Source organism: Populus nigra, chromosome 17, assembly GCF_951802175.1.
Source record: "Populus nigra chromosome 17, ddPopNigr1.1, whole genome shotgun sequence".
NCBI lineage: Eukaryota > Viridiplantae > Streptophyta > Magnoliopsida > Malpighiales > Salicaceae > Populus > Populus nigra.
In genome coordinates this window covers 6815559-6959737 of record NC_084868.1, presented here as the reverse complement: position 1 = coordinate 6959737, position 144179 = coordinate 6815559, and the positions used below count along the sequence as shown (strand labels likewise).

Sequence of the window (144179 nt, the reverse complement as noted above, 5' to 3'; positions counted from 1 at the left end):
TATCTTTATACATTAATTAATTACATCCAGAAGAAAAGGTTATAAATTATTTTTTCATGTTTATATAGGATTGTGTGAGAGCAATTGATGGTACCCATGTTCCTGCAAATGTTCCTGTTGAGATTCAAGGAAAGTTTCGAGGTCGAAAAAAATGAACAACACAAAATGTTTTAGCAGCTATAACTTTTGATTTGAAGTTTATATATGTTTTAGCTGGCTGGGAAGGAAGTGTCCATGATTCACGGGTATTAGGTGATGCATTATCAAGACCAAATGGTCTAAAAATTCCAAAAGGTATATAATAAAGTATGTATTATATGCAATAAACATATAAAATATCTTATTACATAAAGATAGTAATAGGGTTTTTTTTTAATTTGTAGGGAAATATTATCTCGGTGATGTTGGTTACGGTATTCAAAAAGGAATCATTTCTCCTTTTCGTGGAGTTCGATATCACTTGAATGAGTTTACAGAATGTTCACCAGAAAATAAAAAGGAGCTATTTAATCTTCGACACTCTTCATTGAAAACTGCTATTGAGCGAGGGTTTGGTATTTTGAAGAGTCGTTTTAGATCAATTGATGGAAAATCTTTTTGGTCTTATGAAACACAAGTAGATGTTGTGCTTGCATGTTGTATTATTCATAATCACATAATGGGAGTTGATCCTTATGACTTTCTTATGGAAGAAATATGTTCGGAAAGTGAACCAATTAGATGAACAATCAACTTAAGTCAACGGGAGGAAAGGGAAGAGAATAAGGATTGGATAACAAAAAGAGAAATGATTGCATCAACCATGTGGAATGATTATAACACTCAAAGAAACTAGTAATTGAGTGTTAATTATATATTTTTGTTTTTATTATGTCTTGCTTGAGTTTGTATTATCTTTGTTATGTATTTGGAGTAGATGTTGATTTTATTATAAGTTCTTATGTATTTTATGTATTCTCTTTTAAATATTAATTGTAGTTTTTATATAAAATTTATTAAATCTAAATATTATATGATTTTATTTTGTATAAATTTGTAATTTCTTTTTTGTAGAAATGAGTTCCACACAGAATGAAAAATGCAAGGGCAAGCACTTCACATGGTCTAAGCCTATGTCTCACATGTTACTTGAGATATTAGCTGATGAGGCACTTAAAGGAAGCAAACCTTCTTCCACCTTTAAAGGAGAATCTTTTGTTAAGGTGGCAACAGAAATTAGTCAAAAGTTCAATGTTTAATGCGAGCCTAAGCATGTGGACAATCATCTCAAGATTGTGAAAAAAGAATGGGGAATAATAACCAAAATTTAAAATAAAAGTGGCTGTGGCTGGGATGATTGTTTGAAGATGATTACAGTTTCAAAAGATGTATATGATGAAGAAGTAAAGGTATGATAAATATTATACTCTTTGTAATTTTTATATTTACTTTTGTTTCTAAAATGTTATACAATGAACTAAAAAATTGCATATTCTAAACTTTATGAACAGGCACATCTCAATCATGACAAGTTTCTCAATAAAAAACTTGATATGTACGAGGCAATGACAATTGTTGTTGGAAAAGACATGGCAACCAGAAATTATATCAAATCATATGCTAATGTCAACATGGAAAAGAACACTGAAAAATATTTATTTTAAGCTTTTAAAATTGAAAACAATATAGTAATATTACTTAAAAAATATTTCACAAGCTTATTTCTATATAATATGATATGACATTTATAGTTATATTTTATAAAATAAGCTATGTATCAATATATATTATAAAAAAAAATTCATCATTATACTTTTTAGATTTCATTCTTTTATTGTAAGTGATTAAATATCTATATTAAATATTTTTTATATATTAGATAAACTTGAAAAAAAAATTAATTCATTAATAAATTATTTTTGAGTTCATTTTCCATAACATAACCAAACACTAGAAAGTGTTTTCCAGTTCATTTTCCATAACACTACCAAACATTGGAAAATATTTTCCCAGAATTCACTTTTTAGGAATTCACTTTCCCCAGAATTCACTTTCCAAAAGGAAACAACTTTCCTGCAAACAAACAGAGCCTAAAATAAACTATAGAAAAATCATATTTCCCTGTTATTTTATTATAGCGCTAGTTTCAATGCCACCATGGATGTAAATACTGCTTTTGTTTTTCTCCCTAAAAAAAATCATTCCAGTCCCTATAGTTTTAAGTGTTTCCTTTTTAGTCCCTCTTTTTTGTTGGTTTCACATTTCAATACTAAACTTCATTTTTTTTATGTTTCAATCCCTAAACTTTGAGAGGAGAAAGAGAGTTGCCTGAAAATGAAAGAGAGAAAGTGGTTAGTCTATCACATTTTGACCATAAAAAAGATTGGTATTGGTGTCACCAGATTCCTCTTGATAAGAGAAATGCCAATGATGTGTTTTTGAGCTCCCATGTTACTATAAAAAAAATATATGAGGGTTAGGAAAGAATTTAAATTTTTGGTATGATTTTATGCTTTCTGATCGATTTAGTATTTTTTGAAGTTACGAATTCAACCCAAAAACACCCCTACCTAGCTTTCCATCCACATCTTCGGTCGTCAAAAATTGGACCAACAGATGAGACATCATGTGCGATAGTAGATGGTGTGTGGTCTACGTTTATATTTTCTTAAAAAAATAAAAGAACCAACGAAGTGTCATCCACTCTTAAATATAAAAAATATTAAGGTCAGGCAAGCAGGCCCAACAGGTTCATGCACATTAAGCCTTCTTTTATTAGCCTAATCTCTTTCTTCTAAGCACTTGAGCTCTTTCTATGGTTTTGTTTTTTAATTTTTTAAAACTTTCTGGTTGAATTGCACTAAAAAAACTTTAATGTAATATTTAAATTATCATTTAATTTTTCCATATCTCTTAAATAATATTATAGATTTTTTATGGGAATGTTATACACTTGATATTCAAAAACAAATACAGGATTCTCATGAATAAATCTTCAGGTTTTTTTATTTTTTTAATAATTATTTAACATGATTTTATAACTTTAATTTATTTTTTCATGCAATCACATACAAGAATATTGACACATTATTTTAATATTTTAATATTAAAACTTTCTTTTAAGATGATGATGGGTTAAAATATTTTTTTATAATTAAAAAAATGGTGTCATTAAAGAGTGTATTAATAAGGAAATGGGGTTTAAATTAGAGAGATATATTTATTTCTATTTATTTTAAATTATTAAAAAAAAACTTTTATTTTAATTGTCACTTCCTTGTATTCAAAAAATTGTTATTAAAAAATTATTCCATTATTTTAATAAGATTTGGGCTTTTTTTTATAATGATATTATTGATTACTTTATGAATAATTATGGATTATACTTATATAAAGAATTTTTAAAATAATGTGCTCATTAATATAAAATAAGAATAAAATATTTATTTCTTAATTGTTTTCATATAAATTTTAAAATCTATTATTCTTATAAATTTGTCATATAGTTGTGGAGAGATGATTGATTTATATTTTTTTTAATTGAAACTTGCTTCTATGATCATAATAAGTTTTTTTCTAAAAAAAACAATGCTTCTCATAAAAAAAATATTTTCATTATAAAAAAGGAATGTGTTATTAGGATAGTTAGGTTTTTCTTTTTTAAAATATACTTTTCTTTTTCTATTTAGATCAATTTGTTATAATTTTTCCAAATTTACTCTTTGATAGTTATTACTTTTTATTTATTGAATTATGCTACTATAAAAACAAAATCGTTTTGCTGTAAAAAAAAACATTTTATGGTATAAATACATTTATCCTCTATAATTTTATCTATTGTCTTTCTTGTGAATGTATATTTTTATTATCGTATGATTAAATAACAAATATATATTTAAAAAACAACGTTATTAAACTTGGTCAAACCCATGACCTAGGTCACAAGTTGGGCAGGTTAAATCGATTTTACTTGAGTCAATCCAAAAAATTATCACTTTAGTATTTTTATATATAAAAAAAATGTTAAATCAACATCATTCTTTGAATTTCTTTTAAAAAAGTCCAATCGTACTTTGATAAGGTTGATCGAGTTATAAGATCACTATTTAAGTCGACTTGCTCACACTGGGTCGAATCCGACATTATTTATTTTGAAACCCAGTTTGGTCTAAAGGTCAGGCTAGGAGATTGTTGACCCGAGTAACTAGACCAGGTTTAATAAAATTGTTGAATAAGTAGTATGGTGTGGGCAACTGACTAGTTTAAACTAAATAGCAGAATTGTTTTTGTAGGTTAGATTATAGCTCTTTTTTTATGTTTAATATACATATATTATTAGTTTATATATTAAAAGTAATTTATTTTGGATTGAGGGTTCGTTTATTTCTTGTAAAATATGTTACAAATAAAAAGTATTTTACATGTAAAATATTTTTAATGGTGGTGATGATGGTTGTGAGGTAGTAATGATGGTGATGTGGTCATGGTGATAATGAAAGAGGAGATGGTGTTGGTGGTAAGATGGTATTGGTTGTGGGAGATATGGTGGTGAGGTGGTTATTGTAAGGTGATTGAAATGATGGTGAAAAAAGAGGTGGTGGTGGAGAAAGAAATGGTGGAGGTGGTGAGATATAAGTAGGGGTTGAAATAATTGGTGCAACAGGGAAAAAACCAAGACATCAAACCCATTTTACATTACATTTGACAAGGGTTTTTTGTTTCTAGTTATTACATTAAGATAAATTTTTTATTGTGCAAAAAATACAATTTGTTTTATTATAATGTCTCTCATAAAACATTGTGAGTTACTATAGGGCTTTACTTTAAAAAATCAATTTAATCTATGAAGTTTTCATTTTTTTTTTCAATTTGATGCTAAACTTTATTGTCCTCATATTTTGATCCCTAGAAACTAAAGGAGAAGAGATGAAGTCAATGATGTTATGTCGTACACAACGTCAAAAGGCAAGTTTTCCTCCTAGATCGAGGAGGGTTTTGGAAGTGTTAGAGAACAATCATAAAAATATGATTAATAAGGTTCAGGAGTCACCATCTAGTATTATAATCACTAGAAAACCCAATGGTCTGCGAGATTCTGAATAAGGGGACTAGTTGTGCATGGAAAATTTACATTACCCCTAGTGCACCTTACCTATGGTAAACTGCATTGTTGGTTGATTGTTTTTTCTTATTTCTAAGGTTGTGTTTCTATTTATTGGTTTATCTAAAATTCAAAAAAAATCCTTATTAGTAAGGAGAACCTTATTTTATTGGGTTAAAACCTAATCGTTTAAAGCCCAAAACAATTATGTAAAATACATATCATAAAAATTAAATAAACAGATTGATTTTTGTGCTATTTTTAACATTTTACCAAATCCTAATTAATAATCACAAATTAATGTTGATACTCATTAAGATTTTTCTTGAATTTTTCAAAGTATGATAAAAATACAATCTTTTTTGTATAAATTATGCATGAAAATTTTTAGAACTTGGATGTATGCACACTAACAAAAACACTTTTTTGTATTTTTAAAATAAATAATTTTTTATTTTTTGGATTTTTCTGAAATTTTGAAAAGAAGCAAGTATATTTAATACCAATATCTTACAGTGTAAGTTTACTGTCCAAATATTAAATAAAATGGTTACAAAAAAATGTGAGGGATACATAAATAAATTTAAAATAGTCCCTAAATTGTTTCAAAAATTTTAGAGATTATTTAAGGTCTGTTTGGCAAAAGCACAAAAAAAAAAACAAACATTGCTGAAAAACTAGTTTTTAAACCATTAGGATTCTAGATTCAAGTAAGATTTTGAGGCTAGATTAGGACAACAATCCAACAATCGTCATGATTATTCAATTTTTGTGAAGAACACAGATGAAGAATCGAAAATTAAGTGATAAGATTTAAGAGTTTTTAAACCATTAGGATCCTAGATTAGTGATCAAAACTCTTGTGCATATGTGTAACCGATCAAAAAGACACAAAAATAAAAAAACCTAAGGCAAAGTTCATTAGAATAATATCAATCTAGAAATGTTAGAATACCCATCAACCTAACATCAAGGCCTAAACCTAGAAAAATGCAATAAAACCTAGAAAAACAAACTAAACCTAGTAAACATAGCTTAAGCATGCTTAAAACAATCTGTTTGAATTATCAAAACAACAAGAAACAAAAATCAATAGCAAAAATAGCAAGCAAAGTCCATGATGATAATAAGTAAAAATAGCATTCTTTATGCATAAACATTATTCTATTGATTAAACTTATTGTCCTTGAGTTCAGATATTATGCTTATAAATTTAATAAACCCAGAAATTTATCCTAAAACAACCTAATCCACAATAATAAAAAATTAACATAACTTGTCATGGCTTCATAAATGATTAATCAAACATTTAAGCATGCAAAACAACATAAGGCATTATCATATACCATACCTTTATCACATTCTAACACAATAAACAAGGCAATCCAACAAAATTCAATGGATTTTAAACTAGCTGATGACTTCAAGGGATGCTTAACTATTATTTTGAGCAGCAATTTAAAAGAAAAAATAGAAAAGGAGGGGTTGTGCTCATTGAGCTCCATCCCCCTTCAAAATTTTGAGGTTTACGTTGTAAATGAAATATTGATTCCTTTTCTAGATTTTTACTTTTTTCCATTTAATTTTTAGCTTTTTTTTTAATCTCATATTGATCCGGATTCCTCTCCTTCCTTCTTAACATAATCTTTATAACCTTTCCTTCAATTCTATTCTAGGTATTCTATTGATTTCTTGATTTCTATGTATTTCCTTTCTCTCTCTTTTTTCTGTGATTTTCTCTCTAGGATTCCCCCTTTCCTTTTCTCTATGATTTCTTCAACTTTTATATCCCCAAAATAGGAGGTGGTTGTGAAACCATTTATGGATTTGAAGTTAATTTTTTCAAAACTAGGTCATAAGGAATTATTTCTTATGATTTATTAGAAAACCATTCTTCTCTCTTCTTCTTCTGTTTTTCCTCTCCCTGAATGTCTAGCAAACTCTTTAGAGCTTTTAGAAAAGGTTGGGAACTTTATAGCTGAAACATGGCTATAAATGGCTAATTAAATATGCATCTTCCATGAATTAATCATGGAAAATAGGGGTCATTGAAGCTAACCAAGATATAGATCTTGTAGAGGGGTGTTATTCTTGAACTAAGATCAAACCATGCTCGATTTGGTGGGCAAGTAGCTTATCCACTATCAATCTAAAGTTTGGTGCAACACTGCCAAATTTACTGAATCAGACAAGGTTGCCTTGGGATAAGAAGTTGAAGGCTTCCACGTGGTAGATGGGGGCACAAACATCAAATAAGTGTGACATAACCTTATAGAGGGGAGTCTCTTTTGTTAAATGGTGGTGGTTGGAGACTTTAAAGTGGTCGGAGACGCAACGTTCATTCGCTTAAAGATGACAACTCAATGAACATTCTCGGTTGAAGAAGACAATAAAATAGAAACAAACAACATGTCACTCAATTTCTTCATTAAAATAAATGACATGTTGTCTACTTAAACCCTAAAACTTAGGGTTTAAGAATTAGGATTTTGTAAATTTTATTTTTTTTCCTTGTTGTTTTAATTATAGCATATACACCCTCAATTGACCCTCAAACTTCTTAATTTTTGTAATTGCACCCCTGAAAATTTTGATTTAACTCATCTAATTTGAGAGCCTTTTTGAAATTGATCATTGATTTTTAATTTGTTCAATTTGAATCCTATCAACCATCAAACTTTTAATTTGTTTTAAATTAACCCTTGATTTTGATTGATTTCAATCCCTAAATTTGAGTGCATGTTGCACTTTGTTTCTTTATTCTGAATTTCTTCAATTTAGCCCTTAATTTATCTCTAAACTTTGATATTCTTGTAATTTCACCCAATTAAGTTTGTAAAAATAAAATATGTTCCTCTATAATTTCAATCTTCTCAATTAAGTTCAAATTAAGCTTCCAAACTTAATTTTTTACCAATTAAGTCCTTAATAAAATTAATATGATCCATTAAAAGTCTAATTAAGTTTTTGCACTTGATTAAAATTTTTTAATTTTGACCTAAATTAATTTATAAACCTAATTAAACCTTTAATTAAACCCATGATTAAATCAAATCAACTTATTAAAACTCTAATTAAGTTCTTAAACTTAATTTTTATACAAATTCATCCAATATTTATTTAAGTTAATCTTGAATTTGCATTACCTTTCACATTTTAGATCTTTTAAAGGTGCCATTGAGTTGTTAAAAATGTCAAGATCCAGTTTGATCCCTCCATCTTTTATTTATGCACGTAGATCCCTATTCACCCTATTCTTGCCAATCAAGTCTTTTGTCTTTCTACATTTTATTTTTATTTTTCAACCTTTTTTTTGGATAAAAAAGATAATTTTAGGGAACCTAAAATTGGATTGTGACAATTGTAAAAGACAGAGGAGAGAGAAATGTTTTGGCCAGCCTTATTACAATCATAATAAAGGTCAATCTTGTTACCAATTAGTTTCTTTTCAAGAGAGGAGTTTGATAAGGGTGGTTGGACTCTTTAGGCATGCTAGGAAAAGTAGATGAAAAAAAACAAAATTTGTTTAGATTTGGTGTGGTTTTGATTTTTTTTTCTTCTTTTTATTATTTGATTTGATTTTTCAATTTAATTCTTCAATATTGGATTGATTGGAAATTAGACTTCATATTTCTTTTATATTTACTTTCTATGAAGTTGTTATAGTTTTATAACCTGGGTTGTGATTTGGACCGGTTGAATCGGGTTATTTTTTCTAGTTGATTTTTTTTTAATTTTATCCTTCAATATTAAATTAATTGGAAGTTAGATTTCATAATTTATTTTGGCTTGTGTTCTATGATGTTATCACGATCCTATTACTCAAGTCACAAGTTTGGTCGGTTGACTTGGGTTGCCTCAGATTGTCTTTTATGTCTTTTTTTCATTTGTTTTTAATTTCATCTATCAACATTAGGTTGATTAGGAATTGAGATTCATAATTTATTTTGATATTATTTGGATGATATTATTCATGTCTCATGATTCAGGTTTGATAGGTTAACCCGAGTTGATTTTGATTTTTTTATTTGAATTTTGTTTTTAATTTTATCATTCAACATTTTATTGATTCAAAGTTGGGTTTAATATATATATTTTTATCTTCTTTCAATATAATTGTCAGGGTCTCATGACTTTGGTAGTGAAATTAATAGGTTAACCTGAGTTAATCATTGACAATTTAATACGTTCTCGTTTCAATATTTTAAAAAAGATATTGTCTTAATTTTTTTATTCAAATTATATTTTTATCGATTATTCGGGTTATCTTTGAATATATCAAGCCAACAAGTTCATATCATATCAATCTCAAAAAAAGAATTATGCTAAAAAACATATTAAGAACACTTGATCTGACTTGTAACATAGTACGAGCAATAATCTAATGATCTTGAATATGTAATCTCCAAATATTAACAAATTCATCTAACCACATAAGACTTGATTGAAACCAATTTCTTTCTTTTGTGGAATGGATTACTAAATTAATCTACGTCAATTAATTTATATAAAATAATATCATTTCAGTTTATTTAAAAATAATTTTTTGAAGTTAATCTAATTAAATCTCATTCGGATTTAATTAGTTCAGCTTGTTGAGTCATCCAATTCTGTAACAGGTGAATTTTCAAAATAATTTAAAGTGAAACATGACTCGTATTAGAAACTGGATTGTCGAGTTACTAGATAGACCTGTTCAGGTATGCTGGGATTAATAACTACGATAAAAATTGAAGTTGATCAATGCAGCAAGTAGAAGAAATTCTCGTCGCCGAGGGTTTTTTATAACAGTGTGCTCGGTATTCCTGGCTAAAACCGAATGACACTGCAAATTAACAATGCCCCAGATGGCTTCAGCATCCCAGTTACAAACTATTTGTAAAAGGAAAAATCGGAGGATATACTACTTGTTGCGCTGAACAAATTTGAGAAAAAGAATGTTAGAAGTACCAAATAATCGGAATTTCAGGCACCTAAACTACTATAAAAATATTTTAGCTATATGAAAACACAAGTACAATAGCTTGGAACCTTCCACGTGGCATTAAAAATTAAAAAAAAATAAAAAGAAAAGGCAAATTAATTGTGCATATAAACACATTTTACCATTCATTATGATAATATAACCATGTTTTTTCCCTTCCTTAAAAAACCAATAGCATTTGTACTAGCGGTGTTTTGGACATTAAAGAATTAATTAAAGGTATAAGTGTTATTTTATTTTCTTTCATGGTAAAATGACTGAATTAGCTAAAAAGAGATATTTTTGTCTTTTCTATTATTTTAAATACAGTAAAATAAAAGGTTTATCATTGGATTAAAAAAATGTATATAGGTCTTTTAGTCTTTTCACTTCAAGTTTTTTTTTTTTGGTGATTACTAGGTTAACTAAAGGTTTTTTTGGTCTTTTAACAAGGATAAAATATTAATTAAACTGAAAAAGTTGTTGGCATGTGTTGCACATTCTCAGCTTTTAGGAGATGCCCACAAATTTTAAACAGTTGGCTTTTTTTCTCTCTTTTTCCTTGAAATTACTTGTTGATTTTATTTGTTGTTGATATTTTAGCCTAGGTCTTCATTTTTCTGATTTTTAATTTATTCTTTTGGCTCTTTTGTAAAAGTTTTCTTTTTCAATTTAAACCTAAAATTTCAATTTGTTTTTTATTATTTTTTCAATTTGGTTCTTATTCTTTTGATTTCTAATTTCTTCCTTATTTTTTTTGTTAAAATTTTATTGGTTTTTAACTTCATCCTTCTATCCAAGTTTATGGTGTATTATATTTTTCAATTTGGTCCTCATTCTTTTGATATTTTTTTATCATTTTATTAAAGTTATTTTTTTTTAGTTTAACCCTTCAATAAAAAATTTGTATCTAGCAACTAATTTATTTTTTATTTTGATTTTCATCCTAATTCTTTTAATAGCTATATTTTTTTTTATTTTAGATCCTTTTTGTGTAATTGATTTCTTTTCCCGATTTGTCCCTCAACATTTGATTTGCTCTAGATTAGGCTTTGTAGTTTTTCCATATATGTTGTTTTTAGTCTAATGACTTGAGTAACGAGTTTGAAAAGTTAACGTAGGTCAACATCCTTTTTTGACTTATTTTCTTTTTCAATTTCATTGTTTGACTTTAGTTTTTTTTAAAAAAATTGGCTTTGTGATTTTCTTCATTTTCTTTTTTATTGGATTATTCTGATCTCATGATATGAGCCACAAGTTTTGTGGGTTAACACAGGTTGACTTGTCCTTTATTACCCAGGTTATATGTCTATTACACTCTCTCGGGTTGACTTGGACTGATTTTTTTTCCTTTTTATTCAATTTCTTACTTCCAAAGGTTCTTTTTTCAAATTATTATGATCGCTTAAAAAATAAATTTTGTTTGGTTATTAACTTTGTCTATTTTTTTATCCTCTAATTAAATTAGAATCAATTTATTATACCTAGTCAGGTTTATAACCTGAATTATTATTATTATTTTTTGAAACGTGCTTGCAATGCTTGGACATTGTTTTTTACAAGAAAAAAACTCAAACTTATGGAGTACCACGAGCCCACATCTAGTTGCAACAAATTGATTTATGACAATAAATCTTGTAATTGTCTAGGAAAAAACTTTAGAAAAATATATGTTACTTTTTAGAATTGCATGATAGCTATGGATATAAATACTATCGATATAGATTAGTTGTGAATCTGTGCTACGCTGTAAGTCTAATTGTTTTAATAAAAAAAAAGATGCTTAGGTGCTAGAAATGCATTTCAGATAACGAAGAAAAATTCACAACTCAGGTCATAGATCCAATTTGGTCAAATAAGTTGTTTTGATTTTAATCGACAATAAAAAAAACAACAATAACAAATAAACCAAAGTAAAAAAAATGATCATGATAACTTAAAAAAAAAACAATTTCCAAAAGGGATAATGATGCAACTCAATTCTCAACTCATTAAATACGGAAGGATCAAATTGGGTAGAAAAAAATTCCTAAATAAATTAAAAGAATAAAAAAAGAAGTTGAAATACCAATAACACAATTTGTAATTCTATGGGGACAAAAGAGAAAAGAAAAAACAAGCCTCACCAATGACAAACCACCCTACTATCACCTAGATGCTTCGCACCAACATGAAAAGAATACAACGATGCTTCTAATGACATGCGAAAGGGGAGTTTTGGCAGTTATTAGACACCACATACACCACCCAAAAGGTGCAGGCACCTCTCACATGCTGGCGCATACATAGCACACATAAATAAGTTTATATATATATATATATATATATATATATATATATATATATATATATATATATATATAGTCAAATACAAAATTAACCCTTAGTTAATATGATAATAACAAAAAATCCATTATAAAAAGATGAAAATGCCACTTGAGGCCAATTTTATTTTTTTTAAGCTCCAATGACAATTTGGTTGGTTGACTATGTGTTTTATTTTTTTTCATTTTTTATGTTTATTCAAATACCAAATTACCCCTCGGATGACATGATAATAACAAAAAATACCATAGTGAAAATACCAAAAAGCCTTTTGACACTAGTTTTAATATTGTTGCTTTTAAAGGCATTTTGGTCATTTCACTATATTTTTTAAATGTAAAAAAACTTATTTGCCTCTAATTAATTTGTTAATGACTAATCCATCTTGTGAAAATACCTTAATGCCCCCAATAGCCAGTGTTAAGATTTTTTATGTGAAAGGCAAAACCGTCATTATACTATTCTAATGAACAATTTTTTCACTCCATATGAATAGTGTTTTTCAAAGCAAACTAAGTTCATGTTATACTATACATTTATATTTAGTTAGATTTTTTATGCCCATATAATACCATATTTTGAACTCCAAAAACACTTTTTGTCTAAAAAAAAGACCTCAAATTAATCTTTAATTTTATATTGTTAATCAATTAAATATTTGAAGATAATTATGCTATCTATTATTCATTTCTTTTAAAAATAGAAATGAAATTTGAGAAATTAATCACGAGTGAAAACAGATAGGAAGAAAGGGGTTACCCAAACCAAACTAAATAGGGAGACAAGGCCAAACCATCTAAAACTAAAAAAAAGTCTTTAATGAAAATAAATGTAAATTTGATATTCAAACAACTCATAACCATGATATTAAGTATTTTTAATATTCGAGAAAATATCACATAACTTTTCAATGTCTAAATAAGAGAGCTATGATTTTACGAGATCACGAGGAGGTTTAAACTGAAAGTGACAACATTAATGATGACATGCTTCTACTTAAAATGCTAGCGATGAAGATATTTAGTATCTGATTAAGGAAGAATCGCTTGTTATTCAGCATAGATTGAATGTTCAGATTAAAAAGAATGATTTAGAATAACAAAGGGAAAATATCTTCCATACAAGATGTCATATTAGTAATAAGGTATGTAGTATGATTATAGATGATAGAAGTTGTGCTAATTTTGCTAGTACTACACTTGTTAGGAAGTTGAGTCTGACCACTAAAAAGTTTCATAAACCTTACAAACTCCAATAATTGAATGAATATGGTGAAATAAAGATTAATAAACATGTCTTGATTTTGTTTTTGATTGGGAGATATAATGATGAGATTTTGTGTAATGTAGTTCCTTTGCATGAAGTTCTCTTGTTATTGGGGAGGCTAAGGAAGTTTGATAGGAAAGTAGTATATGATGGGTTTAGAAATAGGTATTTTTTTGTAAAAGATGAAAAATCCATCACTTTTGTACCACTTTCACCATAATAAGGCTACAAAGACCAATTGAAATTGAAAAGAGAAAGTGAGGCTAAGAGGAGTAAAAATTCAGATCAAGCCATGAGTTGTGAGAAGGAAAAAAAATTAGATTCAGTCAAGAGAGAAAAAAAGAGAGATTTGACCAATAGTGGAGAGAAAGTTAGAGAATAGAAGAAAGGAAGGAAGAAAAAAGAAAATAACAAGGGAAAAAAGACACAATTGAGTTTTTATACAAAAGAGTGAGATCAAAAGTGATTTTTATACTAACCAGTCTATGTTTGTACTTTTATACAAAGAGGTCTAGTTTAGTACTAGTAAGCTTGATTCTTCTTCTAGTGTTGTTGTTTCTTTGTTATAAGAATTAAAAAATGTGTTTCCCAAAGAGATTCCAATATGTTTACCCTTGATGAGGGAAATCAAACATCAAATCAATCTCATACCAAGGGCTATAATTCCTAACTAACTAGCCTACTGAAGTAATCCTGAGAAGATAAAGGAACTTCAAAGAAAATTTGATGAGTTAATGTCTAAAAGATAGATAAAAGAAAGCATGATACCACGTGTTGTTCCAATGTTACTTATGCCTAAAAAGGATGAAACTTGGATGATATGTATTGATTGTCATGCTATCAACAACATTACAATAAAGTATAGACATCTCGTTTCTAGGCTAGATGATATGTTAGATGAATTGCATGTTTCTTGTATTTTTACTAAGATTAATTAGAAAAGTGGATATCATTATATTAGAATGAAAGAAAAAGATGAATGAAAAAAATGCTTTTAAAACTAAATATGGATTTTATGAATGGTTATTCATGCCACTGGATCTTATTAATGCATTTAGTATTTTTATGATATTGATGAATCATATGTTCCTTGCATTTATTAGCAAATTCATTGTTTATTTTGATGATATTTTAGTTTATAGCATAAGTTTGGATGAACATGTTAAGTATTTGTGTTTTGAACTTAATATTTTAAGAAAAGAAACGGTATATGCTAATATAAAAAAATGTACTTCTGCATGGAAAAAGTTGTGTTTCTTGGTTATGTTGTTAGTGCAAAAGGAAAAAAGATGGTTGCGAAAAATGTGAATGCTATCTAAGAATGGTCTACACTGAAGTCAATAACTAAGGTAAGAAACTTTCATGGTTTAGTTAGTTTTTATAGAAGATTTGTTAAGGATTTTATCACATTAGCCACACTACTCACTAAATTGTTAAAAAGTTAATTAGTTGGGTTTAAATAAGGTATTGAACAAGAGAATGTATTTAATCTTTTAAAGAAAGACTAAGTTAAACACTTTTATTAGCATTTCTTGACTTTACTAAAACTTTTAAAATTGAGTGTGATGCCTCAGGAATAAGTATTAAAGTTTTTTTTTTAATGCAAAAGAAATGGTAGATTACCTATTTAGCGAAAAGCTTAATGGAGCAACATTGAATTACCAAACTTACAACAAAGAGCTTTATACATTGGTGAGAGCTTTGGAGACTTGACAACATTATTTGTGGATGAAAGATTTTGTCATACATTCGAATCACAAGTCTTTAAAGCATCTGAACGGACAAGGTAAGATGAATAAGAGGTATAATATATGGGTTGAATTTATTGAAACCTTTTTATATGTGATTAAATATTAGCATGGTAAGGATAACATATTTGTTGATGCATTATATGAGACATATTTTCTTCTTTCTATTTTGAATACAAATTATTAAGATTTAAGTATGTGAAAGATTTGTATGCCAATTATAATGATTTTGCTAATGTGTATGATGCTTATGAAAAGTATGAAAAAATTTATTAACTTGATAGTTATTTATTTAAAAAGAATAAATTATTTGAATATTTGTGAAGAATAAATTATGTGTATGATGCGTGATATTTTTATACGAGAATTGAATGTTTGTGAAGCTCGTGAAGGTGGTTTAATGAGATATTTTGGTGTTAAAAAGACTTTAGATGTTTTGCATGACACTTTTATTAGTCTATAATGTGATATGCAAATAATGTCTGATAGATGCATTACATATAGATAAGCTAAGTCTAAGGTCTTGCTGCATTATTTTTTATACTCCTTTGCCTGTACCTAAAGAACCCTGGGTAGATAATTTCATGGGTTTTATTTTAGGTTTACCTATGTTAGAAAAGGGAAAGGATTAAATACCTTTTTTAGGGTTAGACAAGGGAGACTTTTGATTTTCTAGCATATTGAGTGTTTGAGTGATGTTTTCTTATATTTTTTGTTCTTCATTGAACTTTTCTTGGATTTATCAAAAATTAAATATCTATGTGGTATTCTTCCTTTATATATTCAGTTTGTGATTCATTATAATTATAGAGTTGAGCTTCTTTCATCTAATAACTTCGGTGCCATTGTTCAAGTTATCATTGTGTAAGGTTTTATTTTTAATATGATTTTAGCTTTCTTGGGTTATTTCTTTATTGTGTGTGGGTTCAAGGGTTCTTACCCTCCAGGTTCACATCATTTATACAATGAAGTCTCTACTTAATTTTTCTAGAATTAGAATTATAATCTCATGTATTAATTACACCATAGTATTCAATTTCTAAACTTATTTATAATTAATTCATATTTAATTAATCATTTCAATTTAATTTCTTATTAATGATTCTTAATATGTATGACCCATTATGTTCTTAATAAATTGATCTAAATATAAATCATAATCTTAATTAAAACATAATTAAATAAATTAAATAATTTAACTTATTATCAATTCAATAAATTGATTGATTTATCTTTGAAGATTAAGTGCAACATTTAGAAACATGTTGTGATTTTTCAAATATTTAAAAAGTCATATATGATTTGACTTAGTCTTTTAGTGATTAGTTTCTTAATATAACTATTATCCCTAATTTGAGATGTTTAAATTTAGATATTTAAGCATAAAGTGCGAATTTTATGTTAAATCATATTTATTCTCAATATTGAATAAGATTTAAAACCCTTTTCAAAACTCATTTCACTTTGCCTAAAAATTATATAATCAATATTATTTAAGAACATATGAAACATTTTCTTTAAATTACCTAGGATGATTAATCCTATATTGATAAGTGAAATACTTTCATATAGTTTATGTTTTACTCAATTCTGCTCATTTGTCACCTTCAATGAACGTCATGTGTAGTCAGGATCAAAACATAATATTTTCTATAATTTGATGATATCAAATCTAAGGATTACTTTACAAATGCTATATGAGTCTTTCCATATATGTAAGAATATTTCTATATAAAATCCTTATATAGGTCAATATTGTATTTATCATTTAACAAACGCCTATATATTAATTTCAGGTGTCCCTTATTCGTTAACTTATAAGAACAATTGCTTTATTTCATATATATATATATATAAAAGAACATCATATGTATTGGTTTTAACAACTATGATTAATATACAATCTTAATAGAGAATTGACGAAGAATATTTAGAAGCAAAGTTTTGATGCTATAGGATTCTTTATAATTATAAACACTTTATAATTTTCTTTGCAAAGTATTTTTATCTCATGGATTCTAACTTTACTCTAGACTTATTAATTAAGCTTGAATGAATATTAAAGATAAATAATACCTTTATAAAATTATTAATAAAATATATCTATTATATGAATAAAGTCATTGTCATATATAACCACTTAATTGGCTACAGAACATATACACTAACAATCTCTCACTTTCATATTTAATACCATATTATTTTATATGAAAGTCATGCTTGTACTAGGATAATGCTTTATTAAAAGAACCTGTAAGATTTTTTTAGTGAGTACTTACTTACATCTTTTCTTTAATAAAATGAAATCACCTAAGTACATATTTTAATCGTTGATAAGACCTGAGTTTATTTGTTTGTGTAATGGATCTATTGTTATCACAATATAGAATTACTAAATCAATAGTATTATAAACCACATTTAGTTCAATGATGAGCTTCTTGATTCAAACAGTCTCTTTTACCCCCTTAGACATAGAGATATATTCAAATTTAGTTGTGGAATCTACTTGGAACTCTTCCAACTCACTACAACACCATTTCAAGTAAAAATATATTCATGTTGAGATTTTCTATCATTAATAATTAATTAAAAATTAGCATCTGAATAACTAGAAACTATCAGTTCATCTCCTTCGTAAACCATAAAAACATTTTTAATTATTCTTAAGTATTTAAGATTGCTTTTAGCTATTTTTGAGTGATCCTTACCTGGACTAGGTTAGTATCTACTTATTATACTCAAAGCATAATATACATATGATTTTATACATAACATTGCATATATGATGGATCTTATAGCTGAAGTTTGTGAAATCTCTCAAATTGTAGAATGTCCTTCGATAAATGAATTTCATGTGAAATACGCAAGTATAATCTCTTGAATTCTTCTATAATAAACCATTTTATCATTTTGTCCATATAAATGGATTGTGACAATTCAAACAACTTTTTATATTTATCTTTATATATTTTTATTTTTAGTATATAGGATGCTCCCCTTTTATCTTTTACGAGGAAAAAATTCTTGAACAACCAAATATTTACTTACTAGAGTAAATAAATGACATTTCCTATTAATAATGTCATATATACAACACAAAAAAGAATTCAATTTCCACTAACCTTATTATAAGTACAAAGTTCATCTGTATATTTATTTTTATAAAATCAAATTATTTAATTATTTCATCGAAACATATATCCCAACTCGAAGAAAAATGACAAAAACCTATAGCAAAATGGATAAATCCATTAAAAAAAAGGGTTTGTACGAGGATAAACCGATAAAAAATTAGGAGTAAAGGGACAAAATTTGACATTAACCCGATTGGAAAATGCGAAGACCGCAAGTAGACGCAACGTGAGAGAATCCCAACCCGCCTAGCTTATGTAAAGTAAGGCCACATTGGCAAGGGAAGGAGGTGAGGTTCTTTTTGTTCTTCGTTCGGTTTTGCTGTTGGACAGAGACAGAGGGAGGGCAAGCAAAGCAATTTAGAGAGAAGAACAAATACAAACCCCGGTCCTTTTGCAAACTTTGTACTGAGTAGTGACAAAGAATGGGAGGTGAAAGGAAGAGGATATTGGTGGGTCTTATGGTGGCAATGATTTTGGGAATTGCAGTATACTTCAGGCTTTGGACAATTGACTATGCTATCTCCTCTGATGACACTGAGTTGATAAGGTTTCTTTCTTTTGTTTTAATAACCAAAATGCATGCTTTTGTTGTCGGTAGGTATGGTTTTTGAAAGAAAATTAGAGGGTCTTCTTCCATTTCGTAATGTATACAGTGTTTTTGAGAATCCAATGATGTTACCTTACACAAATTGTTTTTCATTCGCAAATAGCTTTCCGTTGGGTTTACAAATTTCAATCCCATTAACGTGATTATGCTATAATTAGTGATTCAGTGAAGTAGATCCATTGTATGATGATGTTATGTTGAGATAAATAATCCTGTTACTAATTATGCTTGTGATTCCACATTGCATTGCATACCCTATTTTATATACAACCTGAGTTAAATAATGACGCAATTGAGATTCGATCTGAACTCAGTCCATATAATGAAAGAGCATCAGGTTCACCAGCCTATAAGCTATATATTACAATGTTTGCTTCTTTTCTAGTGCAGGTTAAACCTAATTTTGTTCAAATCAAAGTCGACATTGATTCTGAAAGCAAGCTGAATAAATTTCTGTATTTGTTTCCCCAGTGGAACAATCAAATGTCTTCGATATTACATCCGTTATATAATGTTGATTGGAGTAATTCTTATGCTTGGCACTTTCCATTTAGCGAAAGCACTTGTTTTACTATCATCCAACTTTTTAACCCCATGGTGTTTCTACACATTGGAAATTTGTAGAAGACAGTTTGATCTTGCCAATAGGGAAGCATTGGATGAATCTGCAGAGTGGAGGATGAAATATGATGAAGAGGTAGAGAGATCTGCCAAGTGTGATAAGCAATTGATAGAGGTGTGCATACATCTCTTTTTCTTAATCTGTTTGTTATTCTTGGTGGTATTGCACACTTCAAGTCTTCAACTCTACTTTGTTGGGAATGCCAGTTTTGCTGCTACAAGGGATATGTATTTTTATATTCTGCCCTCTGCCCTACTCAAATAATCCAAGTCTTTCAGTCCTTTTGCACTGATGCTTACCATTTTGCTGCCTTTAACCATGGGAAGGGGAAAAAAACTTCCAATTTTAATAACTCTTGTAAATGCATTTTGGCGCTGCTAAAATGTTAACGATGTTTTCTGATTCTTGAATCTGCTTTCTGCTTGATAGTTGGACTCCTTTTGGTTCAACAACTTTAACTAGACTCATCTTAATCATTCTCACCTTGAATTTAGTCAATTCTGAAGTTTTGAACTGTACCTTCCATTAGATTTTCTGATGTTAAAAGGTCTTATGTTTTGAGTTGGCAAGAACATGTATGTCTTTTAATGGCTAATTTTGCAATGCCATGATTTTTCAATTGGAAATCAAGTTGATAAGATTATATATGAAGACTGAGGAGGCCAGTTGATTTGAACAGAAGTGATATATGGAAGATCTAATATACACACAGCACATTTTTTTTTTATATAATATGAGCTAATATACAAACAGCATTTAAAAATTTGTGCTCTTGGATGAGCTTTTGTGTAACAGCTGTACATCTGGGTTTGAATGCTATCTTTGAACATTTCTGCACATGAAATGGACATCGCATTTTTCTAACTAGATGATTTAGCCAATCTAATTATGTAATTACTCCTGTACTTTCTACAAATTTTGGAGTATATCTTAAGAATAACTCTGAGGAAAATATCCTCATTAGAATTTGATTATCTTTGAATGTTATCTATATTTCTGCTGGCAAATACCTGGTTTCAACATTGCTATGTATGTGGTGTGCATGTCATTAAGAGGAAATGTCCTTTCTAAACCATTGTGTGGATAGGCACCCCAATTGTCAGCTCATAGAATTGTCAATACTAAGGAATTGACTTGCTCAATGACTAATTATTTACTTTTACTTAATGGCTAAGTAGTGACAGAATCTCCCTAGTATCACTAGTCTTTGAACATTTGTCATTTCTACTTTATGTATCAAAACTCGAGGATCTTATAAATCTTCAGTTTAAACTATCCTTGTTCGAACTTCCAACTTCATTCTTTCTTTCTTCTAGCCTTTGTCTGCAAGTATATTGCTGTTTTCTCTCCATACCATGCCAAAGTTGTTTTCAAATATTTTCACAATAAGATCCCCCCCCCCCTCTGATTTCCCATATTAGTGGAATAAATTCATATCCATTACCCTATATTATCATTATCGACGGTGAGTGTCAGTGGTGATCTGCAACCACCAACTGTTGGTTTCATGACCACTGCCAGTCACTGTCAACAACCATTAATTAGTTGGCAAGGAGCTCTACTGGTCATAATTGACTACCACTAGTTGGGGGATACCTATTGGTACTGCTGATTGCTTTTTTAGAAATAAATGTGGAAAGCGTGTTAACAGACATGTTGCCATTTCTTGAAAAATGGAAAAAATAATGGAGTTTAAACAGTAACAGAACAAACTGGAAGTGATAATTCAAACGGGATCATGATTATTTTGTCAATTTTTCTCTTGAAGTATATAAGATCTAAAATCTCGGCCTGTTGCATCTTAAATGTTTCTTGCATCTTGTGGCACAGATAAAGCAGAAAGTGGAGGATGCTGCAAGTATTAACCAACAATTGGTAATGCTACAGAAGGTGACTCTCAAACATCAAACATCTTGCTGCTTAGTGTCTTATATTTTCAATTGTTTCTTCTGATATTCATATTTTTCTGGTTGAAATATTATTTTATACGTTTTCTGGAATTTCTCTTTCAATAATAAAGGAACTCCAGAAGTAAAAGTAGCTTGGTCGTGGTTTTTGCCTGACATAGTTTTGCTTGAATATAAAATGTAATGTAACTAAAAAGCCACCATGTTCATATTTTTATTCTGTTTCTGGATTATTGACCCTAATGATTAAGGAAGACCTTGAAATTCTATTGTTTTTTTGCTATCAGTTGGAGTTCATTTGGAGTTTGTATTTGTATTTTTTCTGACACTTTCTCACATTACCAGGAAAACATGGCCCTGGTTGGAAGGATGGAAGTCTTAAAAAGAGAGCTGGAGGCTACAAAGTTAAAGTGTCGCTCAAAAATAGACAGGTGACTTGACCTGAATCCCGACTTGCCATCATATGTAAAGTTAGTGCCTCTAGTTTGTTTAAAGAACTCAAATCCTGTGAGATTGCAGTTTCTGACGAGTCCAACAAAGGGAAAAGGATATTTTGAATGTGTTTCAGTGTTTCTACCCATAACCATGTACATTGCATACAAGATATTCGCTTTGTAGTTGAGAGAATGTTGGAGGAATTGTGCTAGTCAGAATATATATTTCATGTTTTTCTCCTCGCCCATTTTATAGACTTCACGAAGGGAAACAGGGATTTATTACCTTTTGCTGCTCCATTCTCAATAATGTAAATTTACTCGTGGAAGAAATCCACCTCTGTAGATTTCTTGAGTCCAGAGGGAGCTTTTTTTTCCTAGGAAGAATTGGTCTTGCATGTTACAAGTGCTTCATATTGGAATATTCTTGTTCTCCTTGTGTTCAACCCTCCTTGTGTTCAACCATTGGCAATTTGGCTTGTTAGAAGTCATGAAGGCATAAGATGAATTTCTTGATGGACTGACCTGGCCATAGAGTGATGAGAGAGACTGAGACACTGGCTGCTTTGTGTTGGGTTGTAATAAGGTCGAGTTGATAGCATCATGGCTAACAAAACATGGTCTGTTTACATCTGATCGACTTCAAGCTGAACTTGATGTTAATGCTGAGCTGGGAAACGAAAAGAAAAGAAAAGAAAAATTTAAAGGGTAGAAATTTTAGCATGGTCAGCTATTTTTCTGGAAAATGCTCAAACTTCGCTAAATATTATTTTAACAATAACTTAAGTTTTCAACATAATTTTCAATTAAATACATTACATCTTAACACTCTCTAATCTCTAAAAAAAAATTAAATTGAATCCGAAAGCCTTCCCAAGGCCTTTACTTTTTTTTTTTATTGAGATTGATTTTTTTATGGTCACAATATTGTCTTTCAACTTTTTTTATCTCTTCTCGCCCTTTTCTGGCAACATTTTGCCACCCTCACAACGTCAACAGATTGAATTGTGAATAAAAAGTTAAAGTTTAGGATCAAAAAGTAAAATCTCTAAAGCAATGGGGAACAATTATGCTAAAATTTAAATTTTAGGGACCAAATTAAAGTTTTATGTGCTTTTTTCAACAATGAAAATCAAAATCAAAATGCTTTATTTTTTGTTTGAAAAAAAAAAACCATCCAGTTTTTAAGTACTAAAAACTAAAATCAAAAGTCAATTGCAATTTCTAGCCTCTTTAATACCATGTGGAGGTTTTTTTTTAATCTATAATAAAGACAAAAACATGTATGTCTAGGAGATCAAATTTACTAGTGGGGTTGTGTTTAAAATTTTTCTTAGATATGTTGGGGGAGATAAAAGCATCTTTCAACACTACACCGAATTATCTGTGAGAGATTAGAGTTACCATTGAGGTTGCTAAGTCAGGGTGGTTAAGATTGTTAAAAATATTTTTTTGATGTGATATAAAAAATACAATGTAAACTTAGATAATAAAATCGCAAGTAATTTTTTTCAACTAATTATATATTAATAATTTCAGCCAAAAAATTACAGTAAAATCTAATAAAGAGAGTCAAAACCATTATAATCAATTAGTGATCTAAATAAAATAAAAATGATAAATAGTATGAATAAAGAAATTAATGACAAAAAAAAATAAAATCTCTCATAACAAAACTTTCTAATAAAGAAAAAATTACATAATGGTAGGAAGTACACAAAAACATGGTGACAATTTGGTTGTTTACAATGAACCACTTTTGGGTTGCCAGTTAATTAGCATAAACTAGTAATTAACTAACATAAATCCAATAATAAAATAAACCTTTAAAAAATATCTAATGTGCTAGAAAAAAAACCAAATTAAAAATAATTATTCAATATTAAATAAATAAAATAGGATAATAAAACAAAATCTTAATGTTAAAATTCTTTCATATAGTCTGAATCTCTAATTTTCACATATTTTTGACATATTTTAGTCTTGATTTTAAATATATCGTTTTCTCTTGTCTGGATGAATTATTAGGTCTACCACCATATATGGTTGGAAATCTTGAGATGTTTTGTTTCCAGCCCAAGTTGAATTGTAGCAAAATTCCACTTGCAGCTCCAAATATATGTCAAAACAGTACACGAAGATCTAGTTTGTCAGATTTGACAAGATTTATCTAGTAACTTTAATCCTATAAAATAATATGTATTCAAATTCCATTTGACCTGAAAATTTACCACAATATAGTTTCATGTGTTTAGTATTTCCCAGAAAAATTGATCCGATGTACAGTTTGAGAGATATATTTTAAGGCCAAATTTATCTCTTGACTTGGTTGATATCATAAATATAATAAACTTATAAAATCAGACGAAGTTTATCTATTCAAGACTAATTTTGCACTAGTCAAGTCTGATTTTTACTGGTTTTTTAGTTTTTAGTTTAATTTTACATATTAGATACATGTTGATATGATTTTACAAGTCAATTTATAATTTTAACAACAATGATTTGGGTGTTTCAAGTTTTACCAATGAAGCTCTGTATATCAAATATCGTTTGCCTTGACCTGTAATATGCTATACAAAAGATGTGTTGCATTCAACCAAACAAGACTTCACGGCCTTGTTTGGCTACAGCTCCGGCATGATGCATGGATCAACAAAGTAGTTATACTCCTCTTTGGAAAATTTTAATAACTTCGAAATTATGAAAATCCCAATAACGGATATGTTGGAAAATTATGAAATTATAAACAAAGTACTTTGAAAGACGCTGCAAATGTCAGTAAATACGTACGCTGGAATTTGAAAAGGACGTCTAAGCTGGGAAATGAAATCTCTCTCATGGGAGCAAGGGGAGGAGAGTCTTTTTTGTTTATATTGTTCATTACAGAACTCTACAGCAATACAGGTAATGTACACAGTGATAGATTTTGAGTCATTGACTAAATACAGAGGCACCAAACTCAATCTATAGTATACAGTTATGAAGGTGAAGGACTTCTATCTTTAGCTCATTGCTTCCTACCCTTTCCCCTTGGCTAAGCTTGCCTCTGACAGGGAACCTCTGCTGTCTGTATCGGGCATTCCAAGAATAAAAATCCCTTGACTTTGTATGTACTCGTCTCTTTCTTTAGCATTCTCATACAAAAGGAGGAATTATGAGCCCAAATCAAAGATATTGTTTTTAAACTAGAATATATTATTATATGTTTCTAAGAACGGAACTAGCCCAAGAATTATCAGGTTCAAGGAAAAAACTTCGATGTTTGGAGGCTGCCCGAGCCAGAAGCCAAGGGTGAAGCACGATTAATTGTTAGGAGAAACAAACTTTGCTGCTTAGAATTTGTCTGTTCCTAGTTTCATCATGTTTCCTCAAAATCACATTTAAGATTCACATGAAATTGTAACTGATGATTGAATAGATTAGCAACTTTAACATGGAACCCACATTAAATTAACGACAAATCTACCTTACCAGGAGAATTCTTGTTTGTTTCTTAAATATCATACATATAGCATAAATTATATATAAAAAAATTACTTGAAAGTTTCTATAATCATGTTGGATAGATCTAGTGTTGTTTTGAGATTTATTACTTGAAAATTTAATCTTTTTCAGCTTTGAATAATTATTTAAAAGCTCTTATTACAAACCACAAGTCGTCTAATTATCTAGTCCCCAACGATAACCCACACAAACCCTATAAATCCCTATTTAGAATAGAGAGATTGCTATATTTAGAGTACTAGCTCTAATTCTGTGTTTTTGTAGTTTTTTTGTTGACAACAACTATAAAAAATAAGAGGCATAACTTACTATTTATAGGAAAATCTGAAAACCCCTATAAATTGGTAAAATATCAATTTACTCCCTGAATAATATTCATATATTAATTAAGAATAATTTTTGAAATTAATTCAATCAAGTCCTTACTTGATTTTTCTAAGTCTGAAAATATAATCATTGTATTAATTATATTATAGTCATTAATTTTTAAAATATATTTTAATCAAGTCATACTTAATTAAATCATCTCAATTTAATTTTTGACTAATAATTTTTAATGTATGTGACCCATTAGGTTCCTAATATGTTGGCCCAAATATAAATTATAATTATAATTAAATAGAATTAAATAAATTACACAAATTAATTTATTATCAATTAAATAATTAATTAATTTATATTTGAAGATCATGTACATCATCTAGTAACATGTCATGATCCCCCAAATATTAGAAAAATTATTAGTAGTTTGACTTAACATTTCAGTGACTAAATTCTCAGTATTATTAATATCCTTTCATTAATAATATTCTGATTTTACATTAAAGCATGTAGTATGTGTCATTTTAAATCATGTTTATTCTCTACATAATAGTCATTTGATCGTTTGAATAAGATTTGAGACTATTTTCATATCTCATTCCACCTTGGCCGATGATTTCTCAATCAATACTATTTAAAAACAGATAAAACATTTTTCTTAATTCACCTAGGGTGATGAATCATCTCCTAGTCACTCAAATACCTTTAAATAATTCATGTTATATCCAATGTCTGCCATTTCGTTACCTCGATTAAAATAACATGTAACTGGATCAAAGCATAACATTCTATATATAAGATGACTTAATTATCTCAAGTCTAAGGATCACTTACATAACCATCATATTAGGCTTTCCATAGATATAGATGATCTCTCCATATAAAATTCTCCTGCGAGTCAGTTTAGTATACATGTCTTATAACAAACACCTAGATATTAATTCTATATATCCCTTATATCTCAGTTTATGAGAACAACTGCTTCGTTTCATAAAAAAAAATAACATAATATGTATTGGTCTTTACGACTCTAATAAATGTTCAACATTTAAGAGAGCATCGACTAAAAACATTTTATGAACAATACTTTGATACAATGAAAATCTCATAATTATAACAACTTTATAATTTTCTTTGCAAAACATTTTTATCCTATGAACTTTATCTTTACTCTAAATTCATTAATCTAATATTATATCAATATTAAAGATAAATTATACCTTTATTAATAATAAATATATATTTACATGAATATAATAATATCAAGTATAACCAACAGATTAACTATAAATTTTATTAAACTAACAATTCTAACATAGCATCAAATGCCATCAACCTCTCTTTGACATACTGATTGATCACACAAAAACATTCAGGTTTTGTCTAACTAAATGACCTGAACTTCTGGTTTCATCATCCGAGAAACTAAAACAAGCATTTCTGTTGTTTAAAGAACTATTCAGATGAGTGAGGATTATGTAAGTTATTTCTGAATTTCTGAGAGACAGTACAACGGTAATCACGTACTCAAGCTGTGTTGTAAAATTTGCAAGATAGAATTCATGAATATTGTCAGAAATTTCCAGCTAATATATTTCCACAATATAAGAATTATGTTGTAATGTTTGAAAAATTGAAACCATCTCGAGCAGCTATAGGAAAATTTATCCATGTACAAGTTGGAATCGAAATCTCTGGAGCATCATACAAGAAAAAGAGTGCAACAGAAGAACTCTGTTACTCTAGACTCTACTTACAAATTTCTTATTGGGAAGCCAGGGACCAGAAGTTCAAGAGAAAGGACGGCATCATGGCAAAACAGCTGATATAAGCCATAGCAGTAGCAGTTTGAAATCTAGCACAGTGGTTCACAGAACATTTATCAAGATCATTGTCAATGAGAACTGTGATGCCAGCAGATGCACATGCAGCAGCAAACGTAAGGGTGGATATGATCTGCACTCGAAGGAAACCCATTTTCAAGAAGTGAGTGGCAGATGGATGTGAAGCAAGCACTTGTAAGCAAACTAGATGCAAGTAACTAAATTTTCAATCCTGAGAAGAGATGATGCATTGATGATCCGGAAAGCAAAATCAATATTGATTAAATCATCTCAGTTCATAATCAAACAAGGTACACAATTTACAAAAGTTTAGAGTAGAAACAATTAGGAAAATAACTTTACCATTCCTTATATTTTGATCTGATTCTTAAATAAGTGACTGAACTTCCCATTTCAGTTTTAATTCCTCCAATTGTACCCTTCTCTTCTACAGACCCTGTCACATCTTTTAGACAAAAATTCTTCTTTGGCCTTGCCCCTTATTTCTCTTCAATATCATAATTTATATTTTTATTATTCCATCATCAACATATTGATCATCAATGACACTATTGATTCACACAAACACATGTGAATATTATCAAGACATGCATCGAAAGACTTGTTTGAATTAGAGATTACCACTGATACTGTTTAGCCAAAACAAAACAGATGACTGAAGCGCTCAGGGAGAAATTTAAAAAGAGGAGTCAGAGGTGATACCAGATCACCACCTCTAATACAATGATTGTAGGAATCATAAGGGCTTGCGTTTCTTAATATAAATAAAATATAGAACACTTTGAGGAGTATTCAAACCATTGTTGTTACAAAAAGCACTGTCTAGACACTCCCCATCCCAAAGACTACTACACTAAATGAATTAAATCTCAAAACTCAAGCAATCCGCAGGCATCTTTGAGTGTTTCTTGTGAAGAGAAAATCCAAATATATATCAAGAAAACACTTGGATCTCAGATGCTAGAATTTTGTGTGGTGGAGAGTGATTATGGTATTTGGTAGACTCATATGTTGGTTGCTTGGAAAGATGTGTTCTGTGAACCAAGATTGTTGGCTGTGTATATTAAGGAGGATGGGAGAGGCATTTTCATCAACAAAATGAACAGTTTCATTAAGCTTAACAGAACACAAACATAAACAGCCCTTTGTAGATATATATGTGAGAACTCCACAAGTAAAATCCAAAGTTCAGATGATAACAGTATGCACCTCAAACATCTTTCCCCAAAATGATCTAGCTAGGGGGTCCTTTCCTTAAAATAGAAAAAACAAGACTGTATTATCTCTCTCAAGTCTCAAGAAATCATGAACAGTCAAAAGGTCACACAAGATTGACTATGAACTGCAGATAAGTCTCGTAGAATGAGCCTGCTAATTTATGCTCAGAGTTTCAAGAGTAAGTGTGACTGATGAGAACAATTAAGCAATAATTATAGTCGAGAATCACACAAGATTGACTATGACTAACTACTCCTTTTCTTCCCTTTGCTTGAAATACAACTCGACTTCGATAAATCAATTAAGCAATAATTATAGTCGAAGGAATTTCATCCCTTGGTAATCATAAGATATGATCAAAACATACATAATTTGGATTGTATGATATCACTGTGCCAAGGTTAAGCCATCATTCAGCCGGAGGAAATTATACACATGGCTTAACTAAGAACCGATAGATATACAGAGGCTTGAGATTAGTATTATATCCGGTTAAACAAAATAACTGTTGGAAACCAAACCAACATTAAACTGGTTTGTCCTAGAAATGTCACCATATCAAGACACAACCCCAGATGCTCATTTAAAATGTGGTCATCTCATCATCAACTTCAGAGTAATCCCACAATGATCATCCATTAGCATCAATCACAAGAAGTAATTTATTAGTTTATTCACATAACATACATAAAGAGGTAATGCAAACTCATATTGTGCTGTTTAATTCATAAGGAAAAATCTTATCTTACCCCATCTCCAATGGTAAACAGACGAAAAATGATTTGTTTTCGCAAGCTCCGTCTCACCAAAAGGGCATAAATATCAACAACAGCCATGGACAGACTCCATAGGATTTGCACACTGACAGCACTAACAAGGTAACTGATGCAGCAAAATATTCATGTCAAATTAACTCTACATTTCGCTTATTTCAAGCAATTTAACTCAATTTTAGATGTAGGAAATCAATTCTGCCCGTTATTCTATAAAAACTGAAGAAAAGGATAAAAGGGTACTTTTCAAAAAAGATTACCGAAAGGCAGTGACAGAACGGAAATCAGAGGTGGTGGCCATGACACAGATAGAAACAAGACCAAACACGAACTGGGTTAGTCTCAGAGAGAGGCTACCACGGGTTCCAGGCATCCCTTGAACGTCCTTCATTCTCACTCTGATCAACGCATTCTGTGGGCCATCGGTCAATGGTGGGGCCTCCACTGGATGCACCGTTGGCCTGCTCACACTACTCATCTTATTTTTTTTACAAATAATTACTCGATCATTTCTTTATATACACCATAACTTTTTTTTGAAAAAAAAAAAAAACGAAATTGGGTTCAATTGTTAGTTGAAAGAAGATTTTAATCTCTTGTGTTTTCGAAAAAACAAAGAAGATATTATGATTGAGAAGGGAAAGAGAGTGGGAGTGATGAGTTTTTGGGAGTTTTCTTTTCTTTTGATGGGGAGGAGACTGGAAAGAGTTGATTTGTCTGTCGATTGCCCGTTCTCAAGCCAATGTCCAGCTGCTGTTTTGAGGTTACCTTTGCATCTGGACCGTTAATGATAATGATAATAAGATTACGTGGACTGACTTTGACGGTGAATCGTCGAGGCGAGCCTAGTGCTGGAAGGGAGACGACAGGATGACCTTTTCTGTTACATTAAGAAAAACAACAAGAACTTGCACTCACCGTTATTACTCATTAGTCATTACTTGTCGAATAGTTCATGCCTTCACATGGGTTGGGTTGGGTTGGGTTTGCTAAAAACTTTTTTTTTTTTCTTTTTTCTTTTTTCTTTTCTTTTTTCTTTTGGCAAAAATGACCTTCTTAAGGTTATTTTGAATCAAAGTATGAATAATTCGCTGCCAAAACAACTAAAATACCTACAAAATAATGTTGTTATGGAATCTTGGGACTATATGAAGTCTCAGCTATTTTAGATTAGAGATTGAAGCCTTATTAAATTGTTTTTTAATTGTCTCACATGTGTTGCGTTGAATTCGTGGCATGTTAGGGAAAATAAATAGGATAAGAAATTTTTTTCATTTATCAGTGGAAAGAGAGAATAGAAGTCATCACCTAGTATTTTGGTCACTACAAACTCTAACTGATCTCAGAGATCGGGCACGACTATTGGTTGCGTAAAGAAGATGTATTAACACCTATAATACACTTTATTTAAGGTAAGCTGCATTGTTTAATTATTTGATATAAACGAATGTATTGTCGTGTTTTCTAATTGTTAGTATGTCTAAAGTTTAAAAAATATTTTTCTCAGTAAGAAGACCCTTATCTTATTTGATAAAAACCTAATCATTCTAATGTCAAATAAAAAAGAACTACCTTTTATTTAATATCGAGAATACGTCTTACATATAAGTTCGTAATCTCATAAAGTAAAAGAAAACAATTTTTTTTTGTATTTTTAAAATATGGACCTGGTTCTCATGACTTTAATAAACTGGTTATTAAAGCTCAAAATGCATGCTAATACATATGCTTTTTTTAATTTTTTTATGAAAATACAATATGAATTTTTTATATTTTTGAGAGACTTCACTGAATGCATGAAAACAAGACATTTGTTTTGTTGTTTTTCTATATTTTTTTGCAACATTTTAGAGAAAACTGAGTATTTTAATATCATATTTGTATCTTTACAGTGTAAAAATACAAACCAATATTAAGCAAAATTGATAGAAAAATACGCGAGAAAAATCACAATTTTTTAACAAGGATTTTTTGGATTTTTTATTTAATATATAATATAATATTATATATTATTATAATTATATAATAAAATATATTAGGATGGGCCCGATCCAATTACATGGGCTGAGACCACCTTGGTTGGGTCGAGGTCAACCCAACAGATCCTCTTTTTTCAAGGGGACTAGGCTAGACCAGGCCCAACCATTTTGGTTTGGGTTGGCATTGGTCCAACCTGGGAACAATAAAGAAGAAAGACGAAGAAGAGGAAGGAGAAGGGAGGCTAATTTGTTGGTGGCTCACGGTGGTGCTGGTGAGGCGGCGACTACGAAGAACGGTATTGGTTCACGATGGTACTGTTACTAATGGCGGGAGAGAGAGAGAGAGAGAGGTTGTTTTTCTTCTCTTCTTCTCTGTTTTTTTTTCTTATATTGTGTTTCCTTTTCTTTTCTTTCTTGTTCCTCTCTGTTTTTTTTTCTATTTTTCTCATCTGTTTTCCCTTGTTTTTCCTTTCTTTTTCTTTCTCTGTTTTCCCCTGTTTTTTTTTCTTTCTTTCTTTTTTCTCTTCTGTTTCATTTTTTTTTCCTTTGCTCTCTGTTTTTTCTCCTTTTTTTTCCTTTCTTTTTGTTTCTCTATTTTCCCTTGTTTCTTTCTTTCTTTTTTCTCTTCTGTTTCGTTCTTTTTTTCCTTTGCTCTCTGTTTTTTTCCTTTCTTTTTTCATCTTTTTGTTCGTATTCTCATCCCTCCTCACCTCTAGGTGAGGGGTATTTATAAGGGGCAGGGGGGAGAGAGTTATCCTACCCCTATCCAATCGTACCGAAAGGGTAAGGTGGCTGGGCGGCCACTAAGCAGCTGCCTCATGGCTGCCCATAGGGTTTGTCCCCTCTATTTTTCATCATGGTGGTAGGCCATGAGAGGGGTGTGGGTTGTGTTAGGTTTTTGGGTTTTTTTTTTTTTTTAGGGGGGGGGGCCATTGTAAAGGAGGGGAAGAAAACCTTCTTCCCTAATTCCCAATCAAACTTTAATATTTATGCAATTAAACCCCTGATTTGACCAAATTAACTCTTAAAAATTATAATTCGACCCTTAACCTTTAATTTCTTCCAATTAAAGCCCGAATTGACTTAAAAAATAAATTTTTATTGCAATTAAACCCTCCATAAATTCAATTAGACCTTCAACAAAATCTAATTGGGTCCTTAAACATCCAATTTTGAATTTCTCTTTCTTAAATTTAATTTTTTTTTTGGCAACATAGCCTTTATCAGTCAAAAATATATTATCAAATTTCAAATTTTATATTTTTTAATCTCTTTAACCAATATTTGACCATTTTATGGGTGCTCTAGTGTCATTGTCTCACTGATATTTTTTTTTTCTTTCGATAATTTTTTGTATTTTCTTTTTTTCTCTCTTTTATGTGGAGGAGTGGGGACCCCCAAAAATGATTAACAACATTTATTACAAAGAAATTTGTAGATTTAAAGAGGAAGAAAATGATCTCTTGTATTGGGGTTTTATAGAGCTATATAGGCATATTCCAAGCAGGGGCAAAATGATCCATACGCTTTCCATTTACAGTTTTGAAATACTTGGATACAATAAACCATTGCAAAGCTACCACCATCTTGATTACGTGGGCTTTGCATAATTGAAAACAATAATTAACCTAATTTTTAGGGTGACATGTGTTTAAAGAGCATGACTACATGTGTTAAGCCAAAATAAACAAATTGAGGGGAGTATTGGTCCATTAAAGCACCACTAAACCCAAGTTGAGAGTTGTTTAAGTCTAGTTTGGCCCATTTTAGCAAAAAACAAAATCTCCACCATAAACCACTCATTAAAACATGTGATAAACCGTTCTAAACTCATGAAATCACTACCATTTTAGCTTTTATTCATTCCAATTTCCTTTGTGACATTATATACCACTGTTTTTGGGAGGGGGGTTCAAAGACTTTTTTGGGAGTTTTCTACTATTAATACTTTATTTTTTCATTCATCAAAATCACAATCTTGTGAGGTTAAATAACCTTTTTCATTTTATTTTTAAGTATGATGAACTTGGCTAGGATTACAACAAGATTCATGGTTACCTTGAGTAGAGAAACTTGAAATTTATTGATGAACTTGACTAGGATTACAACGGGATTCATTTTAATTTTTTCATTCACCAACTCATCTCTCCCTAACAATAACCCACCAAGTCTAAGCTTTATCTGATAGTAACTAGGTAGCACAACATACACATAATCCTGTTGGTATAGTTATAAAATCAATAGATCATTCCACTCTCCACAACTAACACCTGACTATCTCAACATCCTCCTCTCCTAAAAAAGGTTCATAACCCAACTCTCTCAAACTCTTCACCTAGCATACCAATACAACCACACTATCTCTAAGAACTGTGTCAGATGATTCTAGCATCCCCGTCATTAGTGCTTTAAAAATTTGAGTCCAATACGTAGGGTTAGGATACAGTCGGGGTGCTTTTGTAGGCACCTCCAGTGATGGTCTTCCCAACTGCTCCTCTCTAACTAGAACCTCAAGATGCGGTATCTTGGTCTATACTGATGTTGCACCGTCTCAGAGTCCTATTGACTCCCTCTACTCAACTTGTATTAGTATGGCAGGTGCATGAGAAGTGGTGTTTGCTAAGGGGTCTTCCTTTTAATTTCTTAATGTAACAATATCTTAATCTCTCTGCCTTGTTAAAGATGGATCAGTCCTAGTTCCCTGCCTAGTATGCACCATCCTGCATACGTTCAACATTAAACATTCAACAATATATGTGTAAGTCTACTGAACAAAGCTAGTACTCTGATACCAACTGTAACATTCTCATATAATTTTATCATTTAATATTTAAATATAAAACCTGCATATATGTCAAGGAATATTTTTTTTACAATATAAATGTCAATTTTGATTCAATAAAAATTTTGGCAAAGTTTTCCTTATAAATTGATACCAAGATATCTACCTTTTCAATTCTCATTCTCCATGTCAAATTATTCATTCTCAATTCTGATCCAACCATCCTAGTTCATGTCCCATATGACTTCATCCATAATTGTCCATTATCTTAACAATTCAATGACACATTTCAAACATAATTTGAAATATAACTAAATATTTGAATCTAATATTATTACACATTATAACATTACATGCCTTAAACTACTATACTACTAGTTCTAATTATATAACCAAAAGATTAGGACATGTCTTTTACAATTTCTAATCGCTACTACTTCGGTCGGGAATGTGATGAACCTGTAATTAAATATTTAATTCTTTAAATTAAATTACAATATTCAATGCGTACCTGTGTTATTAATTTCTACAATTTCCAATAATATATTTGGCGATCCAATTAATTTCATTACTTCGATAATCCCTCTCGGTTGCCTATCAAACTGGCAATTCATCTGATTGTCATTCATTCGGTAACCCCTCAGGGTTACCAATAATTCTGATAATCCATCTCAATTATCATTAATCTAGTAACCCCTTATGGTTACCAATAATTTCAGCAATCCATCCGATTGTTATTAATCCAATAACCTCTCACAATTCCCAATAATTCCTATCCTTTTGACTTCATATATATATATATATATATATATATGAAATACACATCCAACAATAACATACTCTAAAGCTACAATTATAAACATAACTTTTAAAATTTAAAAAAGGTGAAAGACACCTACCTCCTGCTCGTGATGATACGACTTTTCTTGATTGAGCTCCTATCCTAGCAACCTCCCCTGTAACAATAGAATTTCCCACTCATTATACCTTATTTATAAGCCCAATATGCCTAATTTCAAGGCACAATAAATTTTGTTTTCATATAATCATCTCATCAAATAATCTGAATACTTACTAGCTGTATTTTTCAAAATACCAAATATTCCATTTCATTATCAATCCATATACACTATTTCTCTCACAATTCTAGTAAATTTCAAAACATCATCAACATGTTTACGTTAACAAAATCAACATGATTTCACTAGATATTCATGTAAATTTTCTATAGTTAGTGCATCATTCATCTTATACTAATTCACTCACAATGTCTTTATATACCATTTATATAAAATGTTTTTCTATTTTTTCCCTACCATGATTGACCCCTTTTCCTTTAAAAACCATAATTTCTACTTCAATTTTTGTTTCTTGATTTACACATGTACACATTAAAAAACACACTATATCATTTAACCCCTAATTTCTTCTTTCATGGTCGGCCATGCCTAATCAAACACAAGCATGAATTTTTGTCAAATTTTGTTATAATTTTATTAGTGTCAACTATATACAAACCAATAACCTAATTCAAACTAATTTTTCAAAAACCTCAATTCATTCTTACCAAGCCCTAAGGACAACTTAAAAATTTCAACTGAATTTATCTACTTCTCATGTAATCTTGTTAAAATTAGTAGAGAATGTCTTACCATGTACTTGTACAAGCTTCAAATGTGTTCTAAAAGGATTCCTAGAATTCCCTTCCTTTCCCTCTTGTTTGCTCGGCCCTCCCTCCTCCTTTCTTTACCTCCTCTTACTTGATTTCTTCTTAATTTAGTGTTTAGCACACTTAATTTCTACTAATCTTCAAGCTTTTCTCTTAAATTTTCACTTTTTCCCAAAGTTTTCCTTTGTATTTTCTAGAGTTCTCTCTTCCTCTTTATTTCTATGGTGGTCGGCCAAGCATCTACACACACATCACAATTTGTTAAATTCCCTTTATGTCCACTCTTGAATCTTTAATTTTTCCAGGTAAATTGTTTTTTGTTCAGAAAGTTTGTTTTCACCAAATTTTGACCAGGTGAATTCGAAATTCATTCAACTCTATTTCCATGTTTTTCTTTCCTATTAATTTATTTTTATTTGGATCTTATTTGCTATCTGGACTTTTTTATTATTATTTTTAGGTATTTTTTTTTACATTCATTTTTTAAAAAAAATCCTTTCACAATAATTTTATTTAATTTTTTTTATCAATATTCATTCCCACGAGGTAAATATTCATTCTCAACATTTAACTTATTATTTATTTTCTTAATTTTATAAGTTTCTTCATGGGGGTTTACACACATTATAGACTTTATTCTTCTTAATAAGACATGCATAAATCAAATGAACTATAGCTCTATAATAATTGCATTTATTTTTAGAGTCATATGATTGTTTAGTTTTAATAAAATAACTATTTAAATACTTTTGGTTCTTTTTTGGTTGGTAACCTAAACCTCTTTTGTTAAACACACATCTTTGGCTTAAAAACATAGTTTCTAGAATTTTGAAGCCTTATGTAAATTTAGCTAAGGTTGTGTTTAACTTGTTTACCTTTTTTTTTAAGGATTTGGTGTATTTATTTCTATTTTATACCTTTAATACTCGGGGATATACTTTACAATTTATTTTTATATCCCAAATATTAAAGTCTAATAATTTCTAACATTTTATTTTTTTCAATTTATTTAATTTAATATTGGAAATATGTATTACATTGTAAAATTCCTGCCCAAATATTAATTAAATAAATTGATGTGTATATTGAAATTTTAGTCAAATCTTAATGGATAATCACAAACTTGTAATGATACCAATTAATTGATTTTTGTATTTTTTAAAATATGATAAAAATATAATTTTTATTTATTGTTTTTTTTATATAAAATATGCATGAAAAGTTTTAGAATTTGACCATATGCATGCAAATAAAAACATATTTTGTGTATTTCTTAAATAAGGATTTTTATTTTTATTTTTCTTAAATCTTGAAGAAAAGTAAATATTTTTAGTACTAATTTAGTATCTTATATTATAGTGTAGGTTTACTTCAAATATTAAATGAAATGAATAAAAAAAATATAAGGGATCCACATAAAAAATATTTTTTTTCTTTGATAAATTCTAGTCTTGCCAAACATAGCCTTAAGCTCCTAAAGGTTCAACCTAGTAACGTGAACTGGGCTACCAAAACCGGTGTAGGCCTTGTCACAAGAGAAAAAACATTGGGCGACTCTGAAGAAAGTCGTGGCGTTGGTGGAAAAACAACGGGTTATGGGAACATTCAGCCCACTCATCTTGAGAAAAAGCTTTGGGGAGCCTAAACCATAAACAGAAGGCCTAGGCAGGATCTATTTCTAGGAGATCAAACTAAAATGTTAAAAAAAAACAAAAAAAAAACCCAGCATCCTTCATATTCTCCAGTAACAAAGGCATTTTTCCCTCCAACAAAAATTAATCTCAGGCATCACTCTTAACAAAATCTTTGCGTAAAAAAAGAACACTAACGTTAAACAACAAGACTGGAGAAAAGGATGCAACCTTGGTCTTCATGGACCAACAGAATAGATATTAGAGAATAATATAAATCATATCCTAAGACCTCACCTAACAGTTTAAACTATTAGGTTGAGATGGTTCTTTGATATGGTATTATTCGAATCTCACCATCCTTATATATTTGATAAAAATTAAGCACAAGGTAATGTGGGCATGTGTAAGTTTCAAGCCCAAAGAGCTTTCATTTGAGGGGGTGTATTAGAGAATAATATAAATCATATCATAAGACCTGACCTAACAATAGGCATGTATATTCATTATTCCACTCTTTCAAAGATCATTAAATGCTAACGTGAGAATGGAAGAAAAGCATTAACAGAGGAAGGAACTACACTCCTTGATGTTTTTTAGAAAACAGTTCTGTTTTAGTCTTCTGTCTCCACACATGCCATTGTATCAACACAGTATATGACTCATTAGAACCTTCAACGTTATCATGTGAATGCAGTGACCAATATACCAACGAATTTTCCTCCCATAGCTCGCATCTTTACTTATAACAAAACAGAGAAAAACATATAAAGATATGTATAAGATTTGGAATGCAAAGAAAGGAGGAAACTTTTATACCTATCATGACCTGTTGCCTCGACAGAAATCAAATGCTGGTGGAAAGAAAATAAGATTCGCAAACGTCTCAGGATCTCTCATCTTCGATGGCTTAATGATTTTTGATAACTTTTCACCTTCAGAGTATATGAAAATGAAATACCCCTCTGCTCTAGACCTTTTACTGCCAACGTCATATCAATTCCTTTTCTTTTTAAATCTGACAAGAGCAAGCACTGGGTTTATAGAGTTCTTAGAAGATTTTCTAGCCGTCGACCTATCACCATTTCATCTCCTCCCTTCATGCAATCATAGTACAAGGGCAACTGTCAATGATGGTCGATCGGTCGGGGTGTGATTTTAGCTCCTTGTAGTAGCACGTTCGATGCTGTAAAAGGGTTGTTATTTGCCTGGGTACGGATGCAGAGGACAGAGTGTGAGGGTTACGTTTTTGTCTTGTGTAGGGGAGGGATGAGGGAGGTTTAAATGAATAAAAAGGGCTGCCATTTTTGTTGTTTCCGGGGGAAAGGTTGACGACACTGCATTTGAAAACGGCGCCATTCCTCTTCGTTCTTTTTTTTAAAAAACAAAACGACATTGTATTAGAAAAAACGTGGTGATTTATTTAAATCAAAACTACATCGTTTTGCTGCTCCCAAATCGATTTAAACACCTTACTTCAGCTTTAGTTCCTACCCATTTGAAATTCTTTAATTAGGCTTATGATTATATCAAATTAATTTATCAAAATCTAATTAAGTTTTCAATCTTAATTTTTATACAAATTCATCTAAGATTTACTTAAGTTAACCTTGAATTTACATTGTCTTTTATATTTAGATCCTTCAAAGGTGAAATTAAGTTTCCAATATTGTCAGAGATCTAGTTTGGTTCCATCTCTAATTTATTCTTATAAATCCCACTTCAAATTGTTCTTGCCAACCAAGTTACTTTTCCTCCTATATTTGTTTTTCAACTTTCTTTTATATATATATATATATATATATATTTGTATATTTGTATTATTATTATTATTTAAAAAAAAATTATAATTTTGGGAACCTAAAATTAGGTTATAACATTTATCCTCTTTTTACAATATTTACGACAAAATGTCTCATAAAAAACTTTAGATAATAAGTTTGTAAAGGAAAAAAAGATGTGAAAAATTTTAAAAGTTAGGAGAAAAAAACTTCAAAGGGAATTTGTGGATTTACCAAATCAAAAAGTGGTTAATCCTTCTTAAAGTGATGAGATATCCAAATAATTTTTTAAACTATAAAAATACATTGAAAAAACCTGCGTAAACAATTCTTTTATAGAAAATAAAAATATTTAACTCATGGTGGAGCGCGAGTAACATAATTAATAACAACCATTCAAATTATTTTCAGATAATATTTTTAATATGTCTAGCTTTGCATGATGTCTTTTCTCCTTTTATTTTATTTGATCAATTTAATTTATATCTCATCTTTCAAGATTAAATATCTTGATCTACATCTGTCTCTTGATTTTTAAAGTTTTATTTTTAGATACCGTTAATAACTTTTTATATATTTATTCACACACATAGTTATTAATTTATTTGATCACATGTATATATAAAAATTTTCATTTAAATTTAATTTTTTAAAACTAAAAAAATACATAAAAAAACCTATATATATATATATTATAAAAAAATAAAAATATTTAACTCACAGTGTATTGGAGTCACGTAACCTGCTGTTACAGCCCTTCAATGTGGAAGGTAGTTGCCCCAAGCCCATGCACCCCATGCCCTTTTGCCGTGACTTGGATCCTTCAAGCCTGCCTTTTATGTTTATTAATTCATGTTTCATAACCGACAGTTTGTTGACTCTCAGTTCTTAAGCCGAGTAAAGCTTCGGGGGAAATACCGCTACTGCCCCCCACGCTTTTTGAATATCTTCTAGGTAGAAACCATGCCACATATGGTGGAAAATGGGTGCAGAAAACAAAGGTGATTAAGCTCAATATATAAAACAATGCTTTCGGTTTGGTTCCCTTTCCTCTTCCTTTGTGCTTTGACCAATTGTGCATGCTTTGACTAAACTAAGGGTAATACTAGACATCCACCCACTTATTAAATTGTGAAGATATATAAAACCAAAAACAAAAAATTAAATACCAAATATATAATATATAATTTTGCTACCAAAATGAGCCAGCAGCTGGCGTAATATACCTTGTCAACATGCTGAAAACTTCATCCTAGATCAAGTTCTCACAGCAAAATCTCACAATTTTCTTCATTTTGAGTCAACAAATTAACCTTATTATACTCGTCAAATTATGAGATTTGGATAGGGTTTAAGTGGCATGTCGTCATTATTGTTTTCTAATTACAAGATTCAGATTTTAGTTCTCTTAGTTAGTTCTTAAATACAAAGGAAGAGAGAAAAAAAAATACAGGGAAAACATTATTTCACTTCCAAAACAAACACGAGGCTGATAAAAAAGACTGATGCTGGTAGAAACAAACACCTCAATTAATAAAAATAATAAAAAAAAAAGAAAAACAGAGAAAGAAACAAAAGAGAAACGTTCATGAGACGGTATCGAAAATTCACACGATCCATCCAAGGATGATGTCACCGAGAGTGGCTTGTGTTCCGGATTTTGTTCTTTGTCGTTGACGATAGATTCAAATTATGGTCCTTGCTTTTCACCACCTTAATTAACCACCCCAGCTATAATTACGTGCGGCTATTAAATTATGCATTCAGGACTTTCAGGCTCTTGAATATTGCAGTGCAGCGACGTTGATGGCTTGTTGCCTCCTTCCACGGAAATGTTTTTGACATGACTCCTGAGCATATCGGAGGAAGGACGTCTTGGAAGTGTTTAATATTATTGTAATTAATAAGGATATTTACAGCTAATTGAAATGAAATATATATGAAGAATTTCCCATCTATTAATAAAAAATAAAAGATTTTTTCAGCTCCGTTTGATTGAAATTTCAGATTTTAACTGATCAGAAGATTTTGGATTTTTAATTCATGGAAGAGCTGAGGAGGAATTTTAGGAACGTAGAAAAAGAATCCATTTTGTATCTCGAGAACTTCTCTTGAAAAAGAAAAGATTGTTGTTTTTTTAGAATTAGAATTAGAATTTATTATCAAAGTCTCTTCTCTCAAGAGTTAAGACTCAACATTCAATGGCTCAAATTCTAGAAAAATAGACCTTAAGCTGTGGTGGAATGGTACTTGATGAAGCTAGAAAAACTTCTTTTCTACCTGGGTTTTTTTTTTTTTTCCATATAATACCAAGGGCAGATGAAGATGTAGTCTAAACAGTGTAAAATCCTCATCGATTGTGAAATAAATAATAATAATAAACTCTAAGGTTGAGTTTGGTTTGATCAAGGTTAAATCAAACCCGAGTGTGTTAATAGAATTTAGTTTAATCCTAATCAAATAAAGTCTATGTGGGTTAAACTAAGTATAAAATGGATCTGGTTGGGTTTAGTTTGATCAGGTCAAATCATGTTTCATATTTAATGCCAGTTAATCCAAACTTAAGAAAATCAATTCAAGTCTACAAATGAACTCGTTAAGTTTAGTTTAACTAGAATCAAAACAATCCTGATAAGATTAAACCTAATTTACAAGCATACTCGAAGTTGTATTATACTTTTTTTTCTTTGAAACTTGTGTTATTAGTACTATAATAGAGTAAAATGGAACTAATAAATTTTCTTATAGAACAAAAAGGGCGAAATTTCTAAAGATTTTCATCTTCTAATTTGTTATCAGCTCTATCTGAGTGTGGTAATCCAAGAATTAGAGAGAAAACAGATGAAGATTATATATAAGAATTCCACAAAAATGAGAAAAAAAAAAAAAACATATGGATACATAGATGCGGGGCTTGGAATCCTCGGCAGAACAGTCTTCTCATTGAAACGCGGCAACACACGCGATGCTCTTGCTTGCTGACGTTGCCCACACGTGAGTCTATGGAGTATTAATTGACCTTTTGAAAATAGTAATAATAGTAGGGGCCCACTGGCGTGGTCCCTTTCACTCCCACGTGTGGTGGATTAGGTTATAGACTTTGAAGGGAATGAAGTAAATGTATATTATTATTATTGTTGTTTTTTTTCCAGCTACTTGTTTTGTGTTCTGTTGCCCTCAGAAGGACAACAATTTGACTTCCTTTGGTGACATTAATTTATGTATGTTCTACAATCCCAATCCCAATGCTAATGCTAATTATATATATATTTATTAATTTCTAACAGCATCACCTAATATTTAGAGCTAATTCAATGTTCCCAAACCCCCCTGCCCTGCGCTTATGCAATATTAATATTATTTTTCCAAGACAAGAGATACTGCTAGGAATCAAGCATGCCTTCCCTTCTTGCAGCTTACCTTGCTGTTTCCATGTCCAGTTGCCACATAGCGGTTAGAAATTGTTTTTTGAAATATTTTGAATTTTTTTTATTTTTTTACTTTAAATTAATATGTTTTTTATGTTATCAGATCATTTTGATGTGCTAATATTAAAAATAATTTTTTAAAAATAAAAAATATTATTTTAATATATTTTGGAATGAAAAACACTTTAAAAAACAATCGCTACCACACTCTTTTGCTGTTGTTTTTCAAAATGATTTTCATTCAGAAATGTATTAAAATAATATTTTTTTTTTATTTTTTAAAAAATTATTTTTAAAAACAGACGGTGGTGCTTGACAGCGAATGTATGGGCATCATGAAACTGTGGAACATATCTCTGAAACATTAACCCGTGTTTGTTATTAAGCTGTGATTAGACACTTAACAACCTGCTTTTGTTTCGAGTCATCCACGCAACGAGGTGATTTTCTAAGATGGCTTTTGTTCTATCCATCCCCTTCCGGAGCTGAATCATAATTTGCTTCAAGGAAGAACCTTTTGCTTCTTTTTCTCAATTTCTTGCTGGCATGAAATCCCCATCCAAAATATGCTTCCTGGTCAAAGAGAGAACAGTCAGAGTACTTGATGCATGTTCTTCTTCCTGCTTAGCAGGATACTTCAATTTGTTTTTTGAGTGATTATTATATTTACTTTATAGCCATTGCTCAACTGTCAAAAACTCTGTACAAGGGCAGTAGCTCCAAGTTTGATGTCAAGAGATTGATTTGGTATTTCTTCCTTCCTTTTTTCTTAATCCAGTAACAGGGTCGCTTTCTTCAAGTCATGCAATATACAGAAAACAACATTGAAGCCCAAAAGAGAACGCTGGCAGTGCCTAATATTGGGCAACGTTTTCAGAAGGCATGATTCATTCCACCCAAAAACACCTTTGTTACAAGGACCATGTCCTTTTAAAGACTTGGATTCATAGCACTAGCAGGCCAAGAAAAAAAGAAAAAGGAAAACTGGTAAAGAAACCGTGCACAAAAAATACTGAATTCGACCATGACAAATTGGGAATGAAAGCCAGTTTTGAGATCTACATTTTCCTTCAGAAGAAGGAAGAGAAACAAGAATCTAGGAAACTTCAACTGAGAAATCCAAAAATTAGATCACAACACCTCCTCCCAGACTTCTTGAAGGGCACAAGGTCAGCACAGGAACCAAGGAGTACAATCAGCCAGCTGTACAATTTGAAACCAAAAGGTTTATTCCTTCCTCTACATTCCTCCTACATTATCACTGCCTGAATCTGTCACAATTGTCAGCCTCCTTGCTGTTTTTGAGAAGTTGCTGCAAGAAATGAACCAGCAACAATCATTCTTATGGGAATGTGCACGATTGCACTCACTAAGTGAAAAGGCCTCAGAACAAAATAACCAATAGAAGCTAAAAAGAAAACGAGTCACACCTGAATGGTTCCACGCCAATGTGTTTGGTAATACCATTATCATCACGGTAGAGCAGATTGCTAAATTTCTCAGAATTCCGTAGGCCAAACATGTCAGCCAGCTTTCTATACAATTCTTCATAAGACTCAAGCAATTGAAGGTCAAGGGTGCGACCTAAATCTTCTGATTCGAGGAAAACTTTGCAGTGACCAATCTCTAAGGACTGCTCACTCTTTCGGTGGTTGTTCTTATTCCATTGCAATCCTTCACGTGAGGAATGCTTTGATAGGCCTCGATGAGGAAGAGTGGACACAGATCCCTCAGAAAATTTTTCCATCTTATCTAATTTTCCTTCAAAACAACTATTTCTAGCAAGAACTGGCGAGCCAGTGTTATCAGAGCAGCTACGAGAGATATACTGCTCAGCAACTATTCGTTGACCAAAAAGTACAAGCTGAGGTATCTTCTTCACATCATGAGCTCTCTTTGAAGTCTGGGTAGAATGTGACATGGTCAGCTCACAAGAAACGCCTTCGCTCAAGATAGGCTTTTGAATGGATTGGATATTGGAGGCTTTTGTGAGTGAAGCAGTATGATCAAGCAATGGCGGGAAACCAGCCCGAAGTAGACCTGTATGCAGTTTATTGAGGTTGAGATCTGATAGTGGTAGACCATAGTGAGCATGCCTGGCTCCCTGCATGCCAGCAGGAATGTTGTTGGGTAGAAAACCAAAGGGATTGCTGGGCTGGAGGAGGTTGCCGGAAAATATCGGCATTGGAAATTGACCGTCGATGGGAAAATCCGGGTGCTGTGGAAGTCTCAACTTCTTCCTTGGTGATGAGAAGGGGGACAAATGGATGGCAGACATATGTGATGCCAATTCCACTAGCCACGGGCTAACACGTTTCACATTTTGAAGCAAATCAGGCTCATCCCATGTAACCTACAGCATACAAATAAAAAGTTCCTATTGATTAGTATCTGCAAAATGGAAATTCAGATATGGAAGTATCATGTGCATGATAACATAAAAATCATCCGTCCATTGATGTTAATTTAAAATACCAAGTGAAATATTCTTGAAAGTGTTCATACAACTCAAATCGAAAGACAGCAGTCTAGATAACTATCAACTTCAATAACATTACTTACACAAACCACAACGCAAACAAGTCTAGCACCAACATCTGGATGCATAAAACTGGTAGCCTTTTAAATTAATGCTCCTAAAACAGCCAAATCTTGCAGAGTACTCGAGCATGATGACATACTACCCATTAGTCCTTTCATTTGAGGTTTATCACAATATCAGTATGCTACCCAATTAGTCCTTTTGTTTTGTAAACTTGATATTTGTCTTAATGGCATAAGAATAAACATATGGAACTAGAGAAAACCCACATAGAAAAAGATATCAACTACAGAGGTCATGACAAGACTAGTTTTCTTAAAACTAGGATAAACTACTCTTTTTCAGTCGTCAAAATTACGTAGAGATGACAATACCTGGAGAAGTCTCCACGGTGAACCTGGCCAGCAAAGAGGATCAGCATCCTGAACAGAACAAACAGTTCCCATGAACCAACTAATCCGAGAAGAGTCCTCAGTTTCAAAGGCCATCTTGAACCGCATCCCTGAACACCACCGGATCTGCATTACTGTTTTTACCAAAGAGGCTTTCACAAAGAACTCGGGAGTGTTGGCTCGAGGATAGTAAACAGTCTCAAAAGGCAGTCCATTTGCAGCAAGAACAGCAGCTTGAATAACCGATTCAGCCCTCACTTTCCCTCGCCCCATCAAACTTTCATTTGACTTCGAACCATTGCCATTCCCCCTTCCATTCTTCATCATCTTATGTTCATCCTCCCTCGAGAACGCACCAAATCCCCCATAAGGCACTACAGGATTCCCAAGAGCCGGATTCCACAAGGACTCAGGTCCGCCACTGCTCGCCCTCTTAGCTCTTCGAACACCAACGCAAAGATCTCCATTCTCCGCCCTCAAAAACACAACAGAATCACCAGCAACAAGCTTCTTATGATTCACAAATGGGCTCCATCCAGTTGTCAAAAGATGCCTTCTCGGTGTCCCTCTATAGATATGCCTAAACTTCCATGTCTCACCGTGAACATCCTTAGCAAGAAGGGTCTGCACAGGCGGATCTGCTGTGTAATCCAATCGTGGAAAAATCATCTCAGCACAGTACCTTGGCACGGAGAAACCTCCACCATTGTTTGCATCAGATTGAGTCAATGTCTTGGCAAAAGAAACCGGCTTCTTATTGTCATGTGCGGTTTCCTTTTCACCATTAACTGCAACTTCTTGGTCATCCAAATCGATTTCATTAGAGTTAATTGGAATCAACCTAATTTTAGCAAAGACCTCGTCAGTTTCCGGGTCAGCCATGAATTTGATAGCTGAGACTCTGCATAGAGTATGAGAAGCACCTGGCAAGTTCCTGAAATCAACAGGCTCACACGCATGCTCGGCATGGCCTTGAGGGAAGTAGAAGACCTTAGAATTCACTGCCGGCATTTGGACCATGCCACCGGCACAGGCATGCCATAACTGAGAATCTAAGCACTTGTCAGCCTCCTCTTTCAAAATCTCTTTCGCTTCCATAAATGTTATCATCTCTTTAGTAGAAGCCACAAAAGTACAAAAGATCAAACAATCAGGGATTTCTGGATAAAATAAAAGAAAGTATAGTCCAATCAAGAGAACTAAAAAGTATAGTCCGACAAAGTTATTACCTCAAAAGGCATACACTATGATCAAAAAGCAGGAGAGTCAAAATTGGAAGAATCTTTATTTCTGCTACATAGAGAACAAGGAGTTTTTTCCTTGCTCACTGAGATACACGCTAAATTCTGATTCTCACAAGCAGCAGCTGTATCCAAAACTGCGATTTCAATTCCAAGAAAATCTCAATATCGTTGAAGAAACGAAGCTGCTCTACAGGTAAGGCTCCCTCATCTCTAAACCCCTTTTCTTTGCAACTCTTTCTGCTGTTGTTGAAACTAAGAAATCAAGCTCTTGTACAGCTTGTCCAAAACGATTGGATTGGCATAAAAACCACGGAAGTTTAGACTAAAAGTTGAGTTTCCAGACTTCAAAAAAAAAAAAAAAACTGTACCCCAACCCTGTTCTCTCCCCCACGGATTTTAGAAGCCGAAAGGAGAAGATATCAGTAACTAACGAAACACTCTCAGCGTATCCTCACAAGTCTTCTGCTAAATTTAGCAGAGAAAAAAAAAAGTCTTGAAGCAATCCCCCAACAAGAGTCAGTCGTCACAGATTCAACCAAGAAATCATGGCAGTAAAAGAAGCAGATAAAAAGGGTATCATCGAATAAGCAGAAAAGATTTTTTGAATCATGCAAGAGTCCAAAAAAAGACACAGACACTTGCTTTGAAAGAACAGGAAAAGGGCAAGTTTAACACGCACCCAATAAAGAAAAAAAGGCCGAAAGGAGTGGTAGCAGTAAAGTAATTGTAGTGGATATAGAAGTCCTTCATGTGTTTCTTTTTCCTATTCCATTGACCTTTTTCTTCGGATCTGAAGAGAACTCTGTGTATCCTCGGAAGGCAGGAAAACAACAGGGATCTTTAAGGAGCCTGTCCAATTTCCCTTTATTTTTTTAGTTTTGATCATTACATTAAAACATTTCTCCTTAAATCCCTTTCCATTATTCAATCCCAATATTGTTTTTGCTTTTAATTTTTTTTAAAATCAATATTTTCATATCCAACTATATTTATAAACAACCAGCAACTATGTTTATAAACATCCTAAATTAAAGTGATGATTTGTTGGTGGTTCCGTGATGCTTCCGCGAGTTTTAGGAGAGGAAGCCAAGACAGCGCTCAACTGGACACTGCAGACACTTAATTTAGTCCTTAACTTATAATTAAGTCCCAAATCTAAAATGAAGAGTAATTAACAATTTAATTAAATATACAGACATAAATACATCTGTTTTTTTTCCTACTGAAATAGATTTTTTTTTTCAATAAATGATTTAAAAATATTAAATTTAATTGGATGAATGGATTAGGATTGGATAAGAGAGTAATATAAAATAATCTTGGGATAATAAGAAAATAATTTAAATGCGGAATAGTTTTATTGATAAAATTTCAAATATGTGTCTTATATAAATTAATATTTTAGATAAATATTTTTAAAGATACTAGTTTTGATACTATCATTTTAAAATAAAAACACTAACATTACAAATAAATTTAATTATAGATGAACACTATACGCGGGCTAGATCATAGTCTAAAGTATCCATACTCAAATTACTAGAAATTTCATTGTTTATATAAAATAAAATTCGATCAAATTTGGACCGCTCTACACATTCCAGGGGCATGCAAGCAGTTAATATAGATATAAATTCAAAAGAAAACTAAGAAATACACAATTCCGATCTAAGTGGATCATTTGAGATGCCATAAAGGAAAAGTTAATATTAAAAAGAAAAAAGAAAAAGAAAAGAAAATACGAGAATACGGGCAATATGGAAAAAGAAAGTGGCCGCACACAGTTTCAGGCCAACTAGGGTTAAATGCTCTAACCGCTAGCTCCGGCTGGAGTTAGCTACAAAATACAAGCTTTTACCCTATGCTACTGTTCTGAGAGAGACGCCGCTATTTTGAATATTGGGGCCAGTGGATCGTTGTAACAAGAGACAAACCACATTTATTTATTTATTTATTTATTTATTTTCTTTTTGGCAGACTTTAATAAATCCTCTTGCATCACGGGTGGACATATTATTTGTTTAAAAAAGTTATAATTTTTAAAAACTATTATTTTTCTATGATTATTTCATTTAACCTTTTTTTTTTTTTTGCAAGTGTTGACTCTTTTGCTAAGCTGGAGCTTTTTTGTCATAAATAAACAGAGGATTCTTCTGGATTTTGTCACCGTAATGACGTTTTTTTTTCGTTTTTCCCTCCTGTTATCATCAGCCAATTAATGGGTCAGTCAGTAAGTCATCTTTACCGCAAAAAAGTAAAACCAAAATGTTTGGTTGTTTGCCAGTTTTTACCAAGAGCCTTCTCAACCGGTTCAGGCAACCTTCACACGTCCACTACGATGGGGACCGGTGAGCCGGGAGTTAAGCGGTTTCCGTCCTTGCTAACTTCTTCTTTATTTCCCTAGAATATCACTTTCAGTAGAATACCGATTAGGGATTGAAAAGGGTGGGATCCATTGTTTTTTTTTTGGTGTACCAGCCTCTCTTTTTTGGTATACTCGCACTAATCGTCTTGGTAAATTGTCACCTACTGCAACCTCGTTCCCTTTTCTCTTTTCTTTTTTTCTTTTGAATCATGACTAATATCCACGTAAATCACATATTAAAAAAAAATAAAGTCCAAAAAATAATAAAACTCTCTCACTCCATCATTATCTATAAAATAAAATCTCTACATAAAACCATTATTAAATTTTAAAATTCATATACATCGCGCGAGTACGCGAGATGTTGGGCTCAAAAAATCATTACTTAATTATCTGATTCAAGGTTATTAAGAGACTCGGATAAACTAGTCTTATATAAAATTCTAAGATATGGAACTGATTGTGATTAGAGAAGATATTAGCATCCCTAATGTACCTTACCTAAGATAAACTGCATTGCGTGGTCTAGATATAGCTTAAATTCTTTTCAAAAATTTTGGAGATTTCGACAAAAAATAAATATTTTAATATCTAGCCAATATCTTATGGTGTAAGTGTACAACCCTGATATTAAATATAATTGTTGGAAAAATATGCGAAGGACCCACAAAATAAGTTTAAATTTATTTGGCAAAAAAACCATTTTCATTCAAAACAAAACTATCAAAATAAGCTTAAGGGTGTATTAACCAAACAACCCTTTAGACCAAAAACTTCTCAACAAAAAAGTAACCAACCAAACAAATGCTGGTACCTGATCCAAAAAAAAAAAAACCAATCATGTTGACTTGAAAACGCTAGTTCAACCTTGAACAGAACCAAAAACTATGGTTTGACTTCAAACTCATAGTTCGACCATAAACTGAACCAAAGACCACTGATTTGACCTGAAAAGACTTAAATCAGAAACAAAAATGAATTAGACTTAAAAATTTCTCAACAAAAAAGTAACCAACCAAACAAAGGCTAGGTACCTGACCAAAAAAAAAAAACCAATCATGTTGACTTGAAAATACTAGTTTAACCTTGAATCGAACCAAAAACCATGGTTTGACCTCAAACCCTTAGTTCGACCATAAACTGAACCAAAGACCACTGGTTTGACCTGAAAAGACTTAAACCAGAAACAAAAAACACACAAACCAAAAAATTATTTGTCAAAACAAATCAAAACCCATAAAAAATAAAGAATACCAATGAACATTCAAACCAAACCTATCAACACAAATCTCAAGTCAGACAAGTTTTCAAGCAATCAAATGCAAAATTTTGTTAACAATCATGCACGGACAAAGAATCAAGCATTCATTCAGTTCGATTATCAAAGAATCAACATAATTTTTTCAAAATGGGTTTCGGTTCAAAACTAAAATTTTAGGATTAAAAACCTACATAAAACTTGTTATTGATGCATGAAGACCCTAGATTATCAATTAAACAAGTCATACAAACATGCAAAAACCAAAATTGAATCAAAACAAAACCTAAAACTAGTACCCAAGGCAATGTTTTTCGAATGAACATGAAGAACATTCAGCAACAAAAACCCAGAAATGCTTAAGTTGTTTCCATACCTATAAATGCCCATTTGAAGCTTTAAACTTTCAGGTTTTTACCTTAACAAACCACATTACCATATTCATATACATTTTTATTTAAAACAAACAATAAAAAACCACAAATAATGGAAAACATGCTTGAAATTCCTAAAACCAAAATGGCAACAGCTAACCAATGCATTAAATTTACATCCAAAACTAACTCTTTGACACAAAAACCAAGCTCAGGAACTAAAGATATGAACTAGCAACACAGAAATAGACATCAAACAACCATTGCCACTTTTGGAATATTAAAAACAACATCTAAATGTTTCATAAACATCTAGAAAATATTATGAACTAACTCAAAGCAACATCAAGAAGAAAAACTATATTTTCATGCATTAAACAACATCCAAGCTTAACACCATGTGATACCAAAACAAGCCTAAATTGTCATTAAACATTAAGAAACCATGAATGGGCAGGCCACATGGACTCCACCCTTGAGTTTTTACGTGGTTATTCCTTCTCCAAGCTTGCTAACTATAGGTTATTGTTTTTCCTTCTCTTTTACTTCCCTTTTTACCTTTCACTCTCTTTCTTTCCCAAGCTTGTTAAACCTTTTATGTTAGGCTATAAAACCTTCACAATAGGGTCTATTAATAAAGTATTTCCCCACATTTTTCTTTTCTTTTTTCTACCCCTTTTCCTTGTCTATTTTTCTGATTTTTCAAGGGGGTATTCATAGGGTTTTTCTATGTTTTTTGGTGGATTCAATCAAAAATTAATCAAAGCTCAACTCCTTAATTAAAATGAGAGGGTTCTAGACAAAAGTTAACAGCTAAAAGCTCTTGTACTAGGCTAATTTTACAATTGTGGTTTTGTTTTTTTATGGTTTTGCTAGACTTTGAGGGAAATGAGCCATTTTTTACCTTTTGATATTGAGAGGGAGGTTTTAAGGCCCTTAATACGAACCCTCTAAGAGACTTTCAAGTGTGAACACAATGAAAAACATTGGGTGGTTTTTGAAAAATAGGTGTCATAGTCAAGGCTGATTGGATTGACTACTTTCGAGGTTTCACTGGAGCAACACTGATGTAAACGTCATCAAAAACCACCTGAAGTTGGTAAAGGAGGTGCATACCTTTCGTTTGGATCCAACTTTTACAATTTAAAGGTTTATAACTTCACAATTATTTGTTCAAAGGTGTTAACTTAATCAGCCCAAAATTTAAAAATGCATGAAAAACTGATTAGGAACAAGATGTTGGATACGTCTTTTAGAAATTTTTGAATTTTTTGAGATTTTGATGAAAAACAGTTATTTTAATACAAGATCAACATCTTACAGTGTAAGTGTTCAACCCTGATATTAAATATAATTGTTGGAAAAATATGCAAGGGACCCACAAAGAATTTAAAATTAGTCTTTGAATTTTTTTAGAATTTTTAGGAATTATTTGGGATATGTTCGACAAAAAACCATTTTTATTCAAAGCAAAACTATCAAAATAGGCTTAAGGGTGTGTTTGCTAAATAACCCTTTAGCCCAAAAATTCCGCAACAAAAAAGTAACCAACCAAACAAACCCTAGGTACGTGAACAAAAAGAAAATCAATCGAGTTGACTTGAAAATACTGGTTCAACCCTGAATCGAACTAAAAACCATGATTTGACCTGAAACATTTGGTTCGACCATAAAACAAATCAAAGATATCTATGCATAAATATATACATAAAAGCAGCAGCAGCAACAACAACAACAACAACAAAAACTTTTGATTGAGCAATGAGATAATTCAACTTAAATCAGGTTGAATTTTTTATCTAATACAATGTAATCCTCATCAAAAGAGATAAAAACACAATCTAATCAAATTAAGTCATGTCAATTACTTGATAAATCCAATAAAATTATTATTTTTAATATTGTGTTTATGAAAAGGTTGATTTCTATTGCCAATAACTATGTTGTAGCTACCTAGAACGAAGTATGATTTAATGGAATATGAAAATGCATCATAAAAAAGAATTGCTTTATCGATGAGGTCATGATTAACCAAAATTGAAACATATAGTGGAAATTAAGCTTTTGGCATAAAAATTAACAAAAGAAAACTAAAAGAAGAGGTGAAATTACATTTGAATCATTGTGTACATAGATTGTCATCATTGTGGATTAGAATAGTCTTTCTTTGATTTTTTTTCTTGTGTCTTGGTTGGACTAGTTTTAGTTTGTTTGGTTATAGCTTAGATTCTGTCGTTGTTGCCTATGGAGATGGCTTTATGACTTGCCATTCTTTGTTCTTTTCTGCATATGGCAAGTCTAGCATATGGCTTTTCTTGGTTCTGTATTTTGGGTGGTTATTCAAGGTAGCTTAGTGGATGCTTTTTCGTTTCATTAGGTTAGGTTATGTGTTTCTCAACTTTTTGCTTTTTTTTTTTCACATTTGGTTTTTGTTCTTTGTTATTTCTATTGTCTTCATTACTAATTTAGAGTGGGATCCTGTCATTTGCGTTTTTGACTAATTTTTTTAGCTTTGTTTCATGTCTTTATTCTTATTTTTTCATGTGTTTTTTAATTGTACAATCGCTACTTCAATTCTTTGTTTGCTTCTATAAAGGTTGTGGGAGGCTTTTTCAAACATGTTTCACTCCATTCTCACTTGGTTCGTTTTCTTCCTTTCCATGATTGACTTGTTAGTGTTTGATTTTTTACCTCTTAGGATAACCTATTTTCGTGGTAGTTTTCCCTCCTATTTGCATGTTTGGTTTGCTTCGATTACGAGTCTTTATAGGTGTTTTTTATCTTCAAGTCATTTGTTGTGAGTAACTGCTTCTAGGACATTTTGTTAGTTTGACTAGTTTTTGTAAAAATTCGTTGTTTTTTTTATTCTATGTTTTGGGTGGTAATCAAAGTTTTTAGGATATATGGACTACGGTGATGGGTGCATTAAAAGAAAAAAGTTTATTATTTGGCTCAATTATAAAATTGATTTTTTTACTCAATCGGACCATCAGAGATTGAACGACCTATCTTTTTATGTTTAACATTTTCATTAACCTTGCAGAGTTTGAATTTGTGATTTAGATGAGGGTGCTTATTTTGTCTAAATGCTTTAATGGATCAAGAGAGTCATTTTATGATTGTTCTTTTCATTTTACTTGAGTTTGCATGGATTGATTAACGATTTATATGCATCTCTCCATTGCCAAAGCCATGCTGAATGCTTTAAACATAAAAATTCTATTTAAATAAAAAGGTGTATGTTTAGAAGACAATGTCATTTTGGTACATGGCTAAAATAGTATCCTTTTTTCATAAGCTTTGCAATTGTATCTTGTTTTTTTTTTCTTGGCTTTAGCCCAACTTTGGCCACTTTTTTCTCTCTCCCTCGCCGTCTAAAAATATCAAACAACACATCAAACCCCTCACTCGTCTTATCTATATGTGTACTACATTCTCAGCTAAAAAATATGTATTTTGACCATTTGAAATCACCACAAAACTGATGCAAAAAGGCAACACAAGAATGTTTGGTCAAAAGGGAAAAATCATGGTGAATGGTCAAGATTAACATAGAGGAACCAATGATCATGATTATTCCACTAAGAAAGGTTATCGAAGCTTCATCCTTGCCTATAAATAGAAAGGCAAAGCAAGAAATATAGGGAGCCAAACTAGAGAGAGAAAATGATAAGAGAGAGAAGACAAAGAGAATTTGAGCTAAGAGAAGTGAGGGTAGGTTGAGCTAAAAGGTAAGAGAGGTGAAAGAAGAAGAAGAAGATGATGAGAATAAAGAAAATGAGGAAAAAACCTGAAAAAGAGAAAAAGTAAAAAGTAAAAAGAGGGTTTTGTGTTGAAAGTAGAAGTGTTATGAGTAAGTGAGGGTAGGTTGAGTCAAAAGGTAAGAGAGGTGAAAGAAGAAGAAGAAGAGGAGAATGAAGAAAATGAGGAAAAAACTTGGAAAGGAGAAAAAGAAAAAAAAATGAGGATTTTTGGTTGAAAATAGAAGTAGCAGAGGGGGAAAAGAAGGAAAAGAGGGAAAAAACCGAAAAGAGAGAAAAATAAAATAGAGAGAGAAAATCACCCAAAAAAATATCATCATTGACACCACCATCTTTTCCACCATAAAAACTTCTCCCTTGTCTTGATTCAGCCCTAAGGTAAGTAAAATCCTTATTTTCTAGTAGGGTTTTTGCATTGTTTTTACTATTCACATATGAAAATGATGCACATTACATTATCCATGCATGATTACTATTCATCCATGCATTTTTATTTTATTTTATTTTATTTTTGTTCATTTTGCAATCATATTAGCTTCATTTTGTAAAACTTTGTTCTTGTCTTTTTACATATGCATATTTATGTAAAAATTCATCTTCAGAAATAGGTTACTATTCAACAATGCATTTTTATTTTATTTTATTTGCTTCGTGTTAATCTTATTTGCATTTTGTAAAACTATATTTTTGCCTTTTTATATATGTATATATGTGTAAATATTTATTTTTGAAAAAAAAACAAAAATAATATTGACTAGTTTTTTTCAAGTTAGTGTTATGTTTTTATTAAGTTTGAGTTTTAACAACTTTTCAAGTTAGTGTTATGTTTTTATTAAGTTTGAGTTTTAACAACTAGGTCGATGTGTCTTTTATTTTTTAGAAATCGACGTAGGCCTAATATAACATTTATAATCTCAAAACGAGTTTAATAATGAGTCAACACGTTTTTATCAAATTAACATCATATTTTGAAAACTTGAAGCCTAAAGTGATATTTTCAAACAAAAAACAAGGTGAATAATAACTTTGCAGTCTCCTCTCCTCAGAATAGCAATATGCATTGGACGAGTATAGTATTTTGTTCAATTTTTGTTAAAAATAATATTAAAGAATTTTGGACGAACATTCATCAATAGTAAATGTTTTGTGAATAAGCTCATAAAATAATTTAGAAAGTTGATGAAATGTATAAAATAAATTTTAGAAAAACATAAAACTAAGGTATTTTTTTCTCAAAAAAGGATGCAGTTAAAGTAATTTTTATCTTTTTTAAGTACAATAACTAACTACTTATCTAGATCTTTGAAATAAATGTATATTTTAGGATTTTTAGTTTTATTAAAAAAATAGATAATAATCTCATGCTTTATATTTTCTTTTAATATCTGGATTTTTTATTTTCATATTGAATGCGACAACTAATATAAAAAAAATTTAGAGCATCAATAATTTAAATTAAAATGTCATCTTTTATACGTTATTCTTCAGTACGCAACATCTACCTAAGTGAAAAGAGAGAAGAATATACCCTCTCTTTTTTTCTTTTTTCTTTTTTTAATTTTCGAAGTAGTTTAAGCTCATTCATGGAGTAGATTTTACAAGAGAAATGATTTGCATTAGTTTTCAAATTCAATGAGGACCGTGAAGAGCATTTCCCATGTTCAGAGTTCAGACAAGATTTTTCTATGTTTATTTTTCATTAATTTAATGCTATATATAAAGTAGGGTCAAGCTGAAAATAGTTTCCGATGACATAGGCCCCAGCCCTTTATTAGAGAAATAGGATGGAAGTAAAGAGTGGTTGAAGGACAAAGAACACAACCAAACGTGACACTGAACCCCCACCGGAAAACCGTAGCATCATCAATTATATCCAAAGCGGCCCTCGTCTAATGGAGGCGCCCGTCATAATTTTCTTATGAGGTATAACTATAAAATAGTACAAAAAAAATAATTTTTATCTTATTTAAGAATGTTCTAGTAAAAAAATATTTTTTCACTTAAAACAATAAGATAAGTTTGTCAAATTCTTTATACAATAGTTAACTTAGATTCATCCGGGTTAATATATATATAAAAATTATTATTATAGTTTTAAAACATGACTACGACGTCGATCCAGGAAAGGACCTAGGTCACGGATCAGGTTGAACATTGACCCAGGTCAACGTGATAATAAAAATAATTATCATCATAATTTTAAAATCTGACTCGAAAGTCGACCTGGAGCTAGTCATAGGTCGGGTTAACCATTGACCTGGTTCAATGTAAGGATAAAAATGAGTATTATCATAGTTTTAAAACTCAACTAGGATGTCGACTCTAAGCAAGACCTTGGTTACGGGTCGGGTTAACCATTGACTCATCTCAACGTAAGAATAAAAATGATTATTATCATAGTTTTAAAATCCAACTAGAGAGCTAACTTGAGGCAAGACCCGGGTCACAAGTCTGGTTGTTCATTAAAAAAAAAATTATTATCATAGTTTTAAAACTCTATTTAGGGGTTGACTCGGAGCAAAACTCGAGTCATGAGTTATGGATGTCAACTCGGGTTTAACAAAATAATAATAAAAAAATAGTCAATGAATTTTTTACTTGTATTTCATATCGAATTGATCCAAGTTTTTGACCAGGTCACATTGGATAAATCATTGATCTATTTTTTTTAAACCCGAATCAATTTAAATCCCGAATCAATTTAAATCCGAAATCAATTGAGTCAAAATAAAATAAATGATCGTACCCACCACCATCAACATGGAGAGTTACAAAATAACGATCAGCCACTTGTTTATTCTAAGCTTTTTAATAATATCCAATTTTGTTCTATCCCTTTCAGGTGTAGTACTATCCATATTAATATAGTTTTAAGATATACTTAACATCAATTCCCACCCTACTTTACTTGACCATGTTCACCTGCGAATGTGACGATAGCTGGTAATTGGTTGAGAACGTATTTTATGTTTTTCTTACCAATATGAAATTAATTTCTTTTTATTGATCTAGCAAGCAAGCAAGAACGTGACGCTCGAAGAAAATAAAACAGCATTCTCCATCTCGTAACCTAAGATATTTAACCATCATTTTTATTTTAACCAATGGTCTCTGTCGACGAGTATAGTTTAGCAGGTTTGATTTGATCTGGTTTGTTTTATATCCCTTTCATGTAGAATTTCAAACATTTATCCAATATGAGGTGATAATATAAAACAGTAACTCTACGGTAGCCACCTTAATCAATTCTTAGAAAAACATATCCAAGTACATATTTGATTTTATTAAAATACATGACTCCGTGCAATCTTACAAAAAAAATAAACAATCATATGATTTTTTCATTGAATTTTATAGATAGTAACTTGATTTATTTATGAAATCACGTAAAGATTCATACTTTACACGAACGTGAATTTGGACGTGTATTGCGGAGTGAAATTTAAAGAGTATTTTTGATTTTTTTAAAAATTATTATTAAAACCTCTTATGAAATATTTGAAAATATAGCAAGGATGATTATTTTTTTTTAACGGAAGAACTCACAACTCTTACTAAATTTATTGAGGATGGATCTATGGGGTACCAAAATTTATCCATGTTCTCAATTTTAAGTTTCAACAACAGTCCAGAGTGATGAACAATGTGGGCGGGCGTTCAAATCCAAATGGTCATATTATACCCACCAACGCAACCACTGTACAAGGGAGGAGCAAAAGTCTGCTTTAATGGCGCTGCAAAAGAGGCGATGAAAAAGAGACAGAAAATCCTTTTGATCAACTCTCACTCTCTCCCTGTCTTTATCGTCTCTCTTATATTTTGGATAAAGGACTCACTTCTGCGGCTGGCGGTGGCGGGCATACCTATCAGAGACCTTAAACAAAAGTTAGGCGAAGGATAGAAGCAACATTGCTTCCAGATTATTCATTGAGCGTCATAAAAAGAAAAAAAAAATCATGTCTTCCAGTAATTTGATCAGATCCACAAACAGAAACTCGGCAAGCACGAATGGGAAAGACTTTTGACTTGTACCAAGATGCTTTGCTGATCTGCCCAGGCACCTTGAACACTTTTTGGTGGTTTTTTGATGCCCAAAAATTTTATAATTTTTACAAAACTTGCCAGCAATGGTGGCAGCAATGACGGTAAAGAAGAAGATCAATTTTGAACCAAAAAAGCATTTAAAGATGTTTAAGAGCAAAATAAAAAGATTTAATGGACTTTTCAGAAAGATTGTGAGAGGCGACTGTCGTTTTTAAATTAAAAAAAAAATCATTTATTTTGTATGTTTTTTTATATAAATCGCGTTTAAATTTTAATTAATATTATATTTTGAAAACACAATATTATAAGTTGTCCTGCTTCAGCATGACATCTCACTTATTGTATTTTTTAATAATAATATTTACTAAATATCACATTTTTAAAATATAACTATATAAATTATGTTATTTTGTTAAATTTTTTTGAAATGAGACTACCCTGCTAAATTTTTATTTTTTCTGTGCTAATTTTTTTATATTAAAAAAACCCGGAATTAATCGGTGACAACATTAGAGTCCCCTTTTCTCAGACAGCTTCCGAATCTCTGTTTCTAAGTTTCTTCTCTCCTCTTTTTGTTTTTTTCCCAGCCAAAATGAGTCGCGTTGAAGAAAGATATTAAAATATTTAAAAAAATATTTAAAAAAATTGTATAGCATACAGGTTCATTTTTTTTTTAATTTGATTTTATAGTGATTAAATAAATATTCATAATTTTTTAATTTTTTAAATAAAAAATACTTTTTAAGCCAAACTTCCCTTTCTTGTTCATGTTTATTTTAACACTTTTTATTAGCAAGATATTTTTTAGTAAAAACTACAGGTAACGGAAAAAAATATTCATCAAAATTTCAAATAATTCTAATTAAAGATAAAAATATATCTCTTTAATAAAAAATCATTTTTCTTGTTCATGTTTTTCTTTTTTGTTTTGGTTAAAATATTTGTTTTTCAAAAACATTGTTTTTTTAAATAAAATTATATCATGATTTGAAAAGCATGTTTCAATTAAAAAAAATAAAGAACTCATGACACAACAATCTTTATGTGAAAGTATGAAAAAAAATAAAAGAATAATTAATTTGATAAAATTAATTAAGAACCAATGATTAAGAAATTAGAAAACAGATCTTTTATTATCATTATATATTCCTTAGCGAATGTTTTTTTTTAATTCTACATAACAAGAGTAGTTATTAATATTATAATTAAAAGCTCTAGTATTTGAAAACTACAACATAATGAGTTAAATATGAATTCTTTTAATGGTTTTACTGAAAAATATTCTTTAAAAACAAAGTTGAAGGAATATTTAAAAAATGTCAAGCATGTATAGCCCTTTAAGTACTAACCTGCATGCCTGAACTCAAATAAAAAATGTTTAAGTCACTGTTTGAAAATATAGTTGTATCTTATTTCTTTAAAAATTATTTTATTATATATTTTAGATTATTTTAATGTGCTGATTTAAAAAAAAATATTATTTTAATACATTTTAATACGAAAAACACTTTAAAAAGTAACTATAACCACATTTTCAAACAAACATTAAATATACATTATGTTTATTTTTAATGAATAAATAACATATTATTTATTTAATTTTGTTTTTTTAATTTAACAAATAACTTGTACGTCTAATGATAAAAAAAAATAGAATCTAAGTTTTGGTATCCAATTGTCAACATACTTTCACTTAAAAACATAGAACATAAAAAATCTTATTTTTAATCCTCAAAATACTTTTTAATTAGTTTAAAAGCTTAAAATTAAACTAAATAAAATAACTTTTTATATTACGATCAAATTTTTTAGCATAATTGAAGACCAAAATCATCTCAAACTCCCCTTCTTCAAGCAAAACACATTTTTTACATTTAAAATCGGCCTTTTTTGTGGCCGAATATAGTCAACCCTTAGCTTTCTCTCCCCTCCATTTTTTAAACACCTTCTTGGCTCCTTCATCATTTTACAAGTACTAACAAATAAGAAAAATCAAGTATATGAATAAAATTTAAACATCAAAAAGCTAAATAAAATATAAGTGTAGTTATTTTTTAAAGTAATTTTTACTTACAAAATATATTAAAAGAATATTTTTTTTATTTTTAAAAATTATTTTTAACATCAGCGTATCAAAATAATTTAAAAATATTAAAAAAAATATTAATTTAAAGCAAAGAAAAAAATAAAAAAAAATTAAAATTTTTTTAAAAAACACTTTTGAAACACATAAAGATCATAAATATGTTAAATCTAGGAATTAAAGTTTTTTTTTATATAGAAAAAAAACTCCATGGATTATTGTTTATTTTACTATTCAAATGAATAGTAAAATACTTGTGATATTTATTTTATATGATAATCTAATGATATGACTGCTTTAAATGTAATAGTTCGAAATGTGATATTTGTGTTAGTTTGAAAATGAAAATTTCTTATAATATATATTTTTTATGTTTAGTTTATGATTAAAAACTCAAGAGAAATTACATAAATTCACCATCTTAGTTTGAAAATTCACCATATTTAATTCTTAAAATATAAATATTGGACTTTTGTTTAAATATGATAAACCGAGCATCTATGTTAAAATAAATCTAGCTAAAAATTTAGATTTTTGGTAAAAGATAGCAATAGTTTTTTTATAAAAAAAAATAAGAATTTGACTTTATAAAATTATAATTATGAAGTAGATTAATATATTACTAAAGATGTTAGATATCATAGGGTCATTCTATCTAAAACAATTATGTTATTATTGGTGAGAATTAAATACACATCGATTTAATCAATATTAATGTAATGTAAGGATAATTAATTAAAAAATATATTTTTTATTTTAATACCAAAGAATTTTTATGAAAAGTTATTTTTTTCTTAGTTATTTTTATTTTTATTTAGTTTAGAAAAATATTTTTTTTTATAGAAATTATATTCTTCCTATTTAGGAATTGATTAAAAAAATGATTTTTCATTAATTTCATGTCTTTTCTTTCAAATTCATCTCCCTTTTATCTGTTTTTGATAAATAATAATATTACATTACTTGTAATAAAAATTACATCAATTACTGATGATACTGGAGTGTAACGGGGTTGAATCTAGGCTCCACCGTCAAACTTTTTTTTTCGCTAAGTTAGTTCAATCTGCACGAACAAGACCTAATCAAAGGTAAGAGTCCAATCTGCTCCTCCGGCAAGCTAGCCAGGAAGCAAAATAGAATAATAATATTTATTATTTGTGCATAAAAATCATTTTTTCTTCTTATATGTTTATGTTTTAGGGGTGTTTGATATCATAATAACGATTGTTGTTTAGAGTGTTTTTTTGCTAATAAATATATTAAAATAATATATATTTTTTAATTTTTAAAAATTATTTTTGACATTAACATATCAAAACAATTTTAAAACATAAAACTATAAATTTTAAATAAAAAAATAATTTTTTATAAAATATAGTTTTAACTAAATTTCTAAACACTATCTAATCTTGAGAACTTTTTATTCCTTACTTGCTCTACAAATATTATCTTAATGTCAAATCATTTACCATTATACTATTTCTGTATTTTATAATTAGCTGAAATCACTGGAAAAAAATTTTAATTAAATAGTATTGATATAAACTCCTATTTATTTGAATTATTAAGTATTTTAACTCATATAACTTCCACTTTTATTGAAGCAATTAAAAAAAAACAGTTAAAAAAATGCCCCAGATGTATTTTGACCGTATCCCTATCTGTATTCTCCAGTTATCCAAATTGAATTTTTTTTTGTCGCCACATCTCCTTATACGTACCCCATATAAATGTCGGATATATGGGAGGAAAATACTATTGAAAGAAAATATGACCTCTTTAATGGCACAACAAGAGTTCGCTGCAAAGGCCAAGTGGGAGATTAAAGAAATTATGTGATTGTTGGTAATTATTTAAAAATGAGGATAAATGAGCGGAAATTACTATTGAAAGAAAATATGACCGAATCCGTTCAAATATACAAATATTTTATTTATACATTTTAAAAAAATAATACAGAATCATTGTATCAATATACAAACATTTCATAATTCTTCAATATTTTTGATAAATGAATACAAATTCTCAACTTTTTATTGGAAAAAAAAACAAAAAAAGGAGAAGAAAACTTAAAAGAAGGTATATTTATTTAGAAGTTTACTGTTATTGTTTTTTTAAATTTTTTTTACTTTAAAATATATTAAAATAATATTTTTTTTAAAATTATTTTTTACATCAAGAAAATAATAAAAAATATAAATAAATAAATTAAAAAAAAAAAACAAAATTTTGAGTTTCAACCGCTTATCCCATACGTACACGCGGTCTACAGTAGCCGCGCGCTTTTGTCTCTCCTTTTCACTGTTTCTTGCTTTAGACTCGCTACTCCTCTCAAGAATGCCCAGTTGTTCCCTCAATATTCACTTCTTTCTACGTTGGTCTATCTCTTTTACCCTATCATCGTCTCTCCCTCTCTCATTCTTTTCAGTCCTGTAGTGAATATTGCTTTATATGTCTTTTCTCATACATGGTTTCAAGCCTGCCCACTGGTCTTGCTAGCTACTGCATTAATTGATACATGGCGTCCATGAAGTTGGGCTCAAAAACTGATGGCTTTCACCGTGATGGAAATACTTGGTAGGCATTTCTTTGTTCTTTCTTGGTTTGAGTTTTTAGCTGAAGAACGGAAAATATGATCAGATGGGATTTGATTCTACAGAAGTTGTGTTTATGTTGCTGTCGATAAAAAAAAAAACAAAAAATTTCTCTCTTATGATTTGAGTATAATTAAGATTGTGTTGCAGCTGGTTCTGCAATGATTTTAAAATTGTGTTTTTATCATTGGCATGCTTTGTGTTTGTACCTCCTTTTTCTCTGTTTTCCACAGCTTTAAGCACTTTAATTAGAAGTTAGAACTATGTACATAGCTTTTTAATTTAATTCAAGTGTGGAGGTTGTTCAAGATCTAGTGCCTCTCCTAAAAGAGAAAAATGTCGTTTGATGCCATGCACGGTGCACCGTGATAAAAGTTATTTGATGAACTGCTAGTGTAAAGATTTCAAACCGAAGGATCTAAATCTGTCCATAATCCGACCAGAAAAAAAGAGATTAGCTATTAGTTTCTTATTAGAATCACTCACTGTTCTATTACTAAAGAGCTCTGCTTTCGTACTCAAAACTTCTACTCTACTTTTATGGATTTTATATGTTGTTTTTATCTGCAGGTATTGCACAACTGGGCTTCCAAGTGATGTTACCATTGAGGTTGGGGAAATGACTTTCAATCTCCACAAGGTGCAGTAATTGTTTGTGTGTGCTTGACTGCATGCGGGCACACATTTTTGTTCATGTGCTCCACATATCATTTCTTGTTCTCTCTCCATTTAGCTTGAATTTTCTTCATTGATTCACACTTAATGTTCCTTTTCTTCTCTTCTGATTTCAAGACTAAATTGGAACTAAACTTCCCAATTTTCTACCTGCTACAGTTTCCATTGCTTTCAAGAAGTGGGCTTCTAGAGAAGCTTATTGAAGAGCTTTCTATTGAGGATGGATCTGTTTCTGTCTTGAAACTTAATGACATGCCTGCTGGTGCTAAAGCTTTTGAACTTATAGCCAGATTTTGCTATGGTATCAAAATAGAGATGACTTCTTTGAATGTGGTTAGCCTTAGATGTGCAGCAGAGTACCTTCGCATGACTGAAGATTATGGAGAAGGGAATCTCATTGTGCAAGCAGAGGCTTTCCTTGACGAAGTCTTTGGCAGTTGGACAGACTCCATAAAAGCTCTTGAAACTTGTGAAGAAATTCTGCCTTATGCAGAAGAAATTCACATTGTTCCAAGGTGCATCGATTCCTTAGCAATGAAAGCTTGTGCAGATCCAAACGTGTTTAATTTGCCTGTTGCGGGACAAACTGACGCCCAAAGCCAGAGAGACGTTATCTTATGGAATGGTATATCATCTTCTGCAAATAAACCACAACCCATCAGTGAAGACTGGTGGTTCCAAGATGTCTCATTCCTCAACTTACCTCTCTACAGAAGACTGATTTTAGCTGTTGAATCAAGAGGCATGAAACCCGAGACTATTTCTGCTTCCCTAATATATTATGCCAAGATATATCTCCCCTTGATGAGTAGACAATCAAGCTTTGACCATGCCAACAATGGCAATCCTTGGGCAACTGTTTCCATCCCTTCCGAGACAGATCAAAGGGTTCTCCTAGAAGAGATCGTGACATTATTACCTAAAAAAAAGGGAGTCACATCCCCCGAGTTTTTGATTATGCTGCTACGTACAGCTATGGTTTTGCATGCAAGTCCATCATGCAGAGAAAATTTGGAGAAAAAGGCGGGAGCCCAGTTAGACCAAGCAGTACTTGTAGATCTTCTCATTCCAAATATGGGTTATTCAGTGGAAACCCTTTATGATATAGATTGTGCTCAAAGAATGCTAGACCATTTTATGTCTCTAAACCAAGACGCAGCTTTATCAACCCCCCCCTGCATAGTTGAAGAAGGCCAGTTTCTGGGCGGGCCTGATACACTACAACCATTGACTATGGTTGCCAGTCTGGTGGATGGATTTCTTGCTGAGGTTGCGCCAGATGTAAATTTGAAGCCCTCAAAATTTGAGGCACTTGCAGCGACCATCCCAGATTATGCCAGGCCACTTGATGATGGAGTTTATCATGCTATTGATGTATACCTCAAGGTAATACAACTTTGAATGCGTGGCTTACCTCATATTTAAAGTCAACAGAAATCCTAAATGCCAATGCTGCACTTCTTATGTCTAGATTTCTTGTAAACACATTTTCAACACTTTACATCTTTTGATTTGAGATGGTTATGCTACCAGGGATCCTGCAACATGCTTGGGCTTTGAGTATGTTACTCATTTAACATGGAAAATGCCCCTTACAAGGGTCTGAAAGTGGAAGAGTTGCTTTTATGAGCATGTTTCCTACATGTTCCAGCACAGCGTACATGTTTTAGAAGTTTTAGTTTATTTGACTTGGAATGTTCAGTTTACCTGCTATGTCAAAGAAACTGGTTGCGTGATTATAGACAATCTGGAGTTTGATGAATTCAACTCTTATATTCATCTCTTGTAGACATGATTATTGGAGCCCTTCTAACATAAAATTTAGTTGTCATGGTTTTGGCTCGTAGTTTTACTTGCAAACCAAAGTTCTTTTTATGGGAATATAACCTGATATGTTATTGAGTTCTAAATATCCAAAACAGTTGACATAATTTGTTATTTCTCTTCTTCTTCTTTTTTCTTTTTTTTTTCTTTTTGTTTTTCAAAAGTGCAGGCTCATCCTTGGCTTACAGATACAGAGAAGGAGCAGCTTTGCAGACTTATGAACTGCCAGAAGCTCTCACTGGAAGCCTGCACTCATGCAGCTCAGAATGAGAGGCTACCTCTTCGGGTAATTGTCCAAGTTCTTTTCTTCGAACAACTTCGGCTCCGTACATCAATTTCTGGATGGTTCTATGTCTCTGAGAATCTTGACAACTCACAAAATCCTTGTGGAAGCCTTGAACTTCCCAAAAATGATGGTTCTCATCAAATATACTCAAAAGGCCGAACTGTGGGCGTTGATGACGTGAAGGAGCGTGTTTCTGAGCTTGAAAGGGAATGTTTGACAATGAAACAAAATCTTCAAAAGATCCTAAAGACAAAGAGAAGCTGGAAGATATTTTCCAAGACATTCGGGTTTAGACGCAAACTACAGCCCTGCAATTCAAAAGAATCATGTGAACTGAAAGAGCCGGAAGCATCTGCAAATGGACTCCAGAATCATGAGAATGGTGGCTTGCCTCAGTAGATCTGTAGAATGGCACGCATAGTTGCAGTTCTGTAATAGAACAATCAAGTTTCTGTTTGATGAAATAATTGAGAGTCTGGATCAGTTTCTCATTCCCAGCAACTTGGCTTTCTGGTCCCATTCTTGGCTTTTGAACCATCATTTTATTCTTTTCAGCTTTTGTTCAATGCGAAATCATACTTTTTTTCGCCAGCCTAAAAGATTATTGTTTAGATATCTGATCTTCCTCATCTATTGTAACTTTAGATTTGTCATTTAGAAACATTTTAGGATTGGGTATTACTTTGTAACCTGCAGCCTATAATTAAAACTCTTTCATTTGCTTCTAAAATGTAAGATGCCCAGAAATAGAGTTTTTTTGGTTGTTGAATTATGTGTTTAATCAAGTATTCTTCCTATTAAATCCGTTCTTCATACTAAAGGAAGATAATAGCTTATGTAAAAATTATAATACCCATAAAACAATCCTTTTTTAAGTACATGCCGGGTATTTTATATGCTATATCGAGAGATAGCGCAATAAAAATACAAAAACATATTAAATCTTAAGAATAAATAGATTCCGCATAAAAAAATAGTATTATGTATTTATGTTGAGAATGGAAGAATTATGAACTCTACATCTAGATGATTCAGGGATATTTATATTTTTAAATCTCGTCCTCTTGCTTGAATAAGAAAACAGGAGAGTCATGTAACTCTAATAATATTAATGATAAATAAATATCTTTTATACATGTATTAATGCGAGATAAATATTGATTACACAAATATTAATAAAAAACAAATATTTCTGATATATTTATTAATGAGGTAGAAATATAAAAGTTTATAGAAGATTTTTATACATTTAATAATATTGATGAAGTATAAACTTTCTAAGTAAGTCTCTTGTATTATATGTAATAAATCAATGAATAGCCAACTCCTAAATGGGATAATGCTTAGAGTTCTTTGACACTTAGAATCTAGGCTAAAAAACTTGGGTTCAATTTAAAATCTTGAGGGATAAGTGTTTGAGACTCGGCCTACGTTGCGATACCTAGGCCCAAGAGAAGCCTAGTCATGCACTTGATGTGGGAGGTAGGCAATGAGCAATGCACAAGGCTAGGCCCAGACCACGATGCCTAGGTTCAAAGGGTGCTAGACTGGTTGGCTTAGCTTTGAGCCTAAGTATGATGCCCGGGTAAAAAACATGGGACGCGAGAGGCAAATGTCGGCAATGCTTAAGACTAGACCCAAGTACCGATGTCTAGGTCCAAGGAGTGCTAGGCTAGTTGGCCTAGCACTAGGCTGAGGCAACACTCCTAAATCTAGGGGATTCTAAGCTGAGTGGCCTGGTTACGGACCTAGGCATGAGATCTAGGCCAAAAAACAACAGGTTTTGACATCTTTATAAATATACAATGTTAGGCTGGTGACCCGGTGTCATATACACTTATATAGAAGGCCTAGCAATTACACTAGGCTTGACTGTAAGCCTGGGTGCTATACCCGTTTCAATTGGTAAAAAAAAAGGTTTTGAGTTAATAAAGAAATATTTTAAAAAAATACTAGAAGAATGGGTTTTAGAATAGCATTTTGTTTTTTTTATCAGAACAAAAGCATAATAAAAGAATGAAGAAAAATACAACTTCAAATAACGTAGCTTCCTTGATATTAATTCTTTTATTTACATATTAAGTTCCCTTGTAGCACCCAAAACAATAATTAAAAATGAAGTACTAAAATAAAAGGAGGTTGAATCCTCAATGAACCTTTGTAACTCTAGAGAAGGAGCATATGTCGTGATATAAATAATGAATGGAAGTGCAGAAGAAAATCAATCTCTCCCAAGAAAATTAATCTTTGTTTTATAACATTTAGCACGGTGGTAGGATTTTTCAGTCGACTTTCCATTCTCAACGACGAAAGCCATCTTTAACCCCCACATGGTGTGGAGTTCATGGTTACACTTAAGAAGATTTTTATACACTTAAGAATATTGATGAAGTATAAACTTTCTGAGTAAGTATCTTGTATTACATGTAATAAACCAATGAATAGCCAACTCCTAAATGGTATGATGCTTAGAGTTCTTTGACACTTAGAATCTAAGCTAAAAAACTTGAGTTCAATTTAAAATCCTGAGGCATAAATGTTTGAGACTCGGCCTATATTGCAATGCCTAGGCCCAAGAGAAGCCTAGTCATGCACTTGATGTGGGAGGTAGGCAGTGAGCAATGCCCAAGGCTAGGCCCAGACCACGATGCCTAGGTTCAAAGGGTGCTGGGCTGGTTGGCTTAGCTTTGAGCCTAAGTATGACGCCCGGGTAAAAAACATGGGACGCGGGAGGCAAGTGTCGAGCAATGCTTAAGACTAGACCCAAGTACCGATGTCTAGGTCCAAGGAGTGCTAGGCTAGTTGGCCTAGCACTAGGCTGAGGCAACACTCCTAAGTCTAGGGGATTCTAAGTTGAGTGGCCTGGTTATGGATCTAGACATGAGATCTAGGCCCAAAAACAACAGGTTTTGGTATCTTTATAAATATACAATGTCAGGCCGGTGACCCGGTGTCATATACACTTATATAAAAGGCCTAACAATTACACTAGGCCTGACTGTAAGCCTGGGCGCTATACCCGTTTCAATTGGTAAAAAAAAAGGATTTTGAGTTAATAAAGAAATATTTTAAAAAAATACTAGAAGAATGGGTTTTAGAATAGCATTTTGTTTTTTTTTTGTCAGAACAAAAGCATAATAGAAGAATGAAGAAGAATACAACTTCAAATCGCAGCTTCCTTGATGTTAATTCTTTTATTTACATATTGAGTTCTTTTGTAGCACCCAAAACAATCATTAAAAATGAAGTACTAAAATAAAAGAAGGTTAAATCCTCAATGAACCTTTGTAACTCTAGAAAAGGAGCATATGTCGTGATATAAATAATGAATGAAAGCGTAGAAGAAAATCAATCTCTCTCAAGAAAATTAATCTTTGTTTTATAACATTTAGCACGGTGGTAGGATTCTTCAGTCGACTTTCCATTCTCAATGACGAAGGCCATCTTTAACCCCCACATGGTGTGGAGTTCATGGTTACAGTGCATGAACTAAACACCTTCATATAAGCATATGATCTCATGGTTAGTCTTAGGGACATGCATATTGTACAATTCAAGTAATTTTAGCTAAAAAGTTACCTGGGTTATCTGCTCTGAATCCATCCTCCTGTTGGAACTCCAACTGTGTTTCTCTCAGGAGGATCTATTAGAGTAAACTTTGCAGGGTCTTTTGCAGGGTCGAAGTTCCCAACCCCAGTTCCAACAACAAAGAAATTGAAACCATGGAGATGGAATGGTGGGATTCAACAGTTAGCAGATTGGTGTCCTGCAATACCAGTTCAATGGTGGAATTGAAAGCTACCTTACTGAGCCTTGTTCCTAATGAAGTGCCTAATAAGTTAGTTGTAAGGGGCACACCAGTATAGTTAAAAGGAACAGGAGGTCGATCAGGGAAGTTAGTTCTGAAAACTCCGGATATATTGAAGTAATGAGCCTGCAATAGTCCAATCTTGGGCATCACAAAGGTTATGTTGTCCAATGAGGCTGGAAGTTGTGTATCATTTTGGCAGGTAGGGCACGGGTTCTGTCCTAAACCAATTGTGTAGAAGAGATGGTGATCGATGTGAAGAGGGACTTTGGCAGGAAATTATGGAGTATTCAAGCTTCTAAGTTTACTGTTGTAATCTAATGCAAATGCGTTGTCATTAGGGGTAGGCAGTATTGGCAATTTGGCATACTTCGGAGATTGTGTTTGGAGTACCTTTGTATTGCAGAATGGCTGTAACCGTTTTGTTGTCTACAGGAATTGGTGCATCCATGAAAGGTCTAGCTGCCATGAAATACCTACTTGGAGTTTGATCAGCCTTGATCAGAACATTTGTGGCTTGCCCTGGTGCAAAGGGATAGCTTGGGTTGTGAAGGGCTTAGTGTAGACCGCATCAATCTCGAAAACGATCTAGTTATGAGTGAAGCATTGATGATCCTTAGTAGATATTACTGTAGTTGAGCTTGTGATAATAAGTCATTCTTGATAGTAAAGTATGAATCTACCATAATTAAATAAGGATCTACCCCAAACAGATTGTATGAATGGTCTATCAAATACATTTATGGACCAGTGAAACAAGTCTAAATTCAAGAAGAGATCTGGTTGCTCAAGACCAGAATAACAACTCAAAATGACCATAACTTTTGATTCAATCATTGGATCGTACTTAAATTTTTAAAGGAGTTTTTAGATACCGTTTTGTGATAGTCAAATCTTTAAATTTTGAAAATATTACCCCGGGCCCCCAATCTTGGTAGTTTTTTTGTATGATTTTTGGCAGTTTTTTTTATGATTATCCTTGTTAGTTTTACATTTTATGCCGTTTTAGTTGAGGTAGGGTTTTTAGTCTATTTAAGGTTTTGTAAACCTCCTAAAGAAAGGGACTTGAGGATTGTTATTCTAAAGAAAATAAAACCTGCAAGCTTAGGTTTTACATATGCAGTCCCTTTCGCTCATTAAAAATCTTGTGTTCTTTCTTTTGCTTTTGCAGGAGTTCACTTTTTTCATTGAAGCACTAATCAGACAATTTAAATAAGGTGGTTAATGCTCTTAGTCGATGTGTGACTTTACTTAGTGCCATACGTGCCCATATGCTAGGATTTGATACTTTCTATGAGTTGTATTCGGGTGATGCCTCGTTCGGTTAGATTTATGTTGAGTTAATTGAGGGAGCTAAAAGAGATAACTATGTGCTTTTATATAATTATCTTTTTCATGGTTTGTAGCTTTGTGTTCCAGATTGCTCTTTATTAGAGCATATCATTCGTGAATTGCATAGTGAATGGCATTTTGAATGGGATAGGATGTTGACTCTAGTATCCATAGATTATTACTAGCTTAAATTAGTAGGACAAGTTTCTAAATTTTTCAAGAGGTGTGCTGTTTGTTTGAGGTCCAAAAGGGCCTTATTGAATACTGGGTTGTACACCCTATTAACAGTTCCTGATGCTTTATGGCTAGATGTGAGCATGGATTTGTATTGGGCATACCTTGTACACAATGAGCTATGGATTCTATTTTTGTTGTTATTGATAAGTTTTTGAAGATGACCCATTTTATAGCCAGCTGAAAGATCATGAATGCATCTCAGGTAGCCCAACTTTACTTCAACGAGGTAGTTCGTTTGCATGACATTTCTAAGTCCATCATTTCAGATAGGGATGTTAAGTTCATGAGTGATTTCTAGAAGAGTTAGTGCGAAAAGATGGAAACTCAACTGAACTTTAGTAGTGCTTATCACCCTTAGACAAATGAGTAGACAGAGGTAGTTAATCGCAGTATTGACAACTTACTTCGAAGTCTAGTTGGAGATAAGCCGAAACAATGGGATATTGCATTTCCATAAGCGGAGTTTAGTTATAATAGGTCTCAGAATTGGATTACTCAACCAAGTCCCTTTGATATTGTCTATAGGCATAATCCTTTTAGAGTACGATGGCTAATTCTTGTACCTCGCATTGAACGTTTGAGCATTCAAGCAACTGACATGATAGATTACTTGCATGGAATTCATAAACAGGTCAAGTAGAAAATCAGTGATAACACCACCATATATAAGACCATTGTGAAAGGTTTCCAGTAGGTGATTATAACAAGTTGAAGAAAATGAAGATAGGTTCTTCTGAGGTGTTGTAGAAGATAAATGATAATGCCTACAGGGTTCATCTTCCTCATCATCTAAAGACTCCTGATGTCTTCAATGTCCAATACTTGACTTCTTATTTGGAGGAGGAACAGAACTTAAGGACAAGTTCTCTCCAACCCAGAAAGAATGATGTAGTTAAGCTTGTGATAACGGGTGATGTTGGGCAACCAGATGTGGGTCTGCCATGACTAAATAAGGATTTACTCTAGACAAATTATGTAAATGACCTAAAACATACATTTATGGACTAGTGTGACAGGTCTAGGCCCAAGAGGAGTCTGGTCAGGCCAGACCAGAATAACAACTTAAAAGAGCCATAACTTTTGATCTGACCTTTAGATCATGCTTAAATTTTTACAGGAGTTTTTGTCGGCCATTTTCCAACTGTCGGATCTTTATATTTTGAAAATGTTGCTATGGGGCCCTGATTTTGGCAGTTTTTATGATTCTTCTTGTTATTTTCAGATTTCATGCTTCTTTCCTTTGTAATTTCATATTTTTTATTTTTTTTCTAGGTGAAGTAGGGTTTCTAGTCTATTTAAAGATTTTTAAATCTCTTAAAGAGGAGGACTTGAGGATTGCCATTTTAGAGAAAATAAACCTGTGAACTTGAAGTTCACTTTTGCAGCCTCTTTCACTCATTAAAATTCTTTGTGTTCTTTCTTTGTTTGTTGCTGTCTTTAATTTCTGCCTGCATCAAATAGGTTTTACATGACTCCACCTCCATAACAAAGGTATCTATTATAGTAATAAGAAATATTTTTCAGAAATCTAAGTTGGAATGTGTTTTTCAAATACATGCTTGTATTTACTTTTGATGCGGATTTTTTTCAAAAATTGTTCGGGGTTTTTTTGTGAAATTTTAAAGAAGATCAATGGTTCAAACATTAGTCTTATGTTTCTCTGAAAAAGGGAAAAGTGGCCCGGGTTTTCCATTTATCATGTGAGCATCTGAATTTTGTAGTGGCAAACCCAACTTATTACTTTAGTTAACAATTGTTTTAACATCTGAGATCCACCATTCTCCTACATGAAAAATCTTACAATTTAGATACTCCATTTAAAAAATTTCAAATTTTCTATCTAGTTTCCTCTAGTATTATATATAACCGAACCTAAGATGATATTAGTTTCTTGGTATGGATGAGGAAATGGAAATGGAGTTCCTTCTTTAGGCATGATGACAACAACACCATAAACCGTGGCTCTTAGCCATAAAATATGAGCATGCCACCATAGTGTTCCTCTTTGGCTTGTAACATTAAAAGTATAAATGTAGCTTTTCTCATTCTTGAAGGGGCATTGTGTAATATATGAAGGTCAGTTAGCTCAACCATTGTGAAATTGTTTTAAGTCATGCCTATAAACAACAATACAAGAAAGTTAGTTTTACAAGTACAACCATCACATTCATGGTTACAACCATCTTTATGTGTATAATTGGTGACATTAACAAGAACTTGATATCTTTCTTGTACATAAATGGTAGGTCTAGGAAACATCCCATTTATAGTGAAAATTGGCTTGGCATTACACAACTTGCTAACACTCATGACTTGTATCTGCACTAAAGCAATAGTTAGTCACCAAATCAATAATTCTAAATTTTAGCCTATAAAAAGAAGCAGTTGCCATACATTTAGGCATCTTGGTTTTTAAATAAAGATCTTTCTCTTACTTTTTTTCTTTGTATTTTTGTAATGTTCAAGTTTTATTTCATGTTATATTTTCATTAATCTTCTGTTTATGCTTATCATTTCCTTTACTATACTTAGTTAATATATATCATAGTTATGTTTTTATCTTGTTTATTTATATTTTTCTTATTCATTATGTTTAGTCAAGTTTATTTTTGCTGAGATGAAAATGTTACACTAATAGTGTAAGAATAAGTATAATACAAACTTAACATGGACTTTAATGTTTATGTTCAAGAAAGTTGTTATTAACATGTTTTATAATTGTTATCTTACTCCTTCTTAATACTTTGTTTGTTAAGTGGTGAGTCTAGATTCGTGGTGTACAACCATTGGCACAACAAATACTTGATTTTTTCATAACCTATTTTGTATGGATAATCAACACTTGTTTTTTAAAAGGTACTCAATTTGTTGTTGACATAAGTTAGCACCATGAATACTTGATAACATTTACAAGTATTGACGTTACTCGAATAAGATAATTAATATGATCATGTCAATAGCTTCAAATGAGCCATCAATGATCAATCACCCGATTAGAACCTCCTTTGTGCATGGTTTTCTATTGAGTAATAAAAAGAGTTTGAACTATACTTATTTTAAATACCATTAGTGGATCCTATAACCTTGAAAATTATTTTATCTTTGTTTAATATTTACATTAATATCATATTTCAAAGTTTTTTTCAACTCTGTTTCTTTTATTATTTATGGTTTTATATAATTAACCTTCATGTGGATCAATCCCAGTCTTGTTGGGTTATTTATTACTTTGACACTCCCATACTTGGGAGAAGACATCAATCATTTGATTGTGTCACCCTATTTTCTATATGGTTAAAATTTTATAGCCATATAAGATTGTTAATGCCTTTAAATAAGGCCTAAGAATTTCTATTTGGAATGTGTAATATTTTTCTAGTTAATTTAGGATTTTGTTTTTTATTTTATTTAAAACTCTTTTATTATTTTTCAACTTTATTTAAGATATTTCTCCTGTTATATAACAAGTATAAATAAAAGAGCAATAAATACTAAGTTTTTTTTAGTGAGAATATTAAGTAATAAAATCTAGAATTAGGATTTTTATGTGGTGACCATTTTTAGCAAAATTCTATCTTTTTTTGTACTTATAATCTTTTTTATGTTGTTTTCATCCATGTTAGTTGGTATTAGAGCCCAAATGATTCCTAATGGTTAGTTTTTAAGAGCTATTGGATAATCATAACTAGTAGAAGTGGCAAAACATAACTTGCTTGTGTAAGAGCGGTTGAAGAGGTTTCTCCTTGAGATAGAGGCATTCAAGAATTAGTGATAGAAGATATGCATAGATTAATTCATTAGTTGGTGCTTATGAACGAGGAGAGTGATCATGGATCCATGACTACCTTTGAAAACTTATTAAGGAAACAATCTCTTGATTGAGATGAGTATCATAAATATTTATGGATTCAGATAAAATGCCTTGAGTTTAGGGGAACCTTATAGGTAGAGAAGCTTATTAATTGGTGGAATAAATTTGAGAGGTTTTTTAAATACAAGAAAGTCCTAGAGTAGATAAAAGTGAAGAGTGAAGCTAGCCATCATCATATTAAAAAGGAAAGCTTATGCTTGCTAGGAGCCATTGAAAATGTCAAGAGAAAGACGAGGTAAATAAAAGATTTGTGATTTGAAAAAGATGAAGAAGTATTTTTTTTCTTCATTTGATACATTTAAACTTTATACTAACTCCAAACATTGAAACAAAGTGGAGAACTATTGATGAATACATTGATAATTTCTACTAAATAGTGGCTATGAATGATATCTCAGAAGCGGAAAAACAGTTGGTTGTCAAGTACCTAAGTGCATTACAACAATGCATTTAGGACATATTGTATATGCAGTCTTTGTGAACAGTTTTAGAAGTCTATTAGAGGGTTTTGACTATAAAAAAACAATAAGTTATTAGGATAACTTGCAGATAAGACTTTCTATCTAAATAAAATAATAAAATGGGTATGCATCAATAAACAAAAATCTTTCTTTTAACTTGAATTAACAGCTAAACAAACCGTAGATGAATGTTATAGTTCTAAACCTGATCTATACTTTTGTGATTTAGATATGGGAAATAAGGGTATCATATGTTTTTAGTGCCATAAGCTAGAGAGTCATTTGAGTAAAAATCATTTAGTAGAAGAACTAGACGAGAAGGTGGGTGATTCTGTTTATATTGATTCAGATGGTAGTAAAGAGGTTTTGCAAGGTGACAATAATGTTACCTTATTTATTTAAAGGAGCTTACTTAGTCCAAAAGGTGATTTGAGTGGTGATTAACTAAGTACTATTCTTTTTTGTTCAACTTTTATGATCTAAAATAGGGTATGTATTTTGATCATCGATAATGGTAGTTATGAGAATGTATTGTTGGTTAAGAGAGTAGAGAAGTTATAGCTTAAGATAGACAAACATCTCAAGTCTTACAAACTAATCTAGATTGAGTAATCTTTGACAAATTATGTATTGTTTCATTTTTTTTTATAGGTAAGAGGTATTTTGATAATGTTGTGGGTGATATGGTTTCAATGGATACATTTCATTTACTATTAGGTAGGTCATGATCATATGATAAGAATATCATACATGACAATATGTATATCCTTATTATAAAAGAGAAGTGTATATCATTGGTTCACAAAAAAGAAAAGGTAGTTGTTAAGAGCAAAGGTAAAAAAATGTTTTTTATATCCCAGTTTCTGAAGAAGAAAGAGATTATGGAGAATTAAAATTAAATGAGACAAGGTAAAATGTAAAATAATTCAATGACAACTAGTAATGGTTCTATAAAAATTAAGAGTATTTTGAAAAATTATGCTTGACGTGCTTTATCCTAGTCGGTTAATTATACAATGCCAACACATCAGAGGACAATAAAGTGCAAGGACACTAACATCATTTTTTATCTAACTATTGGATCGGGCTAGAAATCTGGTAGGAGATTCTAAAGCTCATGTTTTCTTTAAAGTTAAAATTTCATATATATCCGAGATTGGACATGCTTTCAAATAAGTTCTAGATGTTACTATTTAGGATATGTAATATTTTCTGAATTGATTTAGGATTATTTTTTTATATAGTTTAAAACTCTTTTATTATTTTTATAACTTTATTTAGGATGTTTTTCCTAGTATATAAGAAGCCTAAAAGAGTGATAATATTAAGTTTTGATTATTGAAAATATTGAGTAATAAAATTTGGAATTAAGATTTATGTGTGGAGATTTTTTTTGACAAAATTTTGCATTTATTTATGCTTGCTACTTTTTCTTATGTTTTTTCTATCTATAACAAATGATAATCCTTTAGTCTATATCAAGTTTTCTCCTATTATTTATAAAAAAAAGGCAAGAATTCCTTCAAATCAATGAAGTTGACTTCTCTATCGTAGAAACCATAGAGATACAGGTGCATTGACTTTTTTGTTATTATTGGACATGAGATAATACCTATAAGATTGAAAAGCTTTTTTTTAAGATGTGGTGGAGATAGATATGTATACATATAATTTTGCTCATTGGAACAATTATTTGACATTCAAAATTTTTTTAGTTTCACATTTTACAAGTAGCAAAGTTTAAGAGACATGGGAATATGGTTAGAGTTGTTATATCCTTAAGAAATGTGCAACATATATTTTATTGGTTACATCAAAAGTCTCTACAAATTACATGTATCATCTAAAATTAGTTATGCCTCAAGATGATTGCATATAATTGTTTTTAAAGTAATTTTTAGTGTTTTCCATTTCTTTGTTTTAGGTACTATCATTTTATTTTTTCAACAATTTGAGGTGATAGGACAATAGAAAACACTAATAAAAATATTAATATTACCAATGGGCAAAGCTTTACTATAGTGGGTGACCTCAACAAGCATTCCATTTTTATAGTGTAAGTTTTAAAAGATGAAAGAAAAATACTTTTTTTTGTATCTTACTCTATTTAATTTTAAATATGTATAACTAAGGTAAATTCTAAGAAAAAGAAAAAGAAATATATTATAAAAAAAGAGATTGTTCAATATTATGGAGAACCCCTAACCAAATCCACTCATATTACAATTACTTATTAATGGTTAATTAGGCAAGTGGTGAAATATTATAAAGAAAAAAGGTTTCTAATAAAAAAAGTAACCCTTCAAATTTATATTTTTCTCTAATCTATGGCGCATGATTCTACAGTGACAAGGCTTGGGTCGGTAAATGATACATTGGTCATCCTTCCCTGAAGAAGAATTAAATAGCAAAAAATATTAATCATTTTCATAAATATTTACTTGTATATCTGACGAGCTTTGTGATCACTTTGACTAAGATATTCTTTCATAAAAAAGATTGGAAGGATTTATACCAAAGTATGACACTAAAGAAGATGAGTTTAAAAAATATTCATATAGTCATTTTTGGGTTCTAAGTGAATAAAAAGCTCATGGTGGATAAGCCTATGAACTTTAAATGACTACATGACATCCACTCCAAAGTCATTCTTGTGTTGAACAGATGTAAATTTCAACCATTATTCACTAGTTGCCAAGATCTTGGAAATATTTTGCTAAAGGTTTAAGGGAAAAAAACAACAAGATCTTTCCATCAAAGCTCTTATCATTCATTTAGTAGTTTAAGATGAAGATACAAAGACAAACAATATTGAATTCAATGATTTAAATGGTTTACAACACATAAAAAAAATGTTTAATGGTCATTTTACACCTAAGAAAAAAGAATTTTTTTATATATAAAATGCTTTTTAAAGACCAATTTCACTCTTACCAAGCAAGAAATAAAGGAAAACATCTTAAATCACCATAAAATAATAGTAACCACAATTATAATGATTATGTTTATTTCATTTGTTGTGAATTTATACATTGTTAGAACTTTCTATTTTCAAGAACGTGGGCCTGTTGCTTAAGCTAACATTATTAAAGAGCCACTTGTTATTATATGTTTACACTAAAAGTAAACATTTAAATGTTGACTACGTGGAAATAATAGCTATTCACTATGAAATACATTAAGGTATGCTAAAGTTAAACATTAGTAATGAAATCAATCACATCTAAAAAAATAATCCAAATAAACTAGGGAAATTAGAAAGTGATTGACTAAGAAAACTGTAAGTCATGATCATCCATGAGAGATAAAAGACGTGATCAACTAGGAAAGGCAATCAACCACTAAGATAAGAAGTTCACATGATTGATTAGAATACCAAGTTTTACTTTGAATAAGAGTATGTTGCATATAACATTAGTAGAAATTAAAAGTTAGTTAGTAAACATATGATTGCTAAGAAAGAGACGTACCAATAGGGATAAGAATTGTATTAGGATGCATGGCATGAGCTCCTGGTCTACTATGAATAGTTTGTATAGGATTATGAATTATAGTTCATGTAGGATTCAATCTTTGTAATAATATAAAAAGGTCATCCAGTTACTAGAAACAATGACTAACCCTATACACATAATTTTTTATGCAATTTACCTTTATTTTGCAATTTATATCTAGTAATTTATCATTTTCCTTGGTTTTCTTTATAAATGTATTGTTCTTTTATTGTTTTCTTATGTTATTCTAGTTTATTTTAGCCTTTTTTTTAATCTATTAAAATTAAGTAAGATTTCTTATATTTTATTTGATTTGTGAGAATATTATCTGCCAACACTTGGAACTCAGTTCTAAATTATAGTTTCTCTCCATTAGAAAAAAAAACGAAGAACATATAATATAATTGATCCAGAAACATCTGATATAAATGTTTATAAAAATAAAGGATGAAACCTTTTGATTGGGATATTTTGATGATCCTATCTATGATAAGATAGATATGAATTGGTACTCTTCACTAATTTATGATGTTTATTTTTATGATGGTTATGTTGATAATGAGAGCATAAACAATGATAACTATGAGAGTAATGATATCGATAATGTCCTTATTAATAAGTTAGAGGTTGAGTGCAAAGAGAACATGGAATGTACTAAATAAAAAAAATTGATATAAGATATTTTGATCCTTTTGATTATATATTTATTGTTATTATAAAGATAGATTTGTTCAAGAATTATATGGATGCAATACACATTGATGAAAGACTAAAGTTGATAACTTGAATTGTTATACCCTTTAAGTAAAGAAAGAAAAGGAGTTGGAGAGCCTTAATTGAACATCTATGAGATAAAGTTAAGAATAATTTGAACTAAAAAAAGAGTTCTTTGCTATATGGAGAGACTGATACACGAAATATCTTTCTTTATGATATTTTAATTTTTTTCTATTTAGTTTAGCAATGCCTATATAACTCTATAGTTGTTTATTAGGATTTGTTTCTATGTAGGGTAGATCTATAACAAGTATAAATGGGGATACTTAACTTGTATTCTATAGACTACTTTGAAAAAAAAATATACAATAATAAAATTTCAAATTAATGTTTTTGTGTGGAGGCTCTATTAGGTGAATTATGTATTCCTTACGTTTTTTATCTTTTTTGTATTGTTTCCATCTACATCACCTTCTTTAGGTCAATTAGATTGTTCAAGGTGAAATGTTCTTGAAAATAGTTTGTTAAAACACTACCAATGTCCTTTCCCTCCTCATAAATCCATTGTTTTGGATTTAGTTTCAACTTTTTTATATAATTACGCTTCACATGATGGTTATGTTTATATGAGAGAAAAAGATTTTATGAGTCCAAAATTGTGAGTGAATGATAAATTCATCTAAAAGAATTTTTGATTGATATGTTTTGTAATCCAAGAACCTTAAATCCCACATTCAAATATTATAAGATTTTCTTGTAGCTTATGTAGTGGAAAGTTAACGAGTTAAAAATAAACATGTAGAGCACTAAATATTGTAGAGAGAAGAGGACCCAGGGGTTTTAGGCTTAATCTACAAGTGCATGCTCTCTCGACACAACTTAGCATAATTTGAGTTTACTGTAAAATAATTTTTTAGTTTATTAAAAAATATTTTTTGCCATGCAATTTTGTTTAGCTGGACCATAAATGAAATGTTTGAACACTTTTATTTATTAATGAAAAAATACGTGTTTTTAGATTTTTTTTTTGTTTATGATGGGTAATTAATGCAAAATAGTGAGAATTAATTTTGGTTTAAAAATTCAGTTGCTGTCGAAGTTCCTTCTACAAATGGATAAGACTTTTGTAAATGGATAAGGCTTTTGTCTTAGTGTGTACGAGCTTTTGAAAAAAAAAATAGAGCAATCGCCAATTTCTTGTTCTATCAAGAGGGTTGGCATTGCTCCTAAAATAATTTTTTTTTTTTACTTTTGTATTTCAAAAAGGGTTTAATAGGGAGATGTTTTGCATATCTTGTCATAGCTTATTTGTCTTCTGCTTTACTATTTTTCTAGCTTTTTTTGCCTCTAGTTTATTTACTTTTTTACCCATTTTCCCCTATGCTCTAGAGTTTAAGTTCTAGTCCTTTGTAGAGAGATTGTGAATTTCTTTATTCCTTTAGTTTATAGACTTTCAAAGAAGAGTATCCTTTAAAACTTAAGTTATTGAAATATTGAAAGACTATTTATAACAAGATCATTTGCACCAAGTGACAAGCATTTTAGTCTTAAGAACAAAGTGTATAATCCTTGATAACATGTTTATTTCTTTGTTAAAATATTTTCAACAAATAAGTGCCTTACACTGGTTTTAGTTTAATGCCTTTTATTTTAAGTATAATAATGTGTTCTATATGTGTTAGTATGCATGATAGGATCCACTTTGAATTAATAACTATCCACTTTGAATTAATAACTTTGAATAACTTACTATATACATAATATACATGCTAGGAAATTGTTTTAATTCAATTTTAAATTTAAAGTGCTATAATTTATTTATAAGCTTGCATGCTATTTAATATTTAGTTATCATACTTTTAATTTAAACTAAATAATTGCTATCTAAATTATCACTATCTAAATTGTTTTAATTCAATTTTAAATTTAAGTGTTATACTTTATTTATAAGCTCGCATGCTATTTAATTCTTAGTTTTCATACTTTTAATTTAAACTAATTGCTATCTAAATTATCACTTTTACATCTAGCAATGGAAGTTTCAATATTAGTTAAGTTATGAGAGATATTTCCCTAGCGTTCTTCATTATTTCTTCATATTCTTCCCCCTATCCTCATAGATTCAAATATGAAACTCTTAGGTTTGACATTGCATCTATATTTTGATTCCAGAACAACTTCAAAGAAGAATGTTTAGACCTTGTATGTTGAAGATGAAAAAAAAATGATTCAAACATGTTTTTCTAGGAAAAAGTAGCAAGACATTATTTAACCTTTCTTTGATACATGCCATATATGTTTGTTAGTTCATCCAAGTAAGTCTTAGACCTCTAAACCCAATATCACTAAGATCACAATCATTAAAGACATTATAAAAAGCTTTTATATAAAGAAGATTCTTGGGCAAACTACCTTTCTTTTCATGGGCATACAATGTTTTGTTGAAATCCTTATAAATTAACCATGACAAAGATATTTTAGGCTAACCATAAACTCTAGGTAATTTGTATTCAAATCACCACCCGAGTTTAGAATTTATAAACCAATGTGGTGCTTTGAAAAGGTCTATAAGTTTAGGTAGATATTGTCTTTCCAAAATAAAGCTAGACCCTTGTTCTACATCTACCCTATATCATAATTAACTACAATCAAATTTAGGAAATTATTTTATGAAAACTCTAAGCATTATACAAGAACTATTGGATAAGCAACTACTAACTAATTTGATGATATGAGCAGTTTGCATATATTTTCTTAAATTGATCTCAGTATTCATGTAGGGATTCTCCATTGTGCTACCTCACACCATAAATTTATTTTTGAATGTTAGCTGCCCTTGAAGCTGGGAAATATTTCTTTAAAAAAAACCTTTTCATCTTGTTCCATGTGGTAATGCTTCCAAATGATAGATAGTAGAGCCAATCCTTAACCAAATCCTTAAAAGAAAATAGTTAGTTTTTTAATTTAATTTGCTCTTCAATCACTCTCGTTCCATATGGTAATGCCCACACTCATACTCATGCATACCACATGAAACTTCTTTAGATATCTATGAGAATCTTCACCTGCAAGGCCATGAAAAGTGAGCAAAAGATGTATTAGTCTAGACTTTAATTAAAAAGTAATAGTAGCATCTAAAGTAGTGGATGTTATACGTAAAGGTTATTGATTCAAATAAAAAATAGCAAGCTCTTTCAAAGTTTGATTCCCAGCCATAACTTCCTCCCCTTCTAGATTAGAATCGCTAGCAAATAAGGAACCAAGAGCTAGATCGTTTTCTTTAGGATTACTATGAGCTTCCCTCCTTAACCTGTGCAAGGTTCTCTTTACTTCTAAATTGCACTATAAATCACCTTGATTAGAAGATCGAGTTACAATCATAAACAATCAAGGAAACTCTAATAAACCATGAAAAACAAACCAGGAAATAAAAATTCAATGCTAAAAAAAATGCCTAAGAACCTTAGAAAAAAATGTAATTTAGCCTCGAGAGGGTGGGGGCTAGCAATCTAAAAGGAACTAGTCTTGCTGAGAATATCATTTACCTTAAAAAAAACTATAATATCCAGGTCTAGTTCTACCAAAATTAGAATTCTATCGAGACCTTAACTATAATGAACTAACTAATTTTTTCATTTTAAGAAAGAAATAAGGTTCACTAGGATCACAAAAATCAACTAGAATCTCTACCCAACAACAACGCCAAAATATGTGTGCGGTCACAAACAACTATATATAAAACCTAAACTCTTAAAAATACATATAGTGGTGCGAGTAAGGATTGTTCCCTTTGAGAGTATCTAGCCTAGTTTTAGACTATGTGAACAAGGATGAGTGGGGTGCAAATATAATAAAAACAATTATGAGAAAAACAACTAGGAAAAAAAATTCTAATTACAGGATTAAAATTAACCAGAAGAACAAACATTGGTCTAAGTTAACATCCACCATTGGAAATTTTACAATTGATCATTAATGCAAGTATATATCAATTCACATTTTCAATTTTCACCGTTGGAATTATTTTTTTGTGTCTCCTTAATTGCATTTAATTAGAAATAAGTGATCTAATTAATCCTAACTACTAAATAACCCAAGAAAAACACTAAAAGTTTAATCTAGTAGCAGCCTTAAAAATTAGAAAGATCGATAAAACTAAACAACATAAGCACGAGCAGTTGCATTTAATTTAGTCAAATATTATATCTATTATTACCTATTTTTGAGTCCCCGCACACAAAAAAAGAAGAGAAAATACAAAAATATCAAAAAATATATTCGGAAGAAAACCAAACAAAATAATAGCAGTGAAAAGAGAATGTCAGAGTGCCTAGAAAATGGCTAAAAATTCAATGAAGAAGTTCAAAAATACAAAGATTGAAATTTAACAGTATATTTTTTACTAATGAAAGCCCTATTAACAAAAACAAAATCAATTGAAACAAATTAAAGTTCAGGGGTCAATTTATATTCTTTAAGAGTTGATTTGGTCAAATCAGGGACTTAATTGCATAAATATTGAAGTTTGATGGGCAATTAGAGACTTGATTGATGAAATCCAAAACCAATGACCAAACTAGAAAAGACGTGTAAATATAAGGAAAGAAATTGACCGAATCAGGGGCTAAACTGAAGAAATTGAAATTTCATTGTCAATTGAGGGTCAAAATGCACAAATTCAAAACAAATGATCAAAGTGAAAAAAGCGGTCATCTTCAAGGCTGACATTTGAATTTGACAGAGATGCAATTGAATTGATTCTTAAAATCAAAATTACAAATGAATCCTTGATTGAATAAATAAAAAATAGAGGACTGATTTGAAAATTGACTTCTTTGGCGCGTGTTTTGTTTAAAACAACATCGTTTCATCCACTGTTAAAAAAAAAAACAAGAGGGAAATGATGTTGTTTTGAATGGCACTGTACATCTCCTTCTTCCCCTAGACGCGCATAAGTAGGGGAAGAAGGAGATTTTCTCCCCTATAATGTCTTTCTCCCTCTTTCTCTCCCAAAACCCCAAACAAACAGACAAGGCTCACACCTACCTCGTGCCCTGCCATTTAGGCTAAAGAAAAAAAGGACAAGCCTTGCGGATGGCCTTGGGACGGTTACTTAATGGTTGTCTGGTCACCCACCCCTGTGACATGACTGGACAGGGGTAGTAGCCCTCTCTCCCCTTTTCCCCCTTATAAATACTAGGGGAAAGAAAGAGGGATGATGGGAAGAGAAAAAAAAAATAGAGAAAGACAAGATAGAAAAAGAAAAATAGAAAGCAAAATAAAGGTAGAACATAGGGAGAAAAAAGGAGGGAAAACAGAGAAGAAAAGAACGAAACAACAGGGGATAGAAGCAGAAGCAAGAGAGGAAGAAGGGAAAAAGCTTACAAAGAAAATAGGAAAAAAAAAGGAAGAGGAAACAGAGAAAGCACAACCGTTACACAGCAGCAGCAACCACTTTTTTTCCACCGCTGCCTAAAGCCACAACACCACCACCGATGCTCCTCCCAACCGCCACCACAAGCTACCGCTAGGTCAGCTTTCCCCAACCTTCTCTTCTCTCTTCTTCTTCTTCTACTTTGCCATCTCTATTGTTTTGCAAAATGATAATGAACAGTGAATCAATTCACTTTTCACTGTTCACATGAATAGTGAAGAGTTTTCTCCACTGTTTTCTAGGCCAAACCAGTTTCAGCCCAAACCAAAATGGTCGAGTCGGGTCCGACACAATCCAAAAAAAAATGAAAAATACCTTTAGGTTGACCTCAGCCCAACACCTATTTTGGGCCGATGTGGGCCCAACTTTTTTGGGCCGACCACGTCTTCTTCTGGACTGATCTCGACCTAGCCAGGATGGGCTCAACCCATATATTTAGGCCAACCCATCCCATTATATATTTATAATATAATAAAATTATATAAAATTATATTATATACTATATATTTAATAAAAAAAACAACAAAAAATTTCAAAAATCCTTTTAAATTTTTTTGTGATTTTCTTGTAGAATTTTCTACCAATTTTGGTTAATATTGGTTTGTATTTTTATACTGTAAAGATTACAATCTGGTATTAAAATACCCGGTTTTTCTCTGAAATGTTAAAAAACATTATATAGAAAAAAAAAACAAAAGCAATATTTTGTTTTCATGCATATAACCAAATCTCTCAAACTTATAAGAAATTTTCATACGATAAAAAAATCAAAAATATATACTAGCATGTATTTTTTTGCTTTAATAACCAATTTATTAAAACCATGAGAATTAAGCCAATATTTTAAAAAAATACCAAAAAATGTTTTTTGCTCTTTTAATATATGGGATTACAATCTTATACGTAACACGTATTCCTAATATTAAATAAGAGTTATTCTTTTGTTGACGTTAGAACGGTTAGGTTTTACCCGATAAGATAATGATCTTTTTACTAATGACGACTTTTCTTAAACTTTAGACAGACCAACAATTAGAAAACACTATAACACCTTAGCATATATCAGACAATTAGAAAATGTATCTTACCTTATGTAGGACGTATTTGGAGTGTTAATACCTTCACTTTACGTAACCAGTTCCTCTGCGCGATCTCTGAGACCACTTAAGATTTCTAGTGACCAAATACTATGTGGCGACTCACATTCCCTCTTTCCAAAAATAAAAGACAAGAAATCCTAGTCTCCCCCATTTTCCTATTTACCTAGATATTACAAGAGTGGACGCATTTTCCGTAATGCCGTACACGTGCAATAATTTCTAAAATTTAATAATTTCTGACAAAACAAATCATTAATCTTTAGTTGCTTCACAAAGTAGAGGGATCAAACAATTACATAGTTGATATCTAATCTAGCAATAGATTGCAATGAATAATAAAATAGTATGCCTCTTAGTAATTAAATGAGACAATCATGAAAATATATATATATATAAGAATATCCATTACTCAAAGTGTAAATTGAAAAATAAAAATAAATCAAATTTCACAGTCTTATTGATTCCAAGGTTCTATCTTCTTTAACCAATTATAAAAGTACAGCCACAGAAGGCCATGATGAAAACCTAAAGCAATTATTATGGAAGAGGGAAAAAAGAGATGTCCCTAGTGTATTGTTTTTTTCCCCTTTTAAAGTTCATCCCTATATCAAAAGCCCCTTAAATCTCCTAAAAATATTCTAAATATTATCCTTAAATAATAACAACAAAATTTGAATAATTAATAAAACTATTAAATAATAAAGTAGAGTCCTAATATAACTAGGAAAGTGATGTTTTCAACTGAAATTCATGCGCCAAAACTGAAAGCTTCCAAAAATAAATCACATCAAGTCTATGTATTAAATTTGCAAGCTAAAGAACGTTCCAACATATTGGTAGTACAAATACAGGGACTTTATGCCCAATTTATACCTTAATGCAGTCAGTATCTGTCACAACCCGACCCAACCTGCCAGATATTATCCTCTTTGGGCCTTGCCACCCTCACGGATTTGTTTTTAGCAGCCACATTTGGCCCCAAAACATGTCTGACAAGTCAGCAACCACCACCACTAGCCAGCTACCAACTCCTCACCCGTCGATATGATATATTACAATCCACTCCCCTTGAGGAGCCCGACGACCCCGTCGGCACCATCGGACAGTCAGTGAGGCCGACTCTGATACCAAATGTCACAGCCTGGCCCAACCTGTTAGATATTGTCCGCTTTCAGTCTTACCGCCCTCACAAATTTGTTCTTTGCAGCCACATATGGTCCCAAAATGCGTCTGATAAGTTAGCAACCAACATTATTAATAAGGCCAACTACCAACTCCTCACCTGTCGATATGAGATATTACAGTATCTCTCAAAACCATGAAAGTTTTAGAGAGTTTTCTTAGCGTTCCATAGCATCTTAAGTTATTTCAATTGGAGCACGGATGAGAAAGTTATGTCATGAATACAAAGCGGTGTTGAAATTGTCTAAAATCATCCAATTAGCTTCGTTTTGTCTTTAATATCTCCATTTGTATCTTAAATCAAAATATAAAAATAATGAATACCTTTAGGCACCTAAAAAAAAGACTAAGCATTAAGAGAGAGAAATATGAAATGTTTCATTCTCATCAGTTTCATACTTTAAATAAAAATAGTGTCCCAATATGCATTAAAATATTACCCAATATTTGAACAAAACTTAAAATAATAATTTTTACTCATTTAATTTTTGTTTAAAGAAATATCCACAAAATCAATATTTTTAATGAAAAAGACTTTAAATTATATTACACATTGAGATTGAAAATTGGAACTACATGTAATTTTTCTTTTCAATTTATGCTGATCATACCAAAATAAAGTTTTATAAACATATAAAATAAATTATGTAGGACAAATTTAAAGTTCTTGTTTTATGGTATTCTTTATGTTCCTATTCCTAATTTTTATTTTTGTTTTGTGTTTTTGGGTTTTACAAGGTTAAAAAAAACATTTCCTATTATTTTTTTAAAAAAATATTTGTAAATTTATTTATATTTAATTAAATTTTTTAATTTTGACTATATATATATATATTTGCATTTTAGGAGAGTAAAATATAATATAATTAGTAAATAAAGCAATTATTGACAAGACAAATGTTGTCGGCTTAGGAAAATAATTTAATTTTAGTAATTTCTTAGTAATGTTTTTTAATTTTTTCAGAAAACTAGATTTACTATCAAAATATGTAAAAAGACATTAAAAAATGAACATAAGCTCGTGATTTTCTAAAATTGATCGTCTTGTTGGAAATAAAATGGGCTCAACCAGCTTATCACTTCTCACTTATCCTATTGATTAAAGTAGTTATCCTCAATGACATGTTTGGTTATTATATAAAAATAAAATAAGGGAGGACGCTTAAAAAGGAAAAAAAAATCCAAGTCTAGGTGTGCAATATGGGCTTTTGTTTTAAAGGCTTAGTCAGCGGGGCCACCAAGCCGCACGCCTAGATTCTTTTATGCTCTTTTTTTTTAATATTTTAATTTTAAATTTAGATGAAAAATAAATTTAAGAAAAAAAATATTATTAAACCCGGTTGAGTCCATGACTCAGATTGCAGTTTTGACAGGATAAGTCATAATGTCTTAGTCAATCTAATATGTTATTGTCTCAATATTAAAAAAAAAATATATGCTATATTGAAAAAAATTGAAGAATTTAGTTCATTTTGAATTTGTTTTTTTGATTATTTTTTTTGTTTTTTATGTGGGATTAATTTGTTCAAAATTGTTTTTTACATGATTGTCATAGTTTCGTGATTCGGATCGCAAATGTAGTATGTTAACCCAGGTAGTTTCATTGTTCACAATGTCAATTTTTTTTTATATGAGGTTTTTTGTCATGTTGATTTTTTTAAAAAATTCAAACCACATTGTTATCGGTCATCTAAGTTACCGAGTTCAATGATGTTACTTGAAAACCCTGGCTAAATAAGGATTCAAGTCAAAAAAAAATTCATATAAATTTCATCATTTTTTTCTCTCAATTTTATACCTAGACTTTTTTATGCAGGTGAAAACTAATAAGACAACAACAACATATAAAATAAAATGATTTAATGAGCAAAAAAGGATTGCAAGTATGAACCATAAATTCATAATTTTAATCTTTAAAATTAAGTATATTGTAGTTGCCTCATTAATAGGCTTATAAGACTTTTCAATAGGCCAGAAAACCCTACCTCTACTAGAAACAACTAGAAATCTGAAAGCATTAAGTTATTAAAATAAAAATCCAAATTAAAACGTAAAATAAAAAAACTATGAAAAATAACAAAATAGGCCCAAAAAGTGTTAACCTTATCTAGCGTGATCGGGTTTCCTTTTAAGCATAGACCTGTCGTACTGGTCCATAAAAACATACTCTAGGCTATTCACATAGTTTGTATGGGTTAGATCCTCTCCTGAATGCTCAGAACCTGTAGTTTGTACGAGCCTAAACGCATCATTTTTTCTACTAGTCGATCAGGTTATATTTGGACTAGTCAAGTCGACTAAGTCATGTCAGGAAAACTTCGAGATAATTTAATTTTAAACTTGATTGAGGTAAGAAGTTGAGTTATGAGTTTTTTTTATTTCAATTTCATCCTCATATTTTTTTTACCTATCGGATGAGATGTTTTTGGACTGATCAAATAGACTGGATCATGTCGAGACAATTCCTACAAGATTTAAATTAAAACTCGAAAAAAAGAAGAAGTCAGATAATGGGTTTCAAGATTAATCCAGACCACATTTAATAAAAAATACCTATTATTTTTCTATGTCCTGGATATTTTAAACTCGAGGTACGAAAGAAATCAGATTAGGAGGTTTCAAGTTAATCCATTCGGCTATATTTAATAAAAAAATACCTATTATTTTTCTATATCCTGGATATTTTATGTTACATTTAAGATTTTTTTGACCCTATCCGCAGCGCAACATTAGCTTGTAAAGTAGTGATGTTGTTGTTGTGTAAAGATTAAGAAATTGTAGCACGTATTCTGGTAATGGAGTGCTAGACAAAGATGGTGAAAAGAGACGTGAAATCTGAAAAAAAAAATAAAAAAAAAATAGGTGCTTCATCGTGGGATGTCTTTATATCCTCGTTGATGACATTTCACATCAGACAGGGGAAAACAGGGGATCATCTGTGTTGTTCGTTTGATACTTTTCTTGTCCTAAAGACTAGGAAACGTAGTCGCTGGCTTTCTTCTATGCATGTGTTCGTGTTTCGGTATGTGTACATCTCTAGGTTCAAAATTCCTGTCTAGTCAACAACAACGCAAGTGTATGTAGAACCCTTTTCATTTATTAAAGCTTCTCCTTCCATCGAATGAACGCCTTCGACTGACTGGGGAAAACAAACGTCGAACGATTTAGGCAGGGAGTGGTCCATTCATTTGTTTCAAAATCAATCCATTTACTATAGCTTTCACATCCAAATCCAATGCAACCTTTTGATTTGGTGATCTTGGAAAACAAACGGCAACAAAATCTGTTCTATCTGGACCATATACTGTTTTTTCCTTAAAGATAACAAAACTCAGAGGAGTTACCGCATTGTCACAGAACATCAGCTCATCATCTTTCCTTCTCTTTTTCAATGGCAACATGTGGCCCCTAATAACACATGTCAATGTCCAATTTGGTCCCTGAAACCTTGTCTATGAAAACATGAGGCCCCCTTGTTTTTTATATTCCAATAAACGCCACCTGGCCCCTCCTTCCGTTAGTGGTCGGTGGTTGAGTTAGGCCTGTCTTTTGCCTCCAGTCCACAAACCTTAACAGCAAACCAACTACTGGGAAATAGAGTAGTGAACGAGAAACAATCTGGACCCTTTGCTCTTATCCTAATCAATGACACTTCCCTCCTCCTGTCCCCTGTGTTTACTTATCTCGAGCTTTGAAACTAATAATTTCAAGTACATTGTTTGAAAGTTGTATGCATTCGGAGAATTATAAGAGATATATTCTTCAACTTTAAAAGTAAAGAATGAATAAATAATAAAATTAAGGAACGCTGTTCTTGATGGCCTCCTCTATAAATACAAAAATCACAAGTGCTACGTATTGTATTTCAGCTGGTTATTTAGAGATTATAAAATGCCCATTACATGTAATCAAATAAATAAATCAACTGGTTAGGCCTTAAATTTGCTTCTCCATAGTCACGAGTTCAAGTACCCTCAAAACCACTAAAAGCTTTCATAGTCATTAACTTCAAGGGCCGTAAAATTAGTCGAGGTGCGCGTAACCTGACCCGAACACGCACGCTAATAAAAAAAATAATAAATAAATCAATGGATCCTTTGAATTTCTCTTATATGAAAAGTCAAGATAATTCATAATATGTATAGGCCAACACATCTATATTGGATCTACGCGCACAAAATCTCACCTACAACAATGAATTGTATGTTTATATGATTTCATTTTATATATAATTATTTTTTCCACTCAATAATGAACTTTTAGAATAAACCACTCATAGCATCATTTAAGAAAATGAGTTCAATTGTACATGGAGATGTATATTTATTTTTTAACATAAACTAATTGAGGAGGGCAACTCACTTTACCCTCCTCGCATAGCATTGTTCACTTGAACAATGTTTTTTTTTTCCCTTCAATGTGTTTGCGTATTTCAATATCATGATCTAAATCGCGAGTTTGGTGAATTAACACAAGTTGATTTGAGTTATTTTTATATTTAGTTGTCTTTGAATCTATCAAGTTTATTGGGTCACATCGGATCAACTCTTACACGGTTTATTCTTTTTAAACTAAGAAGAGGAATTTATTGTTCCCCTTCTCACAAAGTATTGTTCACTTGAATAAGGCTTTGTTTTTTTTTTTTAAGGTTTAGTTTTTTTTTCAATTTATCCTTCAATGGGTTTGCTTACCCTCCTCATATAGCATTGTTCACTTGAACAATGTTTTTTTTTCCCTTCAATGTGTTTGCGTATCTCAATATCATGATCTAAATCGCGAGTTTGGTGAGTTAACATAAGTTGACTTGAGTTATTTTTATATCTAGTTGTCTTTGAATCTATCAAGTTCATTGGGTCACATTGGATCAACTCTTACACGGTTTATTCTTCTTAAACTAAGAAGGGGAATTTATTGTTTCCCTTCTCACAAAGTATTGTTCACTTGAATAAGGCTTCGTTTTTTTTAAGGTTTAGTTTTTTTTTCAATTTATCCTTCAATGGGTTTGCTTACCCTCCTCACATAGCATTGTTCACTTGAACAGTGTTTTTTTTTCCTTTCAATGTGTTTGCATATCTCAATATCATGATCTAAATCGCGAGTTTTGGTGAGTTAACACAAGTTAACTTGAGTTATTTTTATATCTAGTTGTCTTTGAATCTATCAAGATCATTGGGTCACATCGGGTCAACTTTTACACGGTTTATTCTTCTTAAACTAAGAAGGGGAATTTATTGTTCCCCTTCTCACAAAGTATTGTTCACTTGAATAAGGCTTTGTTTTTTTTTAAAAGGTTTAGTTTTTTTTTTCAATTTATCCTTCAATGGGTTCGCTTATCCTGATATCATGATTTAGTTTGTGGGTTTAATGGATTAACTCGAGTTGACTAAAGCCATTTTTTTATGTCCAAGTTTTCTTTAGACTCGTTACGTTGACTGGGTCAACCCCCACATGGTTTAATTTCTTTTTTATACTAGAAAACATGTTAGCAACACCTGTATATTTTTTTACGTTAAAAAAATTGATCTAACTCGCGGCATAAACAAGGTTGACTAGGTATTTTTTTTGTCCTTTTCTTAATTGAATTTTTTTTCCAATATGATCAATCAACATTTGGTTAATTGAGAATTAGACTTATATATATATTATTTTTTATGGAGTTATTATGATCTTCTAACCTGGGTTTGGTAGGTTAACCTGAGTTTAACTAGGTAAATTTTTATTTTTTTTCAATTTAATCCTTTAACAATGGGTTGATTGAAAATTGGGTTTCAAAAAAAAATTATTTTCTTTTTATAGAGTTCTCACGATCTTTTGTCCTAGGTTGCGGGTAAGGTCAATTGACTCAAGCTTTTTGTCCTATTTTAATATATATTTTTTCAATTTCATCATTCAATATTGGGTTGATTGGGGATTTAGTTTCATAATTTATTTTAGTTTGTGTTTTATGAGGTTATTCAAACTCATGACCCGACAAATTTGGTTGGTTAACTTGGGATAACTCGAGTGGTTTTTTGTGTCCTTTTTTTTTAATAATTTCATCATTCAATATTTGATTCATTAGGAATTGAGCTTCATAATTTGTTTTAATTTTTTTCTACAGGGTTATCGTAGTCTCATAATCCAGGTTTGGCAAGTTAACCTATGTTGACTCGACTTATTTTTTTAATTAATTTTTGTTTTCAATTTCATTCTCCAGCATTGGATTGATTGAGAATTAGGTTTAAGAATTTTCTTTATTTGCTTTCTATAGGGTTATCAGGGTCTCATGACTTGGATAACAGATTTGACAGGTTAACCCGAGTTGATCTAATATGTTATCGTTTCAATATTTAAAAAAAGTTGTCATCTTGATTTTTTTTAGTCAACTACATTTTTATCGGTCATTCAAGTTTTCTTTGTGTCAAAGTAGATTTAAAAATCAATAAAATGACAATAATATCCTCATATATATTAAAGCTTCCATTATCACACAACTCTTCCTCTCTCTTTGTGTTAACATTCTCTCATCTCTCACACTCTCTTTGTTAAAAAAAAAACACAACCTCCTTCTCTAAATCCACAACCTATGACAACAATTGTTCTCTCTTATAATAATAGACCCGACCACTACCCACCAAAACCTTTAACCTCCATAGCCATCACGAGCCCCCATCAAAGATTTCACCAAAAATCACTAAAATATCTTAGTTTTTCTTTTCATCAAAATTGTTATCTACTGCTACTGCCCATATTAGCCAAATTAGTACCAATCCATTTCAGACATCAGCTAAGATTATAAGGTTGAATTCTGAGAAGATGAGGAAACTCTTATTACTACGATATACAATCTAGTTAGTGAGCGGTAGGCTTAAACTGAGAAGTATTAAGACTTAAAGATGGAATGAGAAAGTTTTGATCTTTTTAGGTGGAATTTAATTGTTAGGAGGAATCTTAGAAGAAAAATGGAGGAAAATGAAAGGTACTAGACCTAAAGATGTTGACCTTTAGGTCACATATTTATGTTTTTATATATATTTTGATGATAACAATAAAATAAAAATTAGACTAACTATATACTTGGTCAAGAAAAAGTGTTAAATAAGTTTTATACAAACCTTATATCAACAAACATGAAGGATTTCATGAAAAAATCAATTAAAAAATCCAAGAAGAAATCAAAATGAAGACTTAGAGTTTAAGTGTTTATTTTAGTGCTCTATATAAATATGTATATCTTATCTTGATAGCATAATTAAAATGAATGCAAACACTTCATTATGCATACATTTTGATTACAAACCTGATAGATGATTATAAGAATTCACCTAGATTATAACTAATAAAACTGAAATTCTGCATGAACCGGTCAATCATTTAGTATGACCAAATGAATCAGTCGACCACTTATTCATCAACAATAAACACTTGTGAATTTTACAGGAATTGGTTGACCGATTGGCCTAACTTATCTGAATTGGTTAACCGTTTCAGTCGTCAGTGGGACCGAACATCTATAAACAACTAATTTTTTCTAAGAATATATACACAACTTATGCAATTGCAAAGTTAGTAAGGGATTCAGAACATACATTAAATATAAGCTATTCTAAGTGCAAAAATACTATAAAACATCAATCTTTGATTACACTCTAACTGGTGCTATTATACCTTCTTAATCTAGTATAAAAGTATTCAATCTCATTTTTATTACACTTAAACACCTTCAAATCATATAAGTATTATCTTGTGAAATATAAATATATTAGATCTTTTAATTTTATTATCCATTATATTAAGAGAATTAATTGTGATAGAAAATACTCTTGTAAACCTTTGAGAGTTTGGTAAAAACTCTTGGCATTGGTAAGGTAATTTTACCAAGAAAAAATCTTGAAGAGGATACATTTTCAAGTGGGAAAAATCTTGAAGAGAGCATATCTTCAAGTGGAAGAATCTTAGTATGGATTCATCAAGTGGTGTAAGAATCATGGTGTGGATTCATCAAGCAGCTATTATACTCTACAACTTGGACAAGTAAAAGATTACAATACTCAAGTATGGTTTGGTACTTGAGGTATGGATGTAGGCTTACTGGACCACCTTAAAAATCAAGTTTGCAAATTCTTTTCCTTACCTATTTATTTTAAGCATTTTAATTATATTGTTGATTATTGTTTTTATTGAAATTAACTTGTATTATTTGTTAATATTAGTGACACAAATAATTCATCTCCTCTTACGTGTTATAGTTATCTTAATTCTAGAACAACAAAAGATATTGTACGAGTTAGTAAATAGGAGGTCCAAGTCCAAGGTCTTTTTTCATATATATATATATATATAGAGTTGCAAAATTTTGGTTGGTTTGTAACAAAATTTGGTTGTACTAAGAGAATACAATATGAGGGTTTAGTTGTGATCAAGATATTTGTAAAATGGTAACTTCATTGTGGTAATGGTAGTTAATTAATATTTGAAAGCTTAGATTATATGATGGAATCTGCTAGTTAATATGGTAAATTGAGAAATTTTTACCGATCCTAGACACCTTTTTATCTGGGCTTTTATGTGTATAATTTCAATGGTGGTGAAATATAGGTTTTAATCTATTAAATTTTTATTAAATTTCTCAAGCACAAAGCTATCTATTTCGGAATGTATGAAATATATAGTGATATGTGATATTAGGGACTTTGAAGAGTAAACAGGGATAAAATAGGTGAAGGATTTGTTGAAGGTGAATAATGGTTATAGTGAATCTAAGTCTGTTTTCGTGGTGGTAGGAAATAGAGGTTGTTGGGTGGCTTTGGATTTGTGAGGAGATTGAGCTATGTGTTTCTGGGAGCTGGATATTAAAGGATAAAGGTGACAGTGTGGATCTTGTGATGATGAAGAAACGGAGAGATATGGTGGAGATGGTGGTTCATATGGGTAAAGATGGGAGATAAGGGTTACCTTTCTTTTCTTTTCTTTTTGTTTCTCTAATTTTTTCGAGTTTTTTAGTGGTATTTTTATTATTTTTAGGCTTTAGGGCTTGTTTGTTATTATTTCAAATATAATGAAAATCTTTTAAATAAATACATATTTTTTGTTGACTTTTTATGGCACCAACTCCTAAGGATATGAAGTGTTATTTCACCTTCAAATTTCATGCTGCAAAGTGTAATATTTGAAAACTTGGTTGCAAAGTGAAAAAAAAAAAAAGATCAAACCATAGAATGTTTAGAGTAATTTTGTATTTTTAAATTAACTTTATCATTTAGTATTTGATTGATTAGAAGTTGGTTTTCATGTTTTTTTTTTCTACTTTTCTTTTTTATAGTGTTATCTAAATTTTATGTTGTGACTGGGATTAGTAGATTAACCTAATTTGATTCAGTTTTTTTTTTCATTATAATTTTTTTTTTCAGTTTAACCTTTTAATATTGAGTTGTTTGAAAATTAAACTTCATGATTTTATTCTATTTATTTTTTATAGGGTTACACTAGTGTCAAGAACAAGTTGCATATTCAGCATATTAACCTGGATAGACTTAGGTTGAGTTTTTTTTATCTTTTTTTTCATTGTTATTTTTTTCTCAATTTATTTAATGTCATTTTTTATTCTTGTTATTAAAAATAGCCAAGCTTGTTAAACCCAATGAAGTTAATCAATCTAAGATTTATTTATTTTTTTAGTTTTAACATCTCTTTTGATATTAAAATAAATCAATCAATCAACCCGTGGGATAGCATGTGACACCTATCTCATAAGTAACTAATTGCCAAAGTTATCTTCTCATCCGTATTGAATGAAGTCAGGTGAAACAATTTGTCAAAACTTTTACTCTCGATTTTTTATTTTTTTTTTATCCAGAGCTTTTAAAAGCAAGAAGGATGGAGAAAGAGAAACTAATTGATTAAGAAATGAAAGCAAATGTACTTGCAAGGAAACGAATAGGCAAGTGAAAGATAGTTAACACTTGGAACATAAATTACTCGACATTTAAAATGGGAATTTTCATAAGCATCTAGTACTTAATTACAGCTTAACAATTCACCAGAAGGGTTCTTAAGAAGCTTAAACATATTGAGATTAATTGCAATAATTTACAAAAAGAATTTCCCACAACGGAAATTTCAATAGTGATTGTCCAAAATTGGCTCCTTTTACTTCCAAACTCCCATCTACTCCTTTAGTGCAATCTTCCGCAAATCATCTAGAGATATCATGATTTTGAGAGCAGCCAAGATGCTCAATTTCCCAGCTCAACTTTGACGCAACTCTTTCATGACAGGGGACGTACTCCTATGATATTCAGTGAGTAAACATGATGAACAAAATTTCAGTATGATCACTTGTATTTCACACCAAGGAAAGTTGTAATATTAGCCTTTTAAAAGGAAGATAATTAACCTAATGAAACAGGGCAAGTAGGCTTCCACGTATCAGGTGTGTGCTATTTCGATGTAAAGTTATAAGCATGAACAAATATTTTTTGCTAAGTTTAGATTAGTTTGATGAATTTAAGAAGTAAAATCTTCTAAGCTTAGGCTAGGACTAAGGAGATATGGTTTCGTCAGCAAACCTCCAGTTTCTTCACCAGCTCTTTTGCTGTTGGTGCAGAAACGATAATGTTGCGTGCACTGGGATTAATAAATCCCTCTTCCACAGCTTTGTCAATAAACGAGAGTAAGGAATTGTAGTATCCATCAACATTAAGCAATCCAACCTTCACAATGTGGAAACAGGATGCATTGTTAGTTCCTTAAAATAGATAAAGCAGTTGAGACGTCTCCTGCAGGCATTACAGCAGTAGGCATAACATGGTATCAGTATTGTAAACATGGAAATCACCGGTTTGTCATGAATTCCGAGTTGAGCCCAGGTTATGACTTCAAGTAACTCTTCCAGCGTTCCATAACCACCTATATTTAAAACATGTAGTATTTCAAAATTAACATTCTAATCCAAATTACTTCATGGCAGAACATAAGAGGCATTTGAGAACTGTACATATGTTTAATTGTAGCCGGAAAGGATACGTAGCTTAGAAATGTAATATCAGCAGCAAGGAATACAGAACATGTCAATTATTTAGTACCACAAATCAGTAATATCTGTTCGCTCTGCATGTTTATACTATATGTATTAATGTATATTTGTTACAATTTACTCTCCAGCTTAAATAGTTGCAATAATGACCTCTAGGATAATCATTACTTCATTTCTACATCTTGACCTCAATTTTTGTGGATTTAGAGTTACATGGTTTTGTAGCTTATTGATCAAATTATTCTTTTCATCTGCTATGAACATAGTCTTCATAGCAGGGACATCATCTTCTGCCAACCCATGAAGGTGATAATGGCTCTAATCTTATCACGTTACAGAGTGGATGTCTTTCAATTTTTTACTGGGGTTGTGGATTCTATTACAAAATGGAGTCCATGAGAAGATAAATGGGCCATTCTGTCCAAGCATGTCTTCCATTTCCCATCATTGCCTATTAGGTACTGGTGCTAGTTGGCACAAACACACAGAGTGTGTTTGTGCGTTCGTTGCCCTCAATATGCTAAGAAATAAATGGCACTGTAACATTTACAGGCCGTAGAACTACATCAGAGGAAAGGAGCATATGAGCCAGTATCCACAGTTGCAGACTTCACTATAAGCTCTACTTTTCAATGTAAGATGTTGATGGGTCAAAAACCTGGGTTTGAATTGTTTCTTTGTAATAATGATTATTGGGCTGGTGATGGAAGGTTTAAAAGGATGTGGTAAAAGAGGCTTAACACGGTTGTTTTCACAGCATTACCAGATGACGCCATTTATAGAAATAGCATACAACAGAACTATAGCCTAGACCCTTCGTTTAAAAACAAAAAAATCCTAGACACCTTGTGCTAATTAAGCTGACGTTTTTAGACACTTTTGACAGTCAACGTTGTCCTCATAATTTGTGTGTGGGGCCACTTGTTTAGCGACACAAGGAGGATCAGGAAAATGAAAGATCATATCAAAAGGATAATGACATAAAGTATATAACTATTAGAAATAAAGATCCATAGTTCCTTTTCATTTCATATTTCATCTTGTAAAGGGGTTAACTTAAACACAATCAATAATCTGATGAGCATTTGCAGGAATGTATTTTCAGCGGTTCAGTTAATTTGGGCTTTTTTTTTTCTTTTTTGTCTCTCTTCCTTTTTTATTCTTTTGTGAGGGTTAGGTTGTGCTTTTTCTTGAATGTTAATAGTCAGCAATTGAGACAGCAGACAAAGAAAAGTGCTATCAGGCATCCTCGGAACTCCAAGAATCAAAACATGAGATATGGCCAATCTGACATTATAAAATTCGTAAAAAGTAAAGAGAACCAACTGATTGTATATATGATTTATTGAATTTCTTTCAAATTTTCATGCAAGTGTGAATTTTGCAGAGTTTATAACCAACCTGGTAAGGCAATAAAAGCATCAGAATGCTTAGCCATCTCTGCCTTCCTTTGATGCATATCTGCAACTGCCTTCACTTCTCCTACTGTTTCACCAGTCAACTGCAAAAGGGCACCACAGGCACAGTCAAAGAAAATAAAAAGATCAAAATTGTGTGTCTGCGTGTGCGACAGTGTGTGTCTGGAATTTGGAGTGTTGTGCAGTGAAGCAATAATGAGTGTTTGCAGGAGTGGTGGACTCAATCCATAGTATTCACTCAGCAACTTCATAGCCATTAAATCTTTAGCTTAAAAGAAAAGTAAAGAATCCAGGCAAGAAAAACACAGGAAGTAGATACTCTACTTGTAATGAACTAACCAGAGATGACAGTAGCAAATACAAACCAAGATTATATATGCAAAAGGTCTAATGCTACGTGCCAATTACCAAGCAGACAGTGGATAAGGCTATGAAGTATTCATCAGAGGAACAGAAGCCTTGAGAAACAAACAAAAAAATATATGTTTATACAATGGAAAGATGGAAGTAGATAAAGAAAGTAGCCAAAAGCAAGGAAGACTATCAATAGAAAGGAAAATGAAAAGCCAAAAATCTATTTTTATTCAAATCCGGTAAAGAAAAATTAAGAAAAGAAGAATAAAGTTGGAGCCTTTTTCCTTGAAGAAAATATAATGAAAAGGTAGGAGACTTTATTTTTGCTGGGTCTAGCAGACATACCTCTCGAGGCATGAGCGTCTTGGGAATAACTCTGCAGAGAGACAATAATATGACAGAAAAATCACGACCCAGCTCACTGATTTTGTTTCTCAACTCATCTCATGTTATTTCAATGCATGAATTAGAAGACAAAGCTTGGACATGAAGGAAAGGCTTGATTACCCAATAACATGACGACCACCATCATGAACAGCTTGTGAAACCAAACCCATCAAACCTATGCTACCTCCTCCATAGACCAGATCAATATTCCTTGAGACCTGCAAAATAAAACCACAATATAATTATCAGGAAACCAAAATGAGGTCTTTTCCAGGAAATCTGTTAATGTGGATAAAGAATGATGGATGGTCAAGTTTTTGACGGAAGAAAAATGTGTTCTTATTTGTACATTAAAGCATATATCCCTTCAAGAAAGAATTAAAAAAAAAGGCAGAATAATTAAGAAGAAAGTTTCCAAATTTAGCACAAGTAAAATGTCGAGACTCGTGAGCGCCGAGTTACAAACATAAGAAAGCTTTCACAATGTTTATAAATCCATAGCCAAATGCCCTTTTATTTCTTGTTTCAGCAAAGAAAAGAACATGCAAAGCAATGGGCAGGCAGAGACAAATAGATATATTAAAAAAAAAAAAAAGGGTACCAATTCGTTGCCAAGGTCAATAGCAGCAACTTGATAGCTAGTCTTCTTGCCTTGACTACTCCCACAAAAAACACAAATCCTCTTGAACTTAGACGACATTGATTGCTGCTGCAGAGAAGTTGTCTCTATGATCTCCATTTTAGTTCTGATCGCTCGGTTCACTCACAACTATGCTTAATTAATTCATGATTCTTCCTCTTTGCCTACTTAGTATTGTTTGTGTATGTCAAACGAAAGAAAGGATGACCGCCTTGGTTTTGTTTGGTTTATTTCTCGGGCGGTAGTGATCTTGAGTGCCTCTGTTTGTTTGTTTATATAAACGTTTACACGTACACGTGATTACTCCTCATAGCACGCTTGCTCTCCTCCTCATGTCGACTCACACATACAGCCTATGTAATATTGGCACGCGTGGACCACTTCTTTTCTTTAAACCCATCAAAAATATGAACACCCTTTCTTTCTTGCGAGTATATTGACTCGTCCTCCGAACATGTCAATATTATTTTAAAAAAATATATAAAAAATATATTAAAAGTATAGACAATATTTTAAACTCTTTATATCAGTAATTATATTAGACCTAAGCAAATAACAAAAAGATAATCATGTATTTCAGTTGTCAAGAGAAAGAAAAGAAAAAAAACAAAAACAATCGATCACCGGCAACAATTCATCCATGATATGTCTACACGCACCGCACCATATAGAAGAGAAAACATCTGCGCACCAATCTAGATGTCGTTTGATCAGATTTGACCTCCGAGAGGCGTCTCACGCGCCTCCTCGATGGAGCGAGCATCACCCACTAGCTGGAGCATGTGAACGCATGCCAGCAGCTTTTCAAATAAAAAATAGAAAAGACAACATGAAAAATATTAAAATGCCTTAATGCTCTTCTTAATTACACATCATACCCAAGTAAAGTTTACTGTTGCAACAGCTTTATATCTCTTGGACTGCCAGACCCAAGCAAGCATCCCTTTTTGTCTAATTTTCTTATTTGAGTCCCTTTATTTTACAAGATTTACAATCCGATGAATGGACTTTATCTTTTTTTAATTTCATCATTTAAAATTATATTTTTATATGCTTAGATATGTTTTATTTTATTTTCTCTCACTTACCTAAAATGTAGTTGAATGGTTTAGCGTTATTTATTCTATTCTAATCATGTTTTATTTTATTAATGATCAATTTTATTTCTATAAAATGAATTGAGAGATAGAGAACTATAATGGACAATAAGAGATATACACGAAGGATTTTTTTCATAGAAAACACATAAAAGTTTCATTTAATCCTTTAAGTTTAAATTCTCTCATATTATTTCATAGAATTTAAATCATTAGAGTTTTTTACTAATATTTATTTTAATTATCATAAGAAAATTAAATATTTTTTTCCTATTTAATTTTGAATAAATGAATTATATTTGTATGATATATTTTTAAGAACAAATCATATATAGTTAACGAACATAATTAGCCTTTAAGATAAATAAGAATAAGAAAATTAAATTTGAGAGTAATAGATGAGGTAAAATATCTACACGTGCATCTATATTTTGCTTCTTACGAGAAAAATCATATTTATTTTTTAGTTTTTAATTAACATTATCAACTATTTTACTATTAAAATCCTTACTTTTCAAATTAGATTTGAGTTTTTATGGTGATATTATCAATTAATTTTCAATATTCAATGAGAATATTTTTTTTATTTTTTATGTTAATTATTTTATATACTTTTCTCAAATTAGTTTTTAAGAAAATGTTTTATATGGCTACATCAGAATTATGATGTTTTTTTTAATTTCTTTTTATGTGTTCTAAGTTTTTATTTAAAAAAAAAGGAATTTTTCTAATAAAAAGAACATGTTTTTGGTTGCAAAAACATTAATAAGAAGAAGGGTTTTTGAGGAAAAAATATATTTCTTACTCCTTTATTAAAATCATTTGAATTCTTCTGAATTTTTCTTTAGTTGTATTAGATTTTTCATTTAGAAAATCCTACTACTTGTAAAGTCGTCCAAAAAAAAAAAGAAATGCATTGATAAAAAAAAAATTAACTAAAAAATATATTTTTTTCTCTATAATTGATAATATTAAAATTATTTTTATTATCACGTAATTAAATAAATACATGTTTCAAAATCGCCTCGCAGCAACAGGCATGCAATTAATTTCTTTCTATGACATTATTTCTATTTTTTTGCATTGAATTTTTTTATTTTATTTTTTTGGCCCCATCCCATAGCAGAGGGCGGGGCACGTGACGAGTTATGTCCTAACTAACGATGGATTGTAAAAGCAAATAAAGCCATTTGCCTATTGGAAACATAAAATTGTTTTTTATCTGTCCAGAGGGTGAAAGTTTGATTAGAACCAATGAAGAAAAGGTGGTTAGAAAACTGTAAGAATAACAAGAATGACCGTTTTAAACCAAGAAAGTGCCCTTCTTCTCATTGCACATCAAGAATCAAGATTCTTTCTTCTTTTTTTCTTCTTTTTTTTTGTTACTTTTCATCCAAAAATCTTTTAAGTGTGTTTAATATTGTGTTTTGAGAGCGTTTTTAAAAAAATTTAATATTTTTTTAAAAAAATTAATATTTTTTGATATTTTCATATCATTTTGATATATTAATATCAAAAATAATTTTAAAAAATTATAAAAAATATTATTTTAATATGTTTTAAAATAAAAAACTTTGAAAAGTAACTACTATCTACCCGTAAAGACACTTTAAACCAGAAACATACATGTAGGGAAAAAAAGTTCATATATGACATTATAAGATGGGTACACTTATTTAATCCGTGAAAAAAGGGGCACTTCTCGTAAAATAATGAACATTTATATGTGTTCAAACCAAGAAAAAAGAAAAAACATACTTCAAAATGAGGAAGGTAGTATGGGTAAAATCCAGAAATAAGAGATGATAGTATGGAGCCTTGTGCATTGATGATTGAAATAAGAACAAGAGTGGGTTATGGCCTATCAGCCTGTGTACCCTCATCCGCCTCCCTTGCTCGACACACCTGCTGTATGCAAAGGAAACATTTTTATTTTTATTTCCTCTCTCCCTTCTCTTCCCCATGTCCTCGCCCCCACCATGGATGCATGCTATGCCACGAATTGCATCTCCTCCACCTCACTCCCCAGAAAAAAGAAAGAAAAAAAAAACCCACAATTTCTTACCAAATATACTTTCATTAAACTCCACTTGCTCATTTCTTATTATTTTCTACAGTGTTGTTGCCAGGATTGCAGGAACTGAACCATGTATTATATTACTTAAAAATCCCCAATCCCTAAGCTAGCCCTTATCTGGCTAAAGCTACCTAGCTGTTCTTGCTTAGGATATGTCTACTTCCAGCCCAGACCCCAAGCATGGAGATTATAAACTCGTAATTACTGTTCTTAATAGGGGATCGAGCGTTTTACTCGTTAACTAATTGTGTGCCTCCTGCATGCGCATTTGACCCATGTTTTTGTGTGTTAGTGAGTGTCGCTTGTGTGCTATGTTAGACCTAGTGCTGCTCGTGTTCCTTCTTCTTTATTTGTTGATTATGTGAATTCTTCTGATTATACCATTAAACAAGGCAAACAAAAACCTGGAATGTATCATGCCTAGCTTAGTAAATTCCTGGTATATTTAAAATCGTTTGACGTTAGTTTAAGTGATAAATAGAATATTATCTAATCAATTAAAATACTCATCAAGTCCAGAATTTTAACATGGTATGTTTGCTAGCTTTTATTGGATAGAAAAGATAGACTTAATTTCGATCTAGCTACAAGAGGCCGTGCAAAACCAAAAAGAAAAGGCAAACAAGAAGAAGAAGAAGAAGAAGAATCATGCTCATGCTTATACTGGAATAGACAATATGATCCAGTTAGACACAAATTTAATTTCTGCTAAGGATGAACAACTCCTTCGTCCATGAAATGGCTTGCTAAGTACATGAAACTAAATAATGTAAACCACCTTTGAATTTGAATTTCCAATGAAAAAGTGAAAGAAAGGGTGCCTTAATATTATGCTTGGCTACAGGTTTCTCAATACGTATCTGGCAAGATATCAACCTCTTCTTCAGCAACCCTATATTTTAATTGTCACATGAAAAATAGAAAGAATCCGGTGAAGAAAGCCTAAGTGCCCTGGCAAAAACAATTCTCTTTTAATTTCTAGAAGTAGCACGAGGAATTCCTTGAGAAGATATAAATGATTAAATGTATAATAAGGATTTTAATAGTGAATCCTTCATACCCTGTAGTACTGTTTGCAGGAGGAGTGCACGCTAGCTGCTGAACAAGATCTCAAGAGTAAGATGAAGAAGAAGATACCGTTTGGCTAAGCGTTTGCGACAGCGTTTTCATTTAACGGTACCAACATATCGTTTGGTTACAAAATGAGCCGTAGTTTTCATGCATGGACCCCACCTTTATCTGCGTTCAAAACTCAATTTTACTGAAGCAGAAATTATATGCTTTTCATTTCCTGTTCATGCAATTGTGTTTATAAACACAGTATAAAGTTGTTCTCATCTTCCTTCCTTGACCAGTGCTTCGGGTATGGATGGATTTTGTCCAGATGAGAAAACCATGAGAACTGTTCTTACTTGGACGTGGCGCTGCTGGAGGCGTCGAGGGAGACAGCTGGGTTGGCCTGCTGAAACCATTTTTCTTCTGTTCAACCACGAGGGCTGTTCTTAACAGTTTTCCTTTTGTTCTTCCCCTAGTCTTCGTAATTGTTGCTACATTTAAAGATGATGATGACGGTGATGGAGGGCTGGCCTACTGAAACCACTTTCCTCTCTTCTGTTTTCCCTTTGCTCTTCCCTTAGTCTTTTAGGTGCTCTCCTTGTCTGCGTAGAGAATTCACTCTCTACAAAACTTCACTCTCCACTGTTGTGAACAGTGGAGAGTGAATTATTAATTCACTCTCTGTAAAAAAAAAGTTAAAATTTTTAATTTTTAATTGTATTTTATTAAAAAAAAATTAGTGTTTAATATTATTTAATAACACTATATAAATTAGAAAGAGATCACATGATGGCGTGATATTTGCAGAATTTGATCGTAATTTAAATTTTGTTTCTAATAATATTTTACATGATTTTGTTGCACGCTCAAAAAATCATGGAAATTGTAGTTCTTGTCCGATGAATTTCGTACGTGATGGAATTATAAATAGTTTAATGAAAAAATAAAAAATATTTTATATAAAGTATTATTTATTTCATGACATAATAGCAGTAGTTAAATCGACAGTATTTAAATTAAAAACCATCAATATTAATATATATTTTTTAAAATTATTTTATAACCTCAATTTCAAAAATATTCTTAACCAAACACATTAAACTACTTTTTCTTCGACCTCAATTTCAACCACAGTTTTAACCAAACACCTATTTTTTCAAACCAACCTCAACTAAAAGTACTTTTTATAAAATAACTTTTTTCAAACCACAATCACAACAGCTACCGCAGTACCAAACACACTCGAAGTCTACGATCTGTCAACAACCTTCTAGTCCTACCAGCACCTGACCTATCCTTTATTACCCTTCCCTTCCTAATGCATGTTTTGAATCTCCATTGTATATATGGTCCCATAACTTCTTGGATTTCATATGTTTCTTTCAAATCAAAACTTTGATCAATTAAATAATGTTATTATATTTTTTTCTCATACTATTATTAATTTTTAGCTTCACATAAATATTTACCATAAAAAATATGAGAAAATCTATTTCATTCTTAATATATATTATTATCAAACTTATATATTTAAAAAATAATTAAATATTATTATTTTTACTTTAGGTTATATTTAAGTGTTGAAATTAATAATATTATAATATCACTAGTTATAAAACTCGAACTAACCCGATGGATTGACCCAAAACTTAGCTAAACTAAGGTCTGGATCGCCGAGTTTAAGAAAAAACAAAGAAAGCATTGGCCTAGCCTAAGCCGAGATAAAACATGATTAATAATATTATAATATCATTGGTTATAAAACTCGAACTAACACTAAAGGTTGACCCAGAATTTGGCTAAACTAAGGTTTGGATCGCCGAGTTTAAGAAAAAACAAAGAAAAGATTGGCCTAGCTTAAGCTGAGATAAAACATGGGTAAAAAATCATTTGACTTTTTTGTGAATTTTTTTTTTATCAAAACAAGGTTACCTTAATTCTTTTTTATAAAAGAACTTTTTGGGTCGACTCGAGTTGACCTTCCTAACTCATGATCCAGACATTGTCTCAAATAGATTCTTGAGTCGAGTTTTAAAATTATGATAATAACTACTTTTATCCATATATTGACTTGGATCAACCTGGACTGATTTTTCTAAAACATGACTTAGATCTTACCCCGGGTCGACCCCAAGTCGGGGTTTAAAACTATGATAATAATCATTTTTATCTTTATGTTAACTTAGGTCAATGATCAACCTAACCCATGACTTGGGTCTTACCTTGACTCAACCATCGAATTGGTTTTTAAAACTATGATAATAATCAGTTTTATTCTTATATCAACTCGGGTCAATTTGAGTCAACCCGATCCCATGACCCGAGTCTTGTCCCAAAGCGACTCCCGAATTGGATTTTAAAATTATGATAATAACAATCTTTATTCTTACATGTTGTAATTGAATAATTTTAGAATTGAGAGTTTTTTACAATGATATTTTAGAAATAAATAATAATATATATTGTTTCTAGAGACATGTCCTCTCTATACTTCTATTTTGAAAGTACAAAAGTTCACTTCAAAATTGTCTCGGGACATATTTGTTTTTATATCTTTATCTATGTATCTTCAACCAAATATATTTGTATCTTCACTATCTCTATTCTTTCTCTCCCAGGATAGTAACCAAACACTACCTTAAAACTAGCCACAAGTGTTTTCCTAAGTTGATGGAGTGGGATTCAAACTCATTAAAAACTCTTCCATTTAATTAAAAAAAATATTACACTCCTTAATTTATTAAATTTTAAAATTAAGATCAACACTCTCATAATCATTAAAAAATTAATGATGTATTTATAACCGCAAAAGAAGTTTCAAATAAGACCAAAACGGTTGAAAGTAGCATTTAGAAGCGTAGTTGAAACCGTTTTTCTAAAAATTTAATTTTTTTTGCTTAAGATTATTTTTTTATGTTTTTGGATTGTTTTGATGTGTTGATGTTAAAAATAATTTTTAAAAACATGAAAAATTATTGTTTTGATGTATTTTTTAGTCAAACGTACTTTGAAAAGGAACTGTTACCACTTTTCCAAACACTATTGAAGCTGCAATTTATTTGCAACTTGCACCAATTTTCACTTGAATTTCAAACGATTTGGTTGCAAATTATTTTTAAAAAAATAAAAGGAAAATAATTAATATAGATTACATCATAAATTATTTATCCACTTATTTATATGGAGAACAAAATAAATAACAAATTATACCTATAAATAAATTTTAAAAAGTTCCATAAATTAACTTACGGAAGAACAAATATCATTAAAACTTTTCATTAATTAAGCAAACTAACCTAATTACTCATAATAACAAATAAAATACCCACAACCTTAAACAATTTTTTACTTAATTTAACAAAATAAATAACAAATTATACCTATAAATAAATTTTAAAAAGTACCATAAATTAAATTATTAAAGAACAAACCTTATTAAAAAATTTCATTAATTAACCAAACTAACCTAATTACTCATAATAACAAATAAAATACCCACAACCACAAATAATTGTTTACTTAATTTATAAGAATAATGTTAACATGTCCCTTACAAAAAACAAAAAGTTAAACAAATACCTAAAAATAAAACCAGACTCTCTATTACCAAGAAACAATATTTTCTTATTGTTTATATAGTGAGAAGACAAAGAGTTAATATTGGACCTAAAAAACACTTCAGCTTTAAAATAAAATTTTCTTATTGTTTATATAATGGCTCATGCTCAAGCTTCAAGCCAGGCTAAGGCTTAGATTAATGTTTACAGTAAAATAATTTTTTAGATTATAAAAAAACTATTTTTTTACTGCCAACCTATTTTGGACTTGGGTTTGGATTTATAATATTTCGGCCCATGAAGAATTATTTTTTTATTAGCCTATTAATTTGTCTAACCCATGAGAGTATAATAGTTTCTATATAATTTTTATTCAAACCAAACATCGGATTTAAAGTCAAAATTATCAACTCTAATTTTGATTGATGACGAGTAATTAAAGCTGATAATGATAGGAATCAATTCTGATAATTATCAAAATTAATTCTTTATCAGTTATGGTTCAAAGTCCTATACAAAATGGGAGTGAATAAAAGTGTTTCTACATTATTTTTCAAATTTTATATTCTTCTTCACCTCTATTTTCTAATTTATTCTCTTCTATTTTAATTTTTTTTCTTTGTTTTTTTCTCAATCTAGAGCTTAAATTCAATATTTCTATAAAGAAGTTTGAGTTATATTTTCTTTGATTCATGTATCTTGATTCTTGTTTAGAAGTGCATCTTAAAAATGTGGTTTTATTGGAATCGTAAAGGCTTAACATACATCTTTTTTACACCAGGTGAGAAGTAATAAATTCTTAAGAAAAAAGAATTGATTTTTGACAACAACTTATATTCAACTTCATCAGACTCTAATAGCTTCAACAAATAAGTAATGTACATACTTTTAGTTTAAATTTAATATATAATAAGTTGAGTATGCAAGCTAGGATTTTTGTTTAGATTTTTTTTTCAAGTTTGGATATATGCTTAATACACATGTTAATATTTAAAATTGATATCAATTATAAGTTTAGGTTGAATGATATAAGAATTGCATGCTTATAAACTAAACAATTATGCTCGCTGGTCTAGTGACTCTTCTAATTTTTTAGCAACAATCTTAAGGTTTTAATTGTCATTAGTATTTTTTTAGTTTATTATTCCTTTTTGCAATCTAGTTTATTAGTTAAAGAGGTTATTAGCAGATTTTATTTAAAGTTAAAGTTTAACTTTTATCTAGTTTGTTACTATTATGCAATTTATTTAGATCATATAGAATTGGTGCATGTGATATCCTTTTTAAATAAACATTTAAAACAATGTTTAGTTCAATCATCTAATTTTTGTTTAGTTTATACAAGTAATTTTGCAACCTTATTTGTCATATTCATGATAATTATTTAATTATTTGATTATACAAAATGTATTTGTATGATGCATGTGAAAAGGATACCATATTGAGTTAAAACAATATAAAAGTGATTAATATATTCTTGCATAGTTTCAATATTTTTCCTTTTTAAACTGTGTAGTTTCTATGATTATTTCAAGTATATATTTTGTATTTTACTTTTTTTTATAAGCCAATTTTTTCATCTATAATTTTTTGCTATTATTATTAATATAGAATTTTATCATGACTTCAATTTAAGAATTTATTGTCTCAACCAATGTTGCTTCAGTAAGTACTACTTTAGTATGGAGAATTCTACCATCATTTTTTATGATGTATGGTAAGAAACCTGAAAAGTTCAATTGTTTATGTAAATCCCAAGAAAAAACCAAGGTTGGATTAAATTAAAGAAATTAAACTAAACTAAAAAGAAGTGGGGGTAAGAACCAATACACTTAAAGAAAATGGGGCCTAATTGCAAATAAGAATAATTATAGAGCATAAATACTCCTATTCTCACCAAAAACAGATCTGCAGCTACGTAAAGAAAGAAAAGAGGGAGTTTTTATATCTATTTTTAGAAATTAAGAGAGAAACACCAAAATTTCAAGAACTCATCCCAGATTGAGGGTTATAAGTAAAATAAACCCTGGTGGGAAAGGGGTCAACAAGAAAAAAATTAAATAAGAAGAGAAGAGGGGAGGGTCGGCTGTCATTAGAAAGAAAAGGAGGGTTCGAAGCCTTGATTCGCATCAGGTAAGATATTCTAAACCTGGTCTTATGAGTTATTTCAAGTCGATTATGAATTGATGCCTGGATGTTAATATATATATTGAGTTCTTAGACTTGAATTGAGGAAAAAGTAAGAGTTGTTAAAGTAAAGAACTTCATGTGTTATGTGTAAATGGAAAGGTTGATGAATCTGGACAGTTTCGTCTCTTGACCTTCAAAGAGATTTTGGGTAGGAGAATGAAGGAATTAGGATCAATTTCCTTCATAGAAATTATAGTTTTGGATATTTGTTAATGAGCGATTTTGACTACTTTAGAGGCAGAACTAGGTTCTTCCCAAAACATAGAACTTGTAGCCTCATGTCTTACCTTTCCAACGCCACAAATTCACTTGAATTGGAGTTCTATAACTCCAGATATAGTTAAAAATCTGAGGAGAGGTTAGACAGTAACAGTTCGAAAATGGACAGTAACAGTTGGACAGTAACAGTCCAAGCGTTTGTTAATGAGTAATTTTGACTACCTTAGAGGCAGAACTAGGTTCTTCCCAAAACATAGAACTTGTAGCCTCATGTCTTAGCTTTTCAATTACACAAATTTCGCTTGAATCGGAGTTCTATAACTCCAGATATAGTTAAAAATCTGAGGAGAGGTCAGACAGTAACAGTTCAAAAATGGACAGTAACAGTTGGACAGTGAAAGTCCAAATATAAAGAAAGGAATGATAACTAGGATTGGACAAAGAACGACAGTAATAATGAGTGAGATAAGAAAAAAACATAAAGTACTAAGATATGACTGAAAGAAAGACTTATTTGTTGTTGATATGGTCATTATAAAACATATCCTTGAGTGAGGAAAATTTATGAGATAAACCTGTGATTTGTAGGAGGGACCACAGACGTAGTGCAACAGCAGCAGCAGGGGAGCACGAGTAGAGCTTCTATTGCAGATAGGTGTTTCACACCTATGCTTCCTAGTTAAATTCCATGATTTAATATATTTTGATGTGAAATGTGAATTACTGAATGTATGTGTATTCAAGGTGAAAAGTTGTTATGTGAATTGCCAAGTGATGAAATTATCACTGAAAAAAAAAGGAAAATATTAGAAGTGTGATTTGAGGCATAAACTAGTATACATTGAGTGTATGTTAGGATCCCGAGTAAGGGGATCACCATGTATTGTCTAGCATACATTGAGTGTATGTTAGGATCCCGGGTAAAGGGATCACCCTGTTTTGGCTAGCATACATTTAGTGTATGTTAGGATCCCGGGTAATGGGATCGTCACGAATGGACTAACATACATTTAGTGTATGTTAGGATCCCGGGTAAGGGGAATCTCCACGTATTGGCTAACATACATTCAGTGTATGTTAGGATCCCGGGTAAGGGGATCACCATGGAATGGCTAGCATACATTTAGTGTATGTTAGGATTCCGGGTAAAGGGATCGCCTTATATCGACTCCTATGGGGTGGTGATGACAATACCCGTGAAATTGGTATCGGTAATGTGATAAGCAAAAGTAATCACGTTGATCTTATAAAGTCTGGAATGAAGGTTGATAGTGGCAGAAGGAACGGTTATTAATAGTTTGAATAAGGAAGAGATTTTTTAAAAAAAAAAAACTAGAAGGGAGAAGTAAATGAAATATGAATGCATGTTACCCTGTTGAAATTATTAGATTTTTATATTGTTATATTTATGGAAATATTCACCTTGCAATAATATGTATTTTGTTTCAGGATCATCGCATGCACGACAGGAGTAGATCCTAACTTATGTTTCCTTTTTGAAGTCTAGGTTCTAGGGAGTATACCCTTGTATTTTGTAAACATGAAAATGGTTGTATAACTTAATTTGTATAATAAATGTTTAAACTTGATTGGATGAATTTAACGTTGTAGTTTATATAACCATATTTCATGTCTATGTATTTATATTATTTAAATTATCCATCCATAATGATATTTTTTGTTATATAATGCATATCATAAATATTATGGTTGATAGGTGCGAGTATAATTGTGGAATTGAAACCCAGGATGATTGGGTCGGGAATTAAGTTATGAGATGCGAACTGTTACAAGTGTAAACAGGTTACATGTCGGTAACTTGAGACCTTCCGGTATAGGGGGGACTCTGTCGAAATTCTGGTAGATGTTAATACGAAGACCATGAATATATATATATATATATATATATATATATATATATATATATATATAACTACTCTGTTTTTCTATTGACATGAGATTGTGGTTTTATCCCAGAAATGAGGGATGTTACAGTTTAGATTTTAAAAGGTGGAAGTAAAAGATGTTATTCCATCTAACTACCTTGAATTTTGCTAAGTTTTTGTCTAATCTATCAGATAATGATCTAATCCTATAATTGTACAGCTATAGATCCTTGAAATCATAACAACTTTTTGTGCAAGAACTACATCTTGAATGGATTGGATAATATACTACATAATGTGTATAGTTCAATTAAAAGTACAAATATTGTTTAGAAAGCTATGGATAAAAAATACAAGGCTGAAGATGTTAGTATAAAAAGGTTCATAGTCGGTAAATTTTTGGATTTTAAGATTGATTGATTCAAGGACCGTTATTATTCAAGTTCAAGAGCTTTTACTCATCTTGCATGTAATCATGATGAAACTATGGATCTAAGCAAATAATTCCAAGTAGCTATAATTATTGAAAAATTCCCACCATCTTGAAGAACTTATTTTAGGGTTAAAGATATAAGAGGATAATAAGTTATCTGGAAAAAAAAAGATCCAACTCTTCTGGTACAGTCTCTAAATAAAATATTATGGAACAAATGGTGAAGACCCACAATTAAAAAAAAAAAAGCTTGATAAAAAGAGGAAGGGGTTTTCTAAGAAGTTTAATAGAAAATATTTTATCTATAATAAGACTGGGCACCTAGCCAAAGATTGCAGAAATAAAGCTTAACAAGAGAATTTTAAAATAGAAAGAACTACTAAAATCAATATCACCAAGGTTGATCACCTCACGAATGAAGTTTCAGAAATGAACTTGTCTATTGTTGTTTTCAAAGTTAACATAATCAATAGTCTTGAAAAATGGTGGGATGACATTAGTGCCTCCAAGCATGTATATACAAAGTACAGAGATGTTTTTTACTTACAAAAAAATAGGTGGCGAACACTTGTATATGGAGAATTCACCAACCTCCAAGATATTAGGAGTTGGGAATATTATACTAAAGATGACTTTTGAAAAAATTCTCACCATCAATAATGTCCTTGTTATTAATATTAGAAAGAACTTAGTGTACAAATAATTTATTAGTACCTAAAAGTGCATTCTCACTAAGGTTTTATATCATTATATTGCACTTAAAGTATCAATAACTCCTTAACTAGAGCATGTTTTATAATAACAAGTCTGATAATATAAGATAGCTTTAATTTATGGTAAATGCTCATTTTAAATACAAGTCTATCATATAAATCAAAGGATTAATTGATGTGTTCAGCTAATGAAATTGAGAATACAAAGAGCGGGTTAAGCTTAGAAAAGAGATGTTGGTTCGGTCCAAACTGGAATACTGTTCAATCATTAGATCATATCTGGAGCTGTATATTTTGGATTTCAATTTGGTTTATATGGATAGAAAGCTAAGATATGGGCCTAAAACATTCATGGTAGTCCAAAACTCAATTCTGCTGTTTGGAAATCCAAATCTTAGCAATAACAGAGAAGTCAGAATTTGTACTGCAGCCCAAACACTATTTAGTGTTCAGTCCATATCTCGAGTTCTAAAAGTCCAAATGCACTGATTCTTTTTTTATTGGAAAGCTGAGGGCAATCTATTCAAATTCTGACGTTAGCAATGACGTTTTGTTTAGATAAGAAGATAAGGATTGTCACCAAGTCAAGATGTGGTCACCCACTCAACAATTAGTCATCAAATCAATAGTTCCAAATTTTGGCCTATAAAAGGAGGCATTTGCCATGCATTTAAGCATCTTGATTTTCAGATCAGGATCATGTTCTTGTTCTCTCTCTTTATATTTTTGTAATACTTAAGTTTTGTTTATATTAATCTCTTATTTATGCCTTTCATTTTATTTCCTTTACTTAGTTAACTTATATCTTATTTATGTTCTTATCTTATTTATTTATGTTTCTCTCTTTCATTGTGTTTAATTAAGTTTATTATGTTAAGGTGAAAATGTTACACTAATAGTGTAAGAATAAGTATAATATAAACTCAACATGGACCTTAATGTTTAATACTAACATGTTTTATATTTGTTATCTTATTCACTCTTAATACTTTGCTTGTTAAATGGTTAATCTAGATTTATGTTGTATAACCCTTGGTACAACAAATACTTGGCACTTTCATAGCCCAACCGTACGGTATAACCGACACTTGTGTTATGAAAGGAACTTGATTTGTTGTTAATATAAATTATAATTATGAATACTTGACAACATTTACAAGTATTAGCATTATTCAAATAAGATAACTAGTGTAATTACGTTAATAATTTATAATCTGATTAGAACCTCCTTTGTATATGGTTTTCAGTTGAGTAATAAAAAGAGTTTATACTATACTTGTTTGAAATACCATTAATAGATCCTCTAACCTTGATAATTATTTTATCCTTATTTAATCCTTATATCAATATCACATCTCAAAACTCTCTTCAACTCTTTTCTATTATTATCTAATTCTTTATTTATAGTTTATACAGGTAACCTTCCTGTGATTTGACCTCGGTCTTGTTGAGTTATTTATCACTTCGACACTCTACACTTGGAAGAAGACATCAATCTTTTGATCGTGTCAATAATTTTGAGAAAGTCTTTGAGAATGACAAGTTTATACTCTTTGAAAGTGGTATATTTATAGGAAAGGGTTATCTTTATGATAGTATCTTTAAGATGAATGTAATGACTATTATGATGATAATGCTTTTTTTTGTTTTGTTTTCTTGAATTTTGTGATATGTGGTATGGCTTGTTGGGACATGTGAATTATAATTTTGTACAAATGTTAATTAACCTTGAATTATTATCTGGTTTTTAAAAAATTAGGAAAAATCATAAGTATAAGATTTGTAAAGAATCAAGATTCATGAAATCTTATTTTCAAATAATTGAAAGAAGTAGTGAAACTCTAGATTTAATTTATTTGGATATTAGTGATTTGAAATTTTTGCAAACTAGATATAAGAAAAGTATTATATTACTTTTATAGATAATTGTGCAATGTATAGTTAAATATATTTGCTTAGAAGTATATGTGTGGCTCTTGAAATATATGAATATTACAAGAATAAAATTGAAAATAAACTTAATAAAAAAAATAAAGGTAATAAGAAGTAATAAAAGCAAAGAATACAAAGCCACTTTTGGTGAATTTTGTTTTTAAAATGATGTTATCCATCAAACTACTACTTATTTATTTCAACAAATTGCCTTGTAGAATGTAAGAACCAAATTCTAAAAGAAATGATGAATGTCATATTGATAAGTTCGGGAACACTTCATAATTTATGGGGAAAGACAATTTAGTTAACAAAGTATTCCATAAAAAGCTAGAAAAAACTCTATATGAATTGTAAATGTAGCAATACTTCGTCTAAAAAAGGTTAAGATAAGACTTAAATTGTAGATTGTATTTTTATATGATAAGTTTATAATAGTAGTGCATATCGATTTTTTATACATAAATAAAGTATTAAGGACATTCATCATAATATTATAGTGAAATCAAAGAATGCTACAATCTTTAAACATGTATTTTTGTTTAAGAAAGCACAAGAATATAGTTCACTCAAGAGAAGATTGAAGCTAACTCAAGTAATCATCATCAATCAAAAGATGATGAAATTGAGCCTATAAGGAGTAAAAAGGAAAAAAAAACTAAAATAATTAGTCCTGATTTTCTAATATACTTGTTAGAAAATGAACATCAAACCTACTCAAGATACATGAAAACTAGTGGATCTTGCACCTAAAAGTATACCATTAAGGTGTAAATGAGTCTGTAAAAGGAAGATGAAAGTTGATTGTATTATTAACAAATACAAAGCAATACTTGTTGTTAAAGGATTCCAACAACAATAATGTGAGGACTATTTTGACATATATTCTCTAATATCAAGAATAACTTTTATATACACATTAATAGACATTTCAGTTATTAACAAGCTTAACATATATCAAATAGATGTAAAAATAATTTTTTTAAATGGTGATCTTAATGAAGAGGTTTATATAAAACAACCTGAAGACTTTGTTGTAAATAAACAAGAAAAGATACTCTATAAGTTTATCAAATCATTATATGGTTTGAAACAAGCACCTAAACAATGACATGAAAAATTTATTAAGGTCATGTCGTCAAATGAGTTATAAATCAACAAAGTTGATAAATATATTTATGTGAAAAACGCACACATGGTTATGTCATTATATATTTGTATATGGATGATATGTTTATTTTGGGAAATAAAAATTTCATAATCAAATCTACTAAAAAAATATTAACTAATAAGTTTGAAATAAAAGACCTAGGTGTTGCAAATATCATACTAGAAGTAAAAAAATTTAAGATATCTGATAGATTGATATTGTCCTAACCTCATTATGTTGAGAAAAGTCTAGACAAATTTTCTAAAGGTGACTATAACATTGTGAAAATACTAATTGACATGAGCGTTTATCTGTCTAAAAATAAAGTTAAAGGAATAGACCAATTAAAATATTCTTAAATATTTATGAGTTTGATGTACATTATAAATTGCATAATATTTGATATTTAATACTCAGTCAGCAAACTGAGTAGATTTACCAGTAGTAGTTGTATCATAAAAATCATCTAAGAAAACGTGTATCACAGGATTCATGATGGAATCAACGCTTATTGCTTTTGAAAAAGTCGGAGAAGAAGTCGAGTGGCTTCAAAATTTCTTAAAGAATATTTCTTGTTGGCTAAAATTAGTGCCAATAATATATACCCGTTACGACAGTCAGTCTTCAATTGGAATGGCACAAAATAGTATATGTAATGGTAAATGTACACATGTACGTCATATTCATAATATCGTAAAACATTTGCTTTCGAATAAAATCATTTACATTGACTATGTAAAGTCAAAGGAAAATATTGTAAATCTATTAATTAAAGGTTTGTTAAGAGAGCTTGTACATAATTCATCAAGAAAAATAGGCTTAAAGCCTTTAAAGATAAAAGAATGTAATGATGGTAACCATACCTTATGTATTGGAGATTCCAAGATCTAGGTTCTAATAAAAAACTAATTCATATAATATTCCCAATAACATTTGAAAATTATTATTTCCTACTTATTCCTATAATGAAAAGAAGTTTTATCTATAGTGTGATAAAGAATGAGTTGTGTTCTTAATGATTTCATATCTTAGTATACCAAGTGGAGTATAACATAATACTATTAATGAAAAATCACCTATATGAGTGAGAAATATATTAGTTTTTTTATATTTTTTAAGAAAGCTAAATTCTTTAAAGCACTCATGAATTCGAGATATGTTCAATGTCAAAATAAGCATAACAGTAAGAATCAAAAGAAATCTCTACATAGAGAACTATATGAATATTATTGTTTTGGTTTACAAAAAAGGATGAACAGTTCAAAACATCTAGTCATTATTTAGCTGTGTAAATCTGGTAGTGTTTTGCTAATAAAGGTTCAAAGCAAAAGGTTACATATCTTGATATAGTGATTCACCAAATCAGTATCTTTCTATGAATATTTGAGTCTTTTATACTTGTCAGAAAATTTTCATTCATGTGGGGGGTTGTTGAAAAAATTAATTTAAAACATAGTTAATAGGTATATTTAAGGCCAAATTAAAAGTGATGTCCACTCACTTTTGAAGCAAAAGCTTTGTTGATATTTATTCTCCAACATAAGCTCTTTAGTGGCTGTTTGGGAGTGTGGCTACTGGTGAGGTTCACCCGCAGCCACACATGACAGTGTTTGGTTAAGGAAAATAAAATGCATGTTGCTGGTAGGACCCACTAAAATCAGTACACAAGACCGCAGGTTTTGAGAAGCAGCATTTTGCTGCTTCTCGTGGTGGGAAAGGAACTTCAACAGTGGAGCATGGCTCCATTGTTGTGAACAGTGGAGCCATGCTCCACTGTGCATTGTTCACTAAGTGAACAGTTTTTTTTTTTTAAACCAGCACTCAAAGTTTTTTTTTCAAAAAACTAGTGTAGTTAATTAATTGCATTAGTATTGTTCACGTGAACGTGAACGTGAACAATATTTTTTTTATTTCTTAAAAAAATTAGTTTAAGGTGAATTAAATTTACTCGTAATGTAATCTCAATTTTATTCATGATAATATTTTACCTAATTTTATTGCACGTAGGATAAATCATGGAAACTGTAGTTATTGCCGAATAAATTTTGTACGTAATGAAATTGTTGATTTTTTTAAAAAAAAATCTTTTACTCGAAAAACTAGTATTTAATATTATTTAATAACACTACATAAATTAGAAGGATATCGCATGATGACGTAGCATTTGTGAAATTTGATCGCAATTCCAATTATGTTCTTGCCGGGTCCGGCCCAGTTAAAAATAAATCAGTTTTTATTTTTATTTTTATTGTGTTCTATTCAAAAAATTAAAAGGAGATCGCTTGATGACTTAACAAAAAAATCAGTTTTTGTTGTTGCGCGCTTAAGAAACCATGAAAAATATAGTCATTGTTGGATAGATTTCGTATGTGATGACATTGCATATAGTTTAATGGAATAATAAAAAATATTTGATATCAATATTATTTATTTCATGATGTAATAACAGTAGTTAAATTTATAATATTTAAATTAAAAATCATTAATATATATATATATATATAATTATTTTATAACCGCAATTTGAAAAGCATTTTTTTAACCAAACACATTAAACTACTTTTTCTTTAACCTCAATTTCAACCATAGTTTTAACCAAATACCTATTTTTTCAAACCAACCTCAAATAAAAGTACTTTTTATAAAACAACTTTTTTCAAACCACAACCACAACAGCTACCGCAATACCAAACACACTCTTAATATGGAACACTAATATAATTAAAATAAATTGTGAGTGAATGAAAAAAATGATCTCAAAAGGTTCATGGTTGATATTTTTTTATGAAACCCAAAAACTCTATCTCATGTAGGAAAAAAATTTCTTAATATTTATATAGTGAGAAGGTGAAGAGTTAATATTTGGCCCAAAGCATCGAAGCTTTAAAACAAGATTTTAGTATTGTTTATATAGTGACTAATGTTTGGGCTTCAATCCAGGCTTGAGTTTAGATTTGAATTTACTGTAAAATAATATTTTAAACTAATTTCAAACATGAGTTTGAATTTATAATATTTTAGCCCTTGAAAAAATAATTTTTGTTAGCCCGTTAGTTTTATAAAGTCTGAATAGTTTATGGATAATTTTTATACAAATAACATATCATATTGAAAGTCAAAACTATCAAGTTTAATTTTAGTTGTAATTAAGGCTAATAATAGTATGAATTAATTTTAATAATTACCATAATTAATTATTTATAAGTTTTGGTTCCAGAATCCAAAGGAGCGGAAGAAAAGTGATTTTGCATTATTTTTTATATTTATTTTTTAGGTTTTTCTTTTTCGCTTTAAGCTTTCTCTCTCTCTCTCTCAATGGTTAAGTGTAGGTTTTTTTTATAGAGAGAGATTGAGTTAAATTTTCTTTGATTTTTAGAACAAGTATATCTAAATAAGATGAAAATATTGAAATTTTAATAGGTTTATTGCATGTATCATATTTACACCACATGAGAAGTGATAAAACTTTAAGAAAAAATTAGAAATTTCCAACTCAAACTATCTACACTCTCATGTTTTCCGTGAACATCTGCTCCATAATGAATGTTTTGAACTATATATTTACATCTATCACAAAAGAGGTGAGATTGGTTACTATCAGTTTAGGCAATTATTAGATGTGATGTTTACACCGAAAACGAGGTAATCCCACCCGGCATGTAATAACTAGGTCATTGCCAATTTATATTAAAAAAAAAAAGGGGGGATAAATTCAACAACGAACATGTAAAATTAAAAAATAAATAAATAAATTAGTACAACAAGTAAAAGAAATCTGATGAAATAATGTATCTTATAGATGTAGTTCAGAATTACAATATTTAATAAATCAATTAAATTTCTTACTATTTTTTTAAAAAAAGAAATAACAAGCAAACGTCACTCCTCTCCATACTCTTCAACCAACCTTTCCGATTTGCTGCCGAGATTGATTAACTGTGTCTTTCAATGGCTTCCATGCACGTCCTTTGAGTCTCTATCCTCTTCTTCATCTTCTTCCTCTAGACATTCAGGCAACCTACAATGTCTTTCTAAGTCATATATAGAGGAGAAGATACGCGCAAGAAGTTTACAAATCATCTCTAAACTGCCTTAATCCAGGCCGGAATTCATACTCTTAGGGATGATAATGAACTTCCCTAGAAGAGAAGAAATCTATCCACAAATTCTCAAGGCAATAGAAGGATCGAGGAATATTTCTATAGTGGTCTTCTCCTAGCACTATGCTTCCTCTAGCTAGATGGTGTCTTGACGAACTAGTAAAGATTCTTGAGCGCAGGCAAAGAACTGACCAGGTTGTTCTTCCTGTACTATTCTATGATACAGAAGAGCCCTCAGATGTCCAGAAACAAACCGGGAGTTATGCAAAAGCTCTTGATGAACATGAAGAACGCTTCCAGGAAGAATTGGAGAAGGTCAACAAGCGGAGAGGAGCTCTTGCAGGGACTGGAACTCTATATGGATGGGGTTTAATTAAACAATGAGGCAAATGGGTATATCTAATCACCTTCCCTGTCAGAGATCCACTTGCACATATCAACAGAAACAATTTTTTTATTATTGTCAATTTGAGCTTGATATTTCCACTTCAATTAAATATTAATTCCTAATTGCAATATTAATTCTTACCGTCAAAGCACACATCTAAAATTATCGCGGGACAATATAAAAATATATTATTTTATCAAATATTTTTTATACAGTATTCAAACAAACAATGTACTACCCACCTGACCACCTCAAATGATGATTGATCTAGCAAATGATACATCGGCCAGGGCCTTTTTTGTGCTGGCACTATTTCTAGATCTAGGTTTCCGGCCTCTCTTCAACTTTTCTTATAATTATTTTTTTATTTATAATAAAATTAACTCTAAATAAATTATTAAAATAATATTTAAGAATTATATGATTATTATATCATAATATTGTATTTTTATGGTAATTTTTATAGTTTTAAAATCTAGTCTGGTCTCGTTGGTCGACCAGAGTCTAAAACAGATTGAGATTATGAAAGATATTGGAGAACTTAAAAACCTGAAGTCAGAAACCTAGATATAACCCATTGACTATTTATTTTTTTAACAAAAACAACGTTATTTTGCTTTATAAAAATATAAAATTAAAATATAAAATTAAAATCAACCCGAGATGACCCAATGACCTAATCAAAACCCATGACCCAAAACTTAGATTTGATGGATCACCAGACCGGGTTTAAAAACTACGATTATTTTAACAATTACTTTGTAAATTATTATATATAAATATAAATGTAAATTGTTTGTTCTTTTTATTTTCATAAGAATAAAATATCTATTTTATTATTTAATTATTATACATTTGAACACAAACTCCATTTTTCATGTTCTATTTTCTATATTTCTTGGAAAAATGGTGTATTACTCCATTACTGAACACACCCAAGCAACTACTAGTTTTAGCTTGGAACCTGATCCTGAATTTGGATTTCGCTGCAATTCATTCAACAATGACAAAGCTCTTCTAGGACAATCCATATAGCAAAGCCAAAGCACTAAACAATTCACATCACCTCGATAAATAAACTACGTACATGTTTTCATCTGGATCACAGTATTTAAAACATACATCAAAAAATTTCAACACAATTTAATCAACTCTTGTTCATCTTAGATGCATCTATCAAAGAGCCCGATGACTCCCAGGCACAAGGAGCATATTCAAAGAGGTTGCATGACAAGAACATACTGCAACTGTGTATCTCCCAAGTCCCTGCAACAGCAATTAGATATAATATAAGGAACCAGCTGGAGGATAGGAAATGAGTTAGTTCAATTTAAAACAATACTCATGTTCACAACCAGACTTAAAGTGCAATGTGTGGACAAGTACCACCCAAAATATTTTCTCAGGGAGAAGATACGGAAAAGATCTAGTGCTCAAAATTGACGCCTTGGCTTAGCTTCTGCAACTGAGACCCGAATTGCTCTGCCATCCAATTCCTGCACCAAACAAATTTTACCAAGTGACTATTAATTTGTAGCTAAATAGACTTCGAAGTGCATTGGTGGAGTAGCTGTAGCAAATGTCAGGTTTGACAGTATAAACTTCTGAGTTGCATTTTCACAAAAACTGCCAGACAAACCTTTGTGTGCAAACAAGTCCTTAAAATGAATGCAAAACAACTGTATTACAAATTTTATCAAAAATCATCAGGCACATGAGAACCAAAACTCTCAAAGGCAATGAGATAAAAACACAAATGATTAGCACTATGTTTTAACCACAGAACACTCAATTGCAAAACTAGCAATTTTAGGATTTTAGTTTCAGCACATGGTAGCCCATTTGAATAACAAGCACATATCTTCAAGAAAAATGGGAACGATATACTTACAGCGCCATTTAGGGAGTCAATGGCATTGTCAACCTCTTCAGCAGAACTATAAGTAACAAAACCAAAGCCCCTTGATCTACCACTATCCCTGTCATAAACAACTCTAGCATCCATCACCCTCCCTTTCTCTCTAAACAATGTCTCAAGTGCCAAGTTATCAACATTCCATGAAAGGTTGCCGACATAAACACGATTGCCAGAATCAAATGTTTCACCACCTCTAGGCCCTCTTGAAAAGGAACTTTCCTTCTGAGGAGGAGGTCCAAAATTCACCCTCAATGTCCTCCCATCGAGTTCCTGCATGATAATCACTTAGGTACAATAAACCTAATTTGTATGCGCCATGGCCTCATAAAAAAGAAAAGAAAAGGATGCATTAATGGGGCAAAAACAATTTTTAAAACCACCAAGCAAGCTCCACTGAGTTGCACTCCCACCAAACAATCTCAAACAAAAGTGAGTACCACTTCAAACCCTTATAATTAAATTTCATAATTTTGCAAACTATCTATCCATCTTTGTTTTCATTGACTTACATAGCCATTGAACTGTTTAGTTGCTGCTTCAACTTCTTCAATAGTCGCCATGGTCACAAAACCAAATCCTCTGCTTCTCCCAGTTACCTTGTCATATATTACCTTCCAAAAAGTAAAAAGTTTAGCACATCAAAGCAGATGGTTACTAATCGTTCAATAAAAGGCGTTACAACCTCTAAAACTCAACCATGAGGATCCAAAGAAAACATTCCATTAACTATACAAGCAATATCTATGTAAAGCTCATAGCAAACTAAAATTTTATTCGTTAAATTGGCTTCACCAAGAAACCATATAAAGACACTATCTTTAACAAAAGGAAAACAGACCCAACAGTAAAACACTCAATACAAAAATCATTACATCAAAAAAATGTTCCAATTTACAGGAAATATGAAACAATTCTAACCTTAAAACACTCATGTTCAAAAAGAAGCAAAGCTAAAAGAGAAATAAAGGTAGGGTCATAAAAAAGAGCACGAGAGAGACAATACCTCAACCATCTCAACATTTCCAGCGGTTTCAAAGAGACCAGCGAGCCGGGCACTGTCAACATTAAAAGGAAGATTACCCACAAACAATTTGAGGTCTTGAGAGAAACTTTGCTCGTCCCCATCACTCAAGAAATCCTCTTCTTGTCCGAATTCAGATGAAATGGCAACATTTTTTAGAAACCGAGAGGACAGAGGCTGTTGCTGGTGTTGAAAGGAGAGAAGGAGAGAAACGGGCTTGAGAGAAGAAGTGGAAGAAGGAGATAGAAAAAGGAGTGAATTGGGTTTGCTGTAGAAAGATTTTATGGTATTTGGGTGATTGAGCGATGGTAGGACTAGTGAAGAGGCAGATGCTGCAGACATGGTTTCTGTCGTGTGTGTCTTGGCTTAGTTTTGAATTGAGATAAGGTTTCTGGAGGAGGAACGAACGAGGGAACAGGGAAGGATATTTTGAACTTCGAAGTGAAGCGAGGTATTTATGGGCACTTAGCCTGTGGGGCGTAGGGTTTGGGCCTTTTTGGTTTCGAGGATGTAAATGTAAATTGGGGAGTTTGGTAATAATGTTGAAGAAAGCAAGTTGCAGGAACAGGGAGCACAGGCCGTTCAGGCAATGGCATTCATAGGAGAACAAAACCCTGATAGTAGATTGTTATGATATGATTTGGGTAAAGGACAAAGTACAAATTGATAGACTTGATCCAGGCCAGCAACTCTCCTTGTTCCTTTCTTGCCCTTCTCCTTTCCACCTTTTTTTTATAAATATATTTTTGTTTTATTATTCAGAAAATAAATATTTATAAAAATTCCAATCATTTCAATTTTATAGAAATAAATTGTATTAAAATCCATTTTTTTATTCATGTACAATATAACATAATATCTCTATTGATTAATAAATTCTCATGATCCAAGGATACTAATTTATATATTTTTAACTATATATCTTCTTCTTTTTTGATGAAAACATATCCATCAATAATTTTTGAATAAAAATATAAGACAATTAAAATAAATATTTGTAAGAATCTTAATGATTTAATTAAAAAGGAAAAATTGTTTTTTAAATAAAAACTCTTTTTCTTTATTCATTTTATTTTGGTTTTGATGCTTCTATTATTAGAAGCATGATTCTCAAATTAAAACTTACCATGATATGGAAAGCAAACTTCATATATATAGACACACGTGGTTGTATTAAAAATAAAAATATAATAATTAATTTGATAAATATATATAAAAATCAACAATAAAAATAACAAAATAAATATTTATTCTCATTAAATACTCATAAATAATTTTTAAAAAAAGCTCTACATATTAGGTTCCTATATAATAATCCATAAAATAATAGATAATATTAAAATAAAAGCATTAATTGATTCAAAGATTATGACATAATTGGAAGATTTTTTAAATATTATTTCAGTAATTTTATTTGAAAAAATAATTCTAAAACATAAAACAATAAAAAAAAAAATTAAAGGGCCAAAACAATCATATTCAAGCACGTGTGCCTGGTCTTGGAAGATCTTAGTTGCATGCCTAGTTTTTACTTAAAAAAAAGCTTAAATGGACAATTGTCCACTTAAATGAACAAATGACATGTCATCCGTCAAAACATATGATATATGTTTACTATAACAATATTTAGTCACTAGAGGCTCCAAGATATTTGTCGAATCATAGTCATATGCCTAGTTTTTGCTTTTACAAGATTTTAAATGGATAATTTTTCATTTAAGTTCTTCTTTTTAAATTGAATAAATAATATGTTGTTTTGCCTAAGCATATTAAATGTCATCCACTGTAACGATTTTTTGCCACTAGAGGTTTCAAGATATTTATTCAAAAAACTCAAATTTTGACTTATTTTCTTCTGAAAACACTTAAAAATATCATAGGGACCTTAATAACTACATTTACAACCCTGAAACGTCTTCTAATAAGTCTAAGAACTCAAAGCCAAATCGAATAAAAAAATCTTTACATAACAAAATCTATTTCTTTTTGTATAATTAAAGGTCTAAACCACCTTCATTGAACCTCTCCTTCAAGATGAAACTATCAACACTAAGATTATATTTTTTTGCTTTATGACATGTCAAAATCTCTCTCTCTCTCTAACTTTTTATCTGTTATTTCAACATCCAAGGACTAAAATGTAAAAAAAAATTAAATGATTTTTATGACTAAAATATAAAATATGAAGCTATAATGATCAAATATGAAAACTCATAAAATAGAGGGACCAAATTATATTTAACATGCTCATGAACAGTAAAAATTACATTGTGGATTGAACAATACACTTAAGTCTATGTCCATGGTAGAGTATACAATTAATGTCCATCTTTTTTTTCTTTAATAATTAAAATTATAATGTAATGAAAACAAAATGCCCACATTTACTATTTTTAATGGATGAATTTAGGTGTGCATGTAGGATGATTGGAGGAGTTCATTCAACTTTTAATTGCATTTTTTTGACAAAATTAAGGCCATTTTAAATCTATAGTTCCACCTAGGGATAGATATTTTAGGAACAATAGGGTTTATTCCATGCTTCTTCTTTTTTTCTTTTTGTATACAGAGGGGATGAAAAGCCCAAATAAAAGAAACTAAACGTTACAATATTATTTCTTATCTTACTCTATTTGTAGTTGTAAGGCGAAGTATGATAATTGTTATCATTTTGAGAGGTTCATTCTCTACTGGCTGGTACTTATATACCTCTAGTTTGCTAATGTTCACTTTTAAAAAAGATAGCATTCCCACCTCATTGTCAATCTCATCGTTCTTATAGCATACTTTACCTGATGAGCTGTAAGAGCTTATCTTTAAAGGTAGAACAATTATCATTGTTATGCGCAATAACAATAATGTGGTATTCACAGTTGTAGTTGGGTTTCTAACAATAAGGATATGATGGTTAAAAGGGCCTTCATTGGGGGTAGGGGTAATGTTTTCAATGCTAACAAGCTTTTTGAACATTTCTATTAAAGATAGCTCAAGTATTTCTATAAGGTTGGTTGTTCAAGCCAACCTAGTTGTTTAATGTAGAGTTTTTAAACTCGGCCCAGTGGTCACCGTGTTTTGATCGAGTCATCAGGTCAATCCTATTTTTTTATAAATTAAAATGATATCATTTTAGTTAAAATAAAATAAATAGTCAATGGGTTGCAACCGAGTTTTTGACCGGGTCAACCTATTGGGTCACCCAGGTTTTTGACTTCTCTTATTTTTTCTTAAACCCGACCCGGTTCCAACCCGGGTCAGCAGGGTCCCAAGTCAAACTGTCGGGTTTTAAAACTATGGTTTAATGTTGATTGATTAAAGAATAACTAATTTTATGGGAAATTATTTGATTGGTAAATAAGAAATTTTAAATACGTGTTTAGTTTAAGGATAACTGTAACATTGGCTAGTGTCGAAATGAATGGATGAAAATTAATACTAGTAGTATTGACTTGCTAATTGGACCTCCATTACTTATTTTAATGACCTCTGGATTGAAAATGATTGGTTTATACCTGGTGCACTTCGTTTTCATTTCTCTTGTTGACACATTTTCTTTTTTGTTAGCTTTAGAAGTATCATAGATTTTTCTTATCCTCTGTAGAATCCCGACTAAAAATAAGATAATAAATTTATCTCAAAAATAAAATGGATTAAATTAATATTTATGAAAATTAAAAATCTATATTTATGTTAAGAGTGAAAAATAAAGTGATAAGACATTTGTTAAGATATGAGAAAATCAATTACAAAATTGTGAGGAGAAATTAAGATATCTTGAGTCTTGAATTTTTTGGTAGAAAATGGAGAGTTAAAGTTGATGTTAGCAATTTGGGATGAAGGGGATGAAATGTTATAGTTTTGAAATTGGTTTTTCTTATTTCTGTAGCCATCTTCGATATGATCAATATCCTTCTTCTTCTCTTTAAAGCCTTTTTCTTAGCGGGTGTGAAGATTTTACCACTCCTTATCCCTTGTTCTATAGGCTCGGTTATTGCTACAACATCAATGAATTGTTGTGCTGAACTACCCATCATATGCTCGTAGTACGATGTCATGAATGTATTTACAAATAAAGTAACCATTTCTTTATCTAAAAATGGAAGATGTTCTTGTGCAACCAGATCCCTCTACTTTTGAGCATACTTTTTTATGATTTCTTTATTTTTTTCTCTCTAGATGAGACAAACTGGTTCTATTAGAGCAATATTCATGGTGTACTTATATTGTTTAATGAAAGCAACCACCAGATCTTCCCATCGTCAAATCTTTACGTTATCTAGTCTCATATACCAGCTCAGTGCTACCCCACTCAAACAACATGATTCCATATCACTTAAGCTAATTATTATTAACAATTTAACCCATATTGACAATTTCATTCTTATAATTTCCATCATTTAAATCTTACATTAAAAACAATTCTAAATAAATTTTAAAGTTGGTTACTTCTAACTAACTTAACTGGATTGCTCAAGAATGCTACTCAATATTTTTACTATCTAAAGTTATAGAATTTGATTTTACATGTAGTTTTTTATTTTTAAAGCTAAGATACAGGGCTACATCTTTATTGAAGGGAAGAAAACTCATTCTGCCATTAACACATCCAAAACTACTCATTATGGCAACATTTAAAATTTTTTCAAAAAGATTTAATTTAACTCTCCCTTGATTTTTAACTCTTATCTAGAGTTTTATAACTTCAAATTAATGAGACTAGTCTTGTTAGAAAGCTAACATCCCTAACTACAATTTTATAAAAGAAATTTATTCTAATTTATGTTATTTTCAAGCCCTAAACTCAACTGGAAGTTAGGTGATAAAGCTGTCCAAATTTTTAATTTTTGCTTTTAATATGCATCAAAGTATTTTCATTTATTTTCTCACCATTCAAAGCAAGTATTTTCCCTCTACATATTTTATAACATCATTAAACATAACACCCAAATAATCAACTAATTTTTCTCACATCCTACTTGAAAAAAACCAAAACTCTCTCACCGAAAACATATTCACTTTCATTAACATTCCTTCATCAATAATACTTCAACATTACATAAAAATTCCATAATCCCCTACAAGATTACAATGTTCATAATTCAAAACATAATCAATCTTTTCATTACAAATTAAGCACAAGATTTATATTTCTTCTCAATTCATTTTTCATATTTCTACATATGTTATAATAAGTACAAACAAACAACATTCATGCATTGTTTTAATTTTTTTTCAATTTTTTCCCTTTATGGCTAACACCACCACCTTTAATAACACTAGGATTGTTTCTTCATTTATTCATTGTTCTAAATTGCTTTCTTTAATTTCAATCCAAATTTCATCAAACAAAGCATAATCAATCTTTCCATTACAAATTAAACATAAGATTTCTATTTCTTCTCAATTCATTATTCACATTTCAACACATGCTATAATAAATACAAACACACAACATTCATGCCTTGTTTTATTTTTTTTTTCAATTTTTTCTCTTTATGGTCGACACCACCACCTTCAACAACACTAGGATTGTTTCTTCATTTATTCATTTTTTTAAAGTTGTTTTCATCCATTTCTGTCCTAATTACATAAACACAAAGCAAATTTCTCATTTCCCCCCAAATCCTCACCTGAACCCTAGTATATTTATAATTTAGACATCAATTTTAGTCGTATTCAATGTAACTTACGTAATCGAGTCTAAAACCTCTTACCTATTGCTAAAATGAGCTTTGATTCTTAACCTGCCAAAAATTCTCTACACTCCTTCTTTCTTGCTCTTGGTCGGCCTCCTTGTCTCTCTCTAAATCCTTAAATTTCTTCTCTTATTCTTTTTAGATTCTTGATTTGATGTTGTTTTCCTCACTACTTATTCTAAATCTTACCAAAACCATTTAATTTGTAGTATTTCTACTCAATTTTGGTGAAGGAAATTGAGAAATATTCTCCCCCTCTATTCTCTTTTGTTTTCGAATTTAGAGGAAAAAAATGGGGCATTTATAGTTTAATCTATTAATATTTACATATTGACCCCATATTGTTTAGTTTTTTTTCATTTTATCTCCACTTTTTCTATTTTCTAACAATTAGTGCTATATTCTCTTTTTTATTATTTTTTTAAATTTTATCTATTATCATTCAATTCAATATTCTTAATTTAATTTAACTTATTCTATTTCCAAGTTAAAATTTTAATATTTTTAAAAACTTTAACTAGGGTTTTACAACCATAGTGGTCAGAATATGAGAAAAAACAAACAACATTTACTCTAGCTTTCTTTCTCAAAAGATTTAGGGCTGATGACACCATTAACATTAAAAAAAATAAAAGCCCTTGTTCAGGTGCTTTCTAAATAGGCTACAAGCACCTGGCTAGCTAAATCTAATAATATTTGACTTTTTTTATATATTTTTTTAAATTGATGTTTTTTTTATATGTATTTTCTTAGATAGTTTTTAACTTATATTTAAATTAATACCATTTCTCTCTAATTTGTTTTTTATCTTTTGGTTTAACCTTTTTTAAATAGAGTTTGCTCTTTTTTTTAATTATTTTTTATGTATTTAATTTTTGAAAAGATTATTCCAATTCATATATAATTCTTTTTTTTTTATGTTTTACATAAATGAAATTTATTTTTAAAAATAAAAAATATATATATTTTTGGATAGTATTTCTAATAAGTGCAACCTTGCATGATATTTTTTTTCTCTTTGATTTTATTTAATCAATTTTATATGTGTATCTATTTCTACTATTATTTGATTATATAAAAAATTAATTTTAACAAACAAAGTCATTGAACACAACCGAGCAAATAGCCTGTGTTGTGAGATCACATATCTTAATATCTACATTCATCTTTCAATTTTTTTAGTAACATCTTTAGTTATCATTTATAATTTTTATTTATTTATTGACACAAATAGTTATTTAATTATTTAATTAGATGTGTGCATATGCTTTTCAATATACACTTAAATATTTTCTACATAAAAAATGCATACAAAAAACCTACATGTTTAATTTTTTTTGTTGGAAAAAAATCTAGCCTGCAGCGGCTATTAATGATTATACTATGCACTAAAACCTTGGGATGCAAAATAGGTGGATTTTTTATTTATTTATTTTTTCTTTTATAAACTTAATCCTTCAATATTTACTTAATTTTAAATTTATCTTCATAAATCTTTTGGTTTATAGTTTCAAATAAATGTCTTAGCATTTGGTTTGTAATTGACTTGTACTTAATTTTATGATTTATGTTTGTGATAGTATAATTAAGTAAAAAAATAGTATATTTAAAATAAAAAAAAGTTACTAAACTCAGTAGAGTCCATGACTTGAATCACGGATTTGACAGGTTCAGTCACGAAATCCTAGTCAATCCAATATATTATCGTCTCAATATTAAAAAAAAAAAATCATCTTGATTTTCTTAAAAGGTAAACCATGTTATTTTTTGGTTGTCTGAATTACTTTTGAATCTACTAAGTTAATCGAATCATACAAATAAATCTTACCAAGTTGACCTCGATTAAATAAGGAGTCAAATTAAGATATTTTAATATTGACATGTTAAATTAAATTTAATAATACTACAAAATAATTTTTTACAATCTAAACATCTTTTTCCTCCTCCTTCTTCGACTGCTTTTCAGCAACTTCTTTCAGGATATAGAAAATTTGTATCACCATACACTTATCTCATACCAGAGACTGAATCTAAGACTAATTTCCAATCTTTATTATTATTGCACAAGCCATTCTTACTACACATTCAATGAAGAAATTGAATGAATTGATTATATTTTTTCTAATTTGAACCATATTGTAACATAAACTTATGAACTACTAACATTAATACTGCAGAACTCGATTAAATAAGAAGTTAAATTAAGATATTTTAATATTGACATGTTAAATTAAATTTAATAATACTATAAAATAATTTTTTACAATCTAAACATCTTTTTATATTTTGTCTAATTTGAACCATAGTGTAACATAAACTTATGAACTACTAACATTAATACTGTAGAAAGAAGACAAACAAAATATCAAATATATAAAAAAAGAAAAGAAAAGAAAGACAGGTGACTTTTCTTAACTTTCTGTACTCAAATTCTTATTATATTACTTTTTAATATACTTAATTTTTTATTCTCTCTTCAAGATATTTAAAAATAAATAATAAAAAACACATATTCCTAATAAGTATTATCATTATTAAACCTGACTTAATATATTAATTTAATAATTTGATAACTTGACGTATGTTTCGGATGAGGTTTTATTTCAAATCATTTTATGCATTAACTTTTCTTGTTAAATTCGAGTAACGTGATAAATTAACTTGTAATCTAATGAATTAATTAAACTTGAATGAGATGTAACCAAGTTAATCTTTATTTTTTTGTCTTAAAATATTAAAATAATATTATTTTAATAAAATAATTTTTTTTATATTAACCATATTTATCAAACATGGGGTTGACCTGGCTAAGGACCGGGTCGCGGGGTACACGGGTCAATCTGGATCAACCTAGATCAATTTGGAAAAATTAAAAAAAATATTTAAAGTTTTAATATTTTATAAAAACAAATTAAAAAATAATTCATGTAAATACAAGCTATATATATTGAAATAATAAAGTTTAAAAGAATATTTCAAAATATTTTTTTATTCCATATTGAAAAGATATTATGTTATTTTTTTAAGTGGAGGTATTTAAACTAATTTTTTTTATTCTATATTGAAAAAACATAAGTTTTTTCTTTTAAACATAGAGTATATATATTAAAAAACTTTAAACCCCACATTGAAAAAATAATTTTTTTTGATAAATATAGAGTATATATTAAAGGGTTTCAAATTCTTCAAATCTCATATTAAAAAGATATTATATTATTTTTTCAAGTTGAAGTATTCAAATCAAAAAGTTTTTTATTCTATATTGAAAAAAATAACTTTTTCTTATGTATATAAATTATATATACTGAAGAACTTTAAATTATACATTAAAAAAATAAATTTTTTTTTTGAAATATAGAGTGTATATACAAAAGGATTTCAAATTTTACATTAAAAAAATAAAATAATTTTTTAATATTTATATAATAAACCTTGAAAAAAATTAATAACCAACTAAAAATATATATATAAAAAAAATTTAGAAAAAAAACTACATTTAAAGAAAAAAAACTCTTATCCGGGTTCATGGATGCTGAATTGCCCTACCATGTCGATCGAGTTTGGTAGAATTTCTTATTTTTAATATTATATAAATATAGATGTCTTAATTTTCTTCACTCTCACTTCCGTTTCTCTCTCTCTCTACAACTATCCCATAAAAGATAAAACTGAGCTTTGTCTTTCTAGGAAGATTAGAAAAAGAAAATCCTAAACTTTAATAAGTTATTAACTGCGTGGCTTCTCTTAAAGGCTCTTCTTTTTGAGATCTACTTGTGGACAGCTCCGGATAGAGATTGCAGAGAGAGAACTACAAGTAGAGATTGAAAGCAACTCACACTCGTAGAAAGAGAAAGGTAAAAAGGAAAGAAAAAAGAAATAATCTTCTTTATTTATTTTTCGAAGAAAAAAAGTTGGAAAGGTTTAAACTTTGGTGTTGTCCGGATTTGTCTATTTTATTTTTGAGGAATCGAAGTTGACCATGAAATTTGTACAAATGCTGGGTTTTTTTTGGCCGAATCAGATCTGTGAAGGGTTTTTTGATTGAATAAGTTTTGCGGGCTCATTTCATTTCTGGGTTTGAAGTTATAGGGGTTGAGTTTTCGGGTGTTGATGGATTTTTGGTTCATTTGATGAATTCTTATGAGTTTTGCTCACCTTGAGCTGGTTTTTGGTATTGGTTTATGTCGTGGTGAGATCTGAGTTGCGTTTTGCATTTTACTTGTTTCTAGGATTTGGATTTTCATGTTCTAGCTATAAGCTTAACTGATCATGTTAATTTGTTAGGAGTTAAAGTTGTTGAAGTTAGTTTTGGAAATGATGATTTTAAATATGCTAATATAAGGATGCTAAATATATGTATTTGCCTCTCAAGATTCTGTGTATCTATGTAATTGAGCTTGTTGGGGATGCTTTAATTAATGACTATATGAGTTTTTTTTTTCGTACAGTCTTTGTTACTTTAGTGTTCTTTTATTTTTGTAATTTTAAAAAAACTGCATTCTTTATACTAGGCAGAATTGATTGATGTCTACTGAATTCCTATTGCCTGATGTCCTTTTTTTTAAGCCTGTGAAGTGATTTCATGTTTCAAATTAGCCTTTTAAGTGACAATCTTGCGGTTATAATAGCTTACCTTATCCCATCGAGCACCAAAGCTCCAAGTTATGTAGGTTTTTTTTTGCAATTTGTTTAGCTGTCAAACTGATCTTATTCATGTTTCAGGATAGCATTTCAGAGGAGACGCAAAAATTCAAATTATTGCTGGAAGGTTCTCATGAATCTGACTAACTGCTAGTCATTGTCAGGAGATGAATCGCCATGTTAATAGCCCATCAGTGTCACTCCGGAGTAGCATGCTAGCTGATTTTGCAAGTGTCAGATTGGTATCTGATGATCACAGCTAATATTGGAATTTCTGCAAGCATCACCATGCGACTAACCTTTCCTTGAAGAGATTCTACTGGGTGTGGTCTGGCTAAGTGCATTTGATAGAGCCTCGCTTACCGAATCATCTTTGCTGTTGTTTGACGTGCCCTGTTCTTTCTGTTGATGTGCTTCAGAGGATGCTGTTCTGACTTTAGTTTTACTCATGCAAGCATTTTCAGTCAAAGTTGTTAGTGTTTCTCTTGAATAATTAGTGAAAAGAGGCATAATTATTAGGAGATGCTTCTTTAAGCAGCTATATTGGCATTCTCTGGGAGGTTCTTCTGTTGCTTGGAAGTGTTATTAAATATCATACCGTTGGTGGTGGTTCAGTTTTGTTTGAAATACTGATCAGTAACATGGACACTGAATTTGCAAATGCTAACCATCCACTGCATTTTCTTCATCGGCTGCTTCCTGCTTTTGGACCTGGACTTCTGATTGCAATTGGATATGTTGATCCTGGAAAGTGGGCTGCAACTGTTGAAGGAGGTGCTCGTTTTGGGTTTGATCTGGTACTACCGATGCTCCTTTTCAACTTTGTTGCCATTTTATGCCAGTATCTCTCTGCTCGAATTGGTGTGATCACTAGAAAAGATCTTGCCCAGGTATCATCCTATTTCCCTAAGGATATTCTATGAGAAATTGTTTATTTACTTTTCTTGACATGCTAATACTATGATCTTATATGTTTCCTTCAAAGAGAAAAACAATTTTGTATTGTTTGTGTTTTGTCCTTGATCTGGTTGTCTTGAGCTTGTTTTCCCTTTTGCAAATGGAAGTAATGAAATAGCAAAATTTGGAAATGAGAAATAGATTGGTTTAGTCCACATGGTACTGGTTATGTCATGTCCCTTACTTTCCAATTGAAAGTGTAGAGGTTCATCAAGGATACTCTACTGAGAACTCTGGTTTTATATTGTTTTTATGTTCCATGTCATGCTCCTTGCAATCTGATCGATGTGCCTCTCTTTAGCATGACTGGAAGTTAGCTGGGTTCTTCGTAGACCTCTACATGTTCCATTAGATTGATGTCTGAGCAAGCACATCTGTATCTGTAAAGAAATTATCAAACCATTTGTATTTACATCCACACATGTATATGGGGTGATGTTTTTCCACCTATCATTTGCATTTCAAAGTTCATTGGCCAATTTTCTAATTATTTGGTGTGTTCACTAACTATTCTACACCCCCAACCCCCAATTATGGTTTGAAGTTTTACGATTTTCCTTTTCCTTACGATCCCATAGATTTGCAATGATGAGTATGACAAGTGGACATGCATGTTTCTAGGAGTTCAAGCAGCACTTTCCGTGATTGCATTGGACCTCACAATGGTAGTTTCTCTCGATCTTAGTTATTTAGTACATCTGGTTGCCTATTCAAAAGATATGGGTTTAAGGCATCTGGATGTGATTTATACTACTTGAGATCCCTTGTTGTGGTCATAACTTGTGAATTGTTTTCAATAGATTCTCGGCATTGCACATGGTCTTAATCTTCTCTTCAGGATGGACTTATCCACTTGTGTTTTTTTAGCTGCTGCTGATGCCATTTTATTTCCAGTTTTTGCTACCCTCATGGTAAGACCACTTGCTTGCATTCTTTTACCACCTCACCTTAGAAATATCACTATTGATTTTGTTGCCTTTTTCCCAGGAGAGATGCAAGGCAAGTTTCCTGTGCACATGCATTGCAGGCTTCATATTACTATTGTATTTCTTCGGGGTTCTCATCAGCCAACCAGAAATCCCTCTTTCCATAAACGGGACGCGAACAAAATTAAGTGAGGAGAGTGTGTTTGCCCTGATGAGTTTACTAGGAGCAAGTATCATGCCTCACAATTTTTTCCTCCATTCTTCTATTGTTCTGGTAATTCTTTTTCTCCTCGCCCTTACCCCCCCCCAAAGCCCTCCTGTGTGTCTCTGACTCTTTGAGTACATTGTCAATATCATTTTGTATAATGTTCAGAGGCTGTTCTGGCATAGCATATTTGGCTGCTGCTAGTTTTATATCAATACCTTCCAGTGATTTTTGAGGACATCTGAGGTTTAGATTTTGGAGCAGAGAGGATTTATTGTGTTTATGCTACTTCTCTACTTGAATGCTAGTTTGTACTTATTTTCTTTTACATGTGGTTTTGTGTCAATTATGCAATGCTTGAGTCTAAGTGTACATTTTTTTTGGGATCTTTGTTGCTTAGCATGGCCTTTCCATTTCTAAAAAAATTTGGTTTTCATTTGACTGATAAATTTTGATATTATGGAAACTTAATGGCTTTGTGACAATGGAACTGGCAATTGGTTGATGAGGTATTTGATACGAGTAATCTACTTTTGCTGGCTGGTGCTTTATGGTGCACCATCCCAAAATCATCAAGCCTGCTGTCTTTTTGATTTTTTTACACAACCAAAAACCCAAACAAGCATATCCTTCTTGTGTAGCTTTGTGAAAGGATATGAATTTGTTTCCAATCATGAACTAATGCAATTATTCCCCATCTCTGTAAGTTTGCACATGCCCCTTGCAGTGGTGAGGATATGGGTGTTCAAATGCAAAGAGAAGATTCATGATTTGAATCTGGATTCTCTTAACAAATTAAAGATAGTAGAGCATCTTTTTCTTGTCTTATCTTTAGACATTTTGTTTACATGGCAATATGACAATTTGAAGCTGGTTAGGTGTCTGAAAATGTTTGATGAAGGCTTCTATGGAGTTCGGGTGAAAAGAAACTGACAGAGTGGATTGTATGATTCAGAGTCACAACCATCAAGTTGTCTGTGTTTTAGGGTAGTTGCTGAATGTATCATTCATGGCATAGCTGGTTTCTGTGATGGGGAAATAATGGCTTTGGTCAGCAAGCTGTATCATTCAACCTGTACCAGAATCATTATAACTTTAAATTTGATTGGTAGGATTCTGATAGCTGATTTCTTATAATTGTTGAATCTTTCAGAAAGCACCAATGGGGATGTTTTATATAGTATTATAGCTAACAAGAACCCTGGATTCTGGCAACATTCAACTTTTATGTATTAATTATGAATGATATTGTTTTGAGGCTTGAAGCAGTTACTAACTGCCCATGGAGGCCTTTTGTTGAGAATACAGTTTACCTTTAGTAAAAACATGTTGCAAGCTTTGAACTTGATCTTCACGTGCACAAACTTATTTTATTATGTTGGTGGAGAAAGCCACAAACTACAGAGGGGAATTCTAGGATGGTTTTTGTCATCTTTTTTGGATCTTCCTAATGGGCTTATTATTTTTTGCTTGCAATGAATTACATCACTGCAATTGGCCCCTCCAGTTTAAAACTAATGCTCAACCTTTTTGTATTAACTTCATGAACTAGCATATGTGGAAGCCATGATCTCATCATTTTTGTTTTCAGTTTGAGTTTGTTGGTTTGATTGCTTCAGAACCCTGAAAAGCTTCCAACTCATGCGCATTGTTGGAAAACAGAAATGAATGTAACATGTGCACCTGGTCAATGCTTAATTGCTGTTATTTGATAAAGCTCTACCATTGTTCTATTATTAGGTTTCATACACTTTCAAAACAAGTTTAATATCACTTAATAGCTTTTTTTGATCACTTTCTAGATTTTGAAATCTTTAAATCTTCTTGCAGCAACATCAGGGAACACCAAATATTTCCAGGGATGCCTTGTGTCTTAACCATTTTTTTGCCATTTTATGCATCTTCAGTGGCATCTATCTGGTAAATTATGTGCTTATGAACTCTGCTGCAAATGTGTTCTACAGCAGTGGCCTTGTTTTACTTACTTTTCCTGATGCGATGTCACTAATGGAACAGGTACAATTTTTTTTCTCATATTTATTGGTCATGCAGATGTTTCTTTTCTGGCATGCAAGCATTATTCTGTATGAACTTGGTAAATACTTATTACTTTGATTCAAAATGATCATTTCAGGTGTTCAGGAGTCCAATAGCACCCTTTGGCTTTTCGCTCATCTTATTTTTTGCGAATCAAATCACAGCATTTTCCTGGAATCTTGGTGGGCGAGTAGTTTTACACAATTTTCTCAGGTTGGATATTCCTAATTGGCTTCAACGTGCGACATTCAGAATTATTGCAGTTGTTCCAGCCCTTTATTGTGTGTGGACTTCAGGAGTTGAAGGAATATACCAGTTGCTTATACTTACACAGGTTATGGTTGCTTTACTTCTTCCATCTTCCGTGATCCCTCTTTTCCGTGTTGCTTCATCAAGACAAGTGATGGGTGTCTACAAAATTTCTCCATTCTTGGAGTTCGTAGCGCTGATTTCATTCATGGGGATGCTTGGCATAAAGATTATTTTTGTGGTGGAAATGATATTTGGGGATAGTGATTGGGTAGGTACTTTGAGATGGAGTACAGTAAGTGGTTCGTCTACCTCTTACATTGTTCTTCTCATTACCGCCTGTTCATCATTTTGTTTGATGCTCTGGCTAGCAGCTACCCCATTGAAATCTGCTACTCGCTTAGATGCTCAGGTATGCAACTGGGATGTACAAAATGCTGTATCCGAACCATCCATGCTGATAGAGGAAGAATTTTTGACTGAAAATATATGTACTGGAGAGGAACTTATCGAGAGGCAGGAACAATTACCAGAACCAGGGAAATCTTTTGAGAGTTACTCAGATATAACTGTTGCAAATGCTGATCCTGATTTGCCTGAGACAATTATGGAGTGTGATCAGGAACTTCATTTGACTGCTATCAAAGAAAAACATTCTGAAGTCCCATTTTCTAGTCCCCAAACATTCTATGAGGAAACATCACCTACAACAGAGTCAGCATCTCTGTCAGCTGCTGTTACCTTGGTTCCTGATGCTGAAATGCTTGTTGCCAAGAAGGCTAAGATTGAACCAATGGACCCAGTTGAAAAGACTCTGGATATAGAGGGTGAGTTGCATACTGAAAAGGAGGATGATGAAGGTGATAACTGGGAGCCTGAAGATTCATCCAAAGGGGTTCCTGGAAGCACTTTGTCTTTGACATCTGATGGTCCTGGATCATTTAGGAGTCTTAGTGGTAAAAGTGATGCAGGTGGGAATGGTGCTGGAAGTCTTTCAAGATTAGCAGGGTTGGGGCGCGCTGCAAGACGTCAATTAGCTGCAGTTCTTGATGAGTTTTGGGGACAATTGTATGACTTCCATGGGCAAATGACTCAAGAAGCAAAGACCAAGAAACTTGATGCCTTGGGGGTTGATTTGAAACTTGCTTCTTCCCAGCTGAAAGTGGACACTGCTGGGAAGGAATCTAGTGGATATTTCTCATCGGTAGGTGGCAGAGCATCTGATTCATTGATCAATTCAAGTTTATGCGACTCCCCCAAGCAATTGCGGGTGCAAAGCAATATTGACTCATCTTATGGAGTTCAGAGGGGACCATCCTCATTGTGGTCCAACCACATGCAGTTGCTGGATGCATATGTACAAGGTCCCAGCCAGAGTATTGCTGACTCAAGTGAGAGACGGTATTCTGGTGCACGCATGCCACCATCTTCTGATGGCTGGGATAATCAGCCAGCTACAGTTCATGGCTATCAGATTGCATCTATCGTCAATCGAATTGCCAAGGACAGGGGTTTCAGTAGCTTAAATGGCCAAATGGAGTCACCAGCACCAATATCCCCATCCTTGGGACCTAGAAATTATAGGGACCCACTCACTGTCTCTATGGGGAAAAATTTGCAAAATGGACTAAGCTCTTCACAAGCGTCAGGATTTCAGAATCTTGCAGTAACTAGAAATAGCCCATTACAGTCTGAAAGACCTTATCCTGATGTATACTCTGGATCTGCTGATGATACAGGAATGTCAGCTAATACAAAGAAGTACCATAGCTTGCCTGACATTTCAGGGCTTGCTGGTCCCTATAGGGACCTATATATGTCTGACAAGAATGCTCAGTGGGACAAGTCTGCAGGATTTGGTTCCTCTGTTAGTAGAACAGGTTATGAACAATCTTATTATTCAAATACCGGATCAGGAGCAGGAGGTCCTTTGTCTTTTAATGGACTATCAAAAGGGCATGGAGATGCTTTCTCACTTCACATGACTCCAGACCCTGGATCCCTCTGGTCCAAGCAACCATTTGAACAGTTTGGTGTTGCTGACAAAATTCGTGCTGTTGGGGGTGGATTAGGAAATCGGTCTAATTCAATTAATCACGAAGTAACTTCTCCTGTGGATTCAGAGGCCCAACTTCTTCGGTCTTTCAGGCATTGTATTGTGAAGCTTTTGAAATTGGAAGGATCTGACTGGCTGTTTAGGCAAAACGATGGAGCTGATGAGGATCTAATTGATTGTGTGGCTGCAAGGGAGAGGTATTTGTATGAAGCTGAAACAAGAGAAATGAACCATGTAGATCACATGGGTGGATCTACATATTTATATTCTGATAGGAAATCTGGTTCTGCTCTGAGGAATGATGATGCCAGTATTACCAACAATATGGTTTTGTCAGTTCCTCATTGTGGGGAGGGCTGTGTTTGGAGATTGGATTTGATAATAAGCTTTGGGGTCTGGTGTATTCACCGGATTCTTGATTTGTCATTAATGGAAAGCCGTCCAGAGTTGTGGGGGAAATACACTTATGTATTGAATCGTCTTCAGGTAAATTTCTCCAATCTTTTGCTATATGCAATTTCAATTTTATTAAGGGATCTTTTCATCTGCAAAAAATGCTTTACTTTGTTTACTGCTTGTAGATTTTCCAGGAAAAGGTGGAAAAAACCTCTTCATCATGTTCATGAATAAATTGGCAAAACTCACCATTCATTTCCTGCACTTAATTGCAATGAGTTTGTATAGGCATTTTAGACGCTGCTATACCAAATCATTTGCTGCTGTGCCTTCTTTTTTTTTTGAGTTGCAACCAAGTCATTTTAGTCAACTATCTTTTAGTTCTCGCCCCTCCTGCTCCATTGCAACTGGCATCTATATATATATTAAAAATCTCGAGGCATGTTACTGAAAGCAATTCCTCTCTGTAACATCCCTTTGGGAGGCATTTATGTGCTTCATTCCTTGGCTCTTGAAATCCTATGATGGTGTGTTTTCCAAATATTGTCTTCTTTTTTTCCTTGTCCTTTAAAACTATGCTTTCTGAATAATAATAGGGCATCATAGAATTGGCATTTTCAAAGCCCCGTACTCCCATGTCCCCATGCTTCTGCCTTCAAATCCCTGCATCTCACCAGCATAGATCAAGTCCACCTGCTTCAAGTGGAATGTTGCCCCCTGCTTCAAAACCAGGTAGGGGGAAATGCACAACTGCAGCGACGCTTCTGGACTTGATTAAGGATGTGGAGATTGCCATATCTTGCCGAAAGGGTCGATCGGGAACTGCTGCTGGTGATGTTGCTTTTCCAAAGGGAAAAGAGAATCTGGCTTCTGTGCTTAAGCGCTACAAGCGCCGGTTATCGAACAAACTAATCGGTAGCAAATGAACAGTGAGTCGAGCAAGGTTCTGACATCAGCTCCTAAGAGCTCGTTGCTTTTGTTCATCAGTTTGCCTGAGCTGTATGGTATCGAGCTGTATAATTTTGAAATGCAGCTTGCTAATACAGGAATGCTGACTGCCTCAGTCGTTGGGTCTCTCTCTCTCTTGTATTAAAAGTCCATGCTGCAAAATTTTATTTTCCTTGTATGTTATGTATACGTAGGGATAAAGATAAGTGGAGATGTAATTGCAGCATAATTAAAGAAAAATGGGTAGAATGGAGGAAAGTAGAGTACTTGCAGTTCTTGTTTTGTAACTAAGAAGCATCTTGTGTTAAACGTCTCATCAAGTACTGTATAGCAAAATTACCCTTCTCATCACTTGTTTCCCCTGTATAAGTCCAGTTTAACAAGAGAAAATTACAAAATAGGAGGCAGGAATGTCTAAATCTG

At 31.0% G+C, this 144179-nt stretch overlaps 8 protein-coding genes and 1 pseudogene across 13 annotated transcripts; 4 read left to right on the top strand and 5 right to left on the bottom strand.

Moving 5' to 3' along the window:
- Positions 1-18711: 18711 nt before the first annotated feature.
- Positions 18712-22533, top strand: LOC133676798 (uncharacterized). Its single transcript, XM_062098536.1, has 5 exons — positions 18712-19064; positions 19749-19860; positions 21577-21636; positions 21999-22084; positions 22173-22533. Exons 1-5 carry the CDS (start codon positions 18940-18942, stop codon positions 22177-22179), a joined length of 390 nt encoding a protein of 129 aa, XP_061954520.1. The 5' UTR covers positions 18712-18939; the 3' UTR covers positions 22180-22533.
- Positions 22534-27484: 4951 nt separating this feature from the next.
- LOC133676927 (CASP-like protein 5A1) lies at positions 27485-30651 on the bottom strand. Of its 2 annotated transcripts, none has more exons than XM_062098737.1 (3): positions 30011-30651; positions 29727-29859; positions 27485-27770 (listed from the first exon to the last, which is right to left on the bottom strand). In XM_062098737.1, the coding sequence occupies exons 1-3, from the start codon at positions 30226-30228 to the stop codon at positions 27669-27671; spliced, it is 453 nt and encodes a 150-aa protein (XP_061954721.1). In that variant the 5' UTR covers positions 30229-30651; the 3' UTR covers positions 27485-27668. The 2 variants fall into 2 exon arrangements, with proteins under 2 accessions (XP_061954721.1, XP_061954720.1); XM_062098736.1 differs by having other exon boundaries at positions 27485-27871; positions 30011-30643.
- A 13239-nt stretch (positions 30652-43890) lies between these two features.
- LOC133676714 (auxin response factor 18-like) lies at positions 43891-48107 on the bottom strand. Its single transcript, XM_062098438.1, has 4 exons — positions 47184-48107; positions 45937-47066; positions 44451-45373; positions 43891-44332 (listed from the first exon to the last, which is right to left on the bottom strand). Exons 2-4 carry the CDS (start codon positions 47062-47064, stop codon positions 44260-44262), a joined length of 2124 nt encoding a protein of 707 aa, XP_061954422.1. The 5' UTR covers positions 47065-47066; positions 47184-48107; the 3' UTR covers positions 43891-44259.
- A 15323-nt stretch (positions 48108-63430) lies between these two features.
- Positions 63431-67077, top strand: LOC133677116 (BTB/POZ domain-containing protein At5g03250). Its single transcript, XM_062098948.1, has 4 exons — positions 63431-63660; positions 64248-64317; positions 64512-65738; positions 66346-67077. The coding sequence occupies exons 1-4, from the start codon at positions 63602-63604 to the stop codon at positions 66859-66861; spliced, it is 1872 nt and encodes a 623-aa protein (XP_061954932.1). The 5' UTR covers positions 63431-63601; the 3' UTR covers positions 66862-67077.
- Positions 67078-69810: 2733 nt separating this feature from the next.
- On the bottom strand, positions 69811-91499 carry LOC133677543 (laccase-11-like; annotated as a pseudogene).
- Positions 91500-98029: 6530 nt separating this feature from the next.
- Positions 98030-102165, bottom strand: LOC133676415 (cytokinin riboside 5'-monophosphate phosphoribohydrolase LOG3-like). The gene is made up of 7 exons (XM_062098052.1): positions 101873-102165; positions 101392-101489; positions 101230-101260; positions 100514-100613; positions 98915-98985; positions 98646-98789; positions 98030-98365 (listed from the first exon to the last, which is right to left on the bottom strand). The coding sequence occupies exons 1-7, from the start codon at positions 102008-102010 to the stop codon at positions 98273-98275; spliced, it is 675 nt and encodes a 224-aa protein (XP_061954036.1). The 5' UTR covers positions 102011-102165; the 3' UTR covers positions 98030-98272.
- Positions 102166-122444: 20279 nt separating this feature from the next.
- LOC133677542 (TMV resistance protein N-like) lies at positions 122445-124028 on the top strand. Its single transcript, XM_062099622.1, has 2 exons — positions 122445-122688; positions 123877-124028. Exons 1-2 carry the CDS (start codon positions 122445-122447, stop codon positions 124026-124028), a joined length of 396 nt encoding a protein of 131 aa, XP_061955606.1.
- Positions 123759-126184, bottom strand: LOC133677600 (RNA-binding protein CP29B, chloroplastic-like). 2 transcript variants are annotated; one of them, XR_009835794.1, is made up of 5 exons: positions 125631-126184; positions 125137-125238; positions 124601-124897; positions 124048-124205; positions 123759-123983 (listed from the first exon to the last, which is right to left on the bottom strand). XR_009835794.1 is itself a non-coding variant. In XM_062099690.1 (5 exons), the coding sequence occupies exons 1-4, from the start codon at positions 125988-125990 to the stop codon at positions 124143-124145; spliced, it is 822 nt and encodes a 273-aa protein (XP_061955674.1). In that variant the 5' UTR covers positions 125991-126182; the 3' UTR covers positions 123759-123975; positions 124096-124142. The 2 variants fall into 2 exon arrangements, 1 of the variants encoding a protein (XP_061955674.1); XM_062099690.1 differs by having other exon boundaries at positions 123759-123975; positions 124096-124205; positions 125631-126182.
- An 8774-nt stretch (positions 126185-134958) lies between these two features.
- On the top strand, positions 134959-144107 carry LOC133677409 (ethylene-insensitive protein 2.1). 4 transcript variants are annotated; one of them, XM_062099458.1, is made up of 8 exons: positions 134959-135195; positions 136069-136872; positions 137518-137604; positions 137740-137850; positions 137927-138139; positions 139901-140086; positions 140205-142898; positions 143405-144107. In XM_062099458.1, exons 2-8 carry the CDS (start codon positions 136624-136626, stop codon positions 143732-143734), a joined length of 3870 nt encoding a protein of 1289 aa, XP_061955442.1. In that variant the 5' UTR covers positions 134959-135195; positions 136069-136623; the 3' UTR covers positions 143735-144107. The 4 variants fall into 4 exon arrangements, with proteins under 4 accessions (XP_061955442.1, XP_061955440.1, XP_061955443.1 ...); XM_062099456.1 differs by having other exon boundaries at positions 136064-136872; XM_062099457.1 differs by lacking the exon at positions 134959-135195 and adding an exon at positions 135240-135530 and having other exon boundaries at positions 136064-136872.
- The last annotated feature ends 72 nt before the right edge of the window (positions 144108-144179 follow it).

What these genes read in the sequence shown, in the direction of transcription:
- LOC133676415 (XM_062098052.1), bottom strand. Translation starts at nt 102,010, where the DNA reads ATGGAGATCATAGAGACAACTTCTCTGCAGCAGCAATCAATGTCGTCT. An exon ending in TTGACCTTGGCAACGAATTG is followed by an intron (nt 101,490 to 101,872) that starts GTACCCTTTTTT and finishes TTTATTTTGCAG; the next exon opens with GTCTCAAGGAATATTGATCT. An exon ending in AGCTGGTGAAGAAACTGGAG is followed by an intron (nt 98,366 to 98,645) that starts GTTTGCTGACGA and finishes TGAATATCATAG; the next exon opens with GAGTACGTCCCCTGTCATGA.
- LOC133677116 (XM_062098948.1), top strand. Translation starts at nt 63,602, where the DNA reads ATGGCGTCCATGAAGTTGGGCTCAAAAACTGATGGCTTTCACCGTGAT. An exon ending in CACCGTGATGGAAATACTTG is followed by an intron (nt 63,661 to 64,247) that starts GTAGGCATTTCT and finishes TTTTATCTGCAG; the next exon opens with GTATTGCACAACTGGGCTTC. An exon ending in TGACTTTCAATCTCCACAAG is followed by an intron (nt 64,318 to 64,511) that starts GTGCAGTAATTG and finishes TACCTGCTACAG; the next exon opens with TTTCCATTGCTTTCAAGAAG.
- LOC133677600 (XM_062099690.1), bottom strand. Translation starts at nt 125,990, where the DNA reads ATGTCTGCAGCATCTGCCTCTTCACTAGTCCTACCATCGCTCAATCAC. An exon ending in GAAATGTTGAGATGGTTGAG is followed by an intron (nt 125,239 to 125,630) that starts GTATTGTCTCTC and finishes ACTTTTTGGAAG; the next exon opens with GTAATATATGACAAGGTAAC. An exon ending in CTAAACAGTTCAATGGCTAT is followed by an intron (nt 124,898 to 125,136) that starts GTAAGTCAATGA and finishes ATTATCATGCAG; the next exon opens with GAACTCGATGGGAGGACATT.
- LOC133676927 (XM_062098736.1), bottom strand. Translation starts at nt 30,228, where the DNA reads ATGAGTAGTGTGAGCAGGCCAACGGTGCATCCAGTGGAGGCCCCACCA. An exon ending in CGTTCTGTCACTGCCTTTCG is followed by an intron (nt 29,860 to 30,010) that starts GTAATCTTTTTT and finishes TTGCTGCATCAG; the next exon opens with TTACCTTGTTAGTGCTGTCA. An exon ending in TGTTTACCATTGGAGATGGG is followed by an intron (nt 27,872 to 29,726) that starts GTAAGATAAGAT and finishes CTTCGAGTGCAG; the next exon opens with ATCATATCCACCCTTACGTT.
- LOC133676798 (XM_062098536.1), top strand. Translation starts at nt 18,940, where the DNA reads ATGGGAGGTGAAAGGAAGAGGATATTGGTGGGTCTTATGGTGGCAATG. An exon ending in GATGACACTGAGTTGATAAG is followed by an intron (nt 19,065 to 19,748) that starts GTTTCTTTCTTT and finishes GGAAATTTGTAG; the next exon opens with AAGACAGTTTGATCTTGCCA. An exon ending in AATTGGTAATGCTACAGAAG is followed by an intron (nt 21,637 to 21,998) that starts GTGACTCTCAAA and finishes TCACATTACCAG; the next exon opens with GAAAACATGGCCCTGGTTGG.
- LOC133677542 (XM_062099622.1), top strand. Translation starts at nt 122,445, where the DNA reads ATGCTTCCTCTAGCTAGATGGTGTCTTGACGAACTAGTAAAGATTCTT. An exon ending in TGGAACTCTATATGGATGGG is followed by an intron (nt 122,689 to 123,876) that starts GTTTAATTAAAC and finishes TGTTCATCTTAG; the next exon opens with ATGCATCTATCAAAGAGCCC.
- LOC133676714 (XM_062098438.1), bottom strand. Translation starts at nt 47,064, where the DNA reads ATGATAACATTTATGGAAGCGAAAGAGATTTTGAAAGAGGAGGCTGAC. An exon ending in CACCGTGGAGACTTCTCCAG is followed by an intron (nt 45,374 to 45,936) that starts GTATTGTCATCT and finishes TGTATGCTGTAG; the next exon opens with GTTACATGGGATGAGCCTGA. An exon ending in ATTGGCGTGGAACCATTCAG is followed by an intron (nt 44,333 to 44,450) that starts GTGTGACTCGTT and finishes CATTTCTTGCAG; the next exon opens with CAACTTCTCAAAAACAGCAA.
- LOC133677409 (XM_062099458.1), top strand. Translation starts at nt 136,624, where the DNA reads ATGGACACTGAATTTGCAAATGCTAACCATCCACTGCATTTTCTTCAT. An exon ending in CAGTTTTTGCTACCCTCATG is followed by an intron (nt 137,851 to 137,926) that starts GTAAGACCACTT and finishes CCTTTTTCCCAG; the next exon opens with GAGAGATGCAAGGCAAGTTT. An exon ending in CGATGTCACTAATGGAACAG is followed by an intron (nt 140,087 to 140,204) that starts GTACAATTTTTT and finishes TGATCATTTCAG; the next exon opens with GTGTTCAGGAGTCCAATAGC.